A 105296-nucleotide genomic window follows, 5' to 3' on the forward strand; every position below is an offset into this window, starting at 1 on the left:
AGTGACATCATAGCAATTTGTAACCACATGTAAAGGAACTAATTTGATTTACTGTTCGTTATGACCGCTGAAAAAAATGTGGCATATCTATTTACATTTTGACGAGTTGATAGTGAGTATAAACCAAGTATTAATTTCCCATTTACTGGTACTACAAAATGTATTCGACATGATGTATTACTGTAAGGTTACAATTTTTAATTAGCAAATGGCGAAATTTAGAGGAATTTAAGGGCATACCAATTTTAATGGGTAAACATATTGATCTTACACAGATCAATAGTTAATACTGAATACCAAGATCTTTCTTTCGATAACTATTCATAGTTGTAACGAACTTTGAGATATGTTATTGCATCCAACCGAATCCTTCGGGTTGTTTTTTATAAACGTTAATCGTTCAACTTTGCTTTTTTCTTTGAAATCCCAGTCTCAACCGTGGAAATACCGTCCTCAACACTAGTTCGTATGGCTTATATAAACAAAATAGAATTCATCGCTTAAATAACCAAATTCATATATAGAAAGTTTTAAAATCGAATCTTATCAGGCTTTGTATTACTTACCAGTCTTATTCTGGTAAAGTAAGATATCAAAATATCGTTTCTTTTAACACAACAAAAGTTTCCCTTTGCATAGAAATCATTTTTTGTTTTAACATTTTGTTAATGAACAAGAGGCTGAAGGGCCTTCACGGTCATCCGAGTTCTATAACCGCTGACCTTTTTGTTGTTATAAGTTATGTCTCAGAAATCATCACATTTAAATTAGTAAGATAAATTGAAGTACGTGATACTTGTAATGCAAATGCGTAACCATTAACTGTCACCCCATGTTAATAATTCCATCCAAGTTTGAGTTATTTCCAAGCATACGGAAATTAAAAAAAAATATGTTAGTTTCTTATTAGTTAGAATAAGAGTAAGCATCTTCTGCTTCATCGACAATTATCGTAAATTTTAACCCCTCCCAAATGGATTTATTTGAGACCCTGTGTCATGAAATTAATAACTTCGTTAAAACACTCTATGCTATTTGAGTCTTGAGAAAAATATTTTGGTCAATTCTCAATACGCTTTTTTTATTTACTAATTATTATTATTATTTATTCTTTATTTATTGAACCTCTCCCACGCAGGTAATGTGAGAAATTTCCTGAAAAACACTTGAAGGATTTTTGGTTTTGAGAATAAGTAAAAAATGGCAATCATTTTTGAGACGAAAGCAAGCCGTCACTTGAGTCCATGAATGACTTTCATTACTTTCTTTACGTTTCCTTTGACGTTCCTCTAAAATCATCAGATAAATGAAAACTATGACTTATGGGGCCAGTGAATCTCCAAATCAAGATTATGACATTTCTTTCAATTACTATGGATTTTCTCCAATCGCCTTATAGGTTCAATATTTAGGCTCTAACTTCATCTTATTCCTCACTGAAGATTCCTAGAAGGACGAAACATCTGTATGATGCAGTTTAAGTCACTGTTTGACTTTACGTACCTTATATAAATGGTGCCATTCACTTTTGTGTTTAAGCACAATATTTGCCTGAACGGTAACTCAGTTGAAGTTGACAAGGATTTTTGGAGTCTACATCATTTAAAGGCACTTTTGATTTTTAAATCTATTTGACATCAGGTGAACATCCAAATTTACACTTAATACGTCTTTGGAAAAAACTACGTAAACTGTTCTTCATTTCTTATAACAAGTACAGATAGCTTGCATAATATAGAAGCAAGGTCGTCGTGACTCATTGCAGACATAAAGACTAGAGATATTCATTAAAGCAAAGGAGTATCGTAATACACAAACAATAACACACATAAACATTTAGCTAAGCTCGTGGACTTATTAATAACCGGACGTTGTTAATATCACATACATCTCAAGGAAAGGGAAACTTCCTAATTTGAATAATTAATTGATTGTAAACTCGTACTTACATTGTTATAAAGCTATGTCAGTAGGTCACATGTCAATACAATAACGGATGTATGAATGGTTATATCATTTATAAGTATGAAGTTCAAGATGTCATACTGACCTGTCGTTCGTCTGATGGACTACATCTTAACTGATGGATAGGACAGATGAAGTGGTAGGATGGTATTAGCGAAGAGATTAAACAGGGGAGTTAATTTTACTCAAGACTGATCAGAGACGGTTGTATAATCAAATCATCGGATATGTGTATGAAGAGATTTTTGGAAGCATAGATATAAAAATATTCTGACATTCACGAAAACTGATAATTCAAAGATGTGACGAGGCTTCGAATAAGGCATTAACAAAATATGTGTTAAGACTTTAGAAGTAAGTTCTATTACTACACTATAAAAACGGTTATTTTTGGTCGATTTTGATTTTCTTAACACGCCATCTAGATTTTTACTCCTTAGTACCACATAATTACTGATGAGTCCTAGGACACACCTGTTGTATGATGCAACTCAATTCCTAATTATAAATTTATATTTAAATATTCTGAATTTCTATTAAAATATGATGTTCATTTGTGTGCATGTGTTCTATCTATTAATGTTAATTAACATTTAACGTACCTGTGCTCGTTGTGCCATCGTAATAATAATTTTATAACCTTTTTCATCACCATAAATACACTGGAGACTCCCGGAAATGTTTATATCGACAAAGTAGTGAAATCTCCTAGCTTTTATATAAACAGTGAATGGATCTTGTCGTGTAAAATGGAATAGTAAGTTTGATGATACACAATTTTTATGACCACCTTCACCCTAAAGCCACCGATGTAAAAGTAAAGAAACATGCTTAGCACTTGATCGTATCTTGTAATCACGTTTAATGTGGGCCTGTTTACAATCAAGGTTCATAAGATTTCCGGTTCAGTTATATGCCTTGTTATTATATACCTATCACAATAAAGATTACTTTTTTCTGTTGGGTAAATTTTCTTTAGAGAACAATGTTTAAATTTCAATCTGAACCAATCGTTATATCATCGTGAAATATTTTATTTTCTTCTGCGATGTGAAGTTGGGCGTGTTTGATGCTCGTTAGCATGGCTAGTAGTTGCGTTGTTGTTAACCTTGTTCTCATTTTAGAACGTGACATTTCTTTACATGGCGGTTGTTGTTGATGAATCAGAAGGCGCTTTCCCTTTCTCAGCATCTTCTCTTCTCCTTGGATATTCCAGAGGTATCCGTGTAAATCATTCCTTTGTTCATTTTATCTTATTTATGTAGTTTTTTGAAACATTAAGAGATGACAAATATAGTATTAGAAATAGATGTGCCATGTTAAACCATTAAATACGTAATGCGTAAATTTCTTACTACAGACGATTGCATATATCAAGATTGGAGCGCCTTCCCGTTCAAAACCGAACGTTTATAGTACTATTGTCTAGTTGGCATACCTTTGAATTGTTTTAATGCTTATTTGGACTTTAGACACCACTTAACAAATTTATAGACAGGTGTTTCCGTACTCCCCTTTGCTGCCATGTTGGTGTTTTTTCTCTCGCAAAATTGAGTATTTTGATAAACTCATTTTACCAGTTTTTTCAGTTATACAAAAATGATATTTTCAATGTTTCTAGTAACCATATATTATCAGACACTTTCTTTTGTAATTTTTATGTTTTCCTCCTTTCGATAACGTACAGCATTGTGAAGTGTTATGTTTCTGCTGAATAACAGTATTGAATTTAATTTGTCAGGATATAAAATTACTGTTAATTCACTATAAAACACCTGTTCAATTAGTAAAAAGTCATGACGTCACACCAATTAAGACAGCATGGTACTCTTTGAGTATTCGTGATGAAACTGTCAATTTTAGCTTGAAGAATAAATGACGGCTGTACAATATCAGACAGTCAGTACAGACAGCAGTTAATGGACATATCTATATATACATACTATTAAAGACAAATCAAACGTGCGTGATTTAGTATCATAGTGTAATGAAGCGAACCGCTCGGACATAAATCACTAAAATTGGCATGTGTGGGAGAGTCATTACAGAATTCAGGCCCAATTTTAAAACATCCTGCCTTTAAAACAGTGTTGCACCAACACGTAATAGGGAAATTGAACTTATGAATATGAAACTTGTGATTTGAGCTTGCAATTTTGTATGCTTTGGATTACATACAGCGGCAAATATTCTATCAATTACAAATACACACCTTCACAGCCACGCATGTCTATCAATACAGGAAATAAAATCAACTACAAAACCGTCGTGTTAGCAAAACTATAAAAAAAAATGACGCCAAAACGTCAACAAAAGAATGAATGTGTGGACTCTTTTAAAAAAATAAAAAAAAAAAAAAAAAAAAGACAAGAAAGATAAGAGTTTTATTTCCTGAATTGCACTAGTCTTACACTTCTGCTCATATCCGCCACGTAAATCTATGTATAATTGAAGTAATGACATGTTCTCAAAGTGGGAGCCGATTAAAACCTCAAACTCCATGACTAAAAGAAATTAAACATTTAAACGGTCGTTAACACAATTAAGAACAAGTTGTTTTAATGTAATCAAATGCTGAATAATTACGGTGACCCTGACTTTATTTGCCTGCTTTTTTGATCTATATATATAAAGCATTTAGTCATTGAAGGATTAAGCAGTTGTTAGATTTATAATTCATCATTAGATATTGAAAAGGGTCATCAACATGTTTTGAAGAATCCCAGTGATGTAATAACAGCTATGAATTTTCAATGATAATCATCAGACTGAACAACTTCAGAGGGCTATTGACTGAGCAAAAGGAAAGTGATAACACTTTAGCAGTCTACAAAATTATTTAATGCATGCAGTCAAATGCACCAACGGACAGTATGTTGAAGTCCATTTACATATATCTTATTGAAAACAAATGAATATTTTGGACATTTTGTCATAACGGACAGTTATTGCCCGAATACATTAAATGATAACTAATTACTGCTCGTGTACGGGCAATAAATTAGAATCAGGCAAAAACCATATGCAGCAAATACGATGACTCTGCATAAACATGTTCAAACTACAAAAACATTGAATTAAGTTACAAATAAAGTTAAGTATGGAAATTAATCAAATTGTTAACCTTTGCTGGTATTTCTTCTTCTAAAAGTATTCAATTAATTTACATAAGGGGGTAGAGCTCATTTTATAGAGTTTTATATACTACTCTCCTCCACCCATTTTACCGTCGATTTAAATGCAGGAATGCAAGGAATATTAATGCATGGTCAAGAAAATTGAACATTAAAATATGAATGAAGTAAAATGATACATAGCAGTATGTAAAATGAATAATTCTGTAACACAGCTGTTTTATTCTCCTACGACTTTAATTGATACTAGCTGCCAGAAGAAAGGATGTTGAATAATTCAAGATATGCAAGCATAATGTTTAAGTGCTCTTATACGTACACGATCGGCAAATGATTAGAATAAACATCGAATTCGTCGAAATGTTTCAAACTATTGTCGGTATTCGTAAGAATTTACATACGTAGAAATTAAGCGAACGGACGTGTACTAGTCATTATATGATAAACCTCACTGACTAAAACTACCAACAAATCTTCTTTTTGTATGATGGTAAACGAACATCACATTACCGTTTCTGAAGTTGGATCGAATTGCTACTGAAATTCACGTAGCATTAATTACCAAGAAATACCGTTTTTACTCAACGTTCAGCCGAAAAGTTTTTTCGGTTACATATTTGTTGATTTTCAAACTCTACAATCATAAGAGCTTATACCAGCACTTAAGTGTCATAGAATTCTAAATGAACGCAATATTGTAAAATGTTTATATTAATTTATTACCTCTCCTTGAAGATCCAGAATAATAATATCTAAAAAATATTCTGAAACTATGCTGAAGAACGACAATCGCTTCATTCATATTTGACCTGAATTTATATGCCTTCTTTTTAATTAATACGACATAAATTATCAATGGATCAAAAGATCCACATCTATGTAAGTCGAAAGGAAAATCATTATAGAAATTATTTTGGATTTTATGACACACAGGAAGGCTTTCAATATTAATTTACAGCATAGTAATGGTATCTACTTAATATAAAGGTTGTTTTACTGGAGTCCGCATAAACACTTGGTACGTATGTCCTGTATTATATGTTCATTCATTTCATGTCTTATTCACGTTTAAGGTTCCACGAGAAAATGGAATTACCGACATTTCAACAGAATCTTAATTCAATTTCAAAATTGGGGAAACTGGGGCATTATATTCACAAAAGATAAATATTTACGTGGCGTCCCATGAAAAAGATAATATGTATTCTGGGAGCGTCTTCTGCGTAATTCACGACACCTGTAATGTTAATATGGTCATTTAAAAGTAAGAAATGCCATGTTTCCAAAGTTTCAAAACAAAAAAAAAAAACAAAAAAAAAAAAAAAAAAAAAAAAAAAAAACATCAAACATGATGATATCGCACAAAAAACCAATGTCGTGATATTAAATTTTTTGTTTGAATCTTAAACTTCTTCAGTTATCATGTCTTTTATTCAGTAAATTGTATCATCTGGCATTAGCATCAAAGACATCAAACTTGATATCGCTCAAAAAACAATGTCGTGATATACGTTTTTGTTTGAATTTTAACCTTCTACAATTATCCTGTCACGTATCCATTAAGATTTATCATCTAGCTTTAGCACGTGCGAAACTATCTCGGATCTCTGCCATATGGTTTATTGTATAATCCTTTATTACACTGCAATATATTTCATACCTGTGGTATCATGTGATCACTGTCTGACTCAAACAAAATTGTATGCACATCTATACTTGGACACTTGAAAAATGAATCGTGAAAGTTTTAGGGTTTATCATTAATTGATCAACAGATCTGTGTGATTGTCCAACATACAGCGTTATTTTAATGACGTGCAATGTTGGTTCAATGACATGAAGAGTCAGTGAAATGACATAAAAAGCTAGCAAAATGGCATGAAATGTGAGTAAAATGACATGAAGAGTTTGTTTTAAATAGATAGCAAGTTGAATTACATATCAACAAAATATGAACAAAAGCAAAATTAACATGAGAATTTTTTTCAGTGTCCAAGGGGAATGAAACCATGTGTTCCGTAATGGAAAGTGTCTTCTGCTTCATCGACGACACCCGCCTTGTTAACCTTTGTCAATCCAAGTATGTAATGTTCCCAAATTAGAACAACAACGGAATCACCAAGCTTACAAATAAGCATAAAGCATTCAATACTTCAACTTATATCGTACTGGGGCATAAATTATTTCACAATGAGATCATTATGATGACAGTAAAGCTAACCAATACTATGCATAAACCTGCACCATGTATTGGTGATGCGGGGTTGTTGCTATTCAGAAATGGAAAATTCACAATAGAGAATTGAAATTGTCACATGTATCACAAAGATAGTTGGAAAGCGGTCCATGTTGGTATCGTTGTAGGAAAAAATCGAGATAAACGGCTGATGTAAAAGAGTCCGCTGTGATTTTAATTTTCCATTCAGGTGGGTACATGCAATGGACATGGTCAATTAATCTATTAACATCTAAAAGCAAGACGTCATTCAGATATACGAAAGTAAAATTTAAGGAATTGGCAAGGTTTTTGTGGTCTGTTTGGATAAATTAAGTCTCGTATGAAAACAAATCCAGGAGAGTGGCACAGTTAGTTAGATCCGTTGATGTATGGACTGTTCTCATTTGAGAACGTGACATTTCTGACTGGGACTGACCAAGGTTTACATGGCGGGTGTCGTTTAAGAAGAGGAAGACGCTTACTCTAATGGAACGCCTAGCCCTATCCTCCTAAGTACTTTTTCAGGAATTTCCATGCAAATCTGTCTTTTGTTCATATTTTGCTCCAGTTTAACAGAATTTGAGTTTGCCATGTTGGTATTTTCTTGATGTTTTTGGGTAAATAATTAGGTGAAAAAGCAATAAAAACAGTATATATGGATTCTTGTAAATTTCACGAATAAACGAGAGAGGTCCTTATCATAAATAGGCAACCTGAATCATTGTAATACAGAAGCCGATTTGCCTTAATTTCTTCTTTGGATAAATAAGAAGTGTAGATGGTAAATAGATTGCAGAAAAACACACAAAATGATAAAAATATACTGTGGTCATTTCGGCTACCCTTTCTTTAATGCTGGGTCATAGATTTTTTCTATAATCAGTTGACCATTTCGTCAAGCTATTTCCGACCTCAGTAATATATAGGATTATAATACAACCGAAAAGATGGTCGATTAGGTACCATCTTGCGCACAACGTACCTCAGTGCTAGTACGCTCCACACTTGTCATTTGTCTGATGAAGGTGTAGTCATCGAAACATCACACTCTAATCTTCAACTGGTTGTGTTATAAAACTTTCTATTCTATCGACATTACCAAACCGAAGAAAATGTTCCGAAATTTCTAAGGGATTACTTTTCATACACTATTTACACTATTGTCTCGTAGTTGATAAGACACGATTCAAAACGCATGGTTTTATCGTCGCGAATCGTAAAACAATAATTAAAAAAATCATAATATTTACGGTAATGAAGAAACAACCCTGTATTCGAAGAAAAAACAATTTAGAACAATAGTGTAGGCACAGATTAATAATGGTCGGTATGTAAAGTGTATTGGTCAACATTTAGAAAACCCAGACTGATTACCAAAAAACCTTATCTTCAACTTTACTTTTATCTCACACTTAACTTAAATAACGAATTTCATTTTGTGTGAAATTCAGGGGTAACGTTTAGCGTCATGAAATAGAACCGAAATCTGAGATGAAAAAACTATTGTCGTTTGCAAAATTCGCACTTCGTTCATAAAAAAAAGAAATGAGCAACAAATTCGAGACCGTATTTATGGAATTCCGTCAAATAAGTTATCATAATAAGATAAAGATAATTAACTTTTCTGTGAGAACAACATTTATTTAGTTTGTCATGATCCTTAACATCTGTGTAAATAGAAATGTATGTTTAACTCTTATACGCTAATGCATAATAAATTATCATGTATAAGGTAAAGCAAGGTCACGTTTGAGTTATTAAGGATGACTGTGACTAGTCCACGCACCTTGATTACAAATTGGACAGGGCTTAACACTGTACAGGAACAGACAGTTTTACCTGTCAGTATGTCGGTAACATGGCTTTAGGAGCAGGGGAGATGAAGTGGATCTGAGTTTTATACCTATATTTCATGTATTAGAAGATGTATTCAAGTAATATTTGGATCATTTATGTTATGATTTGTAATTCGTTTATGCTGACATCGTCACAAGAATCCACAGGTAAGTTTTCTCTGCATGTTCCTCAGTTGTAACCATGTTTTAAGATATATTACAGTGGAGTGTCAGAACCATGTAATTCGTGTCTTCACTGCCATACAAAGCTTGTAAAATTCTTTAAAGAGAAAACAAACGAGATATCTTGCCATTAAACAACACATTCTATATAATATAATCTGTTAACATTCTGAACAACACGAACTCACAAAATTCTTCTACGATCTAACATTTATGGTATCTAATAGAAATGAAGAAATTCATTTTTTTTCCCCATACGTTTTTTTTTTTTAAAGATTTTTAATTCTCTTTTCTCTGAATATTTGTAATCTCAGTGATAATGAATCATTTTATATTTGTAGATAACAGTGAAAACGTCACTGTCGAAATCCCGGATTATATTGAAAATTCAAAAGACTGCATTTTCCCTTTGAATTTCGAGTTAACACTAAAATTTCAAAATGGAAGTATTCTATCCATGCTCCTTACGAGGAACACTAACCTACATGTAAATGGACCATTATACGTGATAAGGAGGACACCCAAGGGAACTACAATGGTTATACAAGATAAACTACAAGAAATACAGGTTGGTAATTAATCAGTCTATCATGTCTGATAGCCATTTGATATGACAAATGTTACTTACATTTCCTCTTGAATTTTATTGTTTTGTTTTTTTCTTTTTCTGTTTTTTTTTTTCAGTATTCGATTTTATTGTAATTGTTTATTTTGGTCTTTTGAATAGCAACCGTTTCATTACAAGTGTGTGATAAAAACAGTCGGAATGGAGTATAAGTTTATTTGCCTTTATTTTCAATGTTCGCCTATGATTACAATCGGGTTGTTATGAAAAATAAATGATATGTTGACCATATATGGTTAATGGTTATCAGGTCTATATACGCTATAATATTTGATCTCACACATCAAATTATATGTATACATAAGTAATATTTGTATAAGGTAATACATGTAATGGTAGACGTACAGCCATGACGGTAGAACTTTTACTTCCTGATGGCCCCGGGTGACTTCAGGTGAATCATGATAGATAGGACTCAATTATAATACTAACACTATCATGGTATTAGTTCAAATTAGCATAGCTATATCTACAATGATTTTCGAACGAAATCAATTTTATTTCCTTTTGTAATAAATCCTTAGGAGTACAGATATACCACATCACTGCTAGCATTACATATTGTCAATGGCATGGAAATAATTCTCACTGGTGGTCTATATGCACAGGTTTTTTTTATTATTTCTTCTTCAATGTTATCTTTTGTTAGACATAGTAACAGTTCTCAATGGTTGTCGGTATGTAAGGTTATTTAGTTTTAAAGTGTTGCCCACTGATAAACACGGAAACAGTCCTCGGTGGCTGTCGGTATGTACAGTTATTTATTTTCTAAGTGTTGCCCACTGATAAACATGGAAACAGTCCTCGGTGGCTGTCGGTATGTACAGTTATTTATTTTCTAAGTGTTGCCCACTGATAAACATGGAAACAGCCCTCGGTGGCTGTCGGTATGTACAGTTATTTATTTTCTAAGTGTTGCCTACTGATAAACACGGAAACAGTCCTCGGTGGCTGTCGGTATGTACAGTTATTTATTTTCTAAGTGTTGCCTACTGATAGACATTAAAACAGCCCTCGGTGGCTGTCGGTATGTACAGTTATTTATTTTCTAAGTGTTGCCTACTGATAAACATGGAAACAGCCCTCGGTGGTAGTCAATATGTCTAGATTTTTAAAAATATTTTTAGCGTCACCTCATGTCGTTAGATATGGAAACAGCTCCCGATGGTTGTTGAAATGTATACAGTTTTGATCTTATATAAGGTATCAAAAGACTCGTATTTATTCAAACCAATTTTCATTCCTCAAGAAGGAGGAGATTTTTAGCCTTCTTTTCGTCAGTGGTTTACTATATGAATTATCAAAAACGTAAATGTTTTCCCTAGAATCAAAACATTTGGTAAAATTTACGATATTTTCCTACTACTGTAGATAAAACTTGAGAAGAAGAAACCACGTGACTATGACAAGCCTATAGCCCATCGGGGTGGAATGTTGACACGTCAAAAACAAATGTAAACAAAAATACTATCTTATGAGAAAGCTGGAATCAGATAGGTATTATTTATCATTATTATTCATTACCGTACATCAAAGGGAGAGCATCACGTAATTATACCGAAAAAAATTACGTTTCAATTTTACCTTTATAGAAATTTTGTTTGGAAAATTGTCATGTTTACGAGTACATGCTATGGAGAAAGGTGTACGTCTGTCACGTGATTAGGATAAGAACTAGTCTGCATTGAAATAATCACTCCATTTGAACATGTTTTGTTGATGAAGATAAGACGTAACTGATGTTATCTTCAGACGATTACAGCAGCAGCGATTGTCAAGCGTTACATACAGAGGCTACCAATTAAGTGTTTGTGAAAACGACGTCAGATATAGTGCCAGAATATCCGTATGCACCTTTCTATATTAGCAAGGGTAAAAGATCTTTCCGACAAGCATCTTAGTCCTCTCAAACAAATAACTTACTTCAATCCTGTCAAACACAGGCAATTATCTTAGTCCTGTCAAACACAGACAATCATATTAGTCCTCTCCAACCAACCATCTTACTTCAATCCTGTCAAACACAGACAATAATCTTAGTCCTGTCAAACACAGAAAATTATCTTGGTCCTCTCAATACAGACACACTGAATATTACATAAGTCCTGTCAAACACAGACAATTATCTTAGTCCTGTCAAACACAGACAATTATCTTAGTCCTGTCAAACACAGACAATTATCTTAGTCCTGTCAAACACAGACAATTATCTTAGTCCTGTCAAACACAGACAATCATCTTAGTCCTCTCCAACCAACCACTTACTTCCATCCTGTCAAACACAGACAATTATCTTTGTCCTGTCAGACTCATTTAATCAAAATATTCCCGTCAAACACCATTGGCAACAATACTCCTGTCAAACACCGGCAGCAACAATACACCCGTCAACCATCTGTAGCAACAATACTCCCGTTAAACATCTGTAGAAACAATACTCCCGTCAAACAACACAACAACAATACTCCCGTCAACCATCTGTAGCAGCAATACTTCCGTCAACCATCTGTAGCAACAATACTCCCGTTAAACATCTGTAGAAACAATACTCCCGTCAAACAACACAACAACAATACTCCCGTCAACCATCTGTAGCAGCAATACTTCCGTCAACCATCTGTAGAAGCAATACTCCCGTCAAACCACGGTAGCAACAATACTCCCGTCAAACAACACAACAACAATACTCCCGTCAACCATCTGTAGCAGCAATACTTCCGTCAACCATCTGCAGCAACAATACTCCCGTCAACCATCTGTAGAAACAATACTCCCTTCAAACCTCGGTAGCAACAATACTCTCGTCAAACAACACAACAACAATACTCCCGTCAAACATCGGTAGCAACAATACTCTCGTCAAACACCGGCAGCAACAATACTCGCGTCAAACCTCGGTAGCAACAATACTCCCGTCAAACATCTGTAGCAACAATACACTCGTCAAACATCGGCAGCAACAATACTCCCGTCAAACATCGACAGCAACAATACTCCCGTCAAACATCTGTAGCAGCAATACTCCCGTCAACCATCTGTAGCAGCAATACTCCCGTCAAACATCGATAGCAACAATACTCCCGTCAACCATCTGTAGCAGCAATACTCCCGTCAAACATCGATAGCAACAATACTCCCGTCAACCATCTGTAGCAACAATACTCCCGTCAACCATCTGTAGCAACAATACTTCCGTCAAACCTCAGTAGCAACAATACTCCCGTCAAACATCGACAGCAACAATACTCCCGTCAAACATCTGTAGCAACAATACTCCCGTCAAACACCGGTAGCAACAATACTCCCGTCAAACACCGGCAGCAACAATACTCCCGTCAAACATCGGCAGCAACAATACTCCCGTCAAACATCGGCAGCAACAATACTCCCGTCAACCATCTGTAGCAACAATTCACCCGTCAAACATCAGTATCAGCAATACTCCCGTCAAACATCGGCAGCAACAATACACCCGTCAAACATCGGCAGCAACAATTCATCCGTCAAACATCGGCAGCAACAATACTCCCGTCAAACATCTGTAGCAACAATACTCCCGTTAAACATCTGTAGCAACAATACTCCCGTCAAACATCGGTATATACTCCCATCAAACATCGTCTAGCATTGGGAGTATCCTGAATCATTTTCAGAACTATCAGTTCTGTATGTTTTTATAAAAAAACAAGTCAAATACACCGAATACAATTTGTCATTTGTAAGGGTTGTCCAAGGGGTCGTTAACAACCCAAGGGTATTATTTTTTTCCAATATCAAGATCTCTCAAAGTTACACGTCATTTTATTTTTACGATATGAAAGTTACAATCCTTGCTGCTGTTGCTGCCGGTGTATAGTTTGGACAGAACATATAAGATATATATCACAGAAGTTTAACCGATAATAAATATACCAGCTGACCTCAACAGGTGCCCCGGGGTATTCCTTGGTGTATAGTCAATGGAGGTCAGGTAGAAGGTCAAGTAAGTATACATCTGTCTTTGGTGACCCGCACGGACAGGTCAGTTCACTGACTGATCAGTGACCAGTAGTGTAACATAATGCCTAATTTGCTCCGATGTATAGCTGGAGGGGTTTTTAAGTAGCTACAGCAAAGATCACTTTGTCAGTGATCATAAACTCACTTCTGTCACGTAACTGACGGTACAGTGTCAACAAGACACCAAAACAAAACGAAATTCACCATGACTGGCTACCTGTAGCTAAAATCATCACAAAACTGGTTCCTTCCTTCTATGTTTTATCTACTGAAAATAGCGCTGCCGTAATATCTCCTGTCGATTTACAATAAAAGTAAAGAACGATCAGAAGGTCCGCAACAAAGTAAAGACGTTTTGTTAATCAGCAACAAAGTAAAGACGTTTTGTTAATCAACAACAAAGTAAAGACGTTTTGTTAATCAACAACAAAGTAAAGACGTTTTGTTAATCAACAACAAAGTAAAGACGTTTTGTTAATCAACAACAAAGTAAAGACGTCATTTCGGTCAGCAACAACATTACGGACGTTTAGTAAGCTAACAAACAAAACGAAAGTCTCAATGTAGGTCAGAAACATAGTTAAGGGTATTATGAATGTTAGCGACAAATTGAAGTCATTATCTGGGTTTAAAGAAAGAAAATTAACGAATTCGTATGTTGGAAAAAAATAATAATAAAAAAATGACGAGCGAGATGTATATCAGTGGCAATATTGAGGACGTCATGTATGTCAGTAACAATACTTAAGACGTCATCAATAACAAAATTAAGGACGTCATGTATATAGTAACAGAATTAAGGACGTCATGTTTATCAGTAACATAATTAAGGACGTCATGTTTATCAGTAACAAAATTAAGGACGTCATGTATATCAGTAACAAAATTAAGGACGTCATGTTTATCAGTAACATAATTAAGGACGTCATGTTTATCAGTAACAAAATTAAGGACGTCATGTTTATAGTCCTTGACATCATATCAACATATATGACTACACCAAGAACGGCATGTAGCTCAGATGTTGAACCAGTGATATTATGATATCTTAATGCCTTCTGTATGTCATTTACTCTGCCCAGAGCATTATGTACGTCAGTTACTGTGCCCAGGACAGTATGTAGGCCAATTACTATGGCAAGGAAATTATATAGGTCAGGTACATTGCCCAGGATTTAATGTAGCCCAGTTACTATGTCAAGGACATTATGTAGGTCAGTGAAGTAATAAAGGACAATAAGGTATCAGTAGGTCAATAAAGGACATCATTTAAGACAGTTGCTTCAGGAAGGTGATGATGTTGGTAGTTATAGAGGATAGGACATTATGTAGGTCAGTAACTATATCAAGGAGATTATTTAAATAAGTTACTTCATACCGGACATTATGTAGACTAGTTACTATATCAAGGAGATTATGTATGTTAGTAACTAAGTAATGTTATGTAGGCTAGTTACGAACATTTTGACACTAAGATCATTAACTACATAGACGACAATACGTAGTTCAGACACTAAATTAAACACACTATGTAGATCAGTGGCTATATAATGGAGACAAACAATTTTACAGAAGACAAAGTGAAAAACACCATTCAGTACAACATTGTTATTTTAAAACACTTATTCAGTATAGCTTAATATAGACTACAATTGCATCATCAGACGTAATTAAGAACGTAATGAGATACGTATGATTTACCATGATTGACGTAAGATTTTACACTTCAGGTCTGTAATCAGATTGATAAAATACTGTTACCTATGCAGAAATGTTCAAATCTTATTTATCTTTTCCATAATTGAGTAGTATGTCTGTTGATCATAAAAATATTTCGCAATTAATTAACATGATGATGATATCACGTTGTATAAACACCTAACGACAGCTTTACTTAATTGAGTTAGAAACGGGCGTATATCTCTCAGACCTGTTTTGATAGCAAGCTGTTTATGCTGTAATTTCCTCAGAAAAATCAGACTAAAAGAAAAGATATTACATACATTTAATACATAATCCTGAGCCTATTAAAATGACATATTATTATATATGTATTTACATGAGAATTAATATAACTGTTTCGTGTTATAAGTAAACTACATCCAGTTTTCTACACTGGTAAAGTTAAACTCGTGTGTCTCGTACCAATGTAAGGAAGCAGGTGATTTTCATTTTCAGAACTTATATGATAATTGATAAATACTGTTTTAATTAATTGCTGCATAATCTTTTTTTTCATATACCTTTATTAAGATAAGTTTAATTAAACATGATTTTCACATCATTAATATCTCATAATTATGTCTGTTCTTTGATTTTTCAGTCTTAAATTCAATAAAAAATATTGCATAATTTGTTAATATATGCATATACACCACGAAATCGTGTGATCGATGTATCTACACATAGACAATAGAGAATATTTTTACCTGATTTCCCCCCGAGATTGTTGGTAAAGCTAACAAGGCTGGAGTAAGTGACACGAGTATGCGTTTTATTGCACTGGAGAGTTGATTAGTTGACACTATGATGGCTACGTAATTGGTATATATGTGTTACACGACGTCAAAATAACAGACACGCATAAATAAATAAATTGATGGTCATTTACACTCACGGTATCTCTTTAATCATACATCGTATTATGCAATGCCAAAACTGGAAAATATATATAGTTCCTATAGTCCTCTTCCTACAAATCTCGTCAAACCAGGTGTTAACCACAGTTTCTATTTTGCTCCGATTCATGAAGGTAGACAGGCTCAGCATTCAGGGTATTAGGAATGCACATCTTGTATGATGATATTTCCTGTTTTTGTCGAAGAGTCTACAAAAGAGACAAAATTTAGAATTAAATGTTGTAGAGTCAAAGTATGAATTATATTGCATCACTCATTTGTTTCGTCCTTGTAGGATTCGTCAGTGATGCAAAGGGTCTAAATTTTGAAACCTAATTTGCCATTATTTGTAGCTGGTCTTACGCCTTAAATCTACAGAATTTACGTTGTGTAAAGTAAGAAAACACAATGAATTTGATACAAGAGTTTGATGCTTCCAGCCAATACAATTAAAAGGGGAAACTAGCAAGATATTCACCATCCATTTTACTTGCTAGTTTCCCTTTTTATCATGCTATAATATTATTATATATTAATAAAAAATACAAGATGTTGTCAGCAGCTTTTAGTTAGTGTGATACACACTCTTAAGACCTGTCAGTCAACATTAATTTAATAAAAATCATGTTAGATCAATGAAATATCTGAAAAAAAGTTTTCAATTCAATTTTGCTATTGTTTCACGTAACATTTCTTTCTATATTTACTTGAATCTGTTGTTTCCTTTCGTCCTTTTGTCATCAAACCTGCACCCACATTTGTTTTTAGTGCTGATGCGATGGTGTTAATCTTGTTTAAATTCAACATTTTACCGACCAAACTTACGTCTTAATATATTCTTGTTGTATGACACTTTGACACGTTTAAATTGAACGTGTCATGGACAAGCTTGGTGTCAATCTCCAACCAGGATATGCCAAGGAGTGTCGAGTGACGTTGTGTAATATATATCAAACACGGGTACAATTACGACAGGTAAATCAAATCTTGAACATATGAATCAACAACATTTCTGTATCTAATGTAATGTGCTGATTTATTGATATTTTTGGCCATTGTACCAATTCGTATCCATGTATGTATTTACATTGAGGTCCAGGTGTTCATATCACGTAATTCGACAATTAGTACAATTCCCAAACAAGCTTTTATGGGATGTCGTGGTGGTGTAGTGGTTAGGCAATCGGAAATGTTTCAAAATTTGTCCTTCTTCGTTAATTGTGTTACAATAGACAACTATTGGCTTCTTTGTTAGGCTTTCTGAATGACATATGGGCACGATGTGAAGAGAGCTATTTACAAAAAGTAGTCTAACATATTTAAGCTTTGGAGCTATTTTGATTTCGTGGGTGTTGACAGTGACGCCAATGTGACGCCTCCTACTGCTTCCGGTACAAAATGGCTGTTAAATTGAGCTCAACTTTTTTTAACCAACACTAATAAAGTAATTTGTTTCATGTTATATTAAATTCCACGGGAATCAAACGTAAATAGAAGTAAGTTATAAGTAAGTTATTCATTTCACTTTGTGCGCATGAGCACCAATTTAACTATATTAAAATAGTTGTCTAGTCATGTGTTGGTATCAATGTTAGGTAGAGAATGTGGTTATTATTGTTCCAGTATAATACTGCCACGTTTGAAAATCTAATGGATACTCTACAGAAGCCATGACAACAAGACTACTGGAGTACTCCAGAAACTAGCTTGGCGACATCATAGAATTATTGATGGTGTGGCACAAATCAGGTTTTTTAAACCTGTCCGTACGGATAGCCACGATTCTCCACCAAAAGGATGTTATTAACACCAGCAAAAATTTACGCAAGAAGTCTGTTCAAGGTAATATTCCATCATACTTTCAAAGCAGAATTACTCCTGTTTTTCAATTATAAACAAACGCTGTAACAACTGAATGTAGATGACCAAAGAACCACTCCTCTACTTATAACTGTGACCTAACTGGGCGCAAAGATTAAGGTGATGTAAGCAATAAACTTCGAGAGCTTTTTGTGAAGGGTCCTAAATATCGTGAAAACCTGTCCGTTAATTGATTATGAATTTCAAGATACTTATGGATTCCGTTGAAAATCATACCAGAGAATGGGTGAAGCGAAAGCATGCTGCGTTGAATTCTCAGTGTGATTAAAATTCACTCGGACCAGCATTCTTAAAATAATTTGCAGTTCGAAATCTAAAATGAAAACAAAACACAGGTCAGCATTCTTCGATCCTGATATCAAATCCACACTTCAAAAAATGACCAGAATCGGAAATCAAGGACATCACACCCTCTTCTACATCAGCCGCTTATCGCGATCTATTCCTACAACGAAACCAACATGAGCAGATTTCTACTAAGCTGTATGATAAGCGTGTGAATGAATTTTCCATTTCTGAATAGCAACAACTCTGCTTCCCAACCTATGTTGTCAACCGATGGCAATGTTGATTCGATACTCCCATTATCACAATTGTCGTGCAAGAAGTAGTCATCTGATGGACAAACTTATAACACAAGGTTTCGTTTAGCGATATGAAGCTGGACTTATTTGATTACGTTAGTTTGCCTTTTAGTTCCGTTGTTGTATACCTTGTTCATTCGATAACGTGACATTACTTACTTGGATTGACTAAGACTTACGTAGCGGTAGTCGTCGATGATACAAAAGGCGCTTACTCTTCCGTACTTTTTCAGGATTCTCCGTGTAAATCTTTATTTTGTTCATACTTTACCCTGGTTTAATGAATAAGAGTTTGGATTATGATAATATCAATATGTTGCAATTTTCTTGTGTTTTTTTTTTACTTTACACTGTGCTATAATGCTGAATATTGTGTTTTATATGCTGATTTAGTCAAATACGAAGTACATAAAAAATATCAGCCTTCAATAAATACAAAAATCCATACATAATATCTTGTAATACGTAACTTTCCATTACATCAACATAATCACATTTTATACACCACATTAGCCCCATATATGTATTTTTTCATGTTTAATGTATATATGTTTCTTCACGGCCTCAATATGATTTCATTTCCTCCTCAGGACTGATAACCTCATTTTTATAACTAAATCAAGTCTCTTTATTTCTCGTATATCAGTCACGATTGAAGAAAAGTTTAAGTATAGAATAAGACCATTAATAAAATTATTATGATGAGAGTGATAGGTATGTCATCTGTATCATTATATTAAAACACTTCGATTGTCATTCGTCGTATGACTTTTTAAAAAATAAAATGGATGATTTTAAGAGAATATCCTTGAGAAAACGTCTAATATCAGTGACACCAATGAATTGTCCACTATCACTACCCACTCACATTGCTTTTTCTTTAGAACTAATACAGTTCATACTCAATAAATCAATAAACACATTGAAGAAGCGATGTCCATGAATATCCGGGTTTATTTAATGATCATTTTACTGATTCTAGCCATAGTTCAATAAATATAACACGGCCGATTGTGAACAGTTTATGGAACAGAAAATCAATTATGATAATTAAACTCATATTTGTTAGAATTGATAAATGGTTTTCGAATCATTTTAGGAATGATAAAGTTGGGTGTTGAAAATGGATCAAAACAACCGATGTGGTGTAGAAGTGAATTCAGCAGTTATTTAGTCAGAATCACCGTACCTTACAACAAAGAAATATTATCAGACAAAAAAGTATGAAATTCAATCACGTCTACCTGATGATGCTACAAGGCTATCAGATGTAACCATGTCCTGTTGTTTTAATCAGCCGAATGCTAAATTTAGTGTATAACTTGAGAAATGACTAGATTATTACTGTATATGCTAATGTCGTCACGGTGCCAAATGCCACGAATGACCTAATTTGGGAGGTTATTGAAGTATAGGCTACTGTACAACCTTGACTTGTTATGAATATAATCATACGCTAGCGCATCATCATAGCTGATGGTTTACATAAGTCCGTCTTAATATCATAATTTGTTTCTCATCATTTTGGTGGTTGTTATTGAGATAAGTCAATTCCGCAACTCTATCAATCATGCTTATTGGTGTGAATTGTGATAAAAACCAGAAAGGTAACTATATTTTATTAATTTAAAGCTATTGAAAGTGTGGTAACAGTAAGTATATCACACATCTATTCCTGTACACGAGCTTCCTGTAATCTCTTCTTGGTTTTTATTTCTAACGTCACCAATAGCAGGACAGGGACAAGGTAGTTGTGTGATGCAGTTTTCTTCCTAAACTTCTTAAAATATATCATACTTTAAAATCCCTAATACGTCTAGATTTGAATTAAAAAAATAAAACCAAATATCCCGCAAAGGTAGCCATTTCGCATTCCATTGACGATACCCGCAATACTTCCAGATTATACAATACAATGCTTTCTAGAAGAGAACCGGGCTAGCGAAAACGTTTCCAACAGACTAATAAGCGAGCACTGTCGATGTAGAAACAACATAGAAAGATTCAAATGTGTCTAAACAGTTAATACTCAGGTGCATATGATATCAAGTACGATGTATTTAGTCTTTATGTGACTACTAACGTTGTGATACACTAAGAAATGTGTTTATGTCTTCAAAATTTCTTCGGAAGAACAAATACTTTGTTATCCTAAGATTTCTATGAAATTTTCAACATATCAACTCAATTATATGACATGCTTAACTGATCTTTTCCATAATTTTATTCACATGATAGATAATAATTCGTCATTGACTATCCACTTCGTCTTTTCTGTCGATTAGATTTATTCGTTACAACCATTAAATTAATTAGTTTAAATTAAACTTAGTGATAGGAGAAACGATGAAACAGAAACATGACGGGGACACATGTGATAACAGAAACATGACGGGGTCACATGTGATAACAGAAATATGACGGGGTCACGTGTGATAACAGAAAGACGACGGAGTCACGTGTGATAACAGAAACATGGCAGGGTCATGTGTGATAACAGAACTATGATGAGTGGTCACGTAAAGTGACAGATACATGAACACAGAGTCAGGTGTGGTAGTGCCAGCGATATAATATGATATAATGATCTGATATTTTCGTTGTGAAAAAAACATTTTAATGATAGATGAATATATAATATGGATATATCAATAATAATTTGAAACTTATAAATCTTTTCTATATTTTTTGGACACTGAACATTTGAAATCACAACTCTAACAAACATACACGTTTAAATAACATACATACACATCTTTATGTACATACACTCATACATGCAGGTATAACATTTATGTATGTATGTATAAATATTATAACTGCATAACAATAATGATAGTATAAATAGGTAAAAGTTGTCAATTTTGTTAAATGTGCTATTTTTTTGTGGTAGTGACAGACTCATGTGTGGTAGTGACACAGATATGATGACTGAGTCACGTGTGATAGTAACAGAGATGTAATGACTGAGTCACGTGTGATAGTAACAGATATTTGATGACAAAGTCGCGTGTGATAGTAACAGAGATGTAATGACTAAGTCACGTGTGATATTAACAGATATTTGATGACAAAGTCGCGTGTGGTAGTGACAGAGAAGTAATGACTGAGTCACGTGTGAAAGTAACAGAGTCATGTGCGGTGACAGAGTCATTTAGCTGTAACGACATGATGTGTATATGTTTGTTTTATAGACCGCGTGATTCAGCTTTGTGCTTATGTGTAAATACTGCGGAATGTTTTCTGTCATATATGTAAATAGATATACAAACATATATTTTTTGTGCATTGATTTCGTCTTGTTCAGTTAGAGAACAAAATGTTAAAATACAATCCTTCACTGCGTTCATGAAGTACAAATATTAATATTCGTTAATTCAAAAGTAGAATATAATTTAGGTATTTGTTTTTGACAATTCAGCATTAATAACAGAGCTACATCATTTACATGAGGTCACGTCAATATGAACTTTGTTTGATATCTCTGGACACTTTTTATTTTATTTATTTCTGATGTATGCAATACATCTTGATTTAGTTACATTTGTAAATACACAATTAGCAACGTGTAGCTCCTGTCTGCGTTTCCAAAGCCTACATCGTATACATAAACGATGTCGTCACGATCTTGCCAGGGGCCATTTCTCCAGGGCCTTGATATTCAGTTACCAGTTAGCTTAACGAAAACACAACGATTGATTCTGATATTTTTAAAATTTTGATAACATAATGTAACTTTTAACTAATTGTACACAGACAGGAACTAAAACACTTAAATGTTTTTACAGGGGAAGTTTGAAATAAATTGTTTTTACTTTAAACAATTTAGATACATGTACAATAGTTTAATGATACCACGTAAATGTCTTTTTAGACTCGGAAAGAATGGAACATCTTGGCCTAGGTCTGCAAATCACCTATTCTCAAGAATCCAGTTCATATTATTATTATTGTTATTTTCGTTTCTTGAGTTGCCCTCTATTGATATCTTTAAATTAAATGTCAGATGCATTGAATTTCATATTCTGTTTCCCAATGCGGGGAGATGGAGCCAGATATAGAATGTAGCCATCTATAGTGATTTGATCCATCTCTTAATCAACGACAGCAAATTATACTTTATATTTTTTATAATATTCAATAGAAGTCATTAATTCAATAATCAAATCAAAATTACTAAATCACCAATTATCCCTTTCCCTTGTAACATAATCAGGTTGGGTGTAGTTAACATAACACTTTATCTTAACATTAGTGTATTCGCAAGTGATCATAATTCAAATCACCGTATATTTATTGCTTATCACACAATTTTACCGTTAGCAGTGTTATTACACCCATTACACGTGTTTCTGAGGTACACGCTGATTCAATGAATGTTCCTTTTTCCATTATGACGTCATATTTCATGGCGTCATTTGCATTTCAATTTCAAAAATATTTTACGGAAATAATGACAAAAGGATTGGATAACAGGCAAAGTCTATAAAGTCCTCTCCTAGAACAGCAACATGCACAATGATACAAACATGGGCGTAATATAAACACATTAAAGATAATTTAAATGTGGAACAGGGAGACAACTTCAGGGGATTGAATCTTGAATAGTTTTCTTATTCATTACACTTCAACCCTTTTAAAAAAAACTAAATTACATTAAAATTGAAGATTCATGTTACAAGCTGTGTTTGCATAAACAACTGATGATACCGAATTTCCTCACCTTAACAAATACAGCACATCCTCCGATGAAAGTTAGAAATTCAATCCTATCTGACAGTTTATAATGTGCAATTTAAATGTTAAATGTAACGTTTAAAATATTAATGTTTCTGGAATTCATATGTAAAGAGCTGCATTATAATATTAATTTACATATGTGAAAATAGTTCTACTTTCTGTCTTTTCTCTCCAAGCAACACACTCTATTGTATACTTAAATCAAAACAAGAATAGAGAACAACATTCAATTACTTAATAATATTTTCGTTGTGAAAAATACTTCTAATGATAGATAGTTATACAATATACATATATTAATAATTGTAAACTGATAAACCTTTTCTATAATTTCTGGACATTGAACACTAATTGTTGTTTCAAAAACACAATTCAAAAATACATACACGTATACATTCTAAATAACATACACACCCTCATGCACATACACTCATACATGCAGATGTAACATTTATGTATGTATATATAAATGTTATATCTGCATAACAATAGAAAAAGTATAAATAGGTCTGATTGATTTGTTAATTATTAATTGTAATATTTGAAACTCTTTGAACCAAAAAGATAAAGAGATACTCAGTGAGAATAGCTATGTTTTCAATTTCATTACAACTATCACAACCATTGACGAAAATATCCAGTGGTAGGTGATCACGAGTTTCAGGTGTTATCGTTTGGCGAAGTTTGATACAGAGACCATTATGTCTACTACATTCAAAGACAAAGAAGTGAGATGCAGTTTCAAGACAAATATCACAAGAACACATGGGTGAATCAGAAAGGTGATCTTTGTAACGGTCATAATTAAACCTTCTTGCATTGTTCCTTAGATGAAAGAAAATAATGTTGATTTTTCGATTTCCTAATAATCTAAAAACAGAGGTTTTTTATTGGTAGCTTGGTTCTGTGTTATTGTTTTTATAGAGTGAACATTTTGAAGATCGGAGGCAATTGAATATGGATGGATACATGTTATTGGATAATCAGATAGTTTAACCAATAGATTAACAGACTTGTATCGTGAAGATATGGCTTAATAAATACCTTCAGATAATCTAATGGATCCTTATGTAGAATTTTATGTCTAATTTATACTTGATAATTCACTTTCTAAAGTTACGTAACCTTATTCTTTGTACAACCTGTAACCCATTTTATTTTTTATATTCTATAAGTATATTCAGTTATAGGTCTGATATAAAAGGTATAAATGATAATTTATGAATAAGGTTCCCAACAGCAGCAATAACAACATGTCAACATTATCAAAATCGAAAAGCAAATTCAAAACTAGAACAAAATATGAATAAAATAGATTTACACGGAGATTCCTGGAAACATACTGCCGGTGACCGATGAACCAAGCAAGACATTAACATGATAACGTAACACTTTCAGGGCACTAACAAATACACATAACTTTCAGTAACATCATAATATTATTGTATATGGATGTGACAGTTTGATGCCTCCGTCAGGGTAGTAGCAGAAACTGGATTGAAATAAGCCATCAATTTTAAGATGATTCACAAAGATGAAATATGATAGTGCATGTTAAATACATCAGTATTCATTTCTACGGTCACCGTCAATCCGATCTTATGTTAATGTTGGTGAATTGTATAGTAAACACGGACACAATATTACAATGGTTAACCATATTTACAACATACAAAACGTTAAACTAATGATAAATGGCTACTCACTCACTAATCAAAATTATATTAAACATGAAGGAACAGATATGTTGTAAGTCCATTAATAAAACACTGAACAATACATCCATTAAATAATAAGTGATGTTTTGATTGAAGTTTCCGAACTTACTGAATACTTGCGTGACAGTGTTAACAGACAATAGTTTGTTATTATCGTTGGGTGCGGCCCACTTTTATTATCTAGTTTAATGAAAATTGAAATGATGCTGAGGCGGTTAAATTGGTTTACACACACATATTCAAGTATATGTCATGTCCCTTTGAACACATTCTTGGCAGGTCTGGGCCCGGAGTTCATGAACACTTCCAAAAATGACATTTAATGACTGTTGTTAACACTATTTGACCTTGACCTGAACTACTCAATTTTCTCCACCTCACGTTATGACATGACAGGTATAATGTTCGACACGAACAACATCAGATGATGATAGATGATACAACCATAATTGCGGTAGACTGTGTAGATCAATCATGGAGAATCGAGAAAGAGGTCTTTCTGGTACATATAATAAGATTGTCTGTCCCACAGATGTTGCTTGGCGGATTAGGAACCTGTAACTATATTTCATATCGCAGATTTATGAAACAGTGGTATGATACATTATAATCATTATCTGTCTCTGCTGTTTCTGATTCTAAATTTGAATTAAAATGTAATATTCATTTGTGTGTCTTTTGTACAATTATACAAATGACATATTTGACTTTTACCAGACAATCCTATGTTATTTATGGTACATCAGTTGTATGTTATACGTAAGCTTAAAAAAGAATTTATTATCGTTAGGAAATCTTAATGTAGTAAACTAGTAACGTGTAATCGTTAGATTAATATGTGATAAGGTATAGTTATCATTGTGTCTAGTATTCACGCTTTATGGTATGACAAGTATGAAATGTAGTTACAATAAAGTTATGACTTCCAACAGATTCCGTTGGGTTTCAATATCAATTACAATTAATTGCAAACATTCTTAAGTCGGTCAAGGCTTTATGGAATCTCGCCGGTAATTCCAATCGTTGCAATAAAAGTCATTCCTTCCGTGTATGTAAAAATTTACTCGTTTAAGTGTCAGTGTATCAAAGATTGTACAAAAAAGCACGCGCGTGTTAATACAACGTTTTCAACAAATTATGATTGCGATGCAATAAGAAAAAAATAACTACACAAGACATTCTTTCGAAATCATTCTATACTAAAAACCATAAAAATAACAGAATTTTGTTGATATTACACCTTCCGCTCGAGTTTTTAACATTTATTCAGTACAAATTGAAAATGCCTTATTCGCTCCAAGTTTCAACAATTTAGACCCTTAACTGACGAGTCCTAGCAAAACAAAATAGCTCAATGATCAAGTGTTGACTTCTGTATTTGTTTCTACTTAATCTAACGATAAACATCTGTTGTATATCTTTTGTTAATCATTTATTTATTGTTATATATAAATTAAAACTTATCATGATGACATACATATATAGACGGCTGTCCATTGTTCCGCTTTTAGAAATATCCTACCTGTGTTGTCATACAAACAAGCACATATAGCCATGCTGTCGGCAAGTGCAATTCAATTAAATATAAATGATAATCTACCTTTTCTCATAAAAACTACAAAATATTTTAATTCAGCAAAGAAAAATATCGTTAAAATCTTTACATAAATAAGTATGTGATTAATTGACTCGGTATCTTAGCCAAATGCTAAACTGAAGCTTGATTGAAAATGAAAGTTTAAACTAATGAACCTGTTTGAATTATACGTCTCAACCGCTGACTGAGTGTGCGTTTACTTTTGAATGTCGAGACATTATGCGCGTTTTGTTCAGAAGAAAACGTTTTGAAACATATGTAGCATACAAACATGAGAGATAGTTTGTAAGTTTTAAATACGCTTTTATCCGTGTCTAAGCTGATTTGTATTCATGAACGGTCTATTCGTTTAATTTTTACATACAAACCTTTTCTTATCAAAATACAGCAATGATATATCTTGTGTTACAATAGACCGTGGTTTTGACATTGTGTGGCTACACCATCAATATCATTTCCTTCATGCTCAGTATGCCGTTAATTTAAATAGCTATAGCATGATGTTAAGATACAACAATTATAATGAACAGAGATGATAAGTGGAACATCTCCGTGTTTCCACATTTCGGACAATATTTTCCAGATCACTAACAAAATTCGTCAGGAGGGGCAAACGATACAACGACTTATATGTAATAAGAAATACATGTTTTATTCTTACAGGGTATCAAGAGATGCGGGATGATAGAAATTATGGGAGGGTTTAACAGTCGTCACAGTGATCTATTTGAGAAACATTTTTTCTTTGTGTGAAATGACGTCACCTTAGATGCTAGCTAATTTGCCTGTTGATTCCGTTGTTGCATATTTGTTCTCATTATAACTGGACCATTCATTATTTGCATAGACCAAGATTTACATGATAGGTGTCGTTGATGGAGCAGAAGTCACTTTCTTCCCGAACGATTTTTTTCTCCTGTAATTTATTCAGGAATATCCGTGTAAATCTTATTTGTCCATATTTTTCTCTAGTTGTATTGAATTTTAGTTTGGGTAATGATTCTGTTTATATGTTGGTATTTCATTGTTGTTCTTTAAAAATAACGTTCTAATTTTACGAAATAGTGCAATGATTATCTCCTTTTCCGGCAATATAATTATCTTACCACAAAAACAACGCATTAACAGGAAATTAGTTTTAAACTCACTCGAATATTCGACTCGACGAACTATTCTTGTTCGTCAGATGATCTTGGAAGAGACTCCCCCCTTTTGTTTCTATATTACTAATACAAGTCTTTCACTCTTCGAGGATTTCGCTTATCCTCTGTTTCAATGTAAGCAAGTTCAAAATGATTAAGATGAAATCTACTTCTCATACAAAGATATATCACAAGACAGATAAAGTTACCAAGACCTCTCGTGTCTCTTTTTTCAGTCATCTTTAGCAATATATTCCAGATTAGTATTGAGTGCAATAAAACAATGCCCCGGTTTATGGAAATAGCGCATTAAGAAGAGTTTGGTGACAGCAATATTATCACACTATGCAAAGTAAGACCGAAATTAAACAATATACCTACCGCAAAATATGTCCTATTTCCATATTTTTATTTCCGAAACATAGATTATTTTTCCAAATCATCTGCGATGAATGTCCACAACTATGGAAATTAATCTCAAAATTTCCCTTAACCTTTCAATTTATGAACATTAAAGACAAACTTCGGTTATATTAAATTATTTTTATTAAGGGAGGACGAAAAAGCTTTTTGAATAATTGATTTTGCTTGTACTCTTGTATAGAAAAGGAACGTTAAAATGTCATACTAGTCTATCTATATATCTAATCTGAATCTGATATCAACGCCATTGTTTATAACCAATGTCATTTCTTTTACGTGTTATTATTTAGTTATCATTTTCTTTTAAATGACGCTTCCGTACGTTCAGCAACCACGATTCGCTTGCTCCCTCCCACGCCCTTTTCGACAACCATGATTCACGCCTTCCTTCTCACACCATTGTCAATGGTTGATGCTATAAAAATGTGACGACTGAAGTTAGTGGCTGATAAAGTGATATTTTGTGTTCATGCGTTTCGTAATATGTTTGTACTTATTATCAAATATTTTGGGCGGTGGAATTATAGAAAGATTGATCCTATTTGTTGGAGCTACTTGACATTTAACATTTGTTACGATCGATGAAAATTGTCAATTGTTGTTTTACAAAATTACGATGCCAGACAATACAATGACGATGAAATAACAAATAACTAATAAAGTGTATTATGTTTTTTTTATATTTTAATGTTTATCATCATAATTGTAATATAAAATTTATACCTAAAGTTAATTAAGTAACATAACCATGTTGTGATATGCTTGAAAATTCAAAAAGGTTGCTGTATACACTGGGTGTACAAACAAATGAAGGATTCCTATCTCAGAATACTAATCAGTTACTTTTTGGTTCATAAAACGTTCCTATCCATAACATGATTTTGAATCATGAATAACAATAGAAGAACCAGTAACTTGAGGATGCCATGGACCCAATACCAATGTCTTAGTTACAAGATTCTTACATATATTATTATTTTACAAAGTATTATTTTAATGTATGAAAGTTAGATTTGAAACACTTGGTACATTTATTTATAATATCCTAAACAACACCCTACCAGTAAGTACTCTTATATTTCACATATTGATATCAATCACCTTTTACATGTCATATTTGTGATGTAATTGGAATGCAATGAAATCATCAATCATTGAAATATTAAATTATGTTCTTCTCATTTCATTAATATTTATTCATTTAACATTATAATAAATAATTATATATATTGTTTGTAAGTGGATACCATTCGTATAGTTATTAAGATACAGAGATCCTTAACCACTCCCGATGCCTACACATTTCATTAGGTCGAGTATACAAGATGCCACTTTGTAATTGTATGGATAATTGTTGTTTGGTTTTGACCAAATTATGCAAGATATCTTATTCTTAATAACCAATGCAAATCTTCAATGATTAAAACATAAATATGATTAACAAAAGATTGATATACAGCTATAAAGGTAATATGCTTGACATCATCAATTGTTTAATAAGGAATTATTTAAATTTTGCTGGATTGATTGATTAGTCCATTAGCTCCTCTCATCTCCTTCATTCACAATATTCCTGTGTCTAATGGTTCTTCATAAAACACATATAAAAATTATATATTTAAAATGTTTATGAAAGAGATTATTGTATATTGTGTAGATAAATGTTAGTCATTGCTGATCAAAGTTATATGACATCGGTAATGACAGAATTAAATCAAGATACGTGTTCACACTTCGGTGTCAGTTAATTGTCTAGTTTTTATTCACGTTTTAGATGTCATTTGAATTAATCTAGGGGATAAAAACGTGACATAAAAATCTAACTCGGCCAGTGAAACAGTGAAATAGAAACAGATGATATTACTGCTTCCCCAACCTATGGATGTTAATAGGTCGCAGCTGATGTAAAAGGCTTGTTCCCAGCATCAATATTTTCTACTTTGGTGATATTTTTATAGTCTCGATCATAATCTCACTCGGAACTATTCTATTCCTTAAGTGACATGAAATTAGTTGTCATAGCGATCGCCGTAGCCGAAGCAGAATGACTTTATACCTTCCGGGACACATAGTCTTAGAAGATATTCATGTACATCTACAGCTTGCATTCGTCATATCCAATTTGAGTCGAAAATAAGATTTTGTAACTATGACGGTTTTCTTTTTTGAAAACATTATTTGAATTATTTGAATTTTTAGTCGAAGGTGTATGATGTTCTTGATGTATATCCAAGTAAACATTAACAGGTCGTACATAATGGACGGATATGTATATTCATTAGAAGAAGACCCTAATTTACATATATTATATTCACGTGGTGAAATGTCGGTAGTTACATAATTACAACTTAATGACATGAATAATCAAAAGCTCCGACCTATTCATATAACTCCATTGCCAACCGATACATGTATGTATATTATGTGTTACACAGGCATATAGGTGACATTTAGATAAAAACATGACAAGGAAATATATTTTCTTTAACGTCAGTAACACGAAGGGTTTCGCATTAGGGACAGGTTTGCAGTATTAAATAGGATCTATTCGGATTTTGTAAAAATGTGAAGCCATTGTATCGAATTCAATTGATATTTTTAATAACTTTGTGTGTATATCTTTACATCTTTATATTGTAACATCTAATCCTAATTCAAATGCCAATTTTCTTTATCAATTCCTTTGCATTCCTTTGTGTCGTTCTTACCTATTTAAATGCAACTCGACCCTTCTCTAGCACAATTCCATTTTATGCGTATACAACATATACCTGCATGGCAACACTAGTAATATTAAGCTGAGAGAATTATTATTTACAATGACTTGTGTAAACATGACTGTCAGCTGGTTTTTCACAACCCGAAATTTTCTAGATCAAACGTGAGATTATCTTATGTGTTTCGAAAGAAAAAAAACACAAAATAAATTGTCATTAGTTCAGAACCATCACATCAACTAAATAGAAATATATTTTAAGTCATCGCTTGAATTTTTAGAAGCGCTGTCCTCTCGAAAATCTGTCATTGGAAATTAGGGAGATAACTCGTAGTTTGTGTTTTATATTATCTGGTATTGTCAAAATTAGCATAAAAAGATGCACTTAAAGATGTCACAGTTTTTTACATTTGTAAATCTAAGGTCACTTTTTATAGTTTTATTGAAAGATGCATATAAGCTGTGTCAAATTACTTCAACAAATATATGACAAGGATGTAAAAAATTGACATTGATATAATTTAATTCCAAAATGCTTTAAAAATAAAATAAATGTTTACACAATTTAATATGTATAAAAATAACTACGATTATTGAGGATGAAAGTTGCTTTACGAAATTCTTAAATTGGAAATCACCATAATTTTCTTTTTCAAAAAAATTGTGGAAATGAAACAATATGTTACTGATTTTTCTCTCTTCATCGACATATTTACATATTTAGTGTTTTAAGTGTTTTATAGAGTCGAATTCCTACTGCAGCGTTATTGTATTACTTCTGTTGTTTCTGTTTAAATACTATGAATTGAATCCCAAACATTTTCTAAAAAAAAGATATTCCGCGATTAAGAAATGTTCGCTCTTTTGTTAGTAAGGACTCCTTTAATTAATTAATTTTCTGCTATTTTTTATTTCGTGTGAATATTCGTGGAGAGATATCGTCTTTTTAAATTCCATTATCAAAATATCTTTTTTCCCTTTATCTAGTTTCACAAACAGCATCAGAAAGAAGTCTTAGGAGAACGATGATGCCGTTACATATATGATGTTTCCTGTTTTATATCACTGATGTAATGTTTTATGTGAGCCTAAGGTTAGGGATAGGGTTTCTTTGGACAATACTTCGATATTTCATACTAATTACTTTCGAGCCTTGAATCCATATGAACCATTTCTTGGGCGCGTCGTATAGAACTCGAAGCAAAACTGAGAGCATAAATAAACAAACAAACAAAAAAAAAAAAAAAAAAAAAACAAAACAAAACAAAAAAAAAAAAATAAATAAATAAAATCAAGAACTATTATGGAAATCTTTTTTGATAGAGAAGAGAAAGTATGATTCATTTCATCCATGACGCATTATTACGTAAGAGGCAACCGTTTGTTGATAGGAATTGTCATAATCGTCAATTAGAGTTCCTTGGATTAAATAAAAAGCGATAATAAAAATATACATATATATATATTTATTCCAATTAGAAGATAGTACAAAAGATAGGAGAATAACACCATTCTATACTAATGATAAAACAGTTTCGTCCTCCTAGTACTTGTTAGTAATACCATGGACATAAATTTTTAAATCTTTGGGCTGGCTAAAACAATAAGATTTGCCAAAAACACGTCAAAATCTTGAATTTGATGTACATTATACATTGTACGATTGTGATAACTGCCGTAGGAAATTTGTACTATACTCTGAATTTATAGGACAGAATTAGTAATCAGCCTGTAGAATCATAAAGAAGAAAAAGAAATTTTTGGCTTATACTCTTTGGAAAAATTCCGTAATCTTATTTAGATGTCTCATGTTTTGCTTAGATTGCAATATAAAGGCCAATCCCAATTATTGAAAAGCATGGTTTCGTATAAAAGTGACGCAGTCAAAGAATTACCAAACACGAGCTCCTCAGATTCGAACACTCAAGGGAATAGATTGTCATCGATAATGAGTTAAACCATGTTGATTTACGAAACATTCTATGTACTGTGCACGTAGATTCAGAATGACCTGCACGAAATATAAAGATTCATTGTTAAAAAACAACAATTGTTAACAATTAAATACTTGACAATTTTTAATTAGCTGTGATTAATTTTCACGCTTTCGATTTGACCATGAAATTCGCGAATGTAAGTTTCATGTGAAAGAAAGTTGGCTTACAGTCGCCTTAATGTCTGTTTGAATATGTTGTATATCTAACTAATATTATGATAAAATTATTAGGGTTTAATAAGTTATATTTATAACATTTGAGTAAATATAACGAAGAAATACTAATATTGAAATAAACATAGAAAATTATATATATTAAACTCTACAAATGATAAAATTGAATTAAAGTTTGTACAAAAAAACACATAAGCGAATAACACCTTTCAATAACATGATTATATAAAAAAAACCTAGTGAATGTCATTTTTCAATACCATCTAGAACTGAAATTAAAGTAGAACCGGATAATATTGAAATATCCAAGTAAATATTGATAAAATTCTAACAGTTAAGACAGTTATAATTAACATTCATAACAAACATCTTGAAAAGAGAAAGCAAAAGCGACGATAATATCAGATGAAACAAAATTAACGTGTTAACACTGATAGCAAACTATACAAATCAACATTTCAAGTTAAATGAGAAAAGTAGAATATTCACAACATTGGTTATAAAGGAATATGAATGATAATGCATATATATAAAAAAGGAAAAGGGCTGATATAGACTGAGCGTGTTGCATAATCAGAGTAATTTTTTGAATAAAAATCAACAAGGTGACTGAGAACTGTATATTGTTTCTCTTTAATTCAACATTTATCTTTAAAAACAGTTTTTATCTGTACAGCTTAAACCAGACTCTAGTTTACACTTGACATATCACAAGAGTTACTGTTAAACTGTCATTTCTTTGGTTCAATTAAAATTCATAAAGAAGACAATGAAATACGTTACGTTGATTAATTGCAGGTGTCAAACTGACAGTAAAATCGGAACAGGTGCTCAGTCATCTTTTCTCGATGCACATAGGTCAGGAAAGAAGAGCTTTTGTAATACTGTGTTGAATTTTTAGAAAAGTCTTCAGCATACTAGCTTTAAAATGAAATATTCGCGGATGTTTCATACAACTTCCATCATTCCTTATGTAAGATAAAAATCAGCTGTTGGATAAATAAACCCAGCCACGCATTCTCTAGAAATTAAGAATATGATTAATGTGAAACGGAGCCCATTCTGTTATTTTCTGTGGTTTATTGCCCTACACAATTACTACATATTTTCTAATATTCGTAAACTTCCCTTACTCTAAACACAACTTGTTATTGAATCATACATAAGGTCCCAAATTACTACAGATAAGGTTTCTTCAAAACTTGTTTTACTTCGATCAAATAAGTAGGCTATAGCTTGTATAGTGCAAATACCTAAATTGTCTTATACACATGCGTATATATCAATAACACTGTAAACAGAACATATGCTTATGATGGAGTTCTTTAAAAATCAACGCTCTCATTTCTGTTCAAATGAGTTAATAACCATTTAACTGGGCGGGGGACAGACTTTTCTACATACCCCGTTATCTCATTTTTTTACAACGAAACCAACATTGACATATTTGCAACAAGCTGTGTGAAATCGTTATAATTTAAATTTCCATTTATAGATAGCAACATCACCAGCCCATGGTGTTTACATGTCGCAGTCGATACGATATTCATGGGTCTATTGCCAATATCATAATATTCGTCAATCGACAGGCAAACTCATAACACACGGGGTTTTAGAAGATGGAGATTTAAAAAAAGATATGGAGAAGTGTAAAGGTGGTCATAGTGATATAATTGAGAATTTTTACCTGGTTTAATTGAATCGACCAAGTTTCAAAATATGAGTGTCGCCGATGAAGCAGAAGACACTTACTCTTCCAGAACACCATACCTTCTTCTACTGTTTCAGGAGTATCCGTGTAAATATTTCATTCGTTAATTTTACTAATGTTTTATTTGCATAATGATTCTGTTTACATATCGGTATTTTCCTGATAATTTTATGACGTCACTCCTTGCAAGTACAAGTGGCGACCCACAACCACTAATTTGACACTTAAATACGACCCAGATTTAATTCGGACACAAACTGCATGTTCATTTATATGATGTGCTTCTCTTATTTCTCCTTTTTATATTTAATAATAATAACAAAATAGTTCACTTTTGGTTAGAAATACAGTTCTTTTTAAAATATACTGGCACTTTCCTGGTCAGTCGTGTAATGGCCAAATCATACTACTTTGTAGCGGATGTACTGTTTCTGATATATTTGGTATAATGTGATCTATGATATGATTTAACTCCGTGTCCTTTCATATAACACATGCTTGTATCTCAGTATAATCTTAAATGGTTATCTGATCGAAACCAAAGCTAAACCACCAGAGAAGGTTGAATAAGCATACCATCATACGACATGATATTGTTCTCTGATTTACCATTGACTCTTTTTTATCCCTCTCCAATCTAACAATACATTTACAGCAGCTATAGTGTTACATATCAACAATTGAAGAATTTTAGAATAATTAAGATTAAATTGTATTGATATAAAAAAAATCCAAACTAAAAATACAAAAAAGATGTTCTCAAGCCCTATACAGGATTTCACACCATATTGAGGACTAACGATATAGGTAGGTGTTCCTTCAGAAATGGATGACATCGTAAGAATATCAATAAATATCTCCCGGCATAACTTTGCAGCTAATGCAGTTGTCACACGACCGGATGTGAAATTGTGGCATTGCTTTAAAATTTGAAGATGGGCTGGTATTTGTCATCAAATTAAGTCCGTCTTGTATGCAATTCTATGTCTTTGTTTGATAGCAAAATATTTTATATATTTATCTATTTTTACTTGAGAATTGTACATTTGTAGATATAGCATATAGAAATTATAATTTTTTCGGAAAGATATTTTTTTTAAAATATTCATTATGGTTATTTGTAGACTTGTATTGTTGTACATACTTGTTAATACTTTGATGATGCACCTTTTTATAATGGGATGTGTTAATGAAACTAAGCACTGTTTATCCATTTTGTATATGTATATTTGACCCCATGTCACAAACGTATTTGCTTGGTGCGAGTGGAAATAAATGTCCACGCATGTTGACATTAAGGGCTGTAGAAATATGGTGGTGCATCCTTTATCACCTGTCTGTTATCACTAATTGGATTTTAATTGACTGTACGCTTATTGTAGTGATAATTCTGATGTTTGTCGACTACAGCTTTGCGTTACACATGCCCACGTTCTCAGACATTTAATAGTTTTTATACATGAAACATTTCACGATGAATTAATCAGCACATGTTTGACCGTTGTGTGAGGTATAAATAAATCAAATGATTTGCTTTTTTATGGTTACAAACAAGTCATTAAAATGACATGCCTTAAAATAGGCTGAATGTAAACAATACAAATTACCTAGATGTTTGAGTTCATTGGAATATAAAGTTATCACTTCACTGAAATATAAGTCTATTACACCACTGGGATTCATATTTCGTCATTATAGTTTACTAGGTAATATAACATTGGGCCATGGTAAGCTAAACGGAGTAATGTCCCTTTATGTTATGAAATGAGAAGTGCCGGCAAACTTGGCCAACATCAGTCTAATACCATACGACACAAATCGTTTGTAACTGTCAGAATGGAAACATGTTAACGAAGTGTTTAGTTCTTTAAAATGGAATTGACGAGGATCACCCTTTGATACTTATTTAATCAGTATTCTTATGTAAACATAGAAAGACATAATAAGAAATATGTATTATATATGACGATGAAATAACATTAATATTGTTTTTACACAAATTGTAATTGCAGATTGTAATTTACAGATCACGAACATATATGTTCTCTTAAACACACAGAAAGGACATACAACATTAATTTTAGACTTGAATTTGGCAGTAATATATGGAATTATGGCTTTAACGAGGCCTCCGAAACGGAATGAGAAAACTGCTTACCGTTTTGTTTTAGTAGGGATTTGTTTGTATAAACCCACACTTGATGTCCTTTGAATTACTAACAGGAAAGGTGTTCTTATTGGTTAAGATCGAGGTAGGACTTTATAGAATATCCTGTTGTAGTCCGTGATTTCCAATTCAGAAGTGCATATACGATGAACGTGGTCAAATTCTTTTAGTTAAAGACACACCATCATCAATTTATAAATAGGATAGAAGCTGAAGGACTTGGCCAAGGTATTTGTACCCTCATTTGATTAGCTCTTCGATGAATTCAGTCTCATAATTAAATAGATTATAGTCATGAGAAGGACACAGTTTGTTTTCTGTTGCAGGATTTAACATATTATCAAACAGAATAAATATAATCATTCATGATTTCAACCCTAGCACATTTCTTCTTGAATTTAGACGTACAATTCATGAAACACCTCTTAAATGAGGCTTCTTAGGTTGAGAATTAGGTTATGGTAGTTGTACATAGTAGGAAAGTAATGTGTTCCTATATAAGTAATATTTTATGGTAGCACGTTCAAAACTCTTTGGATTTCGTCAAAATACGCATAGCATTAATCCCACTATGCGAATGATCAGTATTATAAGGCTGTAAGCTTGGTTTGATAGTACCAAAAATAGAAATAAAGAAGTTGAGTGAAGATTTTGGTTTATAGTGAACACTCACATAGTCTTCGCGTACAATCTTACCAATAACTGCAGAATGATGAAGTAAAGAATATATACGAATTGTAACTAAAAGAATATTTACCAAGTGTAAGCGTAAAAACTATTTCCAAGTATAACTATACAAATTATTTATCAAGCGTATCTATAAAGACTACAGAACCCAGTGTTACTATGAAGAATGTTTACAATGTCAAACTGCAAAGATCGTTTACCCAGTGTAACTATATAGGTAGCAGTACACAGTTTCTTGGTGTGGCCATGGGTGATTTTTTTTTGTACAGTAGAGAACCTCTATGTAAATGCATGTAGAAAAAATAAAAAGGGGGGCAAAATTTGGTATATTCATGATGATGTTGGATATTTGGACTTAACAAAAAAAAAAAAAAAAAAGGAAAAAAAAATGTACCTAGTTTGAGATTACTATTTTGGCCATTATACGAAAGTGCACATATACAGAAAAAGCTAGCTTTACTGGCAGCCAAATTCTGATGTCTAGACACGAAGTAATGTTGTGAAAAATTTCCGAGTTGCATTTTCCTGAAACATAAATCATTTTGCTCTCATGTATGTAGTGATAAATTTTTGATATGTGTCATACTTCAAATTTCTGTCTTACTTGGTGAGATTTTCACTCAAAAATCACAATATTTTGCTATTTTCAGTTTTTTTTTAAATGTGGTAACCATGGTTTTTAACAGTGTTTAATACAGAGTAAACATGTATTTAGACAATGCTCTATTGTGTATTAGAATTGCATGTGGTGTGTAGTTTATGAAAATATATACTTTTATATGTCTGATTTGCACGGTTAATCTACTGTGCGTAATTATCTGGAATGTGTTCCTTATTTTTCAGAAAATGGCCATTTAAATGTTTCCTGTTACCATAGAGCATTGATTCAGTGTAATTATAAAGAAAATATACCCAGCGTAACTATAAAGAAAATATACCCAGTGTAACTATAAAGAAAATATACCCAGTGTAACTATAAAGAAAATATACCCAGTGTAACTATAAAGAATTTTTAACCAGTGTAACTATAAAGAATTTTTAACCAGTGTAACTATAAAGAATTTTTAACCAGTGTAACTATAAAGAAAATATACCCAGTGTAACTATAAAGAATTTTTAACCAGTGTAACTATAAAGAATTTTTAACCAGTGTAACTATAAAGAATTTTTAACCAGTGTAACTATAAAGAATTTTTAACCAGTGTAACTATAAAGAATTTTTAACCAGTGTAACTATAAAGATCATTATTCCAGTTACCTATAAAGACTACAGTCGCAGTATTACTATACACATGTTTTTCATCCAGTGCAGTTATAAAGACTTTCATCCGGAAATTCTATTTATCCAGTGTTACTACAAAGAAAAAAATAAGCCAATGTTACTTTGTCATGTTTTATAATTACTATAAGGCACAACGTTAATTGACAATGTATAATCGATTACAGAGTAGGCTTAATCAAAAAAGAAACAATTCCTTGAATTTCAAGAAATCAATAAATTCTGATTCATAATTTCCCAATACCCTGTCACTGGTTTCTCCCATATCATTTGAATAATTGATTTAATTAGCTTTAAATAATCTTATACATAACCTAGTGTGATAATTGATAAGGGTGTAGATTGAAATTTCATTTTATCATAGTAACGAAAATATTTCTGAATGTATATAATTCACCTTGATTCGTAAGGCACAGCCCTGCCAGTCATCCCATTTTGATACTTTTATTACACAATGTCTTGGAAATGAAACATTGGAAACATTCATTTAGTTAAAAAAAGATACAATATTCACATTTCTGCAGGCCATTCAACACCATCACTCACACATTTTGCTTTCTTTTGACGTGTATATAAGACAAATATTTTTACATTCAAAACTATAAACTGCGGTAGATATACTGAAAAAAAATCTAGAGGTAAATAAAATTTCGAGGGGTATATATCAAAATTGAAACTGAGTTACGATAAAGGAAATATTATATCACGTGATAGCAGAATGTTTTAACAAAGACTTTTCACAGCCCCGTTGGATTGACATGTTATGACAAGCACGTGTAAGGAAATATCTGCAAACATCATATCGCAATGATAGATACAATACATGCCATATGACACCACGAAAAATTCTTAACAGATTTTCAAAGATATAAAACAATAGCATATTATGGAAATCAATTCAAATCAAATATAAGGAAAAGTTAATTGCACATTTAATTAATTGGTTGTGGGTCTTTAATTTTTAACCTGGGGCGATTTATTCGCCCCTGCACTGTCACTCAACGTCACTTGATCAGTCACTCCTGAACTACAGCAACGTGATCCAGCAGTTCCTTAGTATATGTTAAACACAATGCAGATGTCCCTTTTATTAAGACGTATAGGGAAACCTCACGCCTTTTGTTTTTTGCATCGTTATTAAAATGTTTAGTTTTTGTAAGTATTAAAATTTGTAATTGAGATTTCAACAACGAGTATTACTAAGCTTGTGTTAATGATTTATTATTACCATGACGAATTTCACAACATTGTTTAAGGTACAAAAATATAACAATCATTTTGCCCTACTAATTTTACTCATTTTAAACATGTATTGAAAGGTGCTACTTGAGTGCCTTTGAATAATTTCATGAAAAAGTCTTTCGTAATATGTATAATAATCCCAAGGTTATGAGCGACGTCAAAATTTATCGAATTGAGTTGCATCTTTTTTTTTATAATTGTCGGCAAATGGAAATGGACATTATTAGTCACCATAATTCGTAAGCTTAATTTGCGCATAGTTAATAAGTCTATAATTGTAATCTAATCATCAAACATTAAGGTAACCCTGACTCTTCATGACCATCTATTAAAATTGTTGTTGCTTACTTGTTATACTGCGGAATCTAGTTGTTGTTGGTAACACAATTACCTAAGTGTTGAAGTCAGTTGTTGTTGGTAACACAATAGTTAAAAAAAACTGTACAACTGTTGTTGGTAACTATGGAAATCAGTTTGTTGGTTTCATGAGGTCACTTGGCCCGAAGGCATGTTCCTAGGATGAAGCGTGACAAAGTTTGCGAAAAGAAATGACCTTGACCTATATTCAAGGTCACAGGGGTCAGTTTTGTTAAAATCTTTAAACAACTTCTACTCATGAAATTAAAGGCCTGGAGTAATGATATTTGGCTGGTATGTTCCTAGAATGAAGCCCGACAAAGTTTGGAAAAATAAATGACCTTGACGTATGTTCAAGGTAACAGAGGTCAATTTTTAAAAATCATTCAGGAACTTAAAGTCCGAGAGTCATGGTATTTGACTGGTATATATACCAGGTGAGCGCTGAAGGCCCGTTGGACCTCTTGATAATACGTGGTTTGCTCTTATATACATAAATCCTTGCTTCTTTTACTTGGCATGATTTAATTCAAACCGAAACGGTAACAGTGAATATAAGAATTGTTAAGACGTAAAATAAAATCGTAATAACAAAACATTGCTATGGAAAGACAAGTCATCTGTGACGAGATAATGACATTAATGTTTCTCATACTGAGGAACGGGTCACTAACGTTACTTCAAAGTCACCGCCTATGCCATCAGGCTAGGTTGTGAGGTATCCATAATTGTCAGACTTTTGATAATTAACACATTAAAGAGACGCAGTGTAGAAGGCAGTTCTTAAGTCTAAAGATCACATAAGTGGATGTAGTTTTTTTATTTTTTTTTTATTATTATAGTATCTAACATATTGCAAATATTCAAACACTAAATTCAACATAAAATTCTAACTTGTATCATTTCATGGTACAGTTATTCGAAAATATTTTCTTCTTGTCGTGAATATAAATTATCAAATAACATGGTAATTTGTAAAGCACGATATGTATACGTCTCGTCACGAGATAAATGACTAGTGTTGAATCCTATTAAAATCATTTCTTCTGTAAGCGCATTTTTCCTACCTGTACACCACCATAGCCTATTACAAACTGCTCTCTTATTATGAACGCTCTCTTCCCCAAGAAAGGTGAACGGTGTTACAAATATGTGGTTGTGAACTATGATGAAGCGTATGTTGTAAAACTACGTCCAAATAAGATACGATATACTTGTATAGGGAGGACGAAATCAATACAAAAATCGAATTTCTAGTTGACATTCGTCGAATTCGGTGGTAGGATCCTACAGACAATTGGTATTGACATTGGAACAATCTTTGTCCATCTCTTGGTCGACTTGATGATCTCATGTTGATGACGTCTTGTCTTTTAATAACAAGCTATTTATTTACCTACAATATATCTATGTCCATGGTATATACTTACCAGAAATGGAAATGAAGATCAATGAAGTCAACATGGACAGCCGTCCACCAAGCTGTATGATAAACGTAATGCTTTCAACCTCACGCGTGTGAATTTTCCATATCTTGATGGTTACATTCCTACGACCCCACCACGTGGTGTTTTCATGTCGCAGATGATTCGATATTTTAGGGTCTGTTCCCCAAATCATGATTTTATGCAAGATGTCGGCAAATATTTAAGTCATAGAAAAGGGTTTCGAGATAGCCAAGTAAATGAAGAGGATGTGGGAATTTTACCGTCGTCATAAAGATATCATTGAAAAATATTTTATTTCTTTGTACGATATGAAGGTAGGCGTGTTTGCTGCTCATTAATACGCCTGTTGTTACGTTGTTGTTTACCTCAGTCTCATTTGGGAGCATAACAGATTGTTTTTAACTTGGATTGACCAATACTTATATGGCAGGTGTCGTTGATAAAGCAGAAGACACTCTCCCTTCCAATAGACCTCGTCTTTTAACCTTGCACCTATATCCTCGTAAATATTTCTTTTGTTCTTATTTTGTCATAGTCTCATAATTTTTTGTTTAACTTCCGATTCTGTTTACATGTCGGTATTTTGTCGAATTAGGTTTTTTGAATGGTACTTCCTGAATATCCTATAACCTCATTAGAATACATATTAGATATCGACATATCTGTTCAATATCCATAACATCACTTTGTATTCAGTACGGGATTATGTGGAACTATTAAAAATCTCATACTTTTGTTAATCAAGCAATCTAACTACAATGTTCTCATCAAAACACATTCTCAAAACTGTACGTTTTTTTATAATTACCCTTAATATCAAACAATATAAAAAAAGTTTTCACCAGATTAAATAATTTTGGAAGAATTTCTGCATGCTACTAACCATTTTTCCTCTTTTGTTATGAAAGTAATTATTGTAAGGATAGTGAATTTCTCACAATGCATGTTTTGTAATATTCTCGTAATAAATTGTGGTTTCATTAAGACTGCAGATGGTATCCGCATTATGATGACATGTTCATGTCACAAAACCTAAGTTTTCGTGTACTGTTTCTTTATATAAAGTATGAAGTAAAATACATACCATTTAAAAATGTGAAGCGTAGTTAACCTTTTGGTTACAGTTGCGCATGATATTGGAAGACGTGCAGAAGGCACTATTTATATATATATTTATACATATATTAAAACATTTAAGTTAACTTGCTCGACGTTTCATTGTCTATTTAACATTTTATATGATTATAATGCCTGTCAGTGAAATTCATATCTCATTTCACTGTAGTGTTATTTATCGGCTAAAGGGCATTTGATATTCGATTTCAAGGATGCTTATTATCTATGTCATATTCTATCTGATTATTTTTGATACGTATTTTTCACTGTTTTATTTGTGTTTCTTGCAACAGGATGTAGAATTCTACCAAAATTTGGAGACCGAAGCATCAATAGCACTCACATGTTACAAGGATAACGGACTCAAAACACTGGAAATAGTAAGTCTTCCACAGTAACCAATTAGTTTCATCTCTTATAACATTTTCATTTTTATGATTGAATAGGCGGCACTGACAAGTTCCTTACTTGTTCGTGGACAAGTAAAGGGGCAGAACACATCTTTCTTACAGCTTATTTTTAATTACTCAGTCAAGAAATTAATTACAAAATGAAGTTGGGTAAGGTTTAAAATCAAAATGGTAAAGGGTTTCACCTGTTTCAGGAGAGACATTTACAAAATATTCTCAGTCAGTGAACATCTCCGTATGGTAAAGATCCCTATTGTGAATAATTTACGAAATGTTTCAGGTTTGTTTATTTCACATATAAAAAGATCAGAAATGTGTCGAAAACTTTGTTCAATAGCTTGACATGACGATACTTCTAGTAAACTTCCTCGTTTTCAGTTTTATTTCAATTTAATGTAAAACAAATTTTGAAATACAAATGTAGTTCTTTCTCATCAATTTACGGTATGGTAAAGGAGGTTCTAGGTAATTTCATATCGGAGTTTCGATGTCCTCTTTTTTCACTGTATTGATGAATTGATTGTTCTAGACGAGAAATAGTGATTGATATTGCTGTTAATGATTTGAGTGAGTGGCGTTTATTTACTTAGAGTCCTAACTCTTAAAATAAATAAGCATACTTAACAGAAATAGAGCAAATGTATGTAATAGGAAATTGAATAATTCATAAGCAACCATCTTTCTTTTATGTCATGATTATTTAACTTCAGACAAGATAATATTCATAAATGAAAACTGTCTGCAATAAACGGCTGATTCTGTTTAGTAATATTTATATGTAAATTGTAAATATCAAATATTAATTGTAATGATCAATGACTAAGTAATATTTGTTATCACACTCAGATTTTAATTTCAGATTACATAAAGGCAAGATGATGTAAAGGAAATGCATAAAACACAATTCAGTCATTTCCTCATTTTTGGCAAATTTTTGTGTTACACATTTCACTTAAAATGACTTTTTTAAATGATTTTTTTAATGATTTTAATCGCATATCAACAGTAGCTTTATAAAAGTGCCACACATTTTTTTATATATATGTATCATCATTTTATTTTCAGACGGGTACATACACAGCCGCCGATTTACAATATTCTTTATCTGTAGATGAAATAATAACAAATCCACCTGCAACATCAAAGGTCGTCAGTAAAACTGTATACCGTGTCACTCAAAAACCAAGAGACCTGCTCGTAAGCCATGACTATCGACATCTACGTAAGTATATTGATTATGTTAAGAAATATTTCATAGAAAAAATATACAAACTTATGCTGAATCCTACAAACGTTTTCATTATTACGTTGAAAATATTTCTCTGAGAACACAAAATATTATGTCTTGTAGAATATACAAAAATTGACTATAAATCCCAATTACGAAAATATGTATTTTTTTTTTGTTATTTTTTTTTACACTAGGTGAGAAGTATGATACAATATAACAGTAGTAGATACCCAAAAAGAAAGAATCAATATTTATTCAATAAGATGAGAGATCTAATATCTAAATTACAAATTTGACCTCTCTGATCTTGTTCACATATATTATATGTTACGAGTTACACTGATTTATGCTCAAATGAACCCTTTACATCTAAATGTTGTCAGATTCATTAATCATTTTAATGAAATTTAGGAAATTGGTATTTCAGTTGATTTAAATGCATTTGCATGCATCTCAAAGTTCAATCCTATATATCCATATTAATCATGCATGGAAACAAAAGAAAAACAGATTTGATAAGGCCTTCCGTTTGCTAAACGAGACATTCTATTCTTTTTGTGAAATGAAGCTGGACGTGTTTGATGCTCGTTCGTTTTTGCCTCTTGGTTCCGTTGTTGGATACCTTGTTCTCATTTGAGAATGTGACATTACTTACTTGGATTGACCAAGGTTTACATGGCAGGTGTCGTCGATGAAGCAGAAGACGTTACTCTTCCAGAACATCTGGTCTTGTTATCCTTGTACTTTTTTCAGGAGTCTCCGTGTAAATCTTTCTTTTGTTCATATTTTATCTAATTTTTATCGAATTTTTGAGTTTGAATTATGATTATGTTGCAATGTTGGTATTTTCTTGATGTTTCTTCTTATTGTCATGTAACAGAAATATTACGACACCGAAAATTAACATGATCAATGAAATTCAGTTGTAACATTTGTGAATACGCCATGCGAACCATGGTCATATTTTAATCCGGAATAATTACAAATAATTCAGGTGTTTTCTATCACGTTAGGCCTACCATAATGATAAAATACACATGCAAATAATGCTGACGTTAGAGACAATGTGCAATGGGAAATATTCCATTTTAACTGGTCTTTTGTTTTAGCTGCTGACCTACCTACAAACATACTCCAGAAAGATTTTCTGTCAACAACTCGACAGCCAGCAGACAATCGGTCCAGAAGAGGTGTGGGTCCACGCCTGTACACAGTTGATCTTTTGGTAGTCGTAGATTACCAGATATATCAGGAGTACGTACTATAGCAAGACTTGGTCTAATAGACTACAGTTTCATTTAATCTAAGATGACTGCTAATTTAATAGTTTGTTCATGTCAGTGCGAGAAAGAGAATGTAACATTTAAAACTTACACACAAGAATTTTACGAGTGCTAAATCCTCCATGATTGCGGCATTTCTTTTCACATCACACGTGAAGTTTACAGAGCGCCACCACAAATACACCATGACATGGCTTTAAAGGAATAGGATATTTATGTGTTGCCTTTGTGGTTAAAGATGTGAAACGCTGGTATTGATTCTTGTAAACATTATTTGCCTCTCTCTCTCTCTCTCTCTCTCTCTCTCTCTCTCTCTCTCTCATCCCTTTTTGAATGTTTGAATATATCACATATGCACACATACTATTTAATAGACAAAAGACATTGGTAATAGTATATTTTAAAAAAATTTAATTCCTATTTATAGATTGTCTAATATTCATTTTTAGCATATTTTAACTGTAAGTTATCAGTATTTATGTATCACAGTAACTAAAAAAAGAAAGTTTATTCGATATTTCTTACCTCAAAAGTTTATTATGATAAGCCGATAATACTAAATTTTATTTTGAATGAAATTTTGCAACTACAAAGGAAATTCTTCCAACGTCATCAACTTTTGATGTCACTGTTGATAGCCTTGGTTAGATCTGGCCCATTGTATGTAATTTTCTATTCTTACAGCTGGTATAAAAGAGACCTAGGCTATGATGACAACAATAAGGACCAGAATGTCAAAAACAACCTCCGGCGATACTTTTCACATTTCGTCAATGAGGTAAGAAATCAAATGAAAAGTTAATAATTCTAAACTATCTATTCTTATAAAATTTAAAAAGCTATCATATCATATGTAATGATTAAAAGTTATTTATATATATAATGAATGTATTGTAATTACCAAAAACATTGATATAAAAAATACTTCTCACCAACCAGCACTGAACTCATATGAACTATCAGTAGTATGATCTAGCAGCAATCATTTTGATTAACCTTTGTCAATATACTTTATCGTATGACCATTCTGAAACTTATTTTTGGGTTCTAATGCAACGCACTTTTAATTAATATGTATTTATTTTGTACAATCTTCAACGAAATTACATGTTTGTAAATTATGAGAAGAAAAATACCATACATCACGTCATTTATGATTCAAGAAATATGATAACCTCGTGTTTTATTTAACAGATAGACCTACGATATAAAGGAATTATAAGTGCGGATCTGAAATATGATAACCTCGTGTGTTTTATTTAACAGATAGACCTACGATATAAAGGGATTATAAGTGCGGATCTGAAATATGATAACCTCGTGTGTTTTATTTAATAGATAGACTTACGATATAAAGGGATTATAAGTGCGGATCTGAAATATGATAACCTCGTGTTTTATTTAACAGATAGATCTACGATATAAAGGGATTATAAGTGCGGATCTGAAATAAGATAACCTCGTGTGTTTTATTTAATAGATAGACTTACGATATAAAGCAATTATAAGTGTGGATCTGAAATATGATAACCTCGTGTGTTTTATTTAACAGATAGACCTACGATATAAAGGGATCATAAGTGTGGATCTTAAATATGATAACCTCGTGTGTTTTATTTAACAGATAGACTTACGATATAAATGGATTATGAGTGTGGATCTGAAATATGATAACCTCGTGTGTTTTATTTAACAGATAGACTTACGATATAAAGGGATTATAAGTGTGGATCTTAAATATGATAACCTCGTGTGTTTTATTTAACAGATAGATCTACGATATAAAGGAATTATAAGTGCGGATCTGAAATATGATAACCTCATGTTTTATTTAACAGATTGACCTACGATATAAAGGGATTATAAATGCGGATCTGAAATATGATAACCTCGTGTGCTTTATTTAACAGATAGACCTACGATATAAAGGGATCATAAGTGTGGATCTTAAATATGATAACCTCGTGTGCTTTATTTAACAGATAGACTTACGATATAAAGGGATTATAAGTGTGGATCTGAAATATGATAACCTCGTGTGTTTTATTTAACAGATAGATCTACGATATAAAGGGATTATAAATGCGGATCTGAAATATGATAACCTCGTGTTTTATTTAACAGATAGACCTACGATATAAAGGGATTATAAATGCGGATCTGAAATATGATAACCTCATGTTTTATTTAACAGATTGACCTACGATATAAAGGGATTATAAGTGCGGATCTGAAATATGATAACCTCGTGTTTTATTTAACAGATAGACCTACGATATAAAGGAATTATAAGTGCGGATCTGAAATTTGCCATCAGTATAGCAGGATTTATTGTTACCGATGTAAGTTTATCGTATTATATATATATATCTACAGCTGGAATACCAGACATTTCCTGTAATTTTGATGGACTGTTCAAATGCAAATGCAAATGATATTTGATCTTTGATATCTCTGAAGATAGTGAAATTAAATATCCGTTAATATCAAATATAGTATATACATATTTGAAATGGAGGTCAGTATATGATGTCTGCAAAGAAGGATATTTTATTGTTTTGTTGAAAAGCTTATATGAAACCGTTAATTTAACAAAACAGTAAGGAAATTACAAATTTACTATTTTCTTGTATGATTTCACTAAGCGTTATAAGAATAATAATGTTATTTCCTTACCTTGTCATTCCTTATCTAGTTATTCCAATTATCTTTTATCGACAGAAAAAGGGTTTAATCGCCTTGGTATGAAGATAATTGATGTGAAACTAGGTACTGTATCTTAACTAAATATGTATTTAAAGGTGCTATTCAGACGATTATATTTTGTATAATCTTTAAGATGGTATATTTTTATAAATCAGAAACCAGATACATATCCGTGGATAGAGATCAGAAGGGAAACGGCCAAACCAAGGGACTATGTAAATGCTGACGACGCTTTGAAAGATTTTAGGTTCTGGGTTCGAAACACCAAAGGTTTACCTCCTCATGATCACGCCATGCTGTTTACAGGGTAGGTATAACATTCAGTAATCAAACGGAGCGAAATTAAATCATCTTAAGAATAAACATGTGATGAATAAACTTAATGAAAGAATGTTCAAATGTTAATAAATCAAATAATTTATTGAGGAAGTTAAAGGATTTATCAATTTCATTTAAGAATAAGACGTAGGAATATTACTTAATTGAGACAGCATGATATGAATATATGAATTATAATCTAATTATATACCTGTTTCTTATAGCGTTGATCTTTACTCTTCAAATGAAAACACCAAGCTGCTACACACTGCAGGTAAATAAGCTTCATTGATTTGCTAGTAATGACCATGACAATATTGGTATACGTTATAAATAATTCATTTTTGTGGAGATTTATTTTCATTGGTTTTGCGGATACTATTGTTCCATGAATTCGTATGTCCATGTACTGTTAAAATTAGTGTCAGTAAATCTATTGAGCCATGTTTATGCACGAATGCACGCATTCACGAAATAGTTTTTTTTTGAACCCCGGAAACTGAGCCCAACGAAAACGTATGATTTTACAAGTCTATTAGTATCATACAGTAATTATGTAAAATAATATTGATAAATTAAATCTGTAGTCGATCAAACACGGTGAGCGAAATGATACTTAACCACTTGGTCCTTCTGTCCTTCACAGTTTGTAAACTAACGAAATGTGATGTAAACAAGAAATAATAGAAAAAGTAAGAAAAATATTACAATTTCCTGTCAGTTCAAGTGTTTACCAATTGTACTGAAACCTTCTGACTTCATCAGTTCACTGAAGAGCTCAAATACTGTAGACAACAAACCTCCATACCATAAACATGTATATTGCTGCTTCACGACGGTTTACTACAGCATTTAATTTATTTATCAATATTGCATTTATTTAAACCAAAGCATTAACCTTTATTTTCTATGATTTGTCTGTGTTGATGATATATGGTGATGTTCACCACAGGCTTAGCCTTTATCGGGTCCATGTGTCGACCTAACGGTGACAGTGTGTCAGTAGTGGAGGACCATGGAGGCTTACAGAACATCGGTACCGCTTCCCACGAGCTCGGACATAGGTACGTCTCTTTCCTATTGTTTCGAGGACTTTATTTTATTTTTGGTGGTAATTCATGCAAAATTTTGTTGAACCTAGCAACGGAAAAAACCTTGTAATTGTTAACGCTTAAAACAGAATCCCGACGTTAGCTACGCCAACACAAACTGTTATCCACAGAAAAATAACTCTACAGAAGGCCAAGGTCATATCTGGCGATGCTTAATTTTTGGAAAAAACTTTAACTATTGTTAACAATATATTTTAAAACGCAAAGGTCTATGATATTAAGCTGGAATTTATTTCATGTTGAGTTATGCCTTACTTCCGGTAAAACACAAGTTTTATACATCATTAATTATAGATATGATTTTTTTATTCTCTTATTTCATTCATCAAGTCAAATTAATTTTTTTTTCAGTCTTGGAGCGTTACATGACGGTGAAGACAACAGCTGCACTTCCTCGAACCGTTACATCATGGCCTCGTCTGGTTACGGTCCAATCCCGCCCGAGAAGCGACTCAACCAATGGAAGTTCTCGTCGTGCACAGTCGACTACTTCCGGGAGTTTATCAACAACTTGACAAGGTAATAGACTGAAAGATTTTAACTAAGGTTAATGTGGTTTGAAGAAACGAGCAAATTTCAAAGATAATCCAATTTCTACCAATCGGTTAAAATCAGGATCGATTGAGTAAATATATTGCTTTTGCTTAACTCTCGGTTTTTGCTTTCTTTATCAAAACGTAATTAGAATAAACATGTTGTTAATATGAATACATCATTCCATTTTACTGAAGTAGAAAAAAAATGTAGTCATAAGCATTTCCTGAAGCAAAATGTCAGGACAAAAAAAAATTCTCAAAATCTCAGAAATGTGAGGGATCTGTACAGAATTAGCCATGAAATGCTACATCTGTTGTTTTATAAGATTTCAAGATAGTTATGATTCGCTAATGGTACTTTGTATGTCAGTATACAACCACAATATACATAATGTTGCATTACTAATGTGCATTTCTAGAATGGGATACAGCTGTCTGTCCGACAGTTATGAAGACGTTGGTGTGGAATCCACAGAGGTGCCGGGACAACTCTTCAACCCTGATGAGCAGTGCCGGTTAATTTGGGGACCAACTTCCTATCTCTGTCGAGTAAGTAAAGAATAATTTTTTGGCACCAATTAGTCGTAAACTGAATACTTATATAACCAATTAACACCACATAACGACGATTTTCATTTATATAAAATAACTATAACACTTTATTTGTTCCTATCTGAGAACAATTGCGACCAAGCCATCGGCTTATATCAATCACATCTGTTGACCTGGGCGGGAGCGCGCGAGGTGTCGCCTATAACTGGGCCAGTGATACCCGGGGAAACATCATGACATGTGACTCTGTACCCTTACATGTTTGATGTGGTATTGTACTCCGTTCGCTTATGTGGAAAGTGTAGTACCACTTCGTCACCAGGCTTACATGTATCTACAATGTTATATAGTAATCTAACAGTAATATTGCTTCGTATAACATTACTTTTGAATATATCTTATTGTGACAAAGTATCGACTTTAAGGTCAATCTACTCTTGCAATCATCTCTTGATAAATTTGATATTCACGCTAACAATTTGTGTAATTTGTACCGTAGTTTAAAACAGCAAATATATTATGACTTACTCATAATAACATAAAGAGTGAAGATTTAGCGCATGGGAAAAGCAGAGCCACACCAGTATATTTAAGAAACACAATATACTACAATTCTAATAAGTTGTATAGTTATTCAGCCAAAAGCCTTAAATCACATTCACTGTTATAATTACTCACGTACCACACTAATTAACTTTGTTTTAGTTTGTGTAATAAATTTATCATTAAAAACGTCCCGCAACAGATTTGTAATCATAAAAGTTACGGCATGTGGGAAGTGTATTCTAATATCTAAATTTGTAGTTTTCAAATCATAAACGTTACGGCATGTGGGAAGTGTATTCTCATATCTAAATATAATTGAAATGATGATGAATCAGTCTCACTAGAACATAAAGTATGAATGACTAATAAGAATGAAATTAAATTTTACTAAATAGTCAACAAAAATAAATGAAAATGTTCTATTTGAAATTTCATTAACACATTTATATTGCGTGTAATTAATGAGTTTTGTTGAACGATGAAATTCAAAATAAATGAAAATACGTTGATTAATTACATAAATTAAAACTAGTTATATTAATTGCATTTTAGGGCTATGAGTTTGGTAATGCCAGCACAATATGCACAGCAATGTATTGTAGAGACCCAGCCACTGATAGTGACTGTGTACTACACTTCGCGGCTAGAGGTACATCATGTGGGAATAAAAAGGTGAGTAAAAGGTGCCCTGTAGAGGGTAAATGTGTCCTGTAGAGGGAAAAGGTGTCCTGTATAGGTAAAAAGATGTCCTGTAGAGGGAAAATGTGTCCTGTAGAGGGAAAAGGTGTCCTGTAGAGGGAAAAGATGTCCTGTAGAGGGAAAAGGTGTCCTGTAGAGGGAAAAGGTGTCCTGTATAGGTAAAAAGATGTCCTGTAGAGGGTAAAGGTGTCCTGTAGAGGGAAAAGATGTCCTGTAGAGGGAAAAGGTGTCCTGTAGAGGTAAAAAGGGGTCCTGTAGGGGTAAAAAAAAGTGTATACAGAGATAAAAAGACGTCCTGTAGAGGGAAAAGATGTCCTGATGGGGTTGAAAAGATGTCCTGTAGTGATAAAAAGGTGTCCTGTAGAGGTAAAAAAGTGTCTTGTAGAGGTAAGCAGTTGTCCTACAGAAATAAAAAGACGTCCTGTAGAGGTAAAAAGACGTCCTGTAGGGGTAAAAAAAGTTTATACAGAGGTAAAAAGGTGTCCTGTAGAGATAAAAATATGTCTACAGAGGTAAACAGTCGTTCTACAGAGATAAAAAGACGTCCTGTAGAGGGAAAAGATGTCCTGAAGGGGTAAAAAAATTGTCCTATAGTGGTAAAAAGGTGTCTTGTAGAGGTAAATATGCATCCCACAGAAGTAAAAAGGCGTCCTGTAGAGGGAAAAGGTGTTCTGTAGAGGTAAAAAGGCGTCCTGTAGAGGGAAAAGGTGTTCTGTAGAGGTAAACAGGCATCCTGTTGAGGACGAATGCCTCCTGTAGAGGGAAACGGCGTCCTCTAGAGGAAAATAGGCGTCCTGTAGAGGTAAAAAGGTGTCTTGTAGAGGTAAATATGCGTCCCACAGAGTTAAAAGTCGTCCTATAGAGGGAAAATGTGTTCTGTAGAAGTAAAAAGGCCTCCTGTAGAGGGAAAAGGCCGCCTGTAGAGGTAAACGGCGTCCTACAGAGGAAAACAGGTGTCCCATACCTTTTACCAAGCAATAGGAGTTTTCGAAACACATCATGTAGGTGAAAGTAAAATTTGCTATCCATTTCGCCATTGAAACGGAAAAAGAATGGAATATTTCTGTCGTTACAGTTGTAAGATTAATTACCTATTGTTAGTGTAGAGCAGATATGATATAAATGTTGTTAATGAGTCACTTTTGTTATATTGTACGTACAGAATATCCTTGTATTTTCAGTGGTGCTCTGCTGGAGAGTGCGTTTTATCGCCACACGCTCCAGAAAACCAAGGTAATTTGGAGATGGCATATTTGAGTTATAACGTTCGGGTGAACCTAGTCAATTAAAAACCCATAAATACAAATGTATCATGTCTGATTCATAGATTTAATTAGGAAGTAGATTAACGATATATACAACATATCAGATAGGCGTCATCGTATTAAGGCAGTATACAACAGGTATCACGATATGTATAGTTGTTTATCATATAAGTAATAGAAAAAGAATGAGCTTATGAAGGTAATTTTAAATGACAACCTCATTGATAAATGACGTCATTACTGATGTGTAACTTTTGATAGTGGATTTTAAAAAATATTTGGTTTACAACAGGAACATGTCTACTTGGTGACCAGCCTGGGATTGCTTTTATATCGAAAACTTGTGATGAATTGGTGAACGAAGTACCTGCTTACTGTTACCAGGAGAAAGTGCGAGCGCGCTGTTGTGGTTCATGTGGCAAATATTACACTTGGAGGAAAGGTATGTAGTTAATTAGGCATAAAAACATGTCATCTTATCGCTTAAAGACGCTTACTCACCGTTTTAAGTATGCTATGCTTATTATCAATTATTATGTAACATAATTAATATGCAAAATGTCGTATTGTCTATGTTTCAATTAGAATATGATACATGATAACCGTAATAATTAATTATGTCGTAAAACAGTAAATTATTAGCACGGACAACTACCGTGTTTAATATTAATTCGTAAAATGTAAATTAAGAAAGATAACCTGCACTCATTATCAAATTACCAAATCAGTAATTCATATTAATAAAAAGTATCATGAACGTAATTTATTACTGAACTATCACCAGGTAACTACAGGAGATGTTTTGATTATCAAAGGTTAACAATGTCAAAACAATGTTAATGAAAGTATGAAAATTCACGTATAACTGTCGTATAAACGCATGAAAAACAAGACTTTAAATAAAATCCTCCGAACTGTATTATTCTCTCTCAGGATGTGAGTATGGAGATCGTGTGAAGGGATGCCAAGCTTGGCATTGTAACATGATAAATACTGAGAGCAACATAGAGTCCGATTGTTGTGGCACGTGTAAAGTCGGTGAGAAAATCACGACAACACCGACACCAACCTTCACGGTGACGCCGCAACAAAAACCGGAACCGCCAACAATACGTACATCGTGTAGCGACAAGGCTGACATCAACGACAAGTCTTGTGAGGACTTTGTTCACACCAATGGCCCCCATCTTTGTTACGACAGTATCATTGAATCCTTCTGTTGTCACAGCTGTTTCAAGTTACGACAGAATGAATATCCAGGTAGGCATGCATAACCTGATTGTCAAGCCCTGTGTCCGTGTTACTTACTTTATCTGAAGTATTGAAAATTACAGATTCAGATTTTTTCACTCTTGCAACATTTTTGTGAAACGAAGATAAATCATAGGAGATGGATTTCCTAGGAGGGAGAAATTTGGTAAAAACAAGAAAATAACAACATGTCAACATTATCATAATCCAAACTCAAATTCGATTAAGACAAAATATGAACAAACGAAAAATTTACACGATGGCTCCTGAAAAGGTCAAAGGAGTAAGTATCTTTTACATCGACGACATCCGCCATGTAATTCTTGGTCTATCCAAGTAAGTAATGTTGTGTTCTCAAATGAGACAAACGTACATACGACGGAACCAACAGACAGACTAACGGGCATCAAACACGCCCAGTTTCACATAGGACAAAGAAATATAATGTGTCTCAGTGAGATCACTATGACGACTATAACTCCCCCATAATTTTCACCAATATGCATCATTTGAAACCATGTGCTAGGAATTTATCCGTCAGTTGACGACTTCTTGCACGAAAATCCTGATTTTGGGAACAGGCCCTTGAATATCGAGCCAACTGCGACATCTATCTGCTGTCCAGACATCGAAAATTCACAATAGGGAAAATAAAATCATAACACTCAAGACAAGAGCATGAAGAAAAAGAACATCTGTAGACTGATACACAAGGATCCGTGTATACTTATATGATGCCCTCGTGTATTATGTTCTTGTGGCATGTCTGAAATGAAATGCAGTTATGAAAAATTAGAAAAAAAACATGTTTTAATACTATATAAATATTGTATATTTCAGAATGTTTATATGGAGACAGACTACCATCGCTGTGTTCCAATTCTAAGAACCATTCCGCCAGCTGGTGCGAGACATATAAGTCTGATTGTTGTGGAATATGTAGGGAAATAGCTTCAGGTGCTCCCGCCTTACAGTGGAACGTTGGACTTACAGCGTTATTTATCACTCTCCTAGTGTTCATTTGATAGTGATAAAGGAGTACTGAATCAGAGGAATTCCAGCAACTTGTTATCACATTCGAACCAAATAAAACGACTACAAGTCGGTATTGAGGAACAGACAATAAGCCGAGTGGAATTGACTCAGTCAGTGTTTAAGATCTGGTGGACAGCAGCTCGTCTGTGCCTTGCTAAAGTTTTTCAAAGATTTACACAAAGGTTTGGAACCGCGTTGTTACCTCAGCAACTTTGTGTCAAGAAGAAATTATATTTTAAATTGCTAACCCCAAACCTATGCCGAACCTATTTTCGATAAACGTTGTACTGATAGTGGTAATTATGCCTGCTATGCGCGAATGTGTGTGTATTGATGTTTATGTATATACACATAGGTGTATGTATAACAATGCAGTCTTGTCCTAACTTCAGTACGGTCCGTATTGTAACTACAAAGATCGAGTTGCTGTAGAGCCCGAATAGAATGACCTGTTCCGTTGACCTTGAGAGGTTACATTTATTCTTAGATATGTCAACCTGTTACTTATAAGGTGTATTCCATACTAAGTACAGTGTACAGTACAGTGGATGATGTGGTTTACCCTTTCCCCCATTTTACTATCGAATCGTCCCTATTTAATATGACAATGAAGGGTGAATACGACATCATGGACGGACTAAAGATAGAAATCGTAAGCCAATATTGATACCTTGGAGATATAATAAATGTTATCTCCATACCTCCGTACCTCTCGCTAAGACTGTGATGTTTCTTCTTCCGATACTTTAACCGTGGTAAATAGTAGCTGCAATTTACAATTCAGAGAGAATCCCTTTTGGCTCATTCAGGTGAACATTAGTTTGGTAAACAAGAGGTCACAGGTTCGATCCTAAGTCGGGACATTGAAATAAAACAATCACCTCTGATATATTTCATGTAGGGAGTTTAAGCCGGGATGATCCAGGATCATCGCAACATATCTCCTAGACTCAAGAACTTGTGTTTTCCTAGGGGGTGAAGTATGTGATTCTGATATGTAGCTTGACCAGTGGGAATGTCTCTGAGCATATGACCAGTGTTACAGAGGTCCGGGGGTCGATAAAAAAAAGATACATTAAAATGATGAAACATTTGGAGCCGTATATTATTGGAGAGAATTCCTTTATTACAGATAGAAAAATCTCGCAGAATGAGTTTTTAAATATCGTGCACAAGGTGCTCTTTTCTCAAAATAGGGGTAACATGTTCATTACCATGGAAGACGAAATCATCAGGACGGAGGTGATTATGATATACATAACAAATATTACCGTGAGACACACAGGTTTATCATAGTTAACTATGTCTTTATAAACTCTGGAAGATACCGTTAATTTATTATATCATTACGATATGTTTCTATGGTTACTAACATATGTTACAGACACAAAGCTCGGTACAAGTTAATGGTGTGCTTTCTCGTTATTTTACGTTAACCAGTCAAATAGTACCCAGTGTCAATGTTCTACAAGTCTATAGTTATTTACGTTATACTTTTACATCAAAGGTGCCATATTAATTGCTAGACTGTAAGTATTCAACCATCAGGCATTGTCCCCATAATACAGTCAGCATTACAAATCGCAGTTAGCATAATTTGTGTTTATAAGTTAATACCGAGTCAAAGTTTGCTCTACTCACTACAGTTTGCGATTGAGTTACTAACAGCTCAAAGTTTACTCTGCACACTACAGTAAGCGATTGAGTTACTAACAACTCAAAATTTATTCTCTACAGTAAGCGATTGAGTTACTAACAACTCAAAGTTTACTCACTACAGTTAGCGATTGAGTTACTAACAGGTCAACATTTACTCTGCTCACTACAGTTAGCGATTGAGTTACTAACAACTCAAAATTTACTCAGTACAGTAAGCGATTGAGTTACTTACAGCTCAACATTTACTCTGCTCACTACAGTTAGCGATTGAGTTACTGACGACTAAAACTTTACTCTGCTCACTACAGTTAGCAATTGAGTTACTAACAACTCAAAATTTACTCAGTACAGTTAGCGATTGAGTTACTTACAGCTCAACATTTACTCTGCTCACTACAGTTAGCGATTGAGTTACTGACGACTAAAACTTTACTCTGCTCACTACAGTTAGTGATTGAGTTACTGACAACTCAAACTTTACTCTACTGATTATAATTTGATTTTGAGTTAATAACAGTTCAAAGTTTGCTGTACACATTCTAGTTGACGATGTCTGCATTGATAGTTGAAGTCGGGCTCTATAACATTTTTTTACAAATTATAGCTAGCCTAACAGCTAGTCTGATTTTGATTAATTCCAGTACATTTCCATAAATACATTTACCATGATTATTGAATTGAATCATTTCGCTGATTTTGAGGGTAAATAATATATATATATTTAACTTACAATTTAGACGCAAATTGTTTGTCCAGACATTTAGTGTTCAAGTTCACATTACGTCATTGAATATGTGTATCATGTTAAATAGGATGTATGTAGTCAGTTGTGTGTGTTTAAATAAATCTAACGGCATTACTTCTAAAGATAGTTCTACAATTTTATAGTAATTTTATTGTTTAGGATTCAATGTTGCTATCAGAACAATTAATATAATAGATCCCACAACTATCATCTGACAAAACTTTTATCAGTAAGAATGTTACAATGTGAGTTTGCCGTAAGCAATAGTGTGGTAGTTCTATCTAATAAAATTTCTTCATGAAATATATAAGATTTGTTGATTAAATAAAATTGATGAAGAATTTTATTGTTTTGTGTTTTTCTAACATTTTAGATTGTAGATTGTAGATTTAATCGCTATGTAAAAACATATTATATGTGCCATCAAGTGTGTCACTCTGTTTAATTAAATTTGATTGGAACCAGAATTCCGAAGAACCGATGAGATGCTTGACAGTTCGTGTTAATAACATTTCTACTCCCACCACTGTTGAAATCTGGTTGTAGTGTCTTAATATCTCACCGAGTAGGTTTGTGTTTCCATTGCTTGTTTTATTTGTTTTGTCATATTTTTCTCTTTTCCTGTTGTCTTTCTTATCATAGCGTTGTCCACTCAGTTCCAGTTGCCTTTCCTATTTCAATGTTGTCTCCCAAGTTGATATAAATTTAGAAATAGCTGAGGTAAGTAGATAAGAGTGGGATAGAGTTTATTTATTTTCTTAGTATACAATATATAAATGTGCAGCTAAGTATGTTTCCTAATTAAGCCACAAACCTGTAAGTTAGACACATGTACATCTATCAGGTTCAGACTGAATAATTTTACTCGTATACATAATTTTGAGTGTTTTGTTTACAAAGTGCCACACGTGATAACTCTTAGAGTACAGACACTCACTATATATACATTATACATTTTAACATAAAATGAATGTGTCTTTTTTCGGCAATGAATCATATAAAATCTCATACCGTTAGAAAGGAAATGTTATATTCATTACGTCTGTATTATTCTCATTTTTGTACAATTCTAAAAGCAAAATATATTCTCACGTTAATTGCAAGCGTTGTGTTTGTTACATGCGAAATATAGCCAGTGACAGACCACTTGCCACTTTCAGAGGTGTCTAACTATACGCTAGAAAGATTAATAAACGCAGGATAAAGTGTTATTTTGAAAACTGCCAGTTACAAAATGAACTTTATTTTCACTGATCGGTAGTTAATAAGCCTATGCTCGCTATTTAGCCATACCTACACGAGTTTTCTGTTTAATTTTCAATTCGTAATGTGGAATCCTATCGCAAAGTTGTGCATTATATGCTTTGAATGACTTGTGTGCGGACGATGTAAACACGATGCCCACAGATAATTTTGGTGCGTTATGCGTTACCACAACTCTATTTCGAGGTTGTCTGTCCATGCCCTGTTGTCTTTACTATAACGATGTTGTCTCCTCAGGTCTATTTGACCTTTTACAATATTTTCTCCGTAGTTCCAAGTGGTTTTTATATTACAATGCTGTCAGTTACTGTTTTCTTACCTATAACAATACTGCCTCCTCAATTCCTGTTGTTTATCCTGCCTCAATGTTGTCCCCTCAATTCCTGTTGTTTATCCTGCCTCAATGTTGTCCCCTCAATTCCTGTTGTTTATCCTTCCTCAATGTTTTCCCCTAAATTCATGTTGTCTTTCCGATCACAACCACGTTGTTTCCTCTGGTCCTGGTTTTTTCCTTATGTAATATTGACTCTGTAGTTCCTAGTGTCTTTCAAACCACATTGCTGTTAGTTATATTTGTCGTTTGTATAGTCGCGTTTATATTACAATTCCGTCAGTTGCTGTTTTTTCCCTATTACAATGTTGTCATCTCAGTTCCTGTTGTCTTTACGATTACGATGTTGTGTGTTCAATGTCTGCTTAATTCCTACTGTCACTATTACAATGTTGTTTTCTCAATTCCTGTTGTCTTTGCTTTAATGATATTTTCTGTTCAGTTTCTGTTATATTGCTATGTTGTCTCCTTAAAACCTATTGTCTTTGCTATGACAACAATGTCTCTTCATATCCTGTTTTCTTTCCTACTATATATCATCTCCTCATTTCCTGATGCTTTCCTCCTATATGTCATCTCCTCATTTTCTGTTGTCTTTTCTACTATATGTCATCTCCTCATTTCCTGTTGTCTTTCCTACTATATGTCATCTCCTCAGTTCCTGATATCTTTCCCACTATATGTCATCTCCTCGGTTCCTGTTGTCTTTCCTACTATATGTCATCTCCTCATTTTCTGTTGTCTTTTCTACTATATGTCATCTGCTCATTTCCTGTTGTCTTACCTCCTATATGTCATCTCCTCATTTCCTGTTGTCTTACCTACTATATGTCATCTCCTCATTTCCTGTTGCCTTACCTACTATATGTCATCTCCTCAGTTATTGTTTTCCCTTCCTATATGTCATCTCCTCATTTCCTGTTGTCTTACCTCCTATATGTCATCTCCTCATTTCCTGTTGTCTTACCTACTATATGTCATCTCCTCATTTCCTGTTGCCTTACCTACTATATGTCATCTCCTCAGTTATTGTTTTCCCTTCCTATATGTCATTTCCTCAGTTCCTGTTGTCTTTCGTACTACAGTGTTGTATGTTTAGTTCATGTTGTCTTTCGTACTACAGTGTTGTATGTTCAGTTCCTGTTGCCTTTCGTACTACAGTGTTGTATGTTCAGTTCCTGTTGTCTTTCGTACTACAGTGTTGTATGTTCAGTTCCTGTTGTCTTTCGTACTACAGTGTTGTATGATACATAGTTGTTCAGTTCCTGTTGTCTTTCGTACTACATTGTTGTATGATACATAGTTATTCAATTCGTGTTGCCTTTCGTACTACAGTGTTGTATGTTGTTACAATGTTATCGGTTGCCTTTAATTTTTCTTTGAGTCTGATGTATTGCCGTTATATTGTATCATCCTTGAATGTCGTTTACAATCTCGCCTGATAGGTTAAAATTTGTGGTATATTTCACCGATCACTTTCACATCTCGTTTCAGAAGATGTCGTAGTTTTTGACACGTTCCTTGTACGATGTTACGGCCTTTGATTCACATTTGCATTACCGTGCAATATAAATACTGCTGTGACAGTACGATGGTAACTCTATGAATATTATTATCTCATTATCTTCAAGAATTTGAAAAGCTCATTAAATCACATGCATTCATGAATGCAAATATCTGTCAGTCATTTCATCATTTTTAGAACAATTGAGACGATAATAGTTTTCAGGCGTATTGACTGATTATATATTGCTCTCTCTCTCTCTCTCTCTCTCTCTCTTATATTTGGTAGTATAATGATATATTAATAAAAAAGCGCCTTGATTAAATCGCTACTAATTTCATTCCATGTGTACAACTATGTCCACGCTATCCCGCATGTTAAGTAACAAGTACAACTACTAGATTACAGACACATATTAAGGACCAGAATACCATCTAGTTGATACGTAGCCTTGGGAATGGCTAACAATCGCTGTCAGTGCTAAAGCACATCATTTCCAACAGATATATGCAAAAAGATTAGTTTACCTAGATTGGGAGCTGACCATCACATGCAAAAAGAGGGTGTGTACAGTATAGTGTGAGGGTGTGAGGGACGATTGTTTTTAAAACTGGTAGGTACACTTACCACTTAATCAATTACTGAATTACTTACTAAATCTCACGTGACGAGAAGTCATGCAATCCTGACTTTCTGTATACTTCCCATTCGAACAAGCAGAAAGAGGTATTTAAAAAAACCGTTGCAGCCCCATACCGAAATCTCCCGTTATATTCTGATTAATTCCCTGTACCTGTGTCAGTGATCTATTGACTCAGTGTTGATAACAGTATGTCATTATCTATTACAATATGCACAAGGATTTCATGTGAAGGTGATTTGTGGTTTTGAGTTAAAAATCAGCAAGCTATAATATGGATAGCGTGATTATACAAAATGTTCTGATGGATCAGGAAAATTTGAAAATATAAAATCCTCTTTAATTGGATAGTTCTAGCACCAGTCTAAGAGAAGGAACAAATTATTGGATAGCAGGGAAAATATGTTCTGGAGTTAGAGAGAAGTGTGGAAAATAACAGTAAGATGTAAGTTCTGATCATAGTGAGATCAGAATTATATAAAACACAAGAAACCTGGTTTTCATGACACATCTTCTCTTTAACAAAATGGGAAACTTGTACCTGACCTGTTCAGCAAGGCCCTGGTATTTAATAGCCAATCCAGTCTGTTTTCTCTACATCACTCCCTCTCAGAGTGAAAAAAAAAGATGAAAAATCTCCTTTAGACTCCAATATTCTGTCATGCCTGACTTTACCATAATAGTCCAAGATAATGTCAAACTTCTGAAGACTCTAAGCCCCACAAAGGCAGCTGATCCTGACAACTTAAAAGAGAAGATCCTAAAAAAATTGGCCGATGAAATAACATCTATCCTCACTGTTATTTATCAGCGATCTCTTACTGAGGAAAATGTGCCATCTGACTATAAATTAGCCTATGTCTTGTCCTTTTAAGAAAAAAGGTAATACATTTATACTTGAAAATTATCGCACTATTTCATTAACTAAATGTATATAACACATGCCGACGCCAATGCTATGTTATATCCCCTACAGCACGACTCTCGTAATCAACAACATAGAAAATGGCACGCAGACCTACTCATCACGAACTTTTTATAAATAAAGTTAAGTCTTCGCTCTTTATTCATAAGCTGAGACACTATGGTATGAATCAGTCGGTTACCACTTGGATTGAAGATCTATCAGAAAGGAAACGGACTGTTCTTTTTGAGACGGTATGGTCAGAGTATGCGAATGTCTTGACTGGGGTCCTACAATGTTCGGTAATCGGCCCAACATGGTTCTTGTATTATATCAATGGTATGTCAGTAGGTCTGGGTACTACAGTTCGCCAATTCGCGGATGACACTATCGCCAGTCCGGTGGTAACATCTAATAGTAATATTCAGTGATGTCGCAGGGTTAAAGAAGGAACCAGACCTTTTAGCTCAACGGAATGCTGACTAGAAAATGGCTTTTCATCTAAATATGTGCCATGTAAAATCTTGATCAATCCAAGTAAGTTATGTCACCTTCTAGATGAGAACAAGTTATACAACAACAGAACCAACAGGCAAACTAACGAGCATCAAATACGCCCAGCTTCAAGTCATAGGATAGTACAGTTTTTTTCGCACTGCCATTGACCTTAACCATCAAAAAGACAGTACTGTCTCAAACACCAAGACAATATCATTCAAACTTGCCCTGGTGAGACACAACAACTAGAGCGTTCTCCCTCCATCATATTATATACTAGTTTAGACTTTATGACGTATATATAAAGATACATATAGTTGGGAATAGTAATGAAGTAAAGAAGCTAATAGCGTATTGTTGGATTTGTTTGTACGAATATTGAGGCTTGGACTCACTAAATGTAGTTTTTAGCGGGAACCTCACTGAACAACATACGGGAGGCCCATTTATATCTTCCAGAGCAATTAGGAAAAGGGTCTTTCCCAAGGACATAACCGTGCTTATACTGACCGGTCCGTTTCTCTGCTCTGAAAGGGGTGATATTGCTATCAACTTATTTCAAGAATTCGTGTGATAAAAAACGAACTGTCGATTCAAGTTTATCCTTAACATGTCATCAAAAAACTTCAAATTCAGATTTATTTCATTTCATTTATTTGATTTTAAACAACAAGTGTAAGGTCAGTATTAGACAATATAAGATAAAAAGAAACACGACAGATAAAGAGTAACGTTACTTCCACGGACGTACAATATATATATAACATAGATATTGTACGTCCCTGGTTCCTTCGTAAAGTTGTTTATCTACTGCGCTCCGTGAAATGGTGTCAAATCCAATCACGTTGTAATCAAACAGCGTTATTTCTACAGAACACCTACTTCTGTTGCGGGGCCCTAAACCAGGACTGTCATTATATATATATACATCCAGGTCGATGATCCACATGTATAAAAACGTGAACAAGTTCGTAATATATCACCGCCGTTATCGTATAGGTCACAGCGAATATCACTATGGTTCATATCTTGTGCAGGTGTTTCGGCCCCGCTTGTGAACTATGACATGTATTGTAATGAGTAAAGGCAGATACGTTTAATTAACATGGATTGAGAAATTTAGTTTTGTCTTGTTCATTTGATTTAATTTTTCGATGACTAAAAAGCATTTTGTCAGACAAACTTTTATAGTCTATTTCTTAATTTTTCATATATTTAAAATGGCAACAACCCCCCCCCCCCCCCCTCTCTCTCTCTCTCTCTTCTCTCTCTGATATACTCCATTTTAATGTAAGGTCCTCATAAACAAAGCCTGTAGTGCGAGTTCGTGCGATTGTTTTATTTAACAATTAGGCACCTTGGTGATTTAATTAACATATATTGTTAATTATATATCATAGGTAGTGTAATGATGTATTAATAAAAAAGCATCTTTATTAAAACGCTACTAATTTAACTTAAAGATTACATACTTTAACAGAAAAAACGGAGAATGAATAACACTCTTGACAAGGACATTTTATAACTAAATTGTGTAAAATCTTTGAAAATCAAGGATTTGAAATGGAATTTTGTGAATCATATATAAGATATTTTAATTAAAGTTTACCATTTCATTTGTATTATTGTCCTAATCATTACTAATTTGTTGATTACCTCCCCTTTTCTTTAGATGACCTTTCATGGTCATGTTATCATGATTACCTATGAAAGAGATGATCATGCAATAACTGATCTTTTCTGACTTATTGATTACCTCCCCTTTTCTTTAGACCTTTTCTGACTTATTGATTACCTCCCCTTTTCTTTAGACCTTTTCTGACTTAACCAACAAAAAAAATCCTAATATTTATCTCTTACTTGTGATACTGCAGTGTAATGATATTGAAATTAACAAACGGTTTAAGTAAATACACTAAAACGTTTATGTGTGGTGCTTGTGACGAAAGTCAGATGGAAACACAAAGGACTTGTGGCCAATGGTTTCCCACAGGTTGTCAGAATGCTCATAGCCAAACTCGTATGAACCGCAATCGGTAGTTTAGAGGGGAGCACCCCCTCACGTCGCCAGAGAATCGACCATGTCGATTGGACAATGCCCGGCGATGGTAGTTTATAACCTGTACTAATCCACACCAGTGATGGTTAACAGAAATAAATATACTTAAAACAAAACCCAGTTCCACTCGGGGTATTAAACATCAGCCGTCAATCCAATAAAAATAAGCAACACCTCTTGAACAATGTCATCGAGAGTACCGTACATGATATTACTGCAATGGCAACTCCAACTCTCTCTCTCTCTCTCTCTCTCTCTCTCTCTCTCTCTCTCTCTCTCTCTCTCTCTCTCTCTCTCTCTCAGAGCAGTCCTTCATCCAACTGACGCAGCTCAATATACGTAAACTAAATACAAAAATCTGGAACACGGATGTTTGAAAAATCAAGCATACAAATGTAAATATGTCGGGTGTTTATGACAAGTTATTTGCACCTCCGAGTAATTTGTACCTGTTTGGTGATTTTCAAAAAAAAATTCTCATTCTAAAATATTCAAATATATTTGAAAAGGAAATAATATATTGCTTGGCATGCACTCTTTCCCGCTTTGGTCTAAATACATTTCCAAACTGTATAGATAAGGGCGTGTGCAAGTAAATTCTAGTTGAACAAGGTGTTTCGTATAGACTCGAAGATTGACCCTACATGTAACCTTCTAACAATATTGTGCAATACTGAGGAAGTGGGAAAATGTGTAATTAAATATCAATACCAATGAACTATAAATTAATACTGCTAACGACCTTCGATAATGATTGGTTTTGTTTTTTTTTTTAGATTAAGATAACCAACCAGTCCATTTTTACTAGCACACGCACCTTCCAATGTGAATTTAGCTCATGCAGGTGTATAACTTATCTGTACAGCATGTCTGATTCTGTTGAAAGATCTTCTCCTACATATGCTATTCAGGTTAACCATAATTCAACGAGTACGGTGTACATGTACTAGCCTCCTCTGTCAGTATATCTAACGCTAAGTCCGTTGATAAATTGAACTATTATTCTTTAATATTCCTATTACACTAATGTTTAAGTAAGATACAGAAGAAAAAGTAGATATAATTTAGAATGATTCTGTTTTGTTAATCTTTATTAAGTCCTCAGATTTTCATTAATACTTTGCGTCAGTGATAAAAACGAAAGTAGATTAAGCTTTGTATTTAAATTTTGAGGGTGTGTCACGTCAAAGATCGTTCCACACATCATTGAACCAATCAAGTTGTTAGTTGTAGGGGTATGCCTGCTACGTCATAAAATCACGAGTCACGTGGGCAAACAAACCAAGATGGACACCTCGTAAGCAAACGTACGTCCCAAGTTGATTGCTGTCATATTGTTGATCAATTTGTTAACTGAATTTAAAGACTTAACAATATAATAATACAAACGTTATATCACCCATGGAGTAGTTGTGTGAAAAGGTCTGGTGGATAAAAGGATGAATTTTTCCTTTGCTGGATGTGGATTTTTAGGTATCTACCATGTTGGAGTCGCGAGCTGTTTAAAACAGCATGTCCCGCATTTGGTGGACAGCGTGAAGTTTGGAGGAGCTAGTGCTGGGGCAATTGTAGCCTGTTGTTTGATGTGTGATTGTTGCCTAGGTATGTATAATATATATATCAATCAAAATCGCGACATTCATATTAAAGATGACGTGGTCTATAGACTTGCTGTGAGGAAGTAGGTCAGTGTGTTATAGTCAGTTCCAAAATTGCATGTTATGTAAACTTGGCACTTGACCTATTGGTGTTACCATGGTCAGTGTGGCCACTCTAACATTATAGTACCTGAGGCGTTTCAACGTGGCTTGGCTGTACATTATCAAGGACTTAAATGTTGGTTAGGGTCAAAATATATGTCCAATGTGTCACTTTATAATTTGTGTTCTATTTATTGTACACTCTTCATCTGGAGTGACCTGACATGCAAATGACCTCTTGAAATCAAAGTCCATTTGTTATGTGCGTAATATGATATATATATAGATAGATTCAGAGAGATAATGGTGCATTACTAAGCACAAACAACAGTGATATTACACAATATTTAGCAACTAATCTCAAAAGGTAGCTCTTCTCAATCTGAATCAGCTTGGAATTCAAGTTGTACATTATAACTTGCATGTATTCTCTGAAATATACACAATTGCTTAGTGACAATAGACAAGCCATGGTTCGATAAACAATTTGTTGGAATATGTAACTGATTGCTGTTAATCCTATCAATTTGAATGGTTGACTAGTGTAATATAGAGGGAGTAGTGTATCTGTACATGAACATGAGAATGATCTACAGGAAAATCCCTCTAGTGAAAACTAGTCTGAAGGGTTCTGGCAATCTGTGATTTTGTTTTTAATACAGGACCCGTATTCATAGTACACACAATTGTACATATATACACACTGTAAATACTTTTACATAACAGTCATTGTCATTGAACTTTATTTGAACCTTACTCTAGAAACCTCTTAATTATCGACCCAGACCCTCCTTATAGTTAACAGTAGGAGCTCCTGTTGTGTTTAGTAGACATGTAGGCTGTCACCAGAATGCTGTCCTTTGTAACAGGACACTATTAACACCTGTCCAAGGGTAGAACCTAGTTAGGTAGACTGTTATTTAGTGTGCAAACATTTGTAGGTGATCAAAAACAAGACCATGACACAATGATTATATAGAATTAAACAAAGCAAATGCATTCTAAAAATATGATAGGTTATGATGAATTTGTCATTACTCATTAGTAATTGAATTTCTTTGAATTATACAATTCAGCAATTAACCAAATTGTTTATGAATTTTAGGATATTTTTCTTAACTCTAAATTACCATATTTGACTTATTGAGCGCACTTACCCCTATAAGCGCATCCCCATCTTTATTCTTCATGATCTGCCCATACAATTTTCAGTTCTTTATAGCCACATAAAGGTTATGTTTTCCCTGTGCATGATTTAATTAAGCACACCCTTTTGTTTTTTTGGGAACACTGTGCTTATTAAGTCAAATACAGTATTTGTTCTAATTTTAAAAGACGTGATATAATAAGTCTTGGATATGAATAGAGGATCTATGAGTTTCCATTCATGTGGTCTTTATGAAACTTAAAGAAGTAAAGTAGCAAGGTATAATGAAACGTGCACAAATTTTACTTTTATCTCATATGACATAGAAACAAACATAACATTCTGTTTATTTCAAGATCATATAACTTAGCCTAAAATTCTTTCATATGATGTCACAAAATATTTGACAGTTATCACCATTATAAGTCATGATTTCACAGTGTAAACAATGGGAACCAGCAGCCAGGCAGCTCTGCTAGGTCATATTATCTGTGTAATAAAAAATATAACAAAAATTCATGAGCTTGGAAAACACATGAAAAACATCTCCTTTGATGCTATTTATAGCCAGAGTGAGTATAGGTATATCATGTAAATAGTATAAAGATGAACCAGGGCTCTCACACCCCATTTTGAGACTGGGACCCGGGCCTTTAGAATTGGGAAAAATAGCGGCATTTTCCTTAGAATTGGGAAAACTTGGGGTCTAAATTGGGAAAAAAAGATACTATTTTGCATTCGGCCCCAAATCTGGCAGATCAAGAGCCCTGTGAACATACATAGTTTTCATGTGCAGACTTTCTAGAATTACATATCTAAATATACAAATAGTGATATTTTCATCTATAATTTGGTTATGCATGTATATGATTACATACATGTTTAGAATTCATTTTTCCTTATTACTTTTATAGGTGAATGTACAAGTTTTACTCTAAGACTAGCCAGCAAGGCCAGGCATCACTCCTTAGGACCTCTGCACCCAAGTTTTGATATCAACCGTATTTTAAGAGATGCTCTTTATGAAGTGCTACCAGAAAATGCCCATAAGATTACATCTGGACGATTACATATCTCCATAACTCGTGTTTCTGACAGAAAGGCTGTGATTGTGTCAGAGTTTGAGTCCAAAGATGAACTAATTCAGGTTTGTATCAAATTGAAAATTAATCAGATCTTTGTTTCATAATCTTGTTCATGTATTGGTAAATGTTCAGGTTATTTACAAATTAATTTACTTATATATATATACATGTATATATTTTTTTTCAAATAAATGATGAAAAAAGAAGCTCATACTTAAAGCAAAAAAGTTAACTAATTAAAGATGAAAAGTGTGCCAATGGATGTATATATGTATATATACCTGGTATATATATATTCAGCGCAGGTGGTCTTTGAATTCAGAGGCATCATGTCTCATATAATTGATCCTGTTGCCAGTCCTGATCATGCCCCATCAACTATTTACATATGTACAAAACCATGTATGCGTAATCAATGCTAAATAGGTGTAAATATATGTAATGATATCATTAATCTATGCTAATTGACTCTCAATTAATGGCAAATGATATGATCTGTATAATATATACAGTAAATACGTGATCAAGGGGCGTATGTTAACTATTGGTGTACAGCTCATTCAATAACAACATACTGTGCTGGATTTTTTTTTCTCGTTACTAATACTAGTTTTACTCATTAAAAGTGGTATAATCCGATTCAAATTCAACACAAATGAGATATTAGATAGATGACAATAACATGTTTTATATTTGTAATTAATTGATAATTTTATTTGTACAATTTAATGGCATATACACATCATGAGGTGTATTATTAAACAAAAGAAATGTATTGATCAAAGCAGAATTTTCTTGTCGAAACATCTCATTACATATTGATTATGTGTGTTTCAGGCTCTGCTGACCAGTGCTTTTGTCCCACTGTACTCCGGTTTGGTGCCACCTTCATTCCGTGGTGTGGTAAATATACTTATTGACTGAATTCCAGGATTGCAATTGTCAAGAATTTCTTCTCAGTGTTAAGTTTAAACCCCCCACCCCTCTAAATAAAACAACAAATTAGAATAAACAAAAAAAATTAAGTACATGTATTTTGTACTTGTAGCCCTATCCTAATGCAGACAACATAGTTTTATATGACAAAAGATGGACATATATTTGATACAAAACAGATCTTTGATACAAATACAATTGATCTTTGAATTTCAAAGTATTTTTTATTTATGTTTGATCTGTTTTTTATGTGATTTCTATGTAAAAACCTCATTGCCCATTCACCATATGATGACAGTTTTCTATCTTTGCAGAGGTATGTTGATGGTGGATTGAGTGACAACATCCCTCAGCTAAACAATGAGACTATCACAGTTTCACCATTTTGTGGCGAAAGTGACATATGTCCTCGAGATGCCTCCGCCAATCTGATGCACATCACACTGGCTAACACTAGCTTCCAATGTTCGGGTGACAATCTATATCGCATGAGTCGGGCTCTGTTTCCACCCCATCCCGAAATTCTCAGTGATATGTGCCAGGAGGGTTTTGATGATTGTCTCAAGTTCTTACAGAGAAACAGTAAGTGTGTATAATGAGTACATATTCTATAATGTTATCATCACTTCTCATTAGAAATTTTAGTTTTGGAAACAATTTTTCATAAGTTGGTATTTTAGTCTAAAATGATGGAATATGATATGTAGGTAATTTGTACCTATCTCTTGAGACACACAGAACACCCTGCCTTCTTTAACAAAGGACACTTAAACATACCAAGAATATTTTCATTAAATATGTTCAAAATTGTATTTTAGTCAAACCTTTATAGTGTATTGGTTACATAATGCTTTTGTGCTGCAGGAAGGTACTGAACAGGGTCAAGATAGCCCATATACTCTCACACATCTGTAACCAGGTTTAGATATAGTCTAGCTAGCTGAATCAACTTTCTTAAGAAAGTATATTGTTGCAACCTGATATAGGTATGGAAGGGCAAGGTGATTAATTTGCATTGTTTTCACTATGGTATTGTCGCCATCTCATCACACTACGTTACTCTACGTTGGTGTTGGTAAGATTATACTACAGCCCCAAAGTCCAGTGAATTTATTTCTCTCTTGTACACCATATACCTCCGTGCAAAACTGCCTCAAAACAGTCATTCATGATATCTATTGTTAAGTACCATAAATGTAAAATAAATCACTGACACAATGACAGGTATTTAAAAAAGTAGGATCAATCATTCATGATATCTATTGTTAAGTACCATAAATGTAAAATAAATCACTGACACAATGACAGGTATTTAAAAAAGTAGGATCAAATGATTAGGTACATGTGTACTTGTCTGCTGTTTACGATGTCACATGTGCCACATGAACAATCACCACATTAAATTTCTCACCCATCTGTAACATATACTGGTACTTTTGGCTGCCTACAGACAGCTATTGGGACATCTAACATGTATAAATAGTGTTTCATTGACCTTGGTATAGCTGTTTTGATGAATTTCTGAGAAGTTTTCTGTGAAATTTTACAAAGATAGAAATTATAGCCAAAATCCCTAAGTGTTGTGATGATTGTAAAACTTCCTGGTGTTAAGATAAGTAGATAGGATGCTCAGATACTGGTGGACTAAATTCATAAAAGATGGATAATAAAATATATCAGGGAATTCAATATAACACGGGCGTCTCTTGCTATAAATGTGGGAACTTTGATGCTTCACACAAAGTAAATCAAATCAAGATTCAAAATATCACTTTGACATCATGTACAGTGTGATATACTTACATCAGCCAGTGTGATACCAAGTGATGTTTTCAGAACTGTTCTGTTTTCTCTTCCTAGATCTGATATCATGTACACGACATCTAAGTGTTCGATCTGAAATCATTTCGGTATCTAAGGGCATGTTAGAATCCACATCAGAAGACCTATTGGAAGATGAAGATAAATCTTCTTCAGGAGAAGAAACCTCTGAAGATGATATAGATGGTGTGTGTGAGGGGAACCATGAGGAGGATGAAGGATGTGCTGACTGTAAAAGGAAGGTCCAGGTTGCACTGATAGACACACTGCCTCCCTCAGTAGTTGAAGGTATGACACACTGCCAAATGTCAATCATGGGCAAACAACAATAGATATACAAAAAAAATTGTAATGAGATATTTGGAATGCAAAAACTAAACAAAAACAATCATTCCTCCCTACCAGGAAGTTGAAAAGGTAATGAAATTGGGTAGAAAAGCCTTATCTTACAATAGATAAAGTTGATGATGGACAGGAATTTGTTTAATTCAGGAGATGGCAGGTAGAAATTGTAGTTACTATAGCAGGCTGTATACATAGACACAGTATTGATTTGAAATAGCTTTAGGCTACTTCATGTGTTTTGTCAGTAAATATGGTAGCAGTTGTATAAGGGACTTGACCCCTTTGGTTTCCAAAGAGGAAGCAAGGTAGGAACAAGTTACCTGGACAGTTGTGACCCAAGGCTGGTCATAATTCTCTTTACACCATTGTTCAGGTGTCATAATTATACTAGATCAGTATCACAGAAAGAACATCATATATGTGATATATATGGTAGTTAGCAACCATTTATGATGATTTAGTAAGTTTTCAATAAACAGTGATACTTGAAATTGAATTCAAATATTTTTCCTTATACACCGACAATTTAAAGTTATTTCATTTTTATTTTACTTTAAGCTCACCTGGCCCAGATTGCTAAATTCATATGGATGTAACAACATTCACAGAATCTTGTTACCAAGGAAATATTTTACATGATTCATTTAGTGATCTGAGAACACATGTATATATGAGATATTTGTATTTCAGCTTTTCAGGCCACATCTGATTCCATGAACACAGGTATGATCAGTTGTGTAAGACAGAACCGAGCCTTTCGTCTCCTTTTGGCTATGGGTACACCCTGGTTACTGCCTGCTGACATCTTTTATACCTACACACTTAGGTAAATAAACATATACCAAATGCATTGTGAGAAATATGAAATTAATAAAAAAAAATTGTCTTATTGATGTGAAAATCAACTATAATGATTGAATTGTAGCTGAAAAGTTCTTTCAGTCAATTTTTAGTTCACCTGGTCCAAAGGCAGTGTAAGCAATACAGGCCCTATGGGTCTGTTGTTTATTATGTTTTATATGAGTAAGTGGGGTCATTGTAATTATTTTGTTTGGCAAGGACAGTAATATGTCCTTAGTATGTTATACAGGAGATAAAGATTAAATGAAAAACTAACCAATTCCTTTATTACATCTTGCTTGTAGTTGATAATAAAGTAAGGTACATATTTGTCGGAACTCAATGGAATCTTAAATTTACCGCTTTACTTTTGTACTTCAGAGCACTTCGATACTTACCTTCCCTGCCTCATGATGTACGTACTTTGTATGCAGAAGGGAGAGAACTCCTGAATGCTTTGTTATCCCACCTATCTAGACACAGCAGAAAGTACACAGCTAGGTAAGGGTGACAGTCACCTTTTAATATAGACATGACCTTTGTTTAGTAGAATTGCCATCCACACTACATACAGCTATGTCAATACCACTGTCATGGATGTCTTGTGTCTATTTTTCACTCTGAATTAATACAGAGACATTTTACCTTTTCAAACTCAAATTTATACCAGTAAATGGAAGAAGAAAGCTTCACCAGTTGGTGGTTGTCATTTTTAGTATGGTAAAAGGGTTTAACACAGGCTCTGATATGAAGAGAAAGAGTCTTACGACAATGCCTTAGTACTTTTATAAGGGGAAAACAAAGGCTTATATTGTTTCTGACCCTATACAACCTTGCATTGACATCTGCTCTGTAACGAGTGGTTTTAACGTGGAAATAATGTCTGTTATAAAGTGTTGATCTCAGCTTTATATCTCTAGTTTTACAGCTAAACCTTGAATGAATTTACAGTTATGAAATTCAAGATCATACAGTTCAGTATTTATGTAGTTTGTTTATTGTTTAACAGATTCACGTGTCAGCTGGCCATAACAGAGGTGAATTACCCTAGTGGAGGTGACATTGAGAGAGCTCTTGCATCCAATGATCCTTTCTTACCAGTCCCTGAAGAACCAATTATCCGCAACCTCAACATTGGATTTGCTGTCGATTTTGAAACTGACCGTCCAAATTCCATTCATTCTATACAAGACCTCGAGGGCCGAATGGAGCACATGGATTTGAATGGAATAGAACTTCAGTCCCAAGGGAATGGCCAGAATGTGTCAATTAGTACAGATCTACAGCAGCTACAGTCTTCCCAGGTACCTTGTCAGCTCATCTTTGATACATTTGAACAGTGCCTTCACATATCCAATGAAATGGAGTCAACCATAGCTTACTACTACAGGGATGAAAACAATTCCAACACCTATAACTTCCAAGAGATTTACAACATTGATAATGTTGACCTAAACATTCCAAGTACTATTGACACAATTCAAACCTCCCACAATACCTCAAAGATGGCCGACACCAACAATGATTCATGGGATAATTTTGTTGAACGCAATGCAAACCTTGAACAGGAGGTGGATGAACACATTCGACAGGAAATCGTTCTAGTGCCACATGAGAACGAAAAGCAAACCAATGCAGCATCGAACAGAGTTCCAGATGAAGGTGTGTGACTCCTGATAATAAGTTGAACTTGGTATAAAGAGTGATTGTCAATGACAAGGACTGTGCTAAATGTATATAAAAAGTATTTATTTTTGTATTGAAGTATTATATGTATGCTTGAAATACTCACCCATTGTGAAATGGCAGAAATATTGAAACCATAAGCTAAAATCGTATATTTTTAGCAAATCATGTTTATGTGAATGTTTCTTAAGCAAGGCCTTTTGAAAAGAAAGTGTTGATGTTGTTAAGTTATTTTTGTTTTGTTATTGTTAAATATTTTAGTGCAGACATTACCAGTATATTTTAAATTTGAATTTTATGACATTGCAGGATACGATTAATTTTACTTATATATACACATGTAAAACAGTTTTAAAATGGGATGCAACTATTATACTTGTTTTAGTTTTTAGGTCTGTTTTACATAGTCGTGAGTCCTCCGTTCAGATTTATGTATGTGATACGGGGTTTTTAAATATCAGTGAATGTTCTCTGTATTTGAATTTCTAAAGTAAAATCACTTTTTATGATATTGATTTTATCTGAAAAGCAAACTTGTATGTAAATGACACATTTTATGTTTGTGTGTGTAATTCAAGTTCAAGTCTGAAATGATAATTGAATATATTTTAACAGTTAATTTTGTAAAAATATCTATTTATTTGTAATACACTTTAGCTTCACAGTTAGATTGGACAATTTTTAACATCACATATCAGGTACCCTTGGCTATAAATATTTTTGCTATTGATCTTTATCTTATACTCGCCCTCCAAGTCCTAATTTTAATCGTAGTGTTAGATACTAGGTGCTGTTGATTTTGACATTTGTATGCTATTTTTTACACCAAGACTTTCAGAAACAGAGCATTTTCTGATTTAGTTTAGAATCGATTTTTCTTTGTGTTGTACTGTAAAGTTTTAGAATAAAAACTTAGTATCAAGCAAGCTTGAAAATTAAGCAGGTTAAATGTTAGTTGTTTTAGAAGCATCATGTTAAGTATTTCTGTTGTTTGTTGTAGGTGTGTTGATTTCATTTTACATCAATAGTGCAGTACTTATCATCTTATATATTTATATATAATGCACAAGTATATATGTAATATGCAGAATTTGCCTTATATATGATGAACTGAGTCATAAAGCTTTCTACCTCATCACCTGTGTTTGATAATGACAGAATCCAAATGTATATTTCAGGTAAGCATCAAACACTTGTGCTGATCTGGGCATGTTAAGACCTGTTAGTTGATTATGAAGTTCTTTATAATTTTTGATGCTGCGGATTGTTTAAATTATTAAATTGAACAAAAATAAAATGTCATCTTGTCGTTTCTTATTACTTGTTAACTGCTATATCAACAGTTGCAGGATTTTGAACTGTATTGGTGATGGAAAAAACTCTTGATATTTTGCATGGAACTTGCAGGATAGTAAAGTATTAACTTTTTTTAAATAATTGAACTTAACAGACTTCTATGATAAGAATTAAACATCCAAGACACGATTTGATACTGGTATTTGCCGCAATCATGAAAATTGTACGAAAGACACCTTTTAATACAAATTTAGAGTCAGATACAGGAGAGTCAAACAATATATTAAACAGCTAATTTTCGAGGCGATCTGTCACATTATCAAGACACAAATATTACATTAATTACACCACATACATAGAACAAAAAACAAATACAAAGTTATAAATCTAAATCGAGAGCGGTTATGTAAATTTAGGTGTCTCGATAATCCCTTCGGCCGATGGACGCCGAAGGCCCTTTATAACGGAAAAAAAACCCATCCCAAGTTGTTGTATGTAATCTGGTGATTAAGATATCAAAAATGTTTTATATAGATTTTGATATGCTTTGCACTCTAGACACTGAGCGTGTATGTGACTGCAACGAAAACAATTGCGCGTTACCTTCCAAGGAAACTAGTCTACCGGTACATCTCGGCCACATTCTAAAGGAGGAATTGTTTGATCAAAGATAGGAAACTTTATCGTAAAATCTTAAATGTATGTGTAATTACAATAAAAAATAATTTGTTAATTTTAATGCGCAATATCTACATATAATGTTATTTTGAATATGGTCAATTAGTCCCCAGAATATTCAACTCGCCCTAGAAAAGTCGCCTCATAAAATTGAAAATTTCTACTTCCGGACTAGAGTTAATAAACGGCGCCAATCTCCAATGAGAAGGAAAGCAGATATAGTGACTAAATGAAAAGTGCAATAAATAGAGCAAATACGTTTATTTGAGAAACATTTCCCCCTTTTTTGTCTGCTTCCTATTTTCTAACGGGGGCGGATAGGTAGGGGATACTATACTATGTCACAGTGGTAGCTTGAGATGTACCGGCTGTCAGCTATGTATGACCGGACCGGTAGTAGCAAGATCATCTCTCGTTCATACCGAGTGGGTAGCAGGTTTGGAGATGGTTGATCCAGTGTCGTTCCGTACTGAGGCGTTGCTGGTCACCCCATCTTCAGCAGTGGTCAATGGGTACCACCTGTATGTCATGTCATGACTTGGCATGTTGAAATGTCTTGCTACAGGCAGATCCAGGTGTTTCTGTTTGATAGAAAATCGGTGATAATTGATCAAGAGATTAAGTGGTGTTATTACATTGGGCGATGTGCATGATACCGACTTCCATATATATATATATGTATTTTTTTTTTATAATTTCTGAAGATTATTGAGATATGAAGTGATATCTTTCAACTTGTAACTTGATGGGGTGACGGGCTATAGTATATAATCAAATTGCATACTTTCTAGGCAATGTATGAGCCTTTTTAGGATAACTCTAGACCTCGACAACTTGACGACAACCCGTTGTACTGACTTCTTTTCTGGCGGAGATAACCTGAAGTTATTTAAGTATTTCAATGCTGACCTGGACCTCCCACTGGTTGAAATATTTTTACAAAATACAGAAGCAGAAAAATCCACTTTCAAAATTTATTGACAAGAATGTATTGAAAACGATCTTCTATAAAATCGAAAAAGTGGTATGAAAGTTATCGTAAACATCAACACTTTTATGCGCACATTATTCTGAAAGATAAAAATGAACAAAAGACATTCAAAAGTAAGTTACGAAACCATATGATGTAGAATGCACAATACAGAATCATAATCCAAACTCAAATTCAATAAAACAAGGGCATACTATAAGAAAAATATTTACACAGAGACTGGACATAAAAAGTAGAAGGAAAAAGATATATATTACCCATCAAATTTGGCAATTTGTACTTATTTGGTGTCATTCTTTGTTGAAGTTGGACAATATACATGTTTCTGCATTTTTTAATTTGGAAAAGAACTATTAAATTATGTTTGAACACCATTGATTTCTCATATTCCACTTCACATCTGTTTCAGTGACCATTTGTCATTATTTGAATGACCCTGCTTTGGACGGAAAACAACCTTTGACTAAGCAGCGATTTACATAAGATACTTTAGTATTAAATACAGCAATAGACAATTTGAAAATATGAAATAATAAATTTAACTGTTTCACACAGCAGTTTTGTCCTTCATGCTGGGAATCATTAATGTTAAATTCCAATTGAACTTAGTATTGACTGTTTGTTTTCTTTTATTCAATGTTTACAATAGTAAATATACATGTATATTATGATATAAAGTAAGGAATATATACATATATATTCTTTTGACAATTCACCAATTTTATCTGTCTTACATGCATTTTTAAAAATTCAACATTTTATATGCAGTTTAAAAGACTTTAAGTTATTATCGTTGATTAATATACATATACATTACTTAATTTATTTTGAACAGATTTACGATTCTTGGCAGTCAATTTGATCCACCTCGCTATTAAGACCACCTCGCTATTAAGACCACTTTTGTCCAGTCCCCAAAGTGGTCTTAATAGTGAGGTTTCGCTGTAAAGACCTTTATTGAGTCACGGATATTCTGTTAGTGTTGTATCGTTTGTGATCTGTTGACCTTATCAGATACACTATATATAGAAGTATCACAGACAAGAAGCAGTGGATTGTAAACAGGAGGAAGACTATTTCTAGTACGTATAATATCCAGGCCAAATTAGGCAATAACATTAAAACTATGACGACTGTAGACAAGGCATCCAGGAAGGGTTTCATCTAATTAAATCTATCTTATAGTGTATGGTAATTAAGTCCGCGACTGGCAACATCGGAAGTTTGATAAGCATGCGGGGTTGGAGGGAAATAAACACATTATAATATACATTCTGTCTAGTTATACGTAATGAAGACAGCACTATTAATCTATTGTAATTACGCAATGCCCTTTTAAATCTAGCAGTGCATTCTGGTAAAAAAGTACTTAGATAAGGTCACCATGTTAAGAAGTGCGACTTCAATGTACAAAGTGTACACGGTGTATTTAAGGCCGTATGTATCCCAAGACGCCAAACTTTTCATTTGTGGTAGCATCGGTCTAAAACGTGCGTTGATTACAGAGAGAGAAATTAAGATCATTCTACGAGAAATTATATTGGTTATAAATGACTGAAGCATAAAAAAAAAAAAAAAATCATACAACAAAACGTAGGTAAGATTTAAATAGTCATTGTCCTTCGCATGTCCTCCTCTAAGCTTTTATCAATACTAATACTGACCATTGTCCTCTTCGACTCTTTGATGTACCCCTAGAACTCAGCAATATAGACCCCTCCCCCCGAAAAAAGGTCGGAATGAAATAACCCAAATAATCTATCTTGTCTGCTTCCCACAATAACATCCATAAATGTTATCAAGAGTAATTTTGTCAAAACCAGTTACTGATATACATAATCAGTGAACTAAGAAGCTCTGTAACCTAAATCGGAATTAGTTCCTTCCCATCTGGTTAATAGCCCTGCATGTGATTGTTGTCATCCTGTCGAACTTCATCCTGCACTGTCCTCTTTTCTCTATTCAAAGTCCACTCCTACTTAACTCCCTCTCTACTGTAAAAGTTTGTATACCACTAAATACACTTCTTAAAGGTTCTCATACATTTGATGCAAGTATAGACAAATCTATTCTGATATTGATTCAGAGATTCATTACTGGACGTCTCTTTTAAATAAATTTGAAATATAATTTTTCATTCATTCAGTCTGTTAATGTTTTCTAAGGATTGGGTCTGCATTTCAGTTTTATTGACCAGGCACAGCTTTATCAGTGTATATGGAACTGTTTCAGTCTGCCTTCATCTAAAGTGACATTTCACACAATCGTGATTAGTTGTTTAACACAATAAAGATAATAGATGGTAGTGTTTCTTCCCTTTTCTCTTTAGTTTTTTTCTATTCATTTCAAAAATATTCTAAATTCTAATGTTAATGTCCCAATATTACTTTAAATTATTTGATAATTACAAATCATTTGACTGATGTGCTTATATACATGTATATATATGGAAAAGACTTTCATAGGCTTTGCATGTTGCCCAATTCCTTTTTTTCTTCAAAATCCTGACAATAAACAGAAAAAAGGCATAATCATCATGTGTTTTATTGAAATACTAAGATTTCATGATCTAGAAAATAATATTTTTATGCAATATACGAGTCTATTAGAAATACTAATATTTTGTTCATAAGGTTTTGTTTAATGCTGTCATACGATACATAAGTCTATACTAAGGTTTTGTTTTATAATGTCATACGGTACACAAGTCTATACTAAGGTTTTGTTTTATACTGTCATACGATACACAAGTCTATAAGGTTTTGTTTTATACTGTCATACGATACATAAGTCTATACTAAGGTTTTGTTTTATACTGTCATACGATACACAAGTCTATAAGGTTTTGTTTTATACTGTCATACGATACACAAGTCTATACTAACGTTTTGTTTTATACTGTCATATACACAAGTCTATAAGGTTTTGTATTTATACGATGTCTATAAGGTTTTGTTTTATACTGTCATACGATACACATACTGTCATATACACAAGTCTATAAGGTTTTGTTTTATACTGTCATACTACGGTTTTGTTTTATACTGTCATACGATACACAACTATAAGGTTTTGTTTTATACTGTCATACGATACACAAGTCTATACTAAGGTTTTGTTTTATACTGTCATACGATACACAAGTCTATACTAAGGTTTTGTTTTATACTGTCATACAATACACAAGTCTATACTAACGTTTTGTTTTATACTGTCATACGGTACACAAGTCTATAAGGTTTTGTTTTATACTGTCATACGGTACACAAGTCTATAAGGTTTTGTTTTATACTGTCATACGGTACACAAGTCTATACTAAGGTTTTGTTTTATACTGTCATACGATACACAAGTCTATAAGGTTTTGTTTTATACTGTCATACGATACACAAGTCTATACTAAGGTTTTGTTTTATACTGTCATACGATACACAAGTCTATAAGGTTTTGTTTTATACTGTCATACGATACACAAGTCTATAAGGTTTTGTTTTATACTATCATACGATATTGTGTTTAAAGTACTGACATCCGAAGTATTAGTGAATTAATATGAAGTCCGTAAATGAATCATCATTGATAGTTAAGCCGTAGTCAGATGTTGATGAGGCTCTGTATCATATTAACACGAGGCAGATACATCAGGCTTATACTGAAGTAGAATGATTCACGACCGAAAAGGTAGGATTTCTAGTAGTAGTTTAATGCCAGTAACGTGTCAAAGATATCACGATACAAATCCATAGGGGATGTTACACAACCACCTACATAGCTGTTACGTCACTTACAATAGGTAGGCCTACGTCACACACTCTTGTCTTACTGATGCTGACACATGTTGTCTCTATTATTTCAATAGTCTATACTTGCCGTTAATGTTGATAATTTAATTTGATGTTTTGTGGAGTATGAAAGGCGGAAGTGGTTCGGAGTTATACATGTGGCTAGGTCTCCATGCACATATTCTTGTTCAGATAACATGCGTATCGGTATCTTTGGGTGCACAGAAATCATTCTAATACTGCACGCAGCAACCATGAACAAGTGAAGTGTTAGTGAATACAGAATTCCAATGGGGTTTAATATTGGAGGCGTGGTGACCTTTAGCGAGTGATAAAACAAATGCGTGGGCATCCTTGTTGTTCAAATATTTCCTTTTTACAGTTGGAGAAAGCAGATATACGAAAGCAATATACAAGGACTTGGAGGTTAATTGTATACAGAAATAATGGATGTCAATATCAATTTATCGATTTTACACCTGTGTACTTTCTTCGTCACTACGGTTGGATATTTTGGGAGACAAGGTAAGTACAAATGTAATCAAATTTATCCTTTGAGATGATCCAATGTGTGCTAGGCAGGCATTTTTCTACGTTAAAGTTTAAAATAGGATCAATTATTTCATTCATCACTGCAATAATGATATCAATAACCCAGAGAGTCTAGTAACTAATCACTAGTATTGATAACACGGATCACAAAACCGGAACTATTGTACATGTTGACACCTCTATAAACTGACGTACAACTTCCTCGTATACACCAGTGTAAAGAAACCATCTACCGGGTTCCACAAAGAAACCCGTGAAAATAATCCTAGAGTAGGATCAATCACCACGTCATCAATAAATCGATAGTATACATACTGTATAGTATGTAATAGAGTATACATGTAGTATACATACTGTATTGTATGTAACAGAGTATACATATAGTATACATACTGTATTGTATGTAATAGAGTATACATGTAGTATACATACTGTATTGTATGTAATAGAGTATACATTTAGTAAACATACTGTATTGTTTGTAATAGAGTATACATGTAGTATACATACTGTATTGTATGTAATAGAGTATACATATAGTAAACATATTGTATTGTTTGTAATAGATTTCACCTAGTATTTTCATTTTTGCTTTATTTCATTATTCCTATTCATTCTACATAGGTCCTATTATTTCCACGAAATTTCTACTTTAAAATAAACACTGAATTTCTAAAATTGCTTCAGACTGTTCATGTCCGCTTGTCCTGTTTATATGAATTGAATTTTTAAGAGTTTTGCTTCCGGGTCTATGTACCATACGGCCTAGAGCCTTGAGATTGTGTAAACTGTAGTACAGATGTATGAATGACTAACCGCCAAATGATGACACTCCACGGTTTCCTTTACACACTAACCAATACAGCAATAGTAATATTCTGAAAATTCACTTCATAATCTCATACGTAGACAGCCGCGTCTGTCTTACACAATATATCTCCACGTGTACAGAGACCCATACTTTAGCAGTAATTTCAATTTAACGCTGTTCGCGCTTAAAGAGTTACACTTAAGCAACAAGAAAATCCAAACTCAACTTATATTACTTTTGTGTTTGTAATATGTCAGTATTTTCGTTGTTGTGTATATATGTAAGCTTGAAGTGGCTTGTTAGTTTACCATTCATTAATCTGAAGTTTTTGTGTCATCTATTGTGTCTATGTATAACTTATACCGAAAACGAAAGTACGTTAGCAATAAAATTCACTAAATGTAGAAAACTGAAACTTAACACTGTCTGTTCAAAGATACAATCTTAGCTTTTGATATACAAATGAATAACCTCGGTTATTTTGTCCTGTTATGTTCACCTCTTTTTATCGCAATATTACAAGGTTAAGTCATGACTACACGTGGATATGCACTAAAACAATTCGTGATTCGCTTTAATATTTAACATTATTCTTAAGGAAATCGAGGACCAGACTAGTCCTCGGCGTTAGATCTGATACAGTTTATAAGTGCGTGGTTGAGGTTCACCCCTTAACACAAAAAAAAAAATCCTACAGGTACGACATAAACAAGAAAAGATAATCTAATTCAATATGGTATAGAACAATTGCCAAATATGAAAAAGGAAAGGAAATGGTTTTATGACTACCTGCTCTTTGAAACTGTAAAAGTTTTCTACATTTGTATAGAAAGGTTTTATTGATCTGTGTATCTTTTGTACAATCTTGGAAATTACATGTGATAGAGAGCAGACACTGCTGATGACTTCAGTCCCCAAGTCTTGTCTTAACCCACATGTCACTTGTGTTTTTTTGTACAATCTACGAAATTACAGGTGAATGACAGCAAGCACTGCTGATGCTGGGAACCAACTTTAGACTCTTCGGAAACTTAAGTGTTTTCCAGCAATAACTTCCACCGGCAATATCGAGGATTGTACGAAAGTTTACGACAGGAAAATCGAAACAGTTATCATACGGCTTGTCGGGAAAATGTCCCTGTTGGTTGCATTGCTGGTAAAAAAAGTTAATCATATTTTCAGTTTTAGACTATGTCTACGACTTGGTAGTTTAAATTGTTGTTGTTTAAAACATGGCATCATTAATAATCCTTTAGAGAAACTGAAGGAGTTTGCAAGGCATTTATTGTCTGCTTTGATAGTTAAATATCTTCGATGAATCCAGTCTCGCATGAGATCTTGATTGGCTGGTTGCTTGCTTGGTTGTTGGTTCGTTGTCGGTTGGTCGGTCGGCTGTCGGTTGGTCGTTTGGTTTGTCGGTTGGTTGGTTGGTATGTCGGTTGGTTGGTTGGTTGGTTTGTAGGTCGGTTGTCGGTCGGTTGGTTGGTTTGTCGGTCGGTTGTCGGTTGGTTGGTTGGTTTGTCGGTTGGTCGGTTAGTGACAGACTTTATGTCCAATTTCAGCGATAGTTGCTGTATTCAGGAGGAGGTGACCTTTATCCCAGCCCTTGGGAGAGAAGGGTCAGGTCCATCGATACAATGTCAGAGACTGGTCAGGTCTCTGGAACAACTAAAATACGGAATGATTCAACGTGTCCTACGAGTCTGTCGGATACCAGTACATGTAAAAACAAAAACAAGTCAATCCAGAGTCTGTTGCCATGACTATGTCAACACACTAAACACCAATTGTTGGCAGGGTATCTTTCAGTAAGAATTTAAATCGCTCTCCTGTTTTCAAACAACGATGTTACGTGACTAGTTTAAGTCATTTCAGGTAATGATTGTTAGTGAAACTGAGGAAGAATTTAATAGTTTTTGCTTCGAAAAGACGAGCTAACAACAAAAACGTTGAAATATATTTAACATAAGACTCAGAAATATCAATAGGGCCCAGGAGGGGCAACTACTCTAAACACCTCTTTCTTTCTCGTCATCATGAATTTATTTTTCTCGTTATAACGAATTTCTCTCCCAGGACCTCGTTATAACGAGAAAGAAAGTCGTTATCATGAAAAAGGATATCGTAATTTCGAGAAAGAAAATAATTTTCATCAGGGTAGTCCTAATCGACTTCCGTACATATCTGACCATTTTGCGATTAAAAAATCCCACTTGACCTGAAATGATCTTTGAGCAAGCCGGAAAAGGCGACCTAATTTTATCAATGATGTATTAAAAGTAAATTGCCTATAACTTGGAACTAAACTGGTTTCCAAAAAGCTGATGGTTCAATAATATGAACTCAAAATACATTTCTATTGCAATACCTAAAGTTTATTTAGTACTTGAACAAATAAATTAATTATATTTAATTGTTTGCGCTTTGACATGTCTCAGTTTTGACTCCATCTGGGTCCAAGACCACGATCAGTATGACGCAAACTGAATAACACTGTAAAACACTTTTTAAACATTGTGTCCACAAGTGAGGTCATAACCTTGAAGAGGGTAAAATATGAACATCTGATTTTGTATATATAAATTGCATTATATAATTTCACTTCGAGTCTTTTGAAATTCTGAGGAATTTTCACCTATTCAAACATTCGCAATGTATGCACGAGTACATCTAAAGTCTATTTGAATCATATTCAGTATTTCATACAGAATAACATCGTCTTCATGGACAATAGATGCTAATTGTTACAGCTCATTTGTAAAGTTTGAATATAAAGAAATAAAGGACATAATTCATGAACCTATCATTACCATAGAAATACATAATAAGATGATCTGTTAAACATGCCTCGAAGAAACGACGAGCACATGTTTAGATTTCTACGTTGTTACACTACAATAACACCATCTACAATCGAATATGGTCCAACAATTGTATTATACACGTATCGCACCTGGCTTCTTAGTCTGTAGCACCGGGCTCGTTACTATGGCGACACAGTCATATTATCAAACCGGACTAATTAGTGGTTACCATGGTGACAAAGTCGTATTCATAAACCAGACTAGGTAGTCGTTAGTTGGGTTGCTCGGGTATATCATCAAACCATTAATTGGTCGTAAGTATGGTGAAAATATTGTATGATCAAACCGGATTAAATAGTCGTTACTATGGTGACATGGGCAGAATATTAAACAATACTTATTAGTCGTTTCTATTGTAACACATTTATCATAGTGATCTCGTTGAGAAATATTCTATATCTTTTGCGATATGAAGCTGGATGTAATTGATGCTCGTTAGTTTGCTTGTTGATTCCGTGCACCTTGTTTTTATTTGAGAACCTGACATTACTTACTTAGATTGACCAAGATATTTACATGGCAGTTGTCGTCGATGAAAAAGAAGTCATTCACTTTTCCAGAGGACTTGGTCTTATTCTCCATGTTTTTTTTCACGAGTCTTCTTGTAAATCTTTCTTTTGCTTATATTTGCCCTTGTTTTACTGGATTCGATTTTAGATTATGATTTTTGTTGACATGTTTGTATTTTCTTATTGTTCTTTATCAAACCAGACTAGTTAGTCATTACTATGGTGACACAGTAGTCTCATCAAACCAGACTAGTTAGTCATTACTATGGTAATACAGTCGTACCATCAAACCAGACTAGTTAGTCATTACTATGGTGACACAGTCGTATCATCAAACCAGACTAGTTAGTCGTTACTATGGTGACACAGTCGTAAAATCAAACCAGACTAGTTAGTCGTTACTATGGTAACACAGTCGTATCATCAAACCAGACTAGTTAGTCGTTACTATGGTAACACAGTCGTATCATCAAACAGGACTAATAAGTCGTTACTATGGTAACACAGTCGTATCATCAAACAGGACTAATTAGTCGTTACTATGGTAACACAGTCGTATCATCAAACAGGACTAATTAGTCGTTACTATGGTAACACAGTCGTATCATCAAACAGGACTAATTAGTCGTTGCTATGATGACGCGACAAATTATGACTAGTGCTATTTATTTGTATGTGTCCTTTGTACAAGCTTCATTTCTATGGTGACAAAATCGTATATATGGTGACCTAGTCTATTATCACACCAAACAAATAAATCGGTAACTATGGTGACACGGACACTTCATCTATACTTTTCAGGAATTAAGTAAACAAGTTTATGTCGAAAGCTTCACAGCAATACTGAATTAAGATTTTTTTTCATACTTATCTTTCAAGTTCGTTAAGTTATGCCAAGGAATGTTCATATCTATACAAGGATATTGTAACTTGAAATCGTGTTGGTGTATGGTTACGATTTCGATGAGCTTAAGACGTGTTTACTCATCTCCGAACCCTTTTTTAAGTTATTAAGACATGCTTGTTTCATTTCTTTCAATAACGGCACTACTAACATTATTCTAGAATAAGAATGTTTACTACGTACGTTATGAAGATATTTGAGGTTTTCTGTTACCGTTCTAGGTATATATTACACTGGTTTAATTTGTTGTTGTTGTAAATGTGATGCCATATCATGTTCAAAGGGAACGGTCTTGGAACTTTAAGTGATGAGAGTTACCTCTTTATTTACGACGAAAGCAATTATAACCAAGCACGTGTTGCATGTTTTTACACCAGATAACCTACGAGCTACTTTGGTTAAAACTTTTAATATATATTGTTGCAGATGACTGCCCATCCCAACACTGGTCGATGAATATTCAACGCCGGAGATGCTTAAAATTTTTTCCTGAATTCCATGACTTTGTACACGCTGAGCAATTATGCAAGAAGGAAGGAAGCGACATTCCATATATGGACATAGACTCTGACGTGACGTCAGCATTTCAGTACCTTTATCTAAATTTCACAAATTCATCTTTTCAATTTTGGACGAGAAGGAAACATCACGATAAAATTAATAGAACCGTTAGTAAAAGAACAACTGACGATGATAGAAAATGCGAATTTGCGAAACTGGGACGAGAAATGAACATTTCAAGACATACCAAAAAATGTTCCGAAAAAACAGCAGTGCTCTGTGAATACAAAGTGAATGATTCGACAAATATGCTGTTTTCAAAACGTAAGTGTGATGCTTAAAATAAGATTTTTTTAACTAGACAATCAGATATTTTCAAAACTGAATTAAGCTCACAAAACCGTCCTTTATCACTTTCTTTGTAAAGTTTAAAAACTAATTAGTGACCTACTCAAGTAACCATATCTTGCCCTTCATATCTTTCTCCTCTGTTGTCGCCGTCTTGGCTCCTGTACAATGAGTACTAGTACGTGTTATCTCATATTGTCTGTAGTTGTTGTGTATTGTAATGTTCAGGGAATGAAGGAGAGTTCCCCATGTCTCTGTCTATAACATTTGTCAGTTTCTATAAACCTACAAGCGATTCTTCAAAACGCTAAATTATTTAAAACTGATGTACTATTTGATGTGGTATTTAGAAACGACAACCATAATGTATATCTCTCACAGATGCTTAGATATATGTAGTTTTGCCTTCTGAAACACTGCGTATAAACGATACACACAATTTACCAGAACAAATACACGAGTACTTGTAAAATGAATAATGATATTACACAAGGTTCCGTTTTTTTGTCGCTTTGGCGCCACAGGTCTAGATTTTTAAGTTAAAGAACGGACAGTTTCAATATATTTTGCGATAAAAGTTCCAGCGTCTCAGCTTTCATGACAGATCACATATGCACTTTGGCATTTTATTTTTTGTGTCTGCCAACGTCATTTATATATAACATAAAAGTGCAAGAAGGTAACAGAGACGACAAAGCAACTAAATAATTTCACAGCTTTTATAAACAGTCTAAGTCAATAAACCAACAACAAGGTGTGTGTTATCTGAGTATAATATCCAGGTGGTCAGGGTAAATATATTATAAACAGCGTAAGTCAATAAACCAACAACAAGGTGTGTTATCCGAGTATAATATCCAGGTGGTCAGGGTAAATATATTATAAACAACGTAAGTCAATAAATCAACAACAAGGTGTGTTATCTGAGTATAATATCCAGGTGGTCAGGGTAAACATATTATAAACAACGTAAGTCAATAAACCAACAACAAGGTGTGTTATCTGAGTATAATATCCAGGTGGTCAGGGTAAACGTAAACAACGTAAGTCAATAAATCAACAACAAGGTGTGTGTTATCTGAGTATAATATCCAGGTGGTCAGGGTAAACATATTATAAACAACGTAAGTCAATAAATCAACAACAAGGTGTGTTATCTGAGTATAATATCCAGGTGGTCAGGGTAAATATATTATAAACAGCGTAAGTCAATAAATCAACAACAAGGTGTGTGTTATCTGAGTATAATATCCAGGTGGTCAGGGTAAATATATTATAAACAACGTAAGTCAATAAACCAACAACAAGGTGTGTTATCTGAGTATAATATCCAGGTGGTTAGCAACAAGGTATGTGTTATCTGAGTATAATATCCAGGTGGTCAGGGTAAACATATTATAAACAACGTAAGTCAATAAATCAACAACAAGGTGTGTTATCTGAGTATAATATCCAGGTGGTCAGGGTAAATATATTATAAACAACGTAAGTCAATAAATCAACAACAAGGTGTGTGTTATCTGAGTATAATATCCAGGTGGTCAGGGTAAATATATTATAAACAGCGTAAGTCAATAAACCAACAACAAGGTGTGTTATCCGAGTATAATATCCAGGTGGTTAGCAACAAGGTATGTGTTATCTGAGTATAATATCCACGTAAACAACGTAAGTCAATAAATCAACAACAATGTGTGTTATCTGAGTATAATATCCAGGTGGTCAGGGTAAATATTTTATAAACAGCGTAAGTCAATAAATCAACAACAAGGTGTGTGTTATCTGAGTATAATATCAAGGTGGTCAGGGTAAATATAAACAACGTAAGTCAATAAATCAACAACAAGGTGTGTTATCTGAGTATAATATCCAGGTGGTCAGTGGTAAATATATTATAAATAACGTAAGTCAATAAATCAACAACAAGGTGTGTTATCTGAGTATAATATCCAGGTGGTCAGGTAAACATATTATAAACATAAACAACAAGGTGTGTAAATCAATAAATCAACAACAAGGTGTGTTATCTGAGTATAATATCCAGGTGGTCAGGGTAAATATATTATAAACAGCGTACTTCAATAAATCAACAACAAGGTGTGTGTTATCTGAGTATAATATCCAGGTGGTCAGGGTAAACATATTATAAACAGCGTAAGTCAATAAACCAACAACAAGGTGTGTTATCTGAGTATAATATCCAGGTGGTTAGCAACAAGGTATGTGTTATCTGAGTATAATATCCAGGTGGTCAGGGTAAATATATTATAAACAACGTAAGTCAATAAATCAACAACAAGGTGTGTGTTATCTGAGTATAATATCCAGGTGGTCAGGGTAAACATATTATAAATAAACAACGTAAGTCAATAAATCAACAACAAGGTGTGTGTTATCTGAGTATAATATCCAGGTGGTCAGGGTAAACATATTATAAACAGCGTAAGTCAATAAACCAACAACAAGGTGTGTTATCCGAGTATAATATCCAGGTGGTTAGCAACAAGGTATGTGTTATCTGAGTATAATATCCAGGTGGTCAGGGTAAACATATTATAAACAACGTAAGTCAATAAATCAACAACAAGGTGTGTGTTATCTGAGTATAATATCCAGGTGGTCAGGGTAAACATAAACAACGTAAATCAATAAATCAACAACAAGGTGTGTTATCTGAGTATAATATCCAGGTGGTCAGGGTAAATATATTATAAACAGCGTAAGTCAATAAACCAACAACAAGGTGTGTTATCCGAGTATAATATCCAGGTGGTTAGCAACAAGGTATGTGTTATCTGAGTATAATATCAAGGTGGTCAGGGTAAATATAAACAACGTAAGTCAATAAATCAACAACAAGGTGTGTTATCTGAGTATAATATCCAGGTGGTCAGGGTAAATATTTTATAAACAGCGTAAGTCAATAAATCAACAACAAGGTGTGTGTTATCTGAGTATAATATCAAGGTGGTCAGGGTAAATATAAACAACGTAAGTCAATAAATCAACAACAAGGTGTGTTATCTGAGTATAATATTCAGGTGGTCAGGGTAAATATATTATAAACAACGTAAGTCAATAAATCATCAACAAGGTGTGTTATCTGAGTATAATATCCAGGTGGTCAGAGTAAACATATTATAAACAGCGTAAGTCAATAAATCAACAACAAGGTGTGTGTTATCTGAGTATAATATTCAGGTGGTCAGGGTAAACATATTATAAGCAGCGTAAGTCAATAAATCATCAACAAGGTGTGTGTTAATTGAGTATAATACCCAGGTCATCACACTAAACGTTCAATACAACAAAATGGCCTATTGATGATAAGGGACATAACTCGTCTTTGCTTGTGCACAGTATGTTGATCTCTAATGACGTATTCTATGTTTTATCTTACAGATGTTTTCGTTCTGGACACCCGCGATCTCGTCGCTATAGGTGCTGGAGTATTCATCGTAGCAGTTTTTTGTTTTGTTGTTTTCATGGATATCATAAAACACATTAAAAATCCACAACCAAAGATAACAGATGGTACACATGTGTGAAATCTCTCAGATGTCTGCGATGCTTTGATCATCAATGATTCATGACCTCTTCTCGCGTGTTATAGGAAGAAACGCACGGAAAGAGAGAATGAATGTATATTTTCATATTGATACGTAATAAACCGGCTCCTCACATCCTGTAAAAATCATTAATTGAACTTCCTGAAAATGAGCGGTCATACGGAATAGTAATAGGAGACTAATTGTATTCAGAAGAAATTTTGAAACAACATTATTATGTCAGAAGTATGGACTAATTAATAATGATGTGTACTCTCACGTAGATTTACAGTGTACTTTACTGACGACATTCGAGACCAGATTTGTTGTCAAAGCATCAGCATCAGTAGTTATATGTTTAGTGTATATTTACAATCTCATCCAGACTTTGACTTATTCCATTTATACTTAATGATGGACAAAACATGTATGGGTGGAGTATATCAGAGACTGAATTTTATTTTACTTCAGTCAATTACATATCGGAAATGATTAAAGCCTATTATAATTGAAATTCCTTCATATGTGTTCAATGAATACATTTTCATTACTGCTGTTGTATGATGTAGAATACTTTGCTGTCGTGTTTCAATTACTTAAAATATTGTATACTACATTCTATTTTACAATCCGTTGTTAAGCTTGTCAATCTATAACTATCTATAATTACATATATATTATTATGTTGGTACAACGTTCTTTAAGGTAGAAATATAAAGGGAAAGGATGGCTTTGATGATTCAATTTACAATTGCTGAGGGATTCCTGACGTTAGAATCACTTCACTACGGCATTTCTTACTAACAGTGACAGTGCTGTGCTAATAGAGGTCACGCTCTACAACGGGAGAGGTCTATTTGTTATAGAGGTCACGCTCTACAACGGGAGAGGTCTATTTGTTATAGAGGTCACGCTCTACAACGGGAGGGGTCTATTTGTTATAGAGGTCACGCTCTACAACGGGAGAGGTCTATTTGTTATAGTGGTGTTTGTAATAGAGGTCACCCTCTACAACTGGTCTGAATCTGATAACAAGTGCCGAGGAAATCGCTATTTTCTTACAGTCAATGTTCATATATAATATATATGTGTTATATAGATTTTCTCATAAAATTACCCCCACGGGTAAGCTTTTCTCGTTGTATGTAGTTTTATGTTATAATTAAATCAGCAGTAGTAGATTTCATACCAGACATATTCAGATAAACCATTTCCAGCTTCGATGCCTAAACTCATAATATTACAGTTTTTCGCTCTTTTCGCCACTTATGTTAATTGGTTAATTGCTCAATATCAAAATCTCACCATTTACATCGCAGAAATTTCTGAGATTACTTTTTCTATCAAAATCAATCAGCTCCAGTCTAGGTATTAAGCCCTGCCATTATCCTATAACTTTTACAAAATAAAACCTTAAAATACATTTGGAATCAAATACTGCAATTCTGCAACATGTTGGTAACATTGTATTACATTGTTACTCGGAGCCAATAGAGGAAGATTGTGGCAGTGGAAAGAGACAGCAAGACAGGTAAACAGTGGGTGCAGTCGTCACACGTGGTATCCACATCTACCTACCTGATGCTAGTACCACCTACCCTCTATCCCTACCACTACCCCTGCTCCCCACCTTTTACCCTCTACCCTTACCCTGTACCCCTATCGTCTACTCTCTATACCCTTCCCTCAAACAGTGGCATCAAACACATCATACACGTTTCATCTATGCCATCACTACAAAGGAGTTCAGACGTTAAGTCGGATCCAATGCTAACATATGGGTAAGAGTAATTCAGTGATATTGTAAGTCTAGTTTTTCATGGCTTCCTAGTTTAATTCAAAATTTTGAAAACGGGCCATAGTGCATTTTTTTTCACGGTTCCATTTTTAACGCAACATTGGCCGTCCTGAGATTAAAAAAAATGAGACAAACTTCCATTTACTTCCACGGTAACGTTTTTGTAATTCTCATGCTTGTAAATTAATATAGATGTCAATGATGAGATATTTAATTAAAGTGGAAACCAAAATTTCATCCAAGATTGTTTCACTTGAGATTGAATCAGAAAAAAACCATTTGGAGTCATGTACACTTTGTACTTATAAAAAATAACATAAAAAATCATCTAGGGAGTTCAAAATCGCCGTTCCTACTTTCTAATTAGGTTTAACTAAGATGTTTTAGAGTTAATATGACAATGAACCCTGAGTGTGATTTTAGAAATCCTTATGAGAAGTTTTTCTCATATGTCCTTAGTACAATATACAAATTGTAATGTAGACTGTTCCTAAGAATGAAAATCTGTCAGCAGATTTAAAAACCGTGACTTCAATTTATCGCTCACCTACAACGGAGGACCAAGTGAGCTATAGGGATAGAGTGTCAATGCCACATATAATGTACTCTCTCATATTTCCTAAGATTTATCACACTGTGACCTGATCAGGTCACCTTCACCTTATTACACGTCTATGTAATGCTTCATCGATTAGGTGTCATAGTGTAATGAAAACCAACTTTACAAACGGAATCTCTGAACACCGGAACAAATCAATAGCATGTGGACTACCTTACGAACTAGGTCCTGAATAATGGATGCTGATCTCAATCAGTTTATCATACAAAGTTCAAGAGTTACTTCATATCTTATTATCGATCTGTTCAGTCTCGTGGGACCGACATTTAACAGACCGGAACAATTGGTTACACACGGATATGTGTTTTTTTTGACATGAAGATCGTAATACCAATTAGTGTGGATTTACACATGTAAATTATTAAAATTATCATTTATTATTTAAATATCTCCTGCAGGAATTAAAGATTGATGATATAGTATATATTAAGTCTCATTAGACCGACATTCCACATTCAATAGACCGGAACATTTGGTTACACGTTGGCATGTGGCTTTCAGGCTGAGCAGTCGCCATTTCATAACGATAGTTAATTGTCCACGTGAAGCTTTCAGCAATTCTGTATTACAATTTGGTAGTAATACTACATCGAGTTACCAGATTTTATCTACAATAGATGACACAGACATCGTATCACTCACTTACCGAAATCGGTTTACAGATATTGTCAGGGAAATATTCCGAATTTCTACTAAAACATACCTATACATTTAGTAGGACTTCCGAAATCATTTCTTTGGGGAAAAAAACATAAACTGAAGTTTTCGCACTGTTGAAAACCTTTTTGATTTTTTGGGAATAAACTTTCACAGTCCAAAAAACAGAATTTGTAGCCATCTTAGTGAACATTACAGACGGTTGATTTTTCTTTAACAAAGTTGAGACTTCAGAGACACATTATCCAAACCTAGAGAATTCGATGTATATGTATTTGTTACATCCGGATCCAAACAAAAGTTTACGAACACTAGATATTCATCATGGTGCTATTTACTTATCATGTTAGACCCTCAGTGCATATCGTGTATAAGAATGAGTTGTGATCTTACAGGGAAGTGTTTTAAATTATGCACCAAGTTTAACATTAATTTTTTAAGCAGTATTGTCTGAGCTTTAAAATCGCCTGTTTCGTCCTGCGAAGCTTTGCTTAAAGAAAGCTAATTACATCGATATATTGTTGACTGTTTTTTTTAATTTTGTTGGTAATTGATTTCGTGTAAATATGTATATTGTTTCCTGCAAGTCTTCGTGTTATCGAAGGAAATAAACAAAATGTAAACGATTCACGAGTAAGTTGTATTTTATTTGTACGATATCATAATAGAGAAAACTCTCCTTGTAACTTAAAATAGAGGTGATTTCGGATAGCTATCCTTGTAACTTAAAATAAAGGTGATTTCGGATAGCTATCCTTGTCACTTAAAATAAAGGTGATTTCGGATAGCTATCCTTGTAACTTAAAATAAAGGTGATTTCGGATAGCTATCCTTGTAACTTAAAATAAAGGTGATTTCGGTAAACTATCCTTGTAATAGAATAGAAGATCTTTACCACAACTAGTAGAAGATAAGAGTGTGGCGTTTCGATGACTACATGATCACCTTCATCTTATAACACAACCAGTAGAAGATTAGAGTGTGACGTTTTTGATGACTACATGGTCACCTTCATCTTATAACACAACCAGTAGAAGATTAGAGTGTGACGTTTCAATGACTACACGGTCATTTCATCTTAAAACACAACCCTTAGAAGATAAGAGTGTGACGTTTTTGTGATAACACGGTAACCTTCATCTTATAACACAACCATTAGAAGATTAGAGTGTGACGTTTCGATGACTACATGGTCACCTTCATCTTATAACACAACCAGTAGAAGATAAGAGTGTGGCGTTTCGATGACTACATGATCGCCTTCGTCTTATACCACAACCAGTAGAAGATAAGAATGTGACGTTTCGATGACTGCATGATCACCTTCATCTTATAACACAACCAGTAGAAGATAAGAGTGTGGCGTTTCGATGACTACACGGTCACCATCACCTTATAACACAACCAGTAGAAGATAAGAATGTGACGTTTCGATGACTGCATGATCACCTTCATCTTATACCACAACCAGTAGAAGATAACAGTGTGACGTTTCGATGACTTTACGATTACCTTCATCAGACAAATGACCAGTGTGGAGCGTACTAACACTGACGTACGTAGTGGACGAGATGGTATGGAATCGACCAACTTTTTCGGCAGCACTGTAATCCTCTGTACACTAAGGTCGAAAATAGTGTGACGAGATGGTAAACAGATTATAGATAAAAATACACCAGATTGTAACAATGCACTGTAGTCAATTCGGCCACGCATTCTTTAACACTTGATCATATATGTGTGAAAGTCACCGGCCCCCTCGTCCCTATTAAGTACTGGCTCTCTACGGCGTACCAGATGACTTCCTTAACGAATCGCTTGTTATCCCTGTCGACTATTTTGGAATTTTCCCGTCAATGATATGATTTTGCTGTGAGGAATTATCTGTAAGTGCAGATTTATTAATAGGTAGATTTCTTTATCGGACATTTCAACTTCGAGAGTGTCACTCAATAACCGCTCGATAGTCCCCGATAGTGTCACTCGATAACCGCTCGAGTCTCCGGTAGTGTCACTCGATAACCGCTCGGTAGTCCCCGAGAGTGTCACTCGATAACCGCTCGATAGTCCCCGATAGTGTCACTCGATAACCGCTCGGTAGTCCCCGAGACTGTCACTCGGTAACCGCTCGGTAAGCTTAACGATTGATTGTTTTCTCTCTTTCCAAGGTGTCCGTTTTGTTGTTGGTAACGCGTTCTTTCTCTCACTAGATCTTTCTGCACTTTGCTTATGATCTTTCGGGCATTAATGGTATTAATCGGGCATCTGATATTGGGATTTGAAGGTGTTATTTCTAAGTCCCTACATCGCAGCGTAAACACAAGGTGATTTCTCTGTCTCGCTAATTTCTTTCCAAGGCTCTCGAGCTTTCGCACATCTGTGACAACAATTTGTTTATACTTCGGATATTTTGGAACATTGTCTTCAAGTTGGTAATGTCAACCCCCTAGGGGGAGGGACCACAGACTCTCGAACATTTTGTAACCTTCTACTGGTTTATTATAAGATGAAGGTGATCGTGTTGTCATCGAAACGTCACACTTTAATCTTTTACTGGTTGTGTTATGTGATGGAGGCGACACTGTTGTCATCGAAACATCACACTCTAATCTTCTAATGGTTGTGTTATAAGATGAAGGTGATCGTTTTATCATCATCACCAGATTCTGCTGTAATCAGAAATGATCACCATCTACCTGAAGTTTACAGTATATGATGTTTCTCATTAACGGCTCCTGCTGAAATCTACGTTTGATAATAATGGTTTTGCTGCTGTTGGATTTTCTAAATTAATCAGTATATAATTTGATCGACTCTGAATTGTTGTAAAATTCTTACAACAGCTTAATATTTTAAAGCTCAATTTTTCTGATGATTTTTTTTCACGTTTTAAAGCACAATTTTTCTATCGTTTCATGTTCAGGGAAATGCATCTTTTCCTTATATAAAGTAATAAAGATATAATTGATTATAAGAGTCAAAACCTTACATAGAAAGGCTATGATAGGAAATCTCACACCGACACAGGAATCAACAGTCCATTGTCGATTCCATCTACTTTGATGACAAAATGATCCGAAATCCTATAATTGTGTGTATGTTCCTGGATACTGACGATTCTCTCTACCTATCATGTGTATGTTACTGGATACTGGTGATTCTCTCTACCTATAATTGTGTGTATGTTACTGGATACTGGTGATTCTCTCTACCTATAATTGTGTGTATGTTGCTGGATACTGGTGATTCTCTCTACCTATAATTGTGTGTATGTTGCTGGATACTGGTGATTCTCTCTACCTATAATTGTGTGTATGTTACTGGATACTGACGATTCTCTCTACCTATAATTGTGTGTATGTTACTGGATACTGGTGATTCTCTCTACCTATAATTGTGTGTATGTTACTGGATACTGACGATTCTCTCTACCTTTAATTGTGTGTATGTTACTGGATTCTGACGATTCTCTCTACCTTTAATTGTGTGTATGTTACTGGATTCAGACGATTCTCTCTACCTATAACTGTGTGTATGTTACTGGATACTGGTGATTCTCTCTACCTATAATTGTGTGTATGTTACTGGATACTGGTGATTCTCTCTACCTATAATTGTGTGTATGTTACTGGATACTGACGATTCTCTCTACCTATAATTGTGTGTATGTTACTGGATACTGACGATTCTCTCTACCTATAATTGTGTGTATGTTACTGGTGGTGATTCTCTCTACCTATAATTGTGTATATTTTGCTGGATACTGGTGATTCTCTCTACCTATAATTGTGTGTATGTTACTGGATACTGACGATTCTCTCTACCTATAATTGTGTGTATGTTACTGGATACTGACGATTCTCTCTACCTATAATTGTGTGTATGTTACTGGATACTGGTGATTCTCTCTACCTATAATTGTGTGTATTTTGCTGGATACTGGTGATTCTCTCTACCTATAATTGTGTGTATTTTGCTGGATACTGGTGATACTGGTGATTCTCTCTACCTATAATTGTGTGTATGTTACTGGATACTGGTGATTCTCTCTACCTATAATTGTGTGTATGTTACTGGATACTGGTGAATAGATAAGGACAAGGTAAGTGTATTGTATCCTCATTAGATAAGGACAAGATAAGTGTATTGTATCCTCATTAGATAAGGACAAGATAAGTGTATTGTATCCTCATTAGATAAGGACAAGGTAAGTGTATTGTATCCTCATTAGATAAGGACAGGGTAAGTGTATCGTATCCTCATTAGATAAGGACAAGGTAAGTGTATTGTATCCTCATTAGATAAGGACAAGGTAAGTGTATCGTATCCTCATTAGATAAGGACAAGGTAAGTGTATCGTATCCTCATTAGATAAGGACAAGGTAAGTGTATTGTATCCTCATTAGACAAAGCAAGCTCATCAAAGATTGAACAAAAGAAACACACCAAAAATAACACCATTTGATACAAATTTTGATGAAATACGAAAGAGCTAATCTATACTTGTACTTGATCTACTCGAGTGTGTATGTTACTGATTGTACTTGTAAGGTACGGGTACCGTTATCTCAATATTCTGCATGTTCAAAGGTTTCGCAAATGTTCGCGAACTAAATATTTATGATATGGATTTATAACGTACATGAAGATGTCTCGCTCGAACTCTTTACTGTGAAAAGCATAAGGATCACCATGTTGATTTTCAGTAATTTATTTTTAAAAATACACAACATTTCTACTCGAGTGTGTATGACTGATTTACAGAAGTGCAAGGATGTTCAAAGGTTACCAAATGTTCGCGAACTAAATATTTATGAGAAAAAAACGACATGAAGCCAACTCATTTCACCATGTTGATTTTCAGTAATTTATTTTTAAAAATACACAACATTTCAGAGACTCATTCAGAAGTGCAAGGAGAATAATACCAGATGTTTCGGAAAAAAGAAAAAAACTGACATTGGAGCCAACAACATGAACTGGGAGGCTTCTTTGGGAATGAGTGTCCTCCACTCAAAAGAACCTGACGTTGGACCAACCGTCCTTATTTCATGGTTTCGGGTCTAACGTTTACCTGTTTTTACCCTATTATAGGATATGTAAAAAAATAAATAAAAAAAGACTGTTAATGGACAAATTATACAGAAGACACCACTTCACTTTATTGTTATTTATGTAAAAACTCTGGAAGCATAAGATAATATCACTATTTCAATGCACTCAATGGATCGTGTCAGCTGCAGGGACATTTTAAAAATGTTTAGAAAATATTGTTTCACTGATCAAATCCGTTCTTTAGGTTCTCCTTTATTCTACCTTTGTAAAGAATACATGTATCTTGAGTACATGTGTGTATGCTTGCACAAAGGTTATACCTGAATGGAATGATGATCAAAACGCGTGATAGCAATTTTTTTTCTAAAGTCACTTACTCGATACAATCTGTTTACTAACTCCTCATAAATATCTCTAAATGACTGATAGATACATGTAAATTACAATACAACTGTCAGAAATGTTGTTACATGTGTAGGCAGGATCTAGTTTCGGTTATCTCATTTCGAAAAAGAAAATGTCGAGTTAAATTATTAGCACAAGAATATTTAAACTGATTTAAAATGATGTGTTAATCTACTAAATTGTTACTTTTTATGTAAAAAATATCTAAGAAATTGTAATATTGTTTGACAAAGCTGTTCCTACAAGGAGTTTATTTTCATAATTTCGATGATTTAATTAAGTGTAAAAAGAGCATCTTGTTAGTTACAGTGACCGTGTTGTATATAAATGGTGCTGAGAAATGCAAAAAATTAAATTTCAGCATTTCGAATAAGCGTAAATCTGTTTTTCATTACGTTTATTGATATCAACAATATGTATATCAAGCATCATCTTTTTAGGAATATAATTAAGTGGAATTCTGGAAACATTGGTAAATAACTGAAAAAAAAACAATGACGTATGTTCTGCCAGTTCCGTTATCAATGACGTATGTTCTGTCAGCACCGTTATCAATGACGTATGTTCTGTCATTTCCGTTATCAATGACGTATGTTCTGTCAGCACCGTTATCAATGACGTATGTTCTGTCATTTCCGTTTTCAATGACGTATGTTCTGTGAGTTCCATTATCAATGACGTATGTTCTGCCAGTTCCAATATCAATGACGTATACTCTGTCAGTTCCGTTATTAATGACGTATGTTCGGTTAGTTCCATTATCAATGACGTATGTTCTGTCATTTCCGTTATCAATGACGTATGTTCGGTTAGTTCCATTATCAATGACGTATGTTCTGTCAGCACCGTTATCAATGACGTATGTTCTGTCATTTCCGTTATCAATGACGTATGTTCGGTTAGTTCCATTATCAATGACGTATGTTCTGTTAGCACCGTTATCAATGACGTATGTTCTGTCAGCTCCGTTATCAATGACGTATGTTCTGTCATTCTCATTATCAATGACGTATGTTCTGTCAATTCCGTTATCAATGACATATGTTCGGTTAGTTCCATTATCAATGACAAATGTTCTGTCAGTTCCGTTATCAATGACGTATGTTCTGTCATTTTCGTTATCAATGACATATGTTCTGTCAGTTCCGTTATCAATGACGTATGTTCGGTTAGTTCCATTATCAATGACGTATGCTCTGTCAGTTCCGTTATCAATGACGTATGTTCTGTCAGTTCCATTATCAATGACGTTTGTTCTGCCAGTTCCGTTATCAATGACGTATACTGTGTCAGCACCGTTATCAATGACATATGTTCTGTCATTTCCGTTATCAATGACATATGTTCGGTTCGTTCCATTTTCAATGACATATGTTCTGTCAGTTCCATTATCAATGACATATGTTCTGTCAATTCCGTTATCAATGACGTATGTTCGGTAAGTTCCATTATCAATGACGTATGTTCTGTCAGCACCGTTATCAATGACGTATGTTCTGTCAGCACCGTTATCAATGACGTATGTTCTGTCAGTTCCGTTATCAATGACATATGTTCTGTCAATTCCGTTATCAATGACATATGTTCGGTTAGTTCCATTATCAATGACATATGTTCTGTCATTTCCATTATCAATGACATATGTTCTGTCAGTTCCATTATCAATGACATATGTTCGGTTAGTTCCATTATCAATGACGTATGTTCTGTCAGTTCCATTATCAATGACGTATGTTTCAATGACATATGTTCTGTCAGTTCCATTATCAATGACGTATGTTCTGTCAGTTCCATTATCAATGACGTATGTTCGGTTAGATCCATTATCAATGACGTATGTTCGGTTAGATCCATTATCAATGACGTATGTTCGGTTAGATCCATTATCAATGACGTATGTTCGGTTAGATCCATTATCAATGACATATGTTCGGTTAGATCCATTATCAATGACGTATGTTCGGTTAGATCCATTATCAATGACGTATGTTCGGTTAGATCCATTATCAATGACGTATGCTCTGTCAGTTCCGTTATCAATGACATCTGTTCGGTTAGTTCCGTTTTCAATGACGTTTTATTCATTAATGACAGGTGTTTCCTCTGCAAAGCTAGTATCGGCGATGGTTTGAAATATTCTTTCTTAATTGGAAAGTCACGTTTAATCCTTCATTTCACTTTTTAATTTGGCCATTCTCTATAACGTTATAGCAAATTCCAACAAAAATCGTGCCTTCAGTTCACTCGTGATAGCAGTCATGTGTGACATATCGGTATCCTTTATTTAGAAATAATATTTAATCATCGATACATCCTGCAATACTTTAAAACCACGTATCTTCCTGGGGGTCTATTGTCGGATTTTTAAATATTTGTTTTCCTAAAAATTTGCGATTTCGCGGACTCTTGGTTTCGTGGATACTCAATAAACCTACTTACACTAATTCTACAGTTCATGGACGAATGAATTTATGGATTAGGAGTAATTACGATATCAACAAAGTTAATCCTCTACAAAAGTTCATTAATTAATAGTGCTTATGTATAGTTAATTTCTAATTTGATATTTATCTCATAGCTTTATTGATCATCACTAATTAGTCATTATACCTACACTCATTCATAAACAAGAACGGCTCAAAGGCTTCCCTTATAGTACGTACTTTACCTGGAAGGATTGAAAAATTAAAAAAAAAAAATACACATCTAAAACCGGAGACAGTAGGATGCAAACTATGAAATAAAATGTATCACAAAGTTACGGCGTCATTCTAGAATTTGTTACCGATCTTAAGGCCTGAAGTTATCGAAATAATTATACAAATACATATGGAATATGGTTGTAAGTCAAGTATAGCTTCTGATCCAGCTACTGCTAATCCGGATTTAAATTGATTGAACTGAGTGCCAGCAGTCGATGGTGTTCGCAAAGGATGTGTTAACAATACGTCATACACGTAAGCTAACTACAGCTAGCATACAATAGATAGGTGAAAGATAAAAAAAACCTTTGATAAAATAGAGAGCATTTTATTAGTGATAAAAATAAAAGTGAATGAGTGAATATAAGGACACTTAAAGTATACAAAATATTACCAGGAAGAATGTACATTATCATCATTACATCACACCATTAAAACAACAAACAAGCAGGTCACATTTTCCCGTTATCCTCTGATAATATTATGCAAACGTTTGTTTTAATGCTTCAAGCAATAGATAAGAATCAGATAACACAAAGAAAATTCAACATATATCACATTAAAACGCTAGATATCCCAAGAAAATTTTAAAAAAGGGATTTTACAGATATCCCAATAAACTTCAGAATATCTGAAGTAAAATTGCGGATATCTCAACGAAACCATTGAAAAAGTCTAATTATCTCCATGAAATGTAGGATAGTTCGATGAAATTTTAGATAACAATGAAAAGAAAAATTTCTCGTGGGAATATTTAGATATTTCAATGAATATCCTTCAGAAAAATCATAATATCCCAATGAATTGTAGGATTTTTCAAGGAAAAAGTTCTGACGTTACCAAGAAATATTCCAGATATCCTGAGGAAATTTTCAGATTCTACGAGGAAGGTTGAGATAATGCCGATTACACACCAAATGTATCAGGCATGATAACATTCATACACACATCATACAGTTTATCATATACATACTCTTCAGGTACCCATACCGTCGTTGATATATTCCCAAGCATTTGTAAGCACTTTTATACAAACTCGCTAAACCACATTATGTGTATGTTAAGGAATGACAACTCTAGTAGAGATTGCGCCTGATTATGTCTGTATTCTTGTACACATTGAAAACAATTAAATCAAATCTAACATTAACATTCTACGAAATTTAAGCAATTTATTTCATAAATGCACAGATTATACTTTAATGTCGTTAGAATAAAAATGTTATTAACAAATTAAAATGAACAACATATATATACATAAAAAATAAAATGATTGTAATTTCCCACGAATATCACAGTACCAATGACCTAGTTCGAATTACTTAATATATTCCTCATCCAACATTGGGGTATATGTACTCTATTTAGCCCTGAATTATGCAAGCATTCTCAAATGACATAAAACTTTAAAACAAGGTGTCTTTCCGGTCAGTATTTGATATGTCTACCTCAATTCTAAGGATGGCACAATCGCGTAATTTTACCTCTTATGAAAGTCTACAGGCTATGTTTCCTACAACTATTTTACTCATCATTTATTAATTCACAATCATTAATAATATCATAAATATTCATAAGGTTTTTTTTATCAATCTGAGATTCAATTTGTAACTA

The 105296-nt window shown here is 33.7% G+C and overlaps 4 protein-coding genes across 4 annotated transcripts; 3 read left to right on the forward strand and 1 right to left on the reverse strand.

Moving 5' to 3' along the window:
• The first annotated feature begins 9241 nt into the window (after window positions 1–9241).
• Window positions 9242–56489, forward strand: LOC132548348 (uncharacterized). The gene is made up of 17 exons (XM_060212204.1): window positions 9242–9320; window positions 9677–9903; window positions 43849–43935; window positions 45031–45187; window positions 46306–46450; window positions 47164–47257; window positions 48744–48821; window positions 49341–49492; window positions 49728–49777; window positions 50456–50567; window positions 50967–51134; window positions 51571–51700; window positions 52802–52921; window positions 54130–54181; window positions 54506–54655; window positions 55147–55473; window positions 56305–56489. The coding sequence occupies exons 1-17, from the start codon at window positions 9242–9244 to the stop codon at window positions 56487–56489; spliced, it is 2313 nt and encodes a 770-aa protein (XP_060068187.1).
• Window positions 56490–67388: 10899 nt separating this feature from the next.
• LOC132548373 (patatin-like phospholipase domain-containing protein 2) lies at window positions 67389–76959 on the forward strand. Its single transcript, XM_060212234.1, has 8 exons — window positions 67389–67704; window positions 69864–70096; window positions 70872–70937; window positions 71285–71552; window positions 72831–73079; window positions 73827–73962; window positions 74358–74477; window positions 74986–76959. The coding sequence occupies exons 1-8, from the start codon at window positions 67542–67544 to the stop codon at window positions 75644–75646; spliced, it is 1896 nt and encodes a 631-aa protein (XP_060068217.1). The 5' UTR covers window positions 67389–67541; the 3' UTR covers window positions 75647–76959.
• A 5406-nt stretch (window positions 76960–82365) lies between these two features.
• LOC132548447 (uncharacterized) lies at window positions 82366–93023 on the forward strand. Its single transcript, XM_060212313.1, has 4 exons — window positions 82366–82420; window positions 82792–82934; window positions 88476–88874; window positions 92301–93023. Exons 2-4 carry the CDS (start codon window positions 82856–82858, stop codon window positions 92444–92446), a joined length of 624 nt encoding a protein of 207 aa, XP_060068296.1. The 5' UTR covers window positions 82366–82420; window positions 82792–82855; the 3' UTR covers window positions 92447–93023.
• An 8405-nt stretch (window positions 93024–101428) lies between these two features.
• On the reverse strand, window positions 101429–104670 carry LOC132548416 (uncharacterized). Its single transcript, XM_060212280.1, has 3 exons — window positions 104667–104670; window positions 103595–103648; window positions 101429–103026 (listed from the first exon to the last, which is right to left on the reverse strand). Exons 1-3 carry the CDS (start codon window positions 104668–104670, stop codon window positions 101429–101431), a joined length of 1656 nt encoding a protein of 551 aa, XP_060068263.1.
• Window positions 104671–105296: the final 626 nt, after the last annotated feature.

This window comes from Ylistrum balloti, unplaced genomic scaffold (assembly GCF_031769215.1).
Source record: "Ylistrum balloti isolate Yb309-2 unplaced genomic scaffold, AGI_CSIRO_Ybal_v1 Utg370010, whole genome shotgun sequence".
NCBI lineage: Eukaryota > Metazoa > Mollusca > Bivalvia > Pectinida > Pectinidae > Ylistrum > Ylistrum balloti.

Excerpts from the sequence above, each read along its gene's own strand:
- LOC132548373 (XM_060212234.1), top strand. The coding sequence starts at position 67,542 with ATGAATTTTTCCTTTGCTGGATGTGGATTTTTAGGTATCTACCATGTT. Across the intron at positions 70,097-70,871 it reads CCAAAGATGAACTAATTCAG|GCTCTGCTGACCAGTGCTTT; the intron begins GTTTGTATCAAA and ends TGTGTGTTTCAG. Across the intron at positions 73,963-74,357 it reads TTTTATACCTACACACTTAG|AGCACTTCGATACTTACCTT; the intron begins GTAAATAAACAT and ends TTTGTACTTCAG.
- LOC132548416 (XM_060212280.1), bottom strand. Across the intron at positions 103,027-103,594 it reads GTTCTTGTTTATGAATGAGT|ATGTCATTGATAACGGAACT; the intron begins GTAGGTATAATG and ends CTAACCGAACAG.
- LOC132548447 (XM_060212313.1), top strand. The coding sequence starts at position 82,856 with ATGGATGTCAATATCAATTTATCGATTTTACACCTGTGTACTTTCTTC. Across the intron at positions 82,935-88,475 it reads TGGATATTTTGGGAGACAAG|ATGACTGCCCATCCCAACAC; the intron begins GTAAGTACAAAT and ends ATATTGTTGCAG. Across the intron at positions 88,875-92,300 it reads AAATATGCTGTTTTCAAAAC|ATGTTTTCGTTCTGGACACC; the intron begins GTAAGTGTGATG and ends TTTATCTTACAG.
- LOC132548348 (XM_060212204.1), top strand. The coding sequence starts at position 9,242 with ATGTATTCAAGTAATATTTGGATCATTTATGTTATGATTTGTAATTCG. Across the intron at positions 9,321-9,676 it reads ATCGTCACAAGAATCCACAG|ATAACAGTGAAAACGTCACT; the intron begins GTAAGTTTTCTC and ends TTATATTTGTAG. Across the intron at positions 51,701-52,801 it reads CAACTTCCTATCTCTGTCGA|GGCTATGAGTTTGGTAATGC; the intron begins GTAAGTAAAGAA and ends ATTGCATTTTAG.